Genomic DNA, 111,369 nt, shown 5'->3' with positions numbered 1-111,369 from the left:
TACAGAACTCAACAAACTAATTCATTAACAAGGAGTAAATACATTGAACTCTAACGATGAGACACAGGAAGAAAACTTCCAGGAGCACTACTGAGGAAGATTAAATCAGTCTTCCACTGTCAGGAATACAAATGGAGATTTTCCCTTCCAAGACACTTGGAAAATATCTCTCATTTTTTTCATCTTGTGGTTCACATAGATGTTGAAGTGAATGGATCCAAATTCAGAAATTTCATGAGAAAAAAAAGGAAGCACGAGATTCAGCTGCCTCACTGCATTGGTTCTCTTCTAAGTTATAGCAAGTTTTCCTTTCATTCAGTAAAAAAAGGATTTATTGAGCACTTACTATGTGTCAGACTCTGGGGTAGGCTCTGGGCGTGCAATGGTGAACGGGATGAAAGACCCGCTCTCATGAAGTTCACATTCTAAGGAGGAAAGCAGACCGTGAACAACTACATTTATAATGTCAGGTAGTGGTAAGTGCTGAAGAAAAATAAAGCAGGATGAGAAGAGAGAGAGCCGTGGGGGTCAGGTTGTGGGTAGATGATGCCAGTGCTTGTCCGCACACATACCCAGACGGGGTAGAGCTGCACCTCTCCATCCCCTCTGTCTGGCCGGTGACCAGCTCCTCAGGTGACCAGTCACTTGGACCAGGAAGACGCGCTGGGGTTAACAGCGTTGTCTCCTGCTATAGAGAGAATGAAGTTACCTCATCTACTCCAGGATGGAACCCTCTTCCTGGCTCTCCTTGGCACAGTGCTCCTCCCACCTGGGTTAATAAGCCACCAAACGCTAATCCGACAGACCTGAGAGGGCCGGGATTCCCTCTACTGGAAGAGTACACAGAACACTTGCTGTGAGTTCTAGAACAGCCAGAGGACTATGGTTTTTGTATTTCTAGTGACGAGGAAGGCGGAGAAAACATAAGGTTTTCTTGATCTTCATGCTCACTGGCCCTGGATCTTGTAGAGAACTTTCTGCCTTTAGATGAAACCAGACCATACGTTATACTTGCCGTTAGGTATCCAACAGTCATTAGCGAGTCTAGATTTGTGCTGGTCAGGAAAGAAGTCACCAGCTATAGATGGCTATTGGCCATTTGGGATGCGGCTAAAGAGACCTCTGTCGTACATGTAAACTGTATACCAGGGTTTGAAAACAATACAAGAAACGATGTGAAATACTTCCATTTTTTGTACAAAGTTTACATTATTTTAAGTTGATAATATTTTGGATCTATTCTATTAAATAAAATATGTCATAAAGATGGGTATTTGGGGGCCGCCTGGGTAGCTCAGTGGGTTAAGCCTCTGCCTTCGGCTCAGGTAGTGATCTCAGGGTCCTGGGATCGAGCCCTGCATCAGGCTCCTTGCTCAGTGGGGAGTCTGCTTCTCTCTCTCTCTGCCTGCCACTCCCCCTGCTTGTGCTCTCTCTCTCTGACAAATAAATCAATAAAATCTTTGTTAAAAAAACGAACTTCACAGTTTTTTACTTTTTTACGTTTTATTTTTTTAAAATTTCTAATTTTTTTTATTTCTTTATTTGAGAGAGAGAAAGAGAGTGAGAGTGCAGGGTGGTGAGGAGAAGCAGAGGGAGAGAGAGAGTTTCAAGAAGACCCTGAGCCGATCTTGGGCCACAAGCAGGTCTCAATCGCATGACCCTGAGATCACAACCTGATCCAAAGAGTCAGAAGTTCAACCAACTGAGCCACCCAGGCACCCCAACTTTTTACCTTTTTAATAGGACAACTAACAAGTTTAAAGTCATATACGGGCCTATTATATTTCTACTGGATGACACTGGTCTAAATAGATTCACAACTTGTTTCCTTGAACCTGATATAATCAATGTCAGCAGCTCTCGCCTATTTCAGGAAGTTCTTCTTTATATCTACTCTAAAGCCCTGTAGCTGTTATTCAGAAGCCCTGTCCAAGCCTCAGTGGAGATGGCCATGAACTGGTTCCCACCATTCCCACCATCCTTGCGATAAGCTTTCATGCCTCTAAATACACGTCTTCTTTTTAACCTTTTTTCTTCAGGGCTGAGTAATGCCGATTCTCATCTCTGACGGCAGGGATGGGGAGGAGAGCTCCTTTGGCACAGTGGAATCACCCAGACATTGCACTGCCACATAAGGAAATTCCCAGAATATTCTTCATAGAATGGGTTATTCAGAGCTAGACAAACAGCTCCCTTGAGCCCATGGAAGGTGAAGGGCAGCCAGTTCTATTTCGGGCCTTCTCCTCTGGCCCTGTCAGATCTGCTGAGCACAGGAATGAAGTTGTTTTCCAGAATTCTCCTGTCCGGCAAGGGTCCCAGGAAGTCTGTGCCAATTTTGAAATTTATCACCCTACCTCTACTCCAAAAATTACCAGACTATGGCAACGTTTTCTATTTGACACTTGGATGATCTTTTCCTGTTTTACGGATGGTAAGACCAAGGCACAGAAAATTCTGAAACAAGATGGAACACGGTGTTTTGAACTCAGACAAAGCTTGGTCAAGTATTCCAACTCGGTCATTAGCAGGTGACTCTGAGTGACGTGTTTTAAGTTTTGGAATCTACTGCCTCTCCTGGGAAAATGGGAAGACATGTAATTTGTAGAATTTCTGTGAAATTTAAATGAGAGGCAGAATAGCAAACTGGTTAAGAGCTCCCTGTGCCTCAGTTTACTCCTCTCTAAAGTGGAGATTCTGGTGGGATCTATCTCCTAGTGTTGTGAGATTTAAATGGGGTGATTCTTGGAATGTTCTCAAAACATTGCCTAGCACGTAATGAGAGCTGAGTAAATATTTGTTGTTATTTGGGAACTGTACGTGCAAATACACACAAGTGTGCTTGCACACACACATGCACACTCCTAGATGCCTCTCCCCTTTGCTCCCATGTTACAGCTGGACTGGTTATCTCTGATATTATTTCTCACACTATTTTTACTTACTTGTCCACCTTCCCACCAGCTCCTAGGCTTTCTGAAGGTGGGTCTTTTTTTTTTTTTCCCTGTCTTTTCTCTCTCTTCTTACCCAAAATTAGTTGAACGAATGGGTCAGCAGGACTCCCGTGGATGCAGGAGGAGGAGGAGACATGCCGATATTAACCCATCTACCTAGGTGATGAGACCCTAGAACAACCCATTGAGTTCCCCACCTGAACTTGACGGCAGACTCCGACCAACACCCTGAGCGCTCACTCCAGACCCCAGTCTACTCATTCCCCTTTTCCTACTTGCCAATTCCTCTCACCTGCTGGGCTCCGTGTCAAAATCTGGATACCACAAATGCCCTCAGAGGATCTGACAAGGCTGCCCTGTGCCTCCACCCATGCTCAATCTCGTTGCTTCAGAGAATCCTGCTTTGCCTTTCCTCTGGCTTCAGCACTTCTCCTCCTCCCTCCTGTGTTTACCTGCTTTCCTTCCTGCTTCCGTTTTCCATCATTTTCCTCTCTCTCCTCCCCGAGGCTTTGGGCCGGCTCTCAGCTCCCCTGGCCATGACCTCCAGAGAAGTCATGGACTATTCACCAGGAGCCATGTATGATAGCTTGGGTCCACATTCAGTGAACATCCAGGCAGAATGGTGGTGGACGAAGGGGAACCACCCGGCGAAACCTTGACCTTTGGCCTGGAACGAGGGCAAGATACAACAGCGTGGCGGCCTGTGTGAGGTTCTGTCCTGAGACCTTCAGAGACTGTCGCTTGAGATTACCATGAGAGGGGGGACTCTATGAATGGCCACCGAAACCACTAATTATCATAATAAATTGGAAGAAGCAACTGTTTGTGTTATAAATAAGTAAATGTGTGTGGTTCAGTGGACAGTATACGGAGGAGAGGGCTTGCAAAAGGAAGAGAAACAAAGATGAAGGGTTTGGAGCAAGTGAGTCAGCAACAGGTAAAAATGAAAAGGACAGAGGGTCCTAAGGAAGGTAGGAAATGAGCCTGGGGAAGAAGGGAAGTCTGATTTGTCACGTCAAGGAGCAGCAAGTTGTGGTGAGAGAGTAGATCTTTAAGGCAGGCCCAGGGGAGAGGAATCCTCCATTCCACCCCAACAAGGGCTTTCGAGAACTCCATACTCACTAGTGTATATGGGGGCTGGGTGGGGAAGGTGGTGTTCTTGGGTGCGAGCAGGCTGAGCTGGGGATCACCTTGGAAGAGTCCCCAAGCCCAGGAGGGGGTCTGGATACCATCGCTGTCCCTCAGGTCTGCACGCCCCAGTGCAGCTCAGGAATTTTGGGGGTCTTGCTTCTGCATCTCAGACGGGCCTGTGGACCAGAAGACCTCTGATGATGCTGTAGTCCGCAAGAAGGAGATTGCTCTCCAGAGAGCAGAGCAGAAAGGTGGTGGGCCGGGTGGAAATCCTTCCGATGGGAGGCTACCAGCTTCTGGAGGGGTCTGGATCTGCCAAGGCAGGAGTCTGTGTAAGTTCCCCTTATCTTCCTGCCTTCCAGTAGCTTCCAGGCCAGCAGGGGAGGAGACTTTCTCTGAACAATCCCAGTGGCCTCCTTTTTTCCATTTCCCAACTCTTCATATTAACCATCCAGCTTTCCCCCGGGCCTCTCACGGTGGAGGTGAGAAAACTCAGGCATCAGCAGGTCAGTTGTGGAGATAGAATAATGGAAGAGAAGCAGGACGGGAATACGAGCCCTTGAGCCCAAGCCCCGAGTCCAGTGCCACATATCTACTACCAGGAGGGCGGGGATGCCTGGCTGTGTAGCCCGGAGCGAGCCCCTTCTCCATGGGTCCTGGTTTGCCATCTAAACCCTGCAGCTCCCCCTGCTTGTGCTCTGACAAATAAATACAATTTTTGAAAAATAAATAAATAAACCCTGCCACAGTTCATCTTGTGTCCTCATGGCCCGCCCAGTTCTGACCTGTTAGGACCCTAGGTAAAGGGACCCCCTGATTTCCACCAGGGTTCTTAACCCCCAGTGGGAAGGATGGGCACATTCCCAGAGCTGTCACTCCCCGGGAGTACTTAAGTGAGTCTCCTTCCCCCTGGGCTCTGGTCCCCACCTAGTCCCTACTCATATCCTGGAGAGAAGTGTCAAGGAGAAGGACTACTGAAGAGTAGTCAGGACTCAGCTATTGAGCCCTTACTGGGTGACTGCCTTCGGCTCAGGTCATGATCCAGGATCCTGGGATTGAGACCCTTGTGGGGCTCCCTGCTCAGCAGGAAGCCTGTTCTCCCCCTCCCACTCCCCCTGCTTGTGTTCCCTCGCTCGCTCGCTCTCTGTCCAATAAATAAATAAAATCTCTTAAAAAAGAGAGAGAGAGAGAACCATAGATTTGGAACCAGAAGGAAATTTGAAAACTATCATACCTTATTTACTGTAATTATTATTTTTAACATATATTTATTTATTTAGCAGAGAGAGAGAGAAAACAAGCAGGCGAAGCAGCAGGCAGAGAGAGAGGGAGAATCAGGCTCCCATGGAGAACCCTGGGATCATCACCTGAGCCGAAGGCAGATACTTAACCGACTGAGCCACCCAGGTGCCCCTGTAATTGTTTTTGAGAATAAATAACAGCATAACAAATGAGCATAACAAAAGAATTGCCATTTTTAAAGCATACAGTTCAGTGGCATTTTGTTCATTCACGATGTCATGTAATCACTTCTGTCTAGTTTGAAAATATTTCCCCCACCCTAAAAGAAAACCCTGTACTCACTGAGCAGTCAGTCCCCGCTCGCCTCTCCCCCAGCACCCGGCAACCACCAATCCACCTACTGTCTCTATGGATTCGCCTTTTCTAGATGTTTCATAGAAATAAAATCAGCGTCATTTAAAGAAAAAAATATTTCATTTATTTGAGAGAGTGAGAGAGAGCAGGTGCGAGCAGGGTGGGGAGGGGTGGGGAGGGACACAGGCAGAGGGAGACACAAGCCCCCCGCTGAGCAAGGAGCCCAATGTGGGGCTTGATCCAAGGATCCTGGGATCATGACCTGAGCTGAAGGCAGATGCTTAGCCAACGGAGCCACCCAGGCACCCCTCAACGCTATATTTTCAAGGTTCATCCATATCGTAGCACGTGTCAGTCCTTCCTGCCTCTTTGTGACTGAATAATATCCCTCCCACCCCCCACCCCCACTGTCTGTAGTCTATGAATAACTACTGGCTGATGGCTTCATTTACGGAGCGCCTACGCTGAGCCAGACACTTCCCGGGTACTTCACTTACATTATTTTCTTTATTCCACCCATTTCTACCCTAGTGGCTCCTACCACGCCGATGAGGAAGCTGAAAGGCAGAGAGAGCCGATGCCCTTCCCAAAGGTCGTATAGCTGGTTAGCAGCCAAACCAGGGCTAGAACCCCTGGTGGGGTTTCAGCTCCCAGGTACCTAGGGGGCTGGAGAAAAGTGGGCAAGAGGGCAGTGGCCAGAAGCCCAGGAGAAGCCACAGTGAAGAAGATCACCAACTTGGGGTGATCTCGGGGTGATCACAATGAAGATCACCAACTCGGACAGCGGCACACGGAGGCCTGCATCCCACGCATTCTCCCCTCCAGCCACCTCCCTGCTGCCCCTTCTCCTGGGCCACCCACACCAAATCTTCACCCCAGCTTGGGGGGCAGCCCTTTTCTGACCAACAGGATTTGCCTTCCTGCACTTCAGGCTCCTTATCTCTGACCTCCCACCACCAAAGCTGGGCCAGCTGGGGTCACCTGCCACGCAGGCCCAAGGCTCTTACATCATGCTCTGAGGTGACCACCATTTTACCTTGAATCTCTACTTTGCCCTCCTCCTATCCCTCCGCAGAGCGCTGGCCAGCCGTCCTCAGCCCTGACTTTTCCACCCTCTAGCACCAGCCTTGGCCTGACCTCCGCTCCCAGACCCTGTGTGGGAACCACAATCCGGCAGAGTTGCTTCTGGTCTTTGTTCAGACATCCTATGGTCTAGGGAGGTGGGGAATCGAGGTTATTTTGCCTCAGAAGCTTCCTGTACCCCTGAACAATCCCAGTTGTGTTGCAAATGGGTTATGGGAGTCAAGGTAAGTTCTTAGCCACGTTGCTTACTATGCCTCGTTTCCCACCCCAACAAGTGCACACGCATGCGCGCGTGCACACACACACACACACACACACACACACATTCTTCCTCCCCACTCCTCATTCTGTCCCTAAAAACTTGATCTCCCTCTGCTGTCCCTGCTCTACCTGACTCAATCCTCCCTTTTGCCATGAGAGAGTCCTCCAAGGAAGACAGAGATTAATTTAGGGTTTCAGTAGAGTTTCCACGAGCCTGGGGGACAGAGGTGGCTTGCAGTTGGAGGGATGGTGGTGAGGCTCTGAACCAGTCCTCCAGCCACCCCAAAGGCTTCTTGCTGAAGGTACGCTGGTAGAGGACACTGTTGCCCCACATGGTCCTCGCCCAGCTGGAGGCTCTTTAGATCTGTCCGGGTTTTCTCTTCGTCTTCCTTGCTTCTTTCCTGGTTTTATCAGGTGGTGCCTTGGAGAGATGACAGAGGGGCAAGGCAATCCGGTTCTCTATCAGCGTTTGATACCTCCTCACAAGGTCCTGGCTCAGGGGCGCACTGGGCAGCAAGGCCAGTTTTAGCGCTTTTTCCTGGTAATGAGGCAGAGGGTTTGGGCAGGGCCAGCCCCTGGCAAGATCACTGGGAAGTGGGTTGGGCAGGAGCTGGAGGCGTCGGGGTTCAAACCTTCCACCAGCTGAGATGTGCTGGTACCTGTCGGGGGAAAGGGGTGTGCAGAGGACAGAGAGGTCAAAGAAGAGGGGCAGGCATTGGTGGGAGGAGTAAGAAGGGAAACACGATGCTCTTCTCATAGCTTAATAAACGTTTATGTTCACAATGCTACAAAGGTAAGCCCTCCCGATTTATAATTCTTCGTGATCCTCTCAAAAGAAAAATTTTTGAAAAGCCATCGTATTAAACACCAAACAGTGCTTAAAAGTTCTATAGACTTGGGGCACCTGGCTGGCTGTCAGTAGAGCATCCCACTCTTGATCTCAGGGTGGCGAATTCAAGCCTCATGTTGGGTGTAGAGATGACTTTAAAAAAATTCCATAGGGGACGCCTGGGTGGCTCAGTTGGTTGAGCAGCTGCCTTCGGCTCAGGTCATGATCCCAGCGTCCTGGGATCCTTGCTCAGCAGGGAGCCTGCTTCTTCTTCTGCCTTTGCCTGCCATTCTGTCTGCCTGTGCTCGCTCTCTCCCTCTCTCTCTCTGATAAATAAATAAAATCTTTAAAAAAAAATTCCGTAGGCTTTTTTAAAAAATCAGAATTATTTCAAATTACGATAATGATGAAATGCCAACCAAGCAAGGTCCCAAACTAATATTGTTCAAAATAAGAAAGGATCATCACTGGGATCCTGCTGTTTTATTTTATTGTTTTTTTTAGAGAGAGAGTGAGAATGAGTGCAAGCGAGGGGAGGGTCACAGGGAGAGGGAGAGGATCCCAAGCAGACTCCGCGCTCGGTGTGAAGCCCAGTGTGGGGCCGGATCTCACAAGCCCGAGATCATGACCTGAATGAAAACCAAGAGCCAGACATTAACTGACTGAACCACCCAGGTGTCCCAAGTAGGGGGAACCTGTATATTCTGATAGTGGTAAAGGCTGACCAACTGTTGTCATTCACGTCAGTGCGGTAAGAAAATAATGCGTTCATGCCCTGCAAGTGTATTTGTCATGCACATCTTGAGACTGAGGTATAAAGCCATGTTTAGCTAACATTTTTCTATTACTCTAACATAAGCTAGGGAGTGAGCTGGTGGGAGGGAATCCCCTCTGTCTCTCTCTCTCTCTCTCTTTTTTTAAAGATTTTATTTATTTATTTGACAGGCAGAGATCACAAGTAGGCAAAGAGGCAGGCAGAGAGAGAGGAGGAAGCAGGCTCCCTGCTGAGCAGAGAGCCCGATGTGGGGCTCGATCCCAGAACCCTGGGATCATGACCTGAGCCGAAGGCAGAGGCTTTAACCCACTGAGCCACCCAGGCGCCCCTGTCTCTCTTTCTTATTGGATATTGGTCTATGCCAGAGAGCATGCACACCGTATGAGTGTTTGGCGTCAGGATGGTGAAATTATGTTGCTTAGATGGTCAATCTCCTATTCCTCTTCTTTTAAATTTATTTTTCAGAGAGGGAGAGAGGGTGAGCATAAAGCAGAGAGAGCGGCAGGCAGAGACGGAGAAGCAGACTCCCCACTGAGTCTAAGGGTCTGCCTTAGGCTCAGGTCATGATCTCAGGGTCCTAGAATCGAGTCCCGCACCAGGCTCCCTGCTCAGCGGGGAGTCTGCTTCTCTTCTCACCCTGCTCCCGCTAGGGCTCTCTCTGTCTCTCTTCCTCAAATAAATAAAATCTTTAAAAAGTAAAATAAAATAGGGGCGCCTGGGTGGCTCAGTGGGTTAAGCCGCTGCCTTCGGCTCAGGTCATGATCTCAGGGTCCTGGGATCGAGTCCCGCATCGAGCTCTCTGCTCAGTAGGGAGCCTGCTTCCCTATCTCTCTCTCTGCCTGCCTCTCCAACCACTTGTGATTTCTCTCTGTCAAATTAATAAATAAAACCTTTAAAAAATAATAAAATAAAATAAAATAAACAACAGCGGTTGAATGGTGGCAAATTCCTTGTGCTTCAACATACTTTGCAGCTCATCCAGCAGATGCTTGCTGTCTTTGGTTTACAGCAGACATACTCAGGCCTGGCTGCACATTAGACTTACTCCCAGGGAGCTTTTTAAAATCCCTGTGCTCAGGCTGCCCCTCCACCCAGGCCAAGTAAGTTAGGATCTCATGGGTGGGGTTCCAACCGCAACATTTTCTTTAAGAGGCCCAGGTGATTGTAATGTGCTATCAGAATTGAGAACGACTGGGTTTATGTATCAGTGTTCTATTTCTCAGCAATGTTGTGGGCGTCTTAAAGCTTAGACCTGTCTGAAGTCTTTTCTGGGTCTCTCACGCTCAAAATGTGCCCTCTTGCTGATCTAGAGACTTTTTTTTTTTTTTAAGATTTATTTGAGAGAGAGTAAGAGAGAGCAAGCATGAACAGGGAGAGGGGCAGAGAGAGAGGAAGAGAGAATCTACAACCAGATGTCATGCTGAGCACAGAGCCTGACATGCGGCTGGACATGGGGCTTGGCCCAGGACCCTGAGATCGCAACAGAGCTGAACCCCAGAATTGGCCATTTAACTGACCCAGCCAGCCAGGCACATCTAGTGACATTTTATTTTATTTTTTTAAAAGATTTTATTTATTTGTCAGAGAGAGAGAGCATAAGCAGGCAAAATGGCAGGCAGAAGCAGAAAGAGAAGTAAGCTCCCCCCTGAGCAAGGAGCCCGATGTGGGACTCGATTCCAGGACCCTGGGATCATGACCTGGGATCATGACCTGAACTGAACGCAGCAGCTTAACCAACTGAGCCACCCAGGCGTCCCTCCAGTGACATTTTAAAATGTATTTTAACCCCTTACAGAACCGCTCAAAAGGAACAACAGGACGGGATGGGCCCTTGCTCTCACCATTCTGTCTTGTTTCCACCTGGTGAACTTGTACACATTCTTCAAGTTTCAGCTCAAGGACCATGTCCTCCGTGAACAGCAAAACCTTGTCTGGGTCTCCTTCCTTCCTGGCTCCAGGGACTGGGCCTCCAGCAGCAAACAGAGGGAAACAAGGATCCTCCTCTCACGGGGATGATGGACTAATGACACGACTTACTGAGCCCCCTCTCTATGCCAGACACCATGCCTTTGCATCTTCCAACAACCCTGCAAGGTACCAGGTACATCTCTAGTACATACTGGGGAAAGTGAGGCACAGAGAAAGTCAAGGTGGTGTGGCAAGTTTGGGATTGAGCTGAGTAGATTGCTACCTAGATCTGGGTGGCTTCTAAGTTCTCACACACACTCACTGAATGCCCGGCATTGCACTCAGCTCTCTTTGTGGATAACTGTGTTTCACTTACGCTGTCTTTATGAAATGTTATATCACATCAGAAGTAGCAGTGAACATGTCCCATTCCCCAGTCGGGCCAGAGTGCAAGTGGTTGGGAATGCAGATCTGGCTCTGAGCTGTCTAGGATTGAATCCCAGCTCCCCCACTTTACTAGCTGTATGAATTTGGGTGAGATAAGTGACTTCTGCTTCAGATGCCCAATCTGTAAAATGGGGTTGTTAGTAATAGCTTCGATTCAGGGTCGTGGGAGGTTATAAATAGTATAGCTCAACTTATTACAACACCTGGCACTGTCATTTCACTGAAATTTATTTTTATTGTTAGTTTTGCGGGGAGTGATCTAAGTCTCAGCACCTTTGTATGTCCTAGTGTTAGTTAGCACATACTAGCAATCAACAGTCCGTCCCGCACGGGCTGCGGACAGAAGCCAAAATGGTTGACATTTTTTGAAAGGATTAAAAATCTCCACAGCCTCCCCTCCAACCCCTCACTGCTTCTGTTAATGCCCTTGGCATTGGAATTTGAGATACTCTATCCTTATTCCCCGCCCCCTTTCCTGCCTTATCCCCTTGGGGACTCTGTACAGGAGATAATGGTGCTGAGTTCCCAGTTCCCACGGTGGGCAGCGGGGGGGGGGGGGGGGGGTGCTGCCGGGCACTCCATTAACCCCTTCCACACTCCTGTCTCCACTCGGACCAGTCAACCCTCCATGCCCTTCTTTGTACCTTTCTGAGGGCTTCCTGCCCGTCCAGCCTTCTCCTGGTACCTGCACAAAGCCTTCCTGCCGGGACGCTCCAGCCCACAGCAACCCCTCCCTCCTCTGCATTTCTGTAATAACATCTTGTTTTTTGTGTAGTGCTTTCATAGCTCCGTTAACCCATTTTATCTTCTCCCATCGAGGCAGATGTGGTGTTTACGGCCCCCATTTTATCAGTGATGGAATTGGGTCTGGAAAAACTAAACACGTTGCCAAGTCTGGACTTTAGTCCAAGACTCTGACGCCAGCTCTCAGCTCTTTCCACTAGTAACTGATATTCTTACAAGGCTCACTGTTTCTATCACACTTTGGACACGTGGCATGCATGGGCTTGCGTGGTCATCTGCCTTTCCAAGCCTGTGGGTAGGTATCTGCCTTTCCTAAGCTCCCTGGATGATATTTGTCTATACCCCCAGGGCCTCACAGGGGTTAAGCACCTAGGTGTACTCGGTGCATTCTAGTGAAATGGCTAAGCAACCTCCCCTAGCTGTCCTTCCCTTGCCTCCACACCTTCCAGCTACATTCAGAATGGATGACCAAAGGCGGGAGGGCTAGAGTACTGAGGTAGACATCAGAGACAGGGACCAGAGAGAGAGAGGGTCACCTGAACACGAGTAGTTTGGGTGAGGCCACTCTCACCGCCGCCCACCCTCCCCACCCGGCCCAGGAAGGGGCTCCTCTTACTTCTTGAACTTCTTTGGGGGCAGGATGTTGCCCTTGGTGTCCAGTGGGGGTGCCCTGACTTCACTCCTCAGCTTGAGTCTCTCCAGCTCTCTCAATTCCTGTACCGTCCTGACAATCACCTGGTTCTTCCTGTTCTCATCCACGAAGATAGGAGTACAGTGGATGAAGGTCAGGAAGCTGTTCTGGCCCATCCAAGTGGGTGGGGGGATGGGGGGTTCTGCTGGGGGGCAGCTGTGGGCCATGGAGTCCGTCAGCCAGCGCCACACGTTGCTATCATAGGGCCTGTCGGGCCTGGTGGGAAAGGTGGCAGGCAAACGGCCCACATCGAGCCACGTGTGAAAGCCCCACGTGTGCTGTGGGGCGTCCTTCCAGGGGTAGATGAGTCGGCGACGCACCTCAGACTTGATTTCCGTGCAGGGCGGCGGCCTCAGCGCCAGCCGGTGTTGGGCCTGCTGAGTGAAGCCGGGACACTCCCAGGACTTGTTGGGGATGAGGAACTCACGTTGAGCCCACGTTTGGGGGGGCAGGAGTGGCTCGCTGGCATGGGCCATCTAGGGAGAGACAAAAGGGAGTCTGGGGGACTACTCTGCTTCTCTCTCCCAGGAGCGGCCGCAGAGACAAGAGGCTGGATTCTCATCAGGAGCCTGGTGGTCTGGCCAAAAACTGTCTCCATTCCTGCCCTGCCTCAAAAGTTCTGTCTGCTCTGTAGGAGTCCCCTGGGTTTCTTACCTTCTGCTCTCCCTCCCACCCTCTCTCCTCAGCTTCTGTCTTCCTGCCCTTCACTCTTTACCTTACCCGTCCTCTCCACTCTGCCTGCCCGCCCCCACCCCCCCAGCCCCTGCCCGGGACTTGTGCTCCTAATAGGATACACCAGGCCTGAGGAAACTGTGAGGGGGAAATGCCCCTTACCAAGCAACACGGAGAAGGGAAATCCTTCTCCAGAGAATGCAGCCCAGAGGCTCTTCTCTCCCAGACTCGTCCTGTTACTTGTCTGTTGTGGGTGCATTTCCCTCACTTCTCATCCAGACACAGGCATGTATGGAAAACATCTAGAAGGCTGGTTCCTTCCCTTTCCTGTGTCCCACCTCCCGTGAAATGAACACAGTAGCAGGTGTGTCCTGACACTGTGCTAAACACACCCACAACTCAATTAACCCTCATGATCCTAGAGCAAGTGTCGTTAACTGTCCCATTTCAAGGAGGCAAAAAGCAAGACACAATGTGGGTAAGTAACTCACCCAAGGTTGCCAGGTTGGTGAGTGGCAGAGCTGGGACTTGAGCCATCGGCCTGCACTACTCAAAATGCCTCTCCCTCCTTACCACCCTAGGACTTGATTCCCAAAACTCACCTGTCTCTTGGGCCCACTCTGCTGTCATTTCTCCATGACCACCCCAGGAGGTGGGGCTGGGAGATGTGATAACCAGGCATCTCCTTTTCTCTGGGCTGAGCTCTGTGTTCACAATACCATATGGCTAAGAGAAGAAGATGGTAAGAGAGCTCTGGGCCAGATCAACTGACCAAAAGAAAGTATGGCCCACCCCAGGGGGACAGCCCTCAGCCAAGCAGGGTGTGGAGGCTGTGGAGATGGGGCCCCACCTCCTACCTGCAAGAAAGGTTTTTGGACATGGGGTGGATCTTTCTGCCCTCTGGGTTGTCTTTGTGAGCTACTGGCCATTCCTCTTGTGGGGCCGATTGCCAGGAGGAGCCGCTTTGTAAGGAAGACTTTTCCCGGCAGCATTGTTTGCTATTGGGGTTGCTATGGTGATGCTTCCTGGGTGATGACACAGGAGGACTTACCCCTCCACCCCCGTGAGAGAGACTCATCAGTCCCTTGGGCCCAGGCTGCTTTCAGGTGAGACAGGCAGGCGGATAGGACTCCTACATTTTTAGCAAAAGATGGTGACCAGAGGAGCTTCTGGGGAGGGACTTGTCTAGGAGGGCAGGAAGAAAAAAGCAGGGCAGACTGGCTCCCACGTCCTGGATTGGGGTAGAAGTGGTCCTAAGGCACCTATATCTCTGCCCATTCTTCCCTACTGCTCCGGGAGGGGAGGACCCTGCCCCTCTGTAGGCCTTTCCTTACAGGGAACACTAAAGGGCCAATTAACCATCAGGTTCAGAGATGCTGAAGACGCTGGACATGCAGGACCAGTCCGGGAAATCTGCCAGGTTCTGTGCTAGGAAGGATGTGTGCCTGGGCAGGCAGTGCTTTCCTCCTCACACTTCATGCTGGCTGTGGGCCTTACCTCTTCCCTGTCACCACCATCTCCATCGTCTCCCAGTCTCCTCCAACCCCTCCCTACGCTTCAGGGACCAGACACCGACACACCACAGAAACCACACTTCCACCCTGGATTTTATTGACAGTCATGGTAGTGTTCTTGAGCTGGCTCACATGCATGAGGTCAGCTGGGGCCTAGGGTGGCTCGTAGCAAAGCCGAGGTGTGAGCTAAGGAAGCTAGGCAGGGCAGGGCGCTTTCAGTCTTCTCAAGCCTTGGGCCAAGTTCTTGGCAATGGCTAGTCTCTCTGGCATGATTAGGGACATTATCAGAGAAACGTCTCATGGGAGCACATCTGGGCACCCATTCTTTGCTTCAGATGCATCCACTCCCCCACCCCCAATTCAACTCCTGACCCAACAAAAGACCTTTTTATCAGGATTTCTTCTTGCAGGAAAGCGGACTTGGAAACATGGGAAGGTGGGAGGGATGGGCAATAAGAGAGACCCTAGGAAGCAGATCTGCTTGTCTGGGTGTCTACAGTAAAGGGTCCTTGAGGCAGGTCTCCTGGGCCTGGAAGAAACCGTGCATGGCATGTCCTCCCTTCTCTAGGAATTAAAAGCAAGGAACAGAAGCAAACTGAAATCCCTTGTCATCCCACCCACTTTCTGGCAGTCTCTAGATAATGATCTAAGGAAATAAGCTTACATTTATAATTAGAGGATAATTTGGAGAATATATACTATTTACAAGGGCCACGCTGCAAGGAGCAGGGAAGGTGGGAGACTGCTGGGCTCAGGTGTAAACAGTCTGGGGGGTTTCCTAATCTTTTTTCACCCTTGTTTTTGCTCTTCCCACCTTTCAGTTCCTAGCAGGGAGTGAGGAACTGGATTCTCTGGGGGAGCATTGGTGGCACAGTGACCAGTCACCAGGGCCTCGCTGCCTCCAGAGGGCTCAGTAGTGGCCATGGTGTGACCAGGCAAAGTGGAATTAGAGGAGTGGATGGTCCCTGCCTGTTATTATCACTCCAGATGAGGCTTGGATGGCCCAGCCACATGAGCTCCTGGAAGTGTGGACAGCTTGGGCAGCAAGGGTAAGGCCAGACCTCTACCGCAGCTCAGGAATGAACTGAGCCCAGTTGACGCTGTCAGGGCCCAGAGGATCTTCCTCCAGGCCAGGAAAGCTGATGTCCAGCAGGATCTTGCTGAGGCTGTCATTCATTGTGTCCAGAACCAGGCCTTCTGTCAGAGAACGGTTGGCTACAAGGCTGGTCACCTCTGGCCCAGGGGAGTCAGGCTTGGGGACTTCCATATCTGAGGGAGAAGAGGTGCTGAAGGGGTCAGCAGTGAGGTCAAAAGGCTCCGAATTGAGGAGCTCTCGGGGTGAGTCAAAGAGGGGGATACTTTTCAGCGGGGTGGTGCTAAAATCCGTCAGCCCCAGGGAATCAGGCAGGGGGCAAAAGGCAGCCTGTGTGGCTTGTACTGGGCTGAAGTCTAGCCCCCCTACTTTGGCTGGGGGTGTGAGCCTCCAGGATTCAGGGGTCACGGGGAGGACAGATTTGCTTGGGGTGGAGGAGATGGGCAGCATCTCCTTAATGGGTGTCTTGAAAGGTCCTCCCTCCTCCTGGGAGTAGCCAAGCTGGGAGGCAGGCTCAGAGGACTCTGCGGGCAAAGGGAGCTCTGTGGCTCGCTGGGAAGCCCCAGGGCCCTCGAAGAGCAGCTCGGGCTCGTCCAGACAAGGAGGCAGAAGGTGCTGTTTCCTTCGAGACCGGCTCATCTCCCTCCCCTCCCTTCGTTTAATCACGAGCATTTCCGAGACACACCGGGCTGGGGACTTGAGCCCACCGTAGGACTTCTTGGACCTTGGAGTGGGAGAGTGGGACGAGCCCTCCCAGGAGTGAGACGATTCCTCTTTGACAGACGGGTATGGCGAGGGCCACTCCTCCAAGGGTGGGCTCTCTACTTTGATGGGTCTTCCCAAGGGCAGCATTTCTTCCCCAGGCTGGGGTTCTTCCTCCTTGATGGACTGAATTGGAAGCAGAGGAGACAGCCCTTCTCCAAGCAGGAGCTTGTCTTCTTGCACAGGCCCTGTGGTGGGCAGAGGGGCCACCCCTTCCTCGGCTAGCAGCACCTGAAAGGAAAGCAGGTGTGTGGTGAGAGGGAGCTCTCCAGGCTTTGACACTCACCCCAGTCACCAGGCGGGACACAAGATCATGACTAAAATAAGCCACATGCTGGTACTGGTCCTCTTTTTGGTCTTTTTAAAGTCTTACAAATTATGAAATATGAGAATATATGATGAAGGGCATAGTTCAATTCTGGGGGTCAAAGGTAGAATGTTGTTTAAATATGGCGTTGGTACAATTAGTATGCAGCTGAGAGACCATAAAATTGGATGCCTGTTCCATACCATATACAAAGACTTCAACAGAAAAATTAAAACCATACGAATCCTGAAAGAGAATCTAGGAGACTACATGTACAATCTGAGGGTGGGGGGCGAACTTCTTAAGCAAGACTGGAAACCCAGAAGCTGTAAAAGAGAAGAGAGACATAGTTGACTATATAAAAACTTAAAATCTTTTACTGTGGCAAGAGATTCCATAAACCAAGAGATAAACAACGAAAGTTAAAAAAAAAAAAACAAAAACCAACTTCAGCACCAAGGACAGAGGTTAATATTTTAATAACAAAGAACTTTCACACATTATTATCAAAATCCCCTAGAAAAATGGGCCATGCCTCAACATAACAACCTCGTGGTGAACCATTCTAAGTGACCCAACATAAGGAGAAGGTACTGGCACTTACTGATAAGCAAAGAGAGATAAAATGAAACAAGGAGATATCATTTACACATAGCAAATGGGCAAATATGTAAAAGACTATTAATATCAATTGCTGACAAAGATACAGATCTTGTCACATATTGCTGGTAGAAATGTAAATTGTCGTATTTTTTTTGGAAACCAGATCTATTAAGATTTAATAAAATGGAAAACACATTTCCCCTGGGCAATCTCTTGTCTGGTTTTCTAGCCCACAGAAATAAAAGCCCTTGTAAGAAAGGTACCTACAAAGACATTTATTGCTGTTGTTGTTCATAGGACAAAAAAGCCAGAAACAAAATGTACCCATAAAAGTGGAATGCTAGAAAATTTATGGCCTAGGCACACGGTGGATTATTATGTGACTATTAAGAATCAATGAATTAGAGCCAATGTCAAGTAACTTGGAAGACTCTCTGTGGCAGGAAAGTGTAGCGTGATCCCATTTTGAAGGTTCTGGGTGTCGTATGTACATATATAAAGTGATTATGGCTGTGTGTGTACCTATAGTACGCGAAGAGCGAGGACATATGACAAAAGCAAGCACACTATGCGGTCAGCAACGGGTATCACAGGCACCAGGGGGATATGAGTGAAGGTTGGGGAGGGGAGGCAGAAAGAAGAAAAGGGGAAAAAAAAGACTATAAATAAAACGAAAACAGTATATGGGCTATAGTCACATGGATACATTTAGGTAAAATTACATATGGTGGTATGTATATGTATAATTTTATGTATATTTAAAAAATATTTTTTCAATTAAAAAAAAAATAAAGCAAACCCAAGTCTCTCTAAACTCTAGAGCCCATGCTCTTTCCATCTCAGAGGAGGAGGCAAGGGGGCCCTTTTCTCTGCTTTGTTACCAGTCGGCTTTCGCTCACAAACCCTTCTCTACAGAGTCCAAACTTGGTAGCTCATCACGAGATGGTCTTCACTTAACTCTCCTCACTTTCTCCCCCAAATAGGTCACTGATGCTCAACCAAGGGGTGCTATCCCCACCCTCTCATCCTCTAGGGGACATGTGGCAATGTCTGGACATGTTTTAATTGTCACACCAGGGGAGGCTCCTGGCATGTAGTGGGGAGAGAGAAGGGATGCTGCTAAAAGATCCCTCAGTGGGTAGGACCTTACTTGTCCATCCCCAACAAAGAATTATCCAGTCCTGAATGTCAACAATATGGAGGCTGAGAACCTCCGGAGCTAGACTGACCCAATTGCTCTACCGTTACTAGGTATAAACTGGCATCTCCTGCCTCCACGGCACTGCCCATCAGAATGCTATTGCCACACATGTTTGCTTACCCAAAGGTAGTTCTAATAAACTCATCAGGTGTCTATGGGCTTCTGACATCACTTATACCATAATCCAAGTTCTTCTTTAGCTCTTACAATGCTCTTGAATTCTCCTTTGTCATACAAAGGGAAACGCCTTGTTCTACCCAACTAGATTTATAAGCTTCTCCCGGAACACTTAGCAGAGTGCTTGCAAACTATAGGTTCAACACTTTTAATGGACTGGAGTGTCTCCTCAGAGCAAAACGGAAGCCACTCACCTTGGGGGCGATACGGACTCGCTTGCTGTGGCGGGCAAGCTCTGAGCTCATGAGGGAAGCTGCTAGGGGCAGTGGCACCTTGACCGAGGGCTGCAGCACCAGTGACTGGTTCACTGGGAACTGGATGGGTACCAGGTACGAGCTGACCCGTGGGAGCAGCGGCTTCATCTTCCGCCCTAGGAGGACATGGGAGAGATCAGGAGCAGGGGTCCAGGAATACCGCCCTTCTCAATCCCAGGAGCTCTCTCTCATTCTCTGGACTCAGCGCCCTTTGAGCTTGGCCACAGACTCCCGTAGCCTGGTTGTCTTTAAAATATGCCCCCAGAGCAAGGACTAGCCTGATGCCCACTGTCCCATACTAACGTGCGCCCAGTGGGAGTTCAGTTTTGATGGTCACGTTCCGGCGGAGTTCAGGATTGGGTCGTTTCTGCTGCTGCTTGTGGCAGAGAGGGAGAGAAAGAAACCTGGGTTAATGAGGCAGGGGGAGAGGGCAGGAGAACCCGCCAGCTGCTCCGGTACTGTGCACTGAGCTAACCGACAGCCCAGAAAGAAAAGGCCGGTCTGGGGTGGATGCAAGTGAGCACTGTCTCCAGAGCCTGGTTAGTGGGAACAGGTGGATGGCACACAGACCTACCATGGCAGGACGATCCTACCAACTCATCCATGTGTCCTTGCCACCCCCAGGGGATGCTAAAGCATGGAGCTCTACTAGTGGCAGAGAAAAGCCAGGTAGGAAAGGAAGAGGGATAACTGCTGCCTGCCAGGCCTACACCATGCACTTGAGGTTGCCGTCTTGCACAAAGCCTGTGGCACGTCCTCTTGCCACACTGTGCTCTGCTCCATGACCTTCATTGTGCCCATTGCTGGGGGGAGGAGAAGTGGGCAGGAGCTGGGAGGAACGGGGGCATGAGGTGGCGGCCGTCAATTTCCTTACTCCCAGGAGCTCAGGGTGCTCTGTGCTTAGGGCTGGCAGTCACACAAGCCACATAGGCTCCCTTCCCCTGTCCACTAAAGCCATGCTGCGCGGTGAAAGGAAAACAAGGCCAAGCCCCGAGCCGGGAGGAGAAGAATCTTACTGATTCCAAGTGCTCAGGCGATTGTGGAGACCCTGGGTCCAGTGGCTGGTGGCGGTCAGGCATTGTGGGAGAGAAATGAGATGAAGTTACCACCAGCGTGGTCAGTCTGCCCAGGTTGGGAAAAACAGCTAGTCCTGTTGGATGCTGAGGGTCCCAGGGGACAATGTGCCAGCCCAGGGGAACAGGGATAGCTTGCAAGCTGCCTTGTGGGGACTCTGAAATCCCCAAACAATCACTTCTGAAAAGGTGTTCTGGTGGCTGGTTTCTGGTCTCCAGGCTGAAGAAGGGCTCTTTCAATGCAAGGTTTCTAGACTTTCTCTGTAGGAATCACCTGAAAGGCTTGATAAAAATGCATATACCTGGTCCCATCCCAGACCCACTGAGTCAGAAGCCCCACGATCAGGGCCTGGGACACTCTGTTTTAACAAGCAAGCCCGGGCAATTCTTATCCACAAAGCAGTTCGGGAAACACTGCCAGGGGAAGTCATCTATTTGGATCAGAGCAGCCCTCCCCAAGGCCTGGTATAGCCTAGAAGTGTGTCATTTGGTGTATGTCAACTGTATTTAATTCGGCTAGTTTTATGTAGTTTGTCTCTGGGCTGTCTGGCTTCTAAGTCTGCCCTGGCCAGGTAAGGGCATCACAAGGACAACTTGTTTCCTTTTGAGATGGATCCTAGGACGACCAATTCTGGCCTATTTAGAGGGAACCAGGATACTCACCTTAAACACCTGGTCCAACGTCAAGTAGCGATTGGCACTGGGGTGGATAGTCCAGAAGGAGACCTTGCCATTGGCAGACGTCTCCCGAACAAACATGTCATGGAGAGAAAGGTTGTGGCGGATGGAGTTCTGCAAGGACAGAAAGACAACTACTAGTTAGCTACTTTAGCTTCAGAGTCGTCCCCGAGGGGACATCAGCCTCAGGCCTCCCCCGTTGTAGCCAGCAGTGTCCTCCTCGTCCTCACGGTCTTGCCTAGTGGAGCTCTCTCCCTGCTGTTCCACACCGAGGAGCTGCCAAGCCGGGCCATCAAGCCATCAATCCAATGGCTAATAGTAAAAGAAAAGACCCGGATAGGTATCAGCGGCTAGGAAAGAGGACCGAGGCTGCGAAGCAATCAGTGGCACGTGAAGTGAAGAAACTAAGAAACCAGGAAATTTCATTGAGGTAAGAGTGTGAAGAGTTCTACCACGGAGGAAACAAAACAAAAGAAAACCCTTGCTTGGAGCTGGGTTTTCTGCCTGTCAGAAGCCCAATGCTGTGGCCCTGTCAGTTAGTATGAGTGACAGCAACTCCAAGGGACCTCAGTGTCCCCACAGGTACAATGAAGAGAGAATCTCTGCCTCCTGGAGAAGACATGTGACATTAGAGGAGGTGAATCTTGGGTCATGGACAGCATTTTTTTTTTTTCATTAAGGTCTTTTCGTAAAGCTACTTAGTCACTCCAGCTGCCGTTCAAGTCACATCTGAGAAACATACACTTGTTTACAGTTCCAGCTTTCTCGGCATTGAACTGTTCCTCAGAGCACTGGACACAAGGCCGCACACCTGTGTGGACAAACTGCTGGACAAACTGTCGCTACGGGTTATGTACCTTCCAGCCTGGCTTGGCGATGTGTTTGAAATAGGGGAAGTGGTCCTCGATCCAAGTATAGATGTCTTTCAAGGTCATGCGCTTCCTCTCGGTGCTATTGATGGCGAACTGTATCATGGCCATGTAAGAGTATGGTGGCCGCTCAGACACAGAGTCCTGCCAGGATGTGGATGCTCCCGGGGGCTCCTCGACCTGTGGGTTACGAGATGCCAAAGACAAGGAGAAAAAGAAATGACATGGAAGAGTTCATAAGACCTTCCTGGAGCCCCCTCAAATAACACCCCCTAGAGAAACCTTTTAACTGATGGAATTGTGCTAGAAACCTACTCATCTGAGACAACTATTCCATAGAATAAAATTTTAGGATCAGGAAGCTTAGCAATGATCTAGTCCAGTCCCTGGACAATGTGGAGCCACTTCTGTGTCATTGTTTATTTTGTTGAATATGTTGTCCCATAATAAGTGGAGGTCCAGTCTGCTAGTGGAAACCTCTCAAGAAAGTTTGGGTGTACATGAGGAATTTTTTTTTTTAAGATTTTATTCATTTATTTGACAGAGAGAGACAGTGAGAGAGGGAGCACAAGCAGGGGGAGCGGGAGAGAGAGAAGCAGGCTTCCCACCGGGCAGGGAGTTAGACGCAGGGCTCGATCCCAGGACCCCAGGATCATGACCGAACCAAAGGCAGATGCCTAACGACTGAGCCACCCAGGTGCCTGTACATCAGGATTCTTCGAGCATTGATCTTATCCTAAAATCATGCTCATTTTTCAGACTTGGGAGTCAAGAGACCAACATCTTCATCTGCTCTCTACTACCGATGGGATGTGAATAAACCCATGTCTTTTTGGGGTTTGTATGAGATATTTTTAGGAATATAGGATGGACAAATGTCTGCAAAGCATACATTTGGCTAAGTCTTAGGCAAAGAGCTGATCAGTCACAGTTGAAAAAACTGAGCTCTGGGCTGTCTGGGCGGCCCCGTCAGTTGAGCCTCTGACTCTTGGTTTCAGCTTAGGTCATGATCTCAGGGTCATGGGATCGAGTTCCGGGTTGGGCTTGGCACTAAGCTTGGAGATAGCTTGAGATTGTCTCTCTTCCTCTGCCCCCGCCTCGCCCCTCCGCTCGCCTAATCTCTCACTCTCTCTGGAATAAATAGATGAATAAATCTTTTTCAAAAAAATAGGGGTGCCTGGGTGGCTCAGTGGGTTAAGCCTCTGCCTTCGGCTCAGATCATGATCTCAGGGTCCTGGGATAGAGCCCTGCATCAGGCTCTCTGCTCAGCAGGTAGCCTGTTACCCACTCCCTCTCTCTGCCTGCCTCTATGCCTACTTGTGATTTCTCTCTCCATCAAATAAAAAAATAAGTAAATCTTAAAAAAAAATCTTTTTTCTTTTTTCTTTTTTTTAAAGATTTTATTTATTTATTTGACAGAGAGAGATCACAAGTAGGCAGAGAGGCAGGTAGAGAGAGAGAGAGGAGGAAGCAGGCTCCCTGCCAAGCAGAGAGCCCGATGCGGGACTCGATCCCAGGACCCTGAGATCATGACCTGAGCCGAAGGCAGCGGCTTAACCCACTGAGCCACCCAGGTGCCCCTTAAAAAAAAAAAATCTTAAAAAAAAATAATTTAAAACCTGAGCTCTAACTTTAGAAAGTGCACAAGTTTTAAGTTTTACTTATGCACACATTCATGTAAATTGTCACTTTTAAAGGCTGTGGAATGATAGATTTAAGGGCATATGCAGCAATACGGTAAAAAACACCACCAGGCCGCATAGTTGGGTCAAATTGAATCTGCTTGCCAGACTATTTAAAATGCACATCTATGGGCGCCTGGGTGGCTCAGTGGGTTAGGCCGCTGCCTTCGGCTCGGGTCGTGATCTCAGGGTCCTGGGATCGGGTCCTGCATCGGGCTCTCTGCTCGGCGGGGAGCCTGCTTCCCTTCCTCTCTCTCTGCCTGCCTCGGCCTGCTTGTGATCTCTGTCTGTCAAATAAATAAATAAAATCTTAAAATAAATAAATAAATAAATAAATGAATAAAATGCACATCTAACAACTTTATTTGCTATTAATGTATCTTCTAATAGAACTATCTTCTATTTTAAAAGATTTTTATTTTTTTGACATAGACACAGCGAGACAGGGAACACAAGCGGGGGAGTGGGAGAGGGAGAACAGGCTTCCCGTGGAGCAGCTAGCCCGATGTGGGGCTCGATCCCAGAACCCTGAGATCATGACCTGAGCCGAAGGCAACGCTTGACTTAGCCATCCAGGCATCCCTAATAGGACTGTCTTGTTAAAAATCCTCTATTCCTTCCATATTGTTGGGCTGCCTCTTTAAAGCTCAGTTTCTCCCAACTAAGGAAAGATTTCAACTTCATCATTTCCCGAATATCTACCCAGTACCTGCTAAGCGCAGAGACTAAACTTAGTGTTCATGGAATACACAGTGAGCCAGGAACAGCCGCCCTCAAGGAAATGTCACAGATGGGGCCAAAAAGATGACAGGCACAAAGGTAGCTCAAATGTTATGCAGAATAGCGCTAATCGAAGGGCTAATACCAGAGCTTGGAAATTCTGCTCTACAGGTCACTTGATCCATTTCCCTTCTTAGAAGTGCCCTGCCCTGTCCCCGACTTCCCTAGTGAGAAGTCACCTTTACCTGATTCTGTTCCAGGTGACGATTCTCCTTTTCCTCCATCTCTTGCTTGATGCTGCTGGAACCCAGCCCGTCAGAACTCATCTTTCCAAGCCACTGGATGTTGGTCAAGCTGTTGTCGAGAATGCAGCCTGCCGCCTCGCCACCAGCTAGAGAGTAAACAACCCAAGATGCCACTTAGCTGCCTGATCCCTGTGCCTGGCAGGCCCATAAAAATTGGTGGGTAGGGAGCATCTCTCCAAACCTCTACCCGTAGGGACAGGGAACACGTGCTGTATCTATTGTGGTCCTCAGGTACTCTGCCCCATTACAGATCTCAGGAGAAATTCAGGAGCCACACTGAGCCTGAGAGATCAGTCAAGGCAACTTTACCAAAGCGTTAGTATTTGTGCAAAGTCACTTTTCCTCCTCATGCTTCCATTTTCTCCTTTATTAAAATGGAGAAAGATTCCTATTTCCTTATATGGTCAACGGGGAAGAGAACAGCAAAAAAACCCCAAAAAACCAAAAAAACAAAAAACAAATCCTTTCCTAATATAAAGAAAAATAAGAGAAATGCTAAATTATAATTTGGGCAGTTTCGATGGTGCCCAAAGGATCTGGGTCAAGGATTTGGGATGAAGAAAGACAAGACTTTCCCCTGGTTCAGGCTAGGTGCCTATCTGTTAAGTACCAATGTGACGGACTGCAGTCCTTGCTACCAGAGAGGAAAGGCGGGGCTCCTCACCCCTTTGCCTTGCAGACCACATACCACAGCTCTCCCATCTCTGCCCGGGAAGGGCTCCAGGTGGTCTAGGAAGATTCACATCCCTAGCTGCAGGCTTTGGTCCCAGGGTCTCGGTGACCACTTCTGTCCTCTTGGGATCATTGCTGGTTTGGGCTTGAGGCTGGGGTCCTGGAGGGTGAGTGGGGGCTCCCCCACAGCTGATGAGGATGAACTTGTTGGGCCCACTGCTGCCACTCTCTTTTCCTTTGGCGGTCAATGCTGTGATGATGCTCTGGATATTGGCATTGTTAGGGACGGCCACCACTTGGGTGTTGGGCATGGTGGGGTGGTTAATGATCTTGATCCCAGCTGGAAACTTGCAGGAGTTGGACTCTGCCGCCTCCTTGGAGGCCTGTGCTTGACCAGGCTCTTGTTGGGCAGGGGGCCTCTTAGGTTCCTCTCCTGATGTTTCACCTTGGGCATTTTGAACAGGAACGGGCAGCCTCCGTCTTTTGAGAATCAGTGGCCGACGGGGGCTTGTTTTCATTATGAATCTGTGCTTTCACTCTCCATTGAGAATCACAAGCACGGGCCCTGGAAAGTGCAAGGAACAGCAGGATGTCAGAAATCTGTTAGGCTGAGAAGGAGGTACTGCTAGAGAGAGGCATTCCTCTTTCCATGACCAAAAGCATGAGCCCACAGGCCCAGGTTAATGATCCCTGGGCCTCTGTAAAGACCTCAAACAATAAGGAGATGAATTCTATGACAAAAGAAAGCTAAAACTGAAGCATTTCAAAAGGGGAAAGCAGGGTTGAACGGAGGTCAAAATGACCAAAGGTCTTCCCGAAGCTTAAGAATGTCTGGCTACAGGGGCGCCTGGGTGGCTTAGTTGGTTGGGCAGCTGCCTTCGGCTTGGGTCATCATCCTGGAGTCCTGGGATCGAGTCCCACATCGACTCCCAGTTCTACGGGGAGTCTGCTTCTCCCTCTGACCTTCTCCTTGCTCATGCTCTCTCTCTCTCAAATAAATAAATAAAAATATTAAAAAAAAAAAAAAGAATGTCTGGCTACAGAAATGAATGGGACAGTTACAAAAATGTGGAAATTTTTATGATTGTTTATTATAGTACAGATCACTTTCAGTGACTCTAGGGACAGGGATGCTGGAATAGGAGGACATTTGGCAATTTGAGGACCAAACTCTAATCCCATAATGTATTTTAGGATTGAAAAAGCCTGTATATTTTTATGTCATCTCAGTCTATAAATAAAAGGATGTGTCCATAGGATCAGAGGAGAAAGGCAGAGTGCACTACTGCTCCCTTGCCATTGCCTCCCACTTCACAAGACCTCAGAAGAAAACAGAAACTGCTCTATTCAATGAGGCCCATGGTGCTATTCATCTCACAGGCTATTATCCTTGCTGGTAAAAGCAAGAGTACACTTTTCTTTCACAATTTGCAAAATATTTCTATAGTGACATTTTAGTACTTGCATGTGCTTATTCATATTTTAACTTTCTAAGCATGTCACCCGATTGCTTGATTTCTCTTCCAGAACCAAGACTGCATTCCCTATCTCTCGGCCAACAGAATGTGCTGTCATCAATATGCTAAGTTGGCTTTGTCATGTTAAGGAAAATAGTTTTATCTTTTTTTTTTTTAAGATTTTATTTATTTATCAGAGAGAGAGAGAGGGGGAGAGAGCGAGCACAGGCAGACAGAATGGCAGGCAGAGGCAGAGGGAGAAGCAGGCTCCCCACCGAGCAAGGAGCCCGATGTGGGACTCGATTCCAGGACGCCGGGATCACGACCCTAGCCGAAGGCAGCCGCTCAACCAACTGAGCCACTCAGGCGTCCCAATAGTTTTATCTTTTTAAAAAAATGTGTTGGGGCGCCTGGGTGGCTCAGTGGGTTAAAGCCTCTGCCTTCGGCTCAGGTCATGATCCCAGGGTCCTGGGATCGAGCCCCGCATTGGGCTCTCTGCTTGGCAGGGAGCCTGCTTCCCCCTCTCTCTCTACCTCTCTGCCTACTTGTGATCTCTGTCTGTCAAATAAAATTTAAAAAATAATTAATTAAAAATAAAAAAATAAAAATGAAAAAATAAAAAAAATGTGTTTATTGGGCGCCTGGGTGGCTCAGTCACTTAAGCATCTGCCTTCAGCTCAGGTTATGATCCAGGGGTCCTGGGATCAAGCCCCACATTGGGTTCCCTGCTCAGCGGGGGAGTCTGCTTCTCCCTCTACTCCTCACCCTGCTCTCCTGCTCTCTCTCTCAAATAAATAAAATCTTAAAAAAATTTTTTTGTGTTTGTTGATTTTAATAGACACACAGAATACTCTGCCATCCTGTAAAATCATGTAATCCTCTTTAAAGGTACTTTGACAGAAAAATGGGCTGTGTTAGGAAATCCAGTATCTCCCTAAAAATGTCTGTCACAGCCCAATGACATTTGCCACCTGCTTTGAGTTCACAGGCTCTCTCCACTCGCCCCCTCCCTTTCCTTTATAACTAGGTTTCCTCTACTTTCAAATCTGTTTTATTTCTACCTCCGGTCTCTTTGGGCTTGCCTCCCTCCCTCCCTTCCTCCCTCGCCCACCAATGAGGAAATACTATTATTCCTTCCCCATCCCCAAAAGGTATCTTCCGGGTCTAAGGCTTAATTTTGTTTTCAACTCTCTGACCAGTCTCTTCCTATCATGTCCAACTCTTTAATCTAAGCTAGGGGACTTCAGAGTGACCCCTCTGACACCACTGCCCATCCTGACCAGGGAAACCTTGCAGGTTCTCAGGAACCGGGAGAAGGGCCCTGGAAAAGGATGGGTGGAGGCAGTGCTGCTCAGTGGTGAGAGCGCTTGGGAGGAGCGGAGGGTGTGGACAGTTTTGTCTTTGACTTAATGCAGAATAAGCTCAATCTTCACGCCAGCCACGGCCGGCCTAGAAAAGTAGGCCAGCAGCAACAGCAGCCCCGAGGTTATGGGCAGGACGCAGAGGTCAAACTTCCAGGGAAGGCCAAGAGGTGTTGTGAGGAAGAAGCAAGGACAAGGCCAGGAGGTTGGAGGCAGAAAAAGTTTGCACCCTCTCCCAGCCCTCCTTCCCGTGGGGCCCCAAACCTCCACTCCGGTCCCCCGCCCTGCCGCTAGACCCCCTGACCTCGACGCCCGAGCCCGGGCTCCCTTGCCTCTGCCCGGGCCCCGGCTCCGACTCCATTCCTCCGCGCCCCCCCAGCCCCCCCCGCCCCGCTCACCTCCCGTCTGCAGCCGCCGCCGCTGCTGCTGGGCTGTGGCTCTGAGGGCGGGCTCCGGGCTCCTCCAACCTGGGGGCCGAGCCAGGGGCCCGGACAGGGACTCGCGCCAGGCCGGCCGGGTCCCCGGCGGTGCGGGAGGGGTGGGGAATCCCGGGGGATCCCGGGAGGGGAGGGGTCCCGGGCCAGGAGGCCGGGGGTGGGGTCGGGCACCGGAGCTTTCAGTTTGTTCCGCTGTTTGAAATTGGCGCCGGCGGAGCGTTGCGGTCACGTGACGGAGCGTCGCCAATCGGCGGCCGTCCTTGTCTCAGCGTTCCGGGCTCGAAAGCCGCTGCGGCCCAGGGGAGCGGCGGCCGGGACGCCGCCGGGCGGGTAAGGCGGGCAGGCGGCCGGCTCGTGGGGAGGGGGGCGGCCGGGGGCGGCCTGGAGGGCGCAGGAGGGGCCCCCGCGGCGGGGGGCGGCCGGGCCGGCGGGGGCGGCGGGGAGACGGCGCTGCCCGGGCCGGGGCCCTCAGCCTGCGCTCCCTCGCGCGTTCCGGGTCGCTGTCCTGCGCCCGCCCCCCGGCGCCGCTCTTCCCGCCTCTCTCGTGGTCCTCCTCCGGCCCTTTCAAAGCCTCCCGGGTTTGACTTCCCTCCTGGGGGGAAACGACTCCTTGCCCTGCCGACGAACAATCGTCTGGCCGCCTCGACTAGTCAACCGGCGTGTCATCTTGTTTAAGCTTCCTCCATCTTAAAGAAAACTCCACTCCATGATAATACTTGATTAACTTGGTCGACACATTTTGTTGAGCACCTACTATGTGCCAGGCCCAGCTAGGATAACAGTGGTAGTAGGGGAGGTTCTTTCCTTACCCCGTATACAGTCTGACGGGAAGAGAGGAGACAACAGCCATTTTTGAAGAATCGAATTAAGCAAGAGGAGAATTATAGCTGTGAAGGGATAAATTAGAGAGGTCATTGATGACTGAGTATCTACGATAAGATTTTGCCTTCGGTAGGTCAGGAAAGGCTTTTCTGAGATGGTGTGCAAAGGCTGTGTGGCAGGAAGAAAATTGGGGGTGTACAAAGACTGAAGAATAGCGCAGGAGCCAGGGCTGAGAGACCTGAACAGAGTGTGGTGTGAGACGAAGCTGGAGCTAGAGGAAATAGAATCTTAGCCATAACTGAGGGAGTTTGGGCCTTATCCAGAAATCAGAAATTTTAAGCTGTGAGTCAAGATCAGATTTGCATTTTTAAAAGCTTCCCCTGCAGGGGGTGCTGGAGTGGATTAGGGTAGACCCGTTTAGGCTACTGCAGTACTCCAGATCAGGACTGTTGGAACTTCAAAGGTGGTGGGGAGAGAAAGAGCAATGAGTGAGAGGCGAAAGGGGCATTATTGAAGACATGCTTAAGAGGTAAGATTGTCAGGGCTTGATGATGTTGGATGGGGACAGAGGTGGGACAAGTCAAGGTTTCTGGCTGCGTAACTAGATGAATGATAATACCATACCCCGAGCAAGGGCCTTGGAAGATAATCACCTGTGGAGCGGGTGCAGGGGAGATGATAATTAATTCAGTTTTAAATATATTGAGTTATGGGGCACCTGGGTGGCTCAGTGGGTTAAGCCTCTGCCTTCTGCTCAGGTTGTGATCTCAGGGTCCAGGAATTGAGCCCGACATTGGGCCCTCTGCTCAGCAGGGAGCCTGTTCCCACCCCCTCTTATACCACCCCCCCCCCCGCCTGTCTCTCTGCCTACTTGTGATCTCCACTGTCAAATAAAGAAATAAAATCTATAAATTTGTTGAGTTTGAGGGCACCTGGGTGGCTTTGTTAAGTGTCTGCCTTTGGCTTGGGTCTTGATCCTGGGGTACAGGATCGATCCCTTCATCTGACTCCCTGCTCAGCAGGGAGTCTGCAACCTCTCCCGATGCTTGTGTGCTTTCTCTCTCTCTGTCAAATAAGTAAAAAAATAAAACCTTAAAAAGGAAAAAAAGATATTTAGAGTCAACTGGAAAATTTAAAATATATAAATAAGTTGAATTTCAGCTGTATTTGAGACAGCTAGTTGGTGTCAAGTAGGCAGTGGGTATGTGGGTACTGAGTGTAGAGAATTCTAAGCTGAGCGTATAAATACTTAAGTCATCCACTTGTAGTTGTGAGCCGATAATTGCCTATGAAAGGTGTGTAAAGTAAGAAGAGCTCCAAAACACAGCCAGACAGAAAGGTTTTAGAGAGCAAACAGGACTGACCTGCGACTGTGGCATGAAGAGAATGGATGCAGACATATATAGGTTTGTATGTTCGGTATCTGGAAAGTGAGAGTATTTTCTTTGGTGTCTCTTGCATTCTTTGTGGAGCAGGAAGTAAGGTCATTTGTTAAGAGGGATGGGGAGTTTTAAGGTTTTAAGAAAGTGGAAATATCTTTTTTTTTTTTTTTTTAAAGATTTTACTTATTTATTTGACAGACAGAGATCACAAGTAGGCAGAGAGGCAGGCAGAGAGAAGGGAGGAAGCAGGCTCCCCATGGAGCAGAGAGCCCGACGCGGGGCTCGATCCCAGGACCCTGGGATCATGACCTGAGCCGAAGGCAGAGGCTCTAACCCACTGAGCCACCCAGGCGCCCCAAAAGTGGAAATATCTTAAGATAATCTTCAGATAATGAGTTGATGAAGGAAACATAGTAAGATTACTGCCGAGCAATGTCAGGTCTATTGGAGGCTGGCTAATGTCAACACTTTGACTGGAGTCATTGCTATTGCTGTCCTCTCTCCACGGGACTCCTGCAGCAGCACTTTAACCGGGCACCCTGCTTCCTTTCTCCACGCCTGCTCTCCCAACCCACCTGTTCTTACAGACTGTCTGAAGCTATCATTGTAAAATATAAATGTCGCTTCCCTGTCCAGAGCCTTGCCGTGGCTTCCTGTCACACCAAGAATAATTAAGTCCAGAGTCCTTCACCTTGCCTGTGAAGCCCTGTGTCACTTGAACTGGTTCTCCTCTTCTCTCCTTTCTTCATTTCAGGTCTTTGCACAAATATCACTTTTTCAGTCGCCCTCCCTGACAACCCTGTCTAATAGAACACTGAGTTGGGTCAACCCCTTATCCTGTTTGGTTTTTCTCCATAGACACTTCCCAGCTAGGATGTAAGCACCATGAGGGCAGGGATTTCATTTTGTTCTCTGGTTTATATTTCCAGCCCCAGGAACAGGGCCTAGCACTGTCGGCACTCAGTAAGTGTTGGTTGAATGGCTGAATGAACAAACAGCTGGGTGTATTACCTGTGTTCTCCCTAAAAATGTTAGTTCCTGAGTTTTGTCCTTTCTTTTTCCTTTACCTGTATGTCCGCTGCCTAGTGACATAAGTAACATAAGACTATGTTACTTTTTATTGTTGACTGACTGAATGAGTCATGAATGTGTGGTGGGACCCATCTGCCCTGTTGGGGGACTTTGCTAGATGCTCAGCTGCACCTCCCATGCAACTCTCTGTTGCATGCAGACTTCTCTCCCACGCTTCCACTGATGAAGCTCTTACTAAAGTCGATCTGGTTACTAGATCTGGCCACTTTTTTCAGACTTTTTATTACTCCATAGGCCTGTTGATCCTGCTTCTGTGTCTAGTCCCCATTTCCACTGACATAGCCCAGATTCAGGCCTGATCATTTCTCACTTAAGTAACCTCCTAAAACCTGACCCCCTACTTCCACAGTACTCCCTCTCCTTCCACACTGTTGCCAGGATGACCTGTCTAAAAGACAAAAACAACTAATTATGACATTTATGAAACAATTGAAAATTTGAACAGGTCTAGGTATTTGATAATACATATTTTAATTTGTCAAAGAGAGCACAAGCAGGGGGAGTGGCAGGCAGAGGAAGAAGCAGGCTCCCTGCTGAGCATGGAGCCCTATGTGGGACTTGATCCCAGGACCCTGGGGTCATGACCTGAGCCAAAGGTAGAAGCTTAACCCACTGAGCTACCCAGACATCCCTGGATATTTGATAATATTAAGGAATAAATATATACACATACATATATATATAAAATTAATGGAGATGATATAATGGTTGGCAATATCATCTTCATAATACCGGAGTAGAGGAAGTGGATGAAGGGTGTGATGGATCCAGATGGCTATGGGTTGATGATCGTTGCAGCTGGGTGATGGGTACATGGGGGCTCATAGTATTCATCCTCCTTTTTTGTATGTTCAAAATTATCTGAAGAGAAAGTTAAAAAAAAACAAACCAAGTGTGATCACATCGTTCTGCTTGAAAATCCTCAGCGACTACTTAGGCTAGAGTCCAAACACGTATGGCACACCTGCTTTTTCTTTTTCTTTTCTTTTCTTTTTTTTTTTTTTTTTTTAAGATTTTATTTATTCAGTTGAGAGAGAGAGAGAGAGACAAAGAGAGCACACAAGCAGGGGGAGAGGCAGAGGCAGAAGGAGAAACAGGGTCCCCTCTGAGAGCCGGATGTGGGGTTCGATCCCAGGACCTGGAGATCATGACCTGAGCCGAAGGCAGCCACCTAACCATCTGAGCAACTCCCCGGCACCCCACACCTGCTTCTTCTGACTTGACCCTGACACGGGTCCAGCCTCTGAGGTTTTGCATCTGACTTTGCATATGCTGTGTCCTGCTTCATGGAGTCTATGATACCTTGAATTCACGGTCTTGTCTCCGGGCCTCTGTATGTGCTGTTCCTCAGCCTGGAGGCTTTCCCTAGCCCTTCTCTACTAGGTCACGTATTACCCTCTGTAGAAGGCCTCCCCCGCAGTACGTGGAAGCATTCTTTATCATAATCTTCTGTCTCTCTCTGCTAGCCTCTCAGTTCTTTGAAGACAGGCACAATCTTACCTTTGTGTCCCTACAAGCACTTGGCACTTGATAAATGATCGTAGAATCAATGGTTATGCATCTTTAAATTCCCAACACCCAGCATGGCATCCAACACATGCTGGATCAGTGTGCACTGAATGAACGTTGTTGAACGGGAACTCCTGTGTTTTTACTCTGGTGGTCGTAGGGATAGGAAGCTGTGCTCCCTGCAGTGTGGAGGTAGGGGTGGTAATTGATAGTAGAACTGGTTGACAGAGGATGAGCAAGAGCTGGGGACGTAATCCTCAGAATTGTCTCCCACCTTTTGTTTTTTCCCCCTCTGCAGGCATGGGTTGGAATCGGAGCCTGAACTCCGATCTGACTACAACCAGCATCATGCGGTTACTAACTGCTCTTCATTCACCTATTGATGCCTCCCAGAAAAAAACGCCGCCAGCGTTCCCAGAAAGGCCAGCTGCTATTCCAAGAACCACCACTGGAGGGCCCCAAACACCACTATGGCTCTCCCCAGCTTACCATCACGCACACGAGACAGGTGCCCAGCAAGCCCATTGACCATAACACCATCACTTCCTGGGTAGGCCATGGGATTCTTACTTTGACTTTTGCTTGGTTAGGCTTTTCAGAATGCTGCCACTTCTGCCCCTTAAGCCAGGGCCTCCAAAGGTTCCTGGGGGCTGGGATAAGGAGGCAATGTATTCTTTTTGTTATCAGCCATCTTTGTATATTTTCTTTTCCTTTTTCTTTTCTTTTTAAAGATTTTGTTTATTTATTTGACAGAGAGAGAGATCACAAGTAGGCAGAGAGGCAGGCAGAGAGAGGGAATAGGGGAAGCAGGGTCCCCACTAAGTAGAGAGCCTGACAAGGGGCTTAATCCCAGGACCCTACGACCATGACCTGAGCCAAAGGCAGAGGCTCAATCCACTGAGCCACCCTGGTGCCCTGTATATTTTCTAAGTTCACGCTGAGGCAAAAGCTGCTTGGAGTAGGAGTCTTTCCCTCCACATTCTTCTTAAAGAGTTCAGTATAAAAGTTTCATTACCCAGTAGGTCACTGAAGCAGCCAGATAAATGGCAGAATGATAAAAAAATGAGATTGTTCCTCAAGCTTCACTTGAGAGGTAAACTATTTAACTAGGTATGGTATTTACAGTTTAATAGAGTAAACCTGGGAAAAAACCCACAGAAATGACATGTCATATTTTGACATGACATATTTTGACATATTTCAAGGCTCTAGGAAGAGAATACAGCTACTGTCAGGGCAGTAGTATAGCCAGAGGGCCAGACAAAAGCATAAACTTCACTTAAGAGTGCTTAATAAATATAGCTTGTTCAGGATTGCTTGGAAGAAACAAATATTTGCTTCAGAATTGTAGAAGAAACTGAAATGTTAGAATCCCGTGGGTGAGGAGTGAACATTTAGAGAACTCTTCATGTGTTGGGTGTTTTTTTTTTGGTTGTTTTTTTTGTTTTGTTTTGTTTTAATTAATTAATTAATTAATTAGACAGAGAGAGATCACAAGTAGGTAGAGAGCCAGGCAGAGAGAGAGGAAGGGAAGCAGGCTCCCTGCTGAGCAGAGAGCCCGATGTGGGACTCGATCCCAGGACCCTGAGATCATGACCTGAGCCGAAGGCAGCGGCTTAACCCACTGAGCCACCCAGGCACCCTGTTGTTTTTTTTTAAAGAAGAGTTGTGTGGGTTTTGTTTTTTTTTTTTAAGTTTATTTTTTTTAAGTTTATGCAGAGAAGCAGGCTCTCCACTGAGAAGAGAGCCTGATGGGGGCTCAGTCCTAGGACACTGAGATCATGACCTGCGCCGAAGGCCGAGCCTTAACCCACTGAGCCACCGAGGCACCCCCATGTGTCAGGTCTTAATGCTAGCTGCTTCCCAAACATGATCTCATTCCCTATTCTTGAACTCAGCATTCACTCCACTGGGGGCCTTCTTCGTGCCAGGCACTCTGCCAGGTTCTGGGCATCAAAGGTGAGGAAGATTGCTGGTCTCTACCCTCAAAGTTTAAAGATTGTTAAACAAGTTGTGGTGCTATAAAGTAAAGGAGGCATTGTCCCTTTTCTTAAACACAAGGAAGCGGAAAGCCAGAGAGATCGAATTACTTGCCCAAAGCTCATATCCCTTTATTTTAGTATCCTTTTAGAGGGATATTTTGTTCTGTGGCCATTACTATAGTGGGCCCCCATTTAGAATTCTGGTCCTTTAGTATAGTTTCCACCCTCAGGTTCCTACTTGATAGCTGGCTTGCCTCACTTCTTTTTGGTTTTTGTTTTTGATCCTTAAGGTATCACCTCAGTTTGATACGACAGCAGAAGGCTGGTTCCCAGTGAACCAGAAGCGTCATCATCAAAACCAGGCAAGACATTCAAGTCGAAAATCCACCACCTCCAAGTTCCCACATCTAACATTTGAGAGTCCGCTGCCTTCCTCCGGTTCAGCCGCACTTGGGATGCCCTTGGCCAGGGAATGCCCTGGTCAGTCAGAAAAGCGCATTTCTGGAAGGTCCTTAGTTCCAATGCTCAGTCCTCAAAGCTGTGGGGAAGTGTCAGCACACGTGCTTCAAAACTTACCTTACGTATTCATTCCACCTGATATCCAGACCCCAGAGTCATCGTTTGTGAAGGAGGGGCCCGTTTCCCCCGATCAGAGGGAACGTAGCCTTCTGAGCGGCTCCTTCCACACTAGTACTCCCAAGAGCCCAGAGGCTGGGCCTGTTCTAGTTAAAGACACCCCTGAAGAGAAGTATGGGATCAAGGTCACATGGAGGAGACGACGCCACTTGTTTACTTACCTCAGGGAGAGAGGGAAGCTGAACAAAAACCAGTTCCTTGTGAAGAACTCACTGGATTCCTCAGACTCCAGCAGTCTTGAGAAATTTTCATGAAGTTGCTAAAGTACTTTTCTGGCTCGCAGGAGAGTACATTAGGAGAATAAAACGGAAATAAAACCAATAACCTCAATAGAAAAAAGATGTCTTAACCAGAATTTTGGAGTCATAAGGGAATTCAATTCCCAGATTTGCTTTTTAAAATATCTTTCCCTAGAAAGTTTTTAGTGTCAGAAACAGTTCATTTTTTTTTTACATTAACTGTTTAAAATTTTAAAGTATCTTGTAACTATTTAAAATGTATGTAAATAAATGGTTGCAGAAAGGTTTTAGAGACCCCTGCTTCTGATTACCAATCACTCAGCAATACTGCCTTCTCCACAAAAGGTCTGTCTTCATTGTTTTTTAAAAACCACTAATTAATCCTCTAATCACCTCATTCAAACTAATTCATTCCACATTTTTGAGTACAATCTCTGTGTCAGGCTCAGCAGCAGCTTCCTTTATGATATGATGGGTAGGGAAACATTAAAGCAAACTCTGCAACTTTGTAGCTGAGCTGTCCCCTCTGCAACCTTGCTCCTCTGCTCAAAGGCCAAGGTGAGGAAAGGCAGCAAGCCCTAACTGAATACAATGGGGTCAGGGGTCATAAAGGGGATGTAGATAAGTTGCTTAGGTTTGCCGTATTTTGGTTTTTTTATTTGCATCCAAACTAATCTGTAAATATCAAATAGGATGGGAAAATGATTTCTTGAAATGTATGTAATTAAATATGGAAACTTCTCAGAGAAGACTACTTACTGTGACAAGAGCACGTCCACCCAGTCCGTTGCCCTTTCACCAATACAGATAACATCTCTTTCAACTGCATCTGTTCAGTTTTAAGCACCTACTCTGTCTGGTTTAGCCGGAGCTAAACAAGCAGGGATTATTCTGTTTATTTCACAGATGGGACTCTGAAGCCCCCATAATCAACTGTGTTTAGGGTCCCCCAGAGAGCGGAGGCTGACACATCAAAGGGATGCTCTGCTCTCCCAGCTTGTGCCAACTTCTGTGCCTCTTAGAAAGGCAAACCAGTGTGGAAACAGCTGACCTCCGAATGCTATAAAGAAAGACAACATGCAGTAACTTGTGCCAGGGTGTTTTGTAGGGCTTACAATAATACGTACATTGGTGGTGAGAAAGGAAGTGGCGACAAGATTTATTGGAAATGAGAGTACATATTTGGATAGGGAATCTCGTGGGATATGGATGTTTGAAGATCATCCACAGAGAGGTAAACGGGAAAGGTTCTTAAAATCTGTAGAATTGATCCAGCAATGCTGTAAAGGCTTGGGCTGGAGTAGGGAAGGCGGAAGGAATTTTGTGCAGTTGGAATGCGATACCAGATAACTATGAAAGATGCATTCAACGGCAATGACTGCTGTAGAGGGTGCAAGTGTGCTTCCCGGAAGGCTCTGGTGTCGGGAGGGCCCGGACTGTGAGGGCGCCGGCAAAGGTCTATGAGTGAGTTCTAACATTACAGACTTCCAGAGAGCGCTGTGGGTGGTCTCTGGGTACAAACGGCGGCGACTCGGGGAGGCTGCTCAGTGGGTGGCGGTTAGGGGGATGGGCCGCTCCTCCGACAAACTGACTTCCACCCCGCTGGGAGCCACCGCGACTGACGCGGACACATCCCTCCGCCCTCCACCCCATCCGGGAGAAGCGCTCGGGGAACCCAGCTTTACCCAGCGCGTCACCAGAGTTCGAGCGCAGGCGCCTTTAACTCCCGGCGCCTCCGCCCCCTAGAAACCCTCCCGCATCGCCGGGCGGCAGCAATAGCCAATGAGATACGAGCGGTGCGCACGAGGACCAATAGGCAGAGGCAACAGTGCGGGGTGCGGTTGCCAGGGGGCGGTGCCCGGCTTCCTGCCAGGCTTGCCACCCTAGCAGGGGCGTCGGGGGTTCTGGACTTGGTTGCCACTTCCTGAGCCGCGGGGATGGAGGCGTCGCGCTGCCGGCTCGGACCCCGCGGGGACAGGTCCGAGAGGGGTGGTGGCTGGTCTCGTCTCGAGCGGGGCGGAAGGACTGAGTGAGACCATGACGGTCCTCTCTGGGAGCTCTGAAGAGAGGGTGGTGGTCTCGGGTCGGGGAGGGAGGGACGGATTTGGCGGCGGGAGGCGAGTTTTGGGCCCCCCGCTCCGCGGTGGAGGGATCCCTTTTTCCCGGTGAGCGGTAGGAAGCAGAGGCTCTGCAGCCCGCACCGAGAGCGGGGACTTTGTGTTCAGGTCCCTGCTTGGGAAACTCTTGGAGTTTTCGTTATGAGCTCGTTATGAGCTCGTCTTGCTCTCTGTGGGCCTCGCTTACTCAAAATGCGTTAGCCCTGCTCCTCACGCACTGCCCGGCAGGATCATAACTGAGGTGGATGAAGTCCTTCCCGGGGGTGTTGAGGCGGAAGGTTGTGGGTGGTATTTAATCATTTGCTCTAATGCCATTGCTTTTGGCAGGCGGTGCTGAATTCTGGAACGGAGTCCGAGGGCTGAAAGTGCGAAACTAATCTTTCGCTTCTATCTGCTTCATAGTGATTGTCTTTTATTTAGGATTGTTCGTCTTATTTGCAGTGTACCATACCCCTTGTTTGCGCCCCTCTTTCCTGCCTCCGCCAGAGGGAGAGTCTGGGAAATAAAACAATCCGAAATCTCAGTCTGTCAATTTCTTGTTAGCTAGGTTAATGGAAAGTTAAGGGGGAGCGGCATGAATTCATTGGTTTCAAACTTCGGCCTTGTCGGAGAATTGAACTCATACACGCCAACAGTATTCCCCGCTTTTTATGCCATTACCATGGCAAATAAAGATGTAGCATGTAAGGATTTAGTCTGATATTTAGATTAGTAGATATTTAGACGATTCTAAACAATTTAAAAACGTCACAAGGAGGTGTTGGGCATAGAGAACCCCTGTTTTCCCCTTTCATCATATTTTATTTATGTGATAGCTGCTATCTGAAAGATTTGTTCTCTGCACTTTCTTTTTCTCAAATTGAGAGAAAATAACCGACGTTTACCAGTATAACCATGGAAATGCTAGGAAGACGAAGATAAAATTCAGCGTCTTTGTTGAATTCAGATGGTGTATGTTCAGTGTGGTCATTCAGTAAATTAATTGAATGAATTTATGGCAATAAATTTCTTGGGTACCAGGTATTTGATATATGACTCGTGATTTTTGGGGGGGTGGGGTGAGGAATTGACTTTGAAACTGAGACCAGGAGGCAAAGTGGCTTTTAATCTATTGGATCTGAAGTTTAAAGGGATGATTTTAAAGTTTTCCCCTCTTTTTCTTTGCAAAGAAAACAGCTCTTTAGTTTAAAAATTAACATCAAAGGAGAGCGTGAGTCACTTAATGTTTCTATTGCCCTAGGTAATATTAAGTGCCGTTTCTATGACTGTTTAACTCAGTTGTTGCTGAGGAGTGGAAATGTCTCTTCTATTTTGGCTTCAGGTTGCATGTTTAATGTTTTTGGTGAAATACATTGATACAGTTTTTGGTATTAATACCTTTCGATGTGAAGTATAATATCTGACTTTTAAGTTTCCTGTGATTTTTTTCCTTTAAATTTTACCATGTTTCCTTTGATTGTTTACCATGAGGAAGATTTCAATGAAGTGGAAAAATTACTAACAAACTTCAATTATTTTTCCTATTTCTGAAATAGCGGGTGAAAATTGGGGATGGAATTTGAAACATCACTCTCAGGACCTTTGTTGAAGCGAGGCATTTTGTATTATAGATTCCCTGGAGATGACCATGCCTGGCTAGTGCTAGAACTTGAGCTTTCTCTGGCCTTTGTCCCTGATAGAGAATTGAAGGTACGGTGAGAGATTTCTCCATGTGATGTGACCTTGTGACCCAGTTGACTAAGAATGTTCTAGCCTGTGGTTTATCCATGCTTTCTCATTAGGAATAAAAACAGGCATAGTAGCTGGAGGTTATGTATTGTCCAGGCTTGTTATCCTCTCTCACGTTCTCTCTTTTTGAAGATTTATTTATTTTAGAGAGTGTATGTGCATGCGAGAGTGAGTGAGCACGGGGAGGGGCAGAGGGAGAGAATCCTGAAGTAGACTTCCCACTGAGTTGGATCCCTGGACTGAGACTACGTGACCTGAGCCAAAATCCAAGGGTCAGCCACTTTACCTTCTGCACCAGCCAGGTGTGCCCCTTTCTCTTTTTTGAATGGTTCATCAGGTCAACTAATTGTTGGCAAATAGACTTACCCAGTGCTTAAATATAATCAGAATAACTAATCCATGACTGCAATATGTTTGGCAGATATTAAAAGCTCCTAATAACATCAGACTTGCATGTATTTCTCCAAATGCAGACCTAGAAAGGAGAGACTAATCCTCTGCAGTAAATTTTATTTTTTCTGAGACCCTTCTGTTCCAAGCAGACAGACTCAGACATTTTTTGGAATAGTTTTCATTTCTGACTTCGCTTATTCTTTCCTATGGAAACTCTGCTGTTTTTCCTGCATCTGTGCCCATTGAAAGAAGATGCTAACATTTGTTCTTACTAAGGGGAAATATATGCTTGAATTACTCGGAGGCAGAGTTGAAGTTGCCTTGCTTCTCCGTATTTGAGGACTTTGGGACAAGAAGGGGCCTTGATCATTCCTTTCGTTCTCCTGTTTGAGAAGAGTGGAATTATTATGGCTTCTTTCAAACTAGAATTTCCTGTGCTCTGCTTTTGCTTTATCTCCTCCAAATCCATTCACTAGAAATAAGCTCTTTGTTCTGCTAAATTTATTCTGCCTCATCAGATGTCCTTACTGTCAGAAATAATGAAGGCTGCAAAATTTTCCTGGCCTGCTTGAGGAAGACGCCATGGCCACATGCTGATTGATGTGCTGTCTTTATTTACTCATTTTAATACCTGTCATGAGGGCTTGATAATGAGGATTGCCATCTCTGTCTCGCTGCCTTAGAACTTCTGCAAAAACATAAATGATGAGTACTGTGTCATGTGAGTCACAGAACCCCTGGAAGACCATGGTTCTGAAGAGGGTTATAGTAATACTTTTATTGTTTATAAGATGGCATTTGCTGTTTTACCACATGCCATTGTGGGAGACACTGGAAACTTCTACTGGGTTCCTGAGTTCTAGTCCCAGCTTTTTTACTCTCTGGCAGTGTGATTTGAGCAGCTCATATACTTTTTTTTTTTAAGATATTATTTATTATTTATTTGACAGACAGAGATCACAAGTAGGCAGAGGCAGGCAGAGAGAGAGAGAGAGAGAGAGAGAGAGAGAGAGAGAGGAGGAAGCAGGCTCCCTGCTGGGCAGAGAGCCCAATGCGGGGCTCGATCCCAGGACCCGGGGATCATGACCTGAGCCGAAGGCAGAGGCTTTAACCCACTGAGCCACCCAGGTGCCCCAGCTCCTCTACTTTTTTGGCTTTAGTTTTCTCCTCTGGAAAATGAGGGCTTCTTTGGATTCCCTCAGAGATTTATAACAAATTTATAAAATGACATATATATTTTAAAATAATGCATGGCTCAAATTTCAAAAGATACAAAATAATATTCAGTGAAAAATATGTCTTTCTGTCTCCATTCACCTTGTTCATTCATTGATGGACATCCTAGGGGACCTTCCAAAGATATTGTGTTAAATAATCTATAAATTTTCCTTTCCCCCTCCTAAAGTTGATGATTTTAAATTTTAGGGTAAAATAGAACACTTTTAACCCTACTGTCTACTTTCATCATTGACGAGGTGTTTTTAGAATACAAACTATAGTTCCTGGAAAATTTTTCCTGTGGTAATTAAAGTATAGAAAATAAGACCGTAAGGGACGCCTGGGTGGCTCAGTGGGTTAAGCCGCTGCCTTCGGCTTAGGTCATGATCTCAGGGTCCTGGGATCGAGTCCCACATTGGGCTCTCTGCTCAGCGGGGAGCCTGCTTCCCTTCCTCTCTCTCTGCCTGCCTCTCTGCCTACTTGTGATTTCTCTCTGTCAAATAAATAAATAAAATCTTTAAAAAAAGAAAAAAAGAAAAAAAAAAAGAAAATAAGACCGTAAGAAGAAAACAAGTATTATTTTTCAGACAGGCTCCTAGAAGAATAAATCTTGGTATTCAGTGTTTCAGGAAAAAACTTCAGTACATCTGTAGTTTGCCTTTGATTTTAGGTTTTAGAATGCAACCAATTTTTCTTTTAAGATTTTGTTTATCTATTTGACAGACAGATCACAAGTAGGCAGAGAGGCAGGCAGAGGGCAGGGGGTGGAAGCAGGCTCCTGCTGAGCAGGGAGCCCCTTGGAGGGCTCCATCTCAGGACCCTGAGATCATGACCAGAACCTTAACCCACTGAGCCACCCAGGTGCCTCTAGAATGCAACCAATTTGATAGATAATTGACTTGTTTCACTATTGAGACAGTGTAGGGGGCCTGGGTGACTCAGTCATTAGCGTCTGCCTTTGGCTCATGTCATGATCCCGCGGTCCTGGGATTGAGCTCCGCATCGGGCTTCCTACTCAGTGGGTGGAGGGGGCTGCTGGTTCTCCCTCTCCCACTCCCCCTGCTTGTGTTCCCTCTCTCGCTCTGTCTCTCTCTGTCAAATAAATAAATAAAAATCTTAAAAAAAACAAAAAAGGAACAGTATAATTTTGTTATGGCAATGCCATATGAACTATAGATAAGGTAGAGAGGAGTTTGTTTATTTATTTATTTTTGGCTGAGTAAAGGTCTTAAGCTGTGCTGTTTTAAAAGGGAAAATCTAAAAAAAAAAAAAAAAAGAAAGAAAGGCAAAATCTGAGGGGCGCCTGGGTGGGTCAGTGGGTTGGGCCTCTGCCTTTGGCTCAGGTCATGATCTCAGGGTCCTGGGATCGAGACCCATGTTGGGCTCTGCTCCGAGGGGAGCCTGTTTCCCCACCCCCCCCCACCCCGCCTGCCTCTCTGCCCACTTGTGATCTCTCTCTCTCTCTTTCTCTCTGTCAAATAAATACATACATACATCTTTAAAAAAAAGGAAAGGGAATATCTGTCAAGATAAAATGTTCAGTAATAAGGCTTACGTTTGAGTATCCTTTGCTGCCCTCATAGCATGTCACTAATTTGATCTCTCTTGAGCTTCATACATCCGAAGAAAGCAGGGCTGGTATTGTGATCTTCATGTTATAGATGGGGAAGTTAAGAATGAGAAAGGATATGATATACCTAAGGTCACATGACAAGTAAGTGATGCAGTCAAAAGTAAAATTCAGAAGTAAAATCCAGGCTTTTGATTTCTAGTCTCCACTTCCGCCCCCCACCCCCTGATCATGTATTATCAAAATATCTATTCCAAATATTCTGGATGCCATTTTTACAAATAAATGATGACAGTGGGTACTGATTACATTCTAATTGTTTTTAGCATGAGCAGTTGAAGAAATCAGACATTTTAGTGAAGTATTAATTTCATCCAATGGAAAGGGAGTGGAAATATTTCCTTGGTATTGTTAGGCAAACAAATGCACTTTCATCTTTATCCAAGAACTAGAAGGAGAGTAAGAAATATTCCTGAAGAGAGAAATGTAACCCTGAGGAAAGGAGAATCAGGCAAAAGGCAGAATGAACTTAGATTCTGAGTAACATTCATTTTACATCCAGAAGAAATGAATTCTTTGACTTCTGACTCAAATTATACATTTAAAATAACCTTTCTGTTTGGTTCATTCAAAAGAATGTTTTTGCTTTTACTCTGTGGAACATGCAAATGAAGAGGGTTTCACTCTAATTTTTCTTGCTGCATTATTTGGGGCCAAATGAATGATTCAATCAGTTACCAACTTTTCCTTCTCATTGCCTCTCTCCCCGCAAACAATTTCTCCTTCTTTCTGAAGAAAAGAAATAGACCCACTAAATGGACCTCTTGGGAAATGGATTTTCATTCCCTGGCTTCAATTAAGTTAGTTGCAGATTGTGGCAGTCATTCAAGTAGAAAAGGGCTGAGCCTAGAATACTAACATTTGTCCTCAGATGAAGAAGGATAGGTTTCAAAGGAGTCTTTTCTGGCAGTTCTAATTTGATCTTCCTATGCCTTTTCCCAGGAGCAGCGTTCTGAGCTAGCCAGAGGTGTTCTTGGCATCTCAGTGCATGTGAAAACATAGCCTTCTAGGACTGACATTTGGGACTGGGACAAAGTAACTCTGTTTGTCAGTTGACTTAGAGGAAATTACTTTAGTAATAGCTATTGCCCACTTATGACACCAGAATCAGTCCAGACGGTGAAACCTGATGACTCCTTTTCACTATATACAACTAACCAACTCCTCTCATGGGTTTCTTCAGAATCCACTCACTGGCTTAGAAATTCTGCTACCTAAAAATACCAAATGAATGGGCATCCTGACTGAAAAGATTCTTGGCAGACTTGTTGAAATACCATAGTAGTGCAGTTCCAGACTGCTGACTGCTGGAGTGTGTGTGGTCAGTGGTGCAGGTTAGCATGCTAAGTTGTTCCACTTTTTGGCTATTTTTAATAATGCTGCTGCGGACATTAGTATCCAGGTCTTTGTGTGCACATATATTTTCATTTCTTTTGCATATATACCTAAGTGGAGTTACTGGGCCATATGGTCACTCTTGTATCTTACAACTTGAGGAACAGCAGGCTTGTTTTCCAAAATGGCTGCAACATTTTACATTCCCTGCAGCCAGGTGCTGGGCTTCCTTTCTCTACCTCCTCGCCATTACTTGTTATTGTCTGCCTTTTTGATCATAGTCTCAATGTGAATGTGATGTGAAATAGCATCTCACTGTGCTTTTGATTTGCATTCCCTTAATGATGAATAATTGAGCTTTGTTATATGCTTATTGATTATTCCTATATTTTTAGAGAAATATCCATTCATTTACTTTGCATTGTAATTGTTTTGGGTTGCCATTTTATTACTTAGTTGTAAGAGTTCTTTATAAGTTCTTTATAAGTCTTCTGGTACAATTCCCTATCAGAGAAATGATTTATAGATACTGTCTCTGTCGGTAGGTTGCCTTTGCACTTTCTCAATGGTGCCTTTTGAAGTGCAGATGTATTTTATTTTGATATAGTCCAATTTATTAGTTTTTCTTTTTATCTCTTTTGTTTTTGGTGTTGCACCTACGCAATCATTGCCTAATCCAGGTTTATAAAATTTGGTCAGATGTGTTTTTCTAAGGTTTTTAAGCCTTATATTTAGGTCTTTGATTCATTTTGTGTATGCTGTGAGGTAGGGGTCCAAATTCATCCTTTTTGCATGTGGATATCCGGAACCATTTGTTGATAAAACTATTTTGAACCTATTTTTAAAACTGAAGTGTAATAGACTACTTTCCAACTTAGTACCTCTAGATCTACCTTATTCTTTTGAATAACCACAAAGTATTATTTTCATAAATGTATCTTATTAATTGCTCACCTGTTGACCAACATTAATATTATCTTAGGGGGGTTCTATTAAAAACAATGAAAAAATAGCATCCATGTTACATGATGTATTTGGCCTAGTCTTTTGTAAACTTTGTATGTTAGGGGATGCAGAGTTTAATTTTAGTAGAGGCTGCTAAATTTCCCTCCAAAAAGGTTATGAACTTTTTCTTCAACAAACTATGAATGCTTATTTTTTTTATTTTAAAAGATTTTATTTATTTATTTGACAGAGATGACAAGTAGGCAGAGAGGCAGGCAGAGAGAGAGAGAGAGAGAGAGGAGAGCAAGCAGGCTCCCCACTGAGCAGACAGTCTGATGCGGGGCTCGATCCCAGGACCCTGGAATCGTGACCTGAGCCAAAGGCAGAGGCTTAACCGACTAAACCACCCAGGCACCCCTGAATGCTCATTTTAAAGTGGAGCAGTTACTATTCTTTCTTGTTGCTTAGTCCCTTATGTGTACAGATTGATTACATAGTAGGCACTCAGTAAATATTTACAGGTGATAAAGATGAGGGTAAAATCGAGGAGCTGCCTGCAGTTTGGATCAGGGTCCCTTTAAGCTGGTCTTTGAGACAAAGAATATAAAGCCAACTAATGCAAAATTCAACAACTAAAAATCTACACATTAAAGTAGGAACAAAGGTAGCCAAGATTAAGGAGGTACTATTATGTTCTTTACAGATGAAACAAAGCATATTGTTTGTGGAGTCCAAAATGTTTACTGGCAGTTGCGATAGGGAATTGCCACAAAAACTGTTCCAGAAGTATATAATAAAAGAAATTTTGATTGACAGACATAAGAGTTGTAGTTAGCAAGGTATAACTGAATGTGTGATGGGAAGATGTGTCACCTTGGAGGTGCTAAGATTATTAATCATTGTTTGTCTCTCAAATGTGGTTTGGTAAGAGAATTATCAGTGTAAGTTCAAACTTAAGAATCTATTTAAAAATCACTGCTTCCAGCTTTTCCGATATGGAGTAATGATCTCAGATTGACTAATCTTGGCCAACAGAACTGAAGGTCGGTTATGTGATATAAATGATACTATGGTATAGTGTGAAATGCTGTCCCGTGTAAGCTCATAGCTGACACAGAAAATAATGGAGAAAACCAAAGAGCAGAGGAGAAGTCTCCATCATCTTTTGTAATGTGTATGCCAATAGGGTGGATACTATTTTATTAAATCCATGAAAGGTACATCCACAGTTTTAAACTAAAAATAAAGTTTTTTCTTTAAAAAATGATTTTAGGTTTATAGTAACTTCTGTTCAAATTATTTCTCATAGTTAGGCAGTGATGTTTTATCGGTGTCTTCATTATTTTCCATAGCCGTACAGCTATAAAATGGGGACAAGTACTATCTAATTTTTACCTACTTTGGAAAGTCCAAAAGTAAGGGATGATGAATTAAAATATTTCTTTAAGGCATAAGTCAAAGGACTTTTTTTTTTCACCCAACTTTAAAGTTCATTTGTTTTTCAGACATTTGTTTCACATCTTCCCTGTTCTAGGCATCACGTGCCAGGAGCAGTGGTGAGTAATGTTAGAAAGTACTGATGTTTGTTAAGCTTCTTTTGTAATTTGGCTTTTCTTTTGAGTGTTAGACGTTTGTCTCAAGAGTCATAAAAGAAATGACGATGCATGTCACTTGGCTTAGCAGAGGCACTGTTTTGGCAACTGCTCTGCTGTAGTGAAAGCAAGAGAAGCCCCAGAGAAGCCTAGAGTACATCTCCTGACACCACAGCTATGGCAGAAATGCCCTATAAAAGACACCGATGTGGATACATTTAGCTTCATTACCCACAGGCTTGCTCTTGAACCAGATGTATGCACATGGTCCCTTAATAGAAGTTGCTCCTGTGGGTATTCCCGGGGTTCATGTTACTAACCGGGATAATGGCGTCAGTTTTGATTTCTAGTTGAAAAACAATCATCAGACATTCTCAGGGTTGTGAATTCAAGACCTACATTAGGCATCCAGATTACTTTAAAAAAAAAAAAATTTAGGGCCACCTGGCTGGGTCAAGTTGGTAGAGCATGCGACTCTTGATCTTGGGGTTGTGAGTTAGAGCCCCACATTGGGTGTAGAGATTACTTAAAAATAAAAGGGATGCCTGGGTGGCTCAGTTGAGTGTCTGCCTTTGTCTCAGATCATGTTCTCAGGGTACTGGGATGGAGTCCTGCGTCCGGGCTCCCTGCTTGGTGAGGAATCTGCTTCTCCCTCTCCTTCTGCCTCTCCCCCTTGCTTGTGCTCATCCACTCTCTCTTCTTTCTCTCTCAAATAAGTAAAACCTTTTAAAAATTCTAAAAAATAAGAAAAATAAAATTGACAGTTTTCCCCCCTTATTTTATTTTTTTTAAAGATGTTATTTATTTATTTGACAGACAGACATCACAAGTAGTCAGAGAGGCAGGCAGAGACAGAGAGAGGGGGAAGCAGCCTCCCTGCTGAGCAGAGAGCCCAATGTGGGGCTTGATCCCAAGACCCTGAGATCATGACCTGAGCTGAAGGCAGAGGCTTTAACCCACTGAGCCACCCAGGCACCCCTCCCCTCATTTTAAAATGCAGCCATTTAAGAGCCTTCACATGCTTGCGTCGGCAGCACATATACTAAGCCTTCAAGCATATTTTGAGTGAGCACATGTAGCAGTTAGTGGAGATCAGATAAGTGTACTTATAACAGACATTGGGTTGATTAATACATGGCTCCTATATTGATTTCAACCATTTATAGTTTCAACTTGTTTTATTCTTAGTTACAGTTTTTAAATTTTTTAAAAAGATTTTATTTATTTATTTGACAGACAGAGATCACAAGTACGCAGAGAGGCAGACAGAGAGAGGGGGAAGCAGGCTCCCCGCTGAGCAGGGAGCCCAGTGTGGGGCTTGATCCCAGGACCCTGAGATCATGACCTGAGCCGAAGACCTGAGATCATGACCTGAGCAGAGACCTAACCCACTGAGCCACCCAGGCGCCCCCCATCTTTAGTTTTAATGGGCTAAGAAGTTGACTTTTAATATGTGTATTTTAGGTCTTTACATGGTACTGTTCTGAAAAAAACTCAGCTTTTCCTTTCTAAATAGGGGAAAACCCAGTCCTCTCCTACTGTGTTTCTTTCCTGCTGTGTGTTTCTTGTGTGTCTCCTTAACTTCTTGCACAGAACACTTCATTTCTGACATTTCCGGTCCCCAAATGTGTAGGGTTTTGTCCTCACAACAAGCAATTCTCTGTGACACCAGCTGGGTGTCCCACAATTCAACTCAATTCTGATACCACACTAGTATGGGATCCCACAGGTTAAGGGAGAGGTCCCACAAGACTGCCTCTCCCCTGCTACCCCCATTCTTCAGACATCATTTACAAGCCTGGTTATCACCTGTGCTTCTGACCAACTGGCTGTAGACAGTAGGTTCACAGATCCCCTTCTTGGGTTCAAGAGCAACTCACAGAACTCAAGGGAACACTTAGCGTTTACCAGCTTATTAAGGGATATGATAAAGGATGTGGGAGAACAGCCAGATAAAGAGATACATAGGGCAGGCCTGGGAGGGTCCCAAGCACAGGAACTTCTGTCCACATGGAGTTGGGGTGTGTCACCCTCCTAGTAGGGGTGTGTCCGTCAACCTGGAAGCTCTCTGAGCTCTATTTGTGGGATTTAATGGAGGCTTCATCAGATAGGCGTTATCAGTCATTTTCAGCCTCCCTTTTTTCTTTCTTTCTTTTTTTTTTTAAAGATTTATTTATTTGACAGAGAGAGAAACAGTGAGAGAGGGAACACAAGCAGGTCCTGGGAGTGGGAGAGGGAGAAGCAGGCTTCCCGCCGAGCAGGGAACCCCATGCAGGGCTCCATGCGGGGCTCGATCCCAGAATCCTGGGATCACGACCTGAACCGAAGGCAGATGCTTAATGACTCAGCCACCCAGGCACCCCATCAGCCTCCCTTTTCAAGAGAATGGGGCACAGGGCTGAAAATTCCAGGCATCTTATCATGGTTTGATCTTTCAGGTGACCAGCCCTTCACAGGTACAAAATTCAAAAGGATTGAAACAGTCCGTAATGAAAAATAATATTGCTTCTGGTTCCCCTACCTATTTAGTTTTTCTCCCTGAAGGCAACACTGATATCCTCCCAAAGATACTCTGCATTGTAGATGAAAGATACGTATATATTTTTTCCTTTCATAAATGGTAGTAAATACTTCCCAGTTCCTGCACCTTGCCTTTTTCAATTGGTAAAACATCTTGGAAATTATTCCAAATCAGTATCTCTATATTTCTATATTCATGTGTTAGTGATTTTTTTTTTAAACAGCTGCAGGGTATTCCAATGTGTGGATATGGTATCAGTCCCTCTTGATGAACATTAGAGTGTGCTATCTTGGTATTATAAACAGTGCTACAGAGTCATGTAAAGTTTATAATCATATGGGGCGCCTGGGTGGCTCAGTCAAGAGACGACTATTGATTTCAGGTCATGCTTTCAGGGTTATGAGATTGAACCCCGTCCTCTATGTCAGGCTCTATGGCAGCCTGAGTTGGGTTCCCCACTGACTGTGAAGCCTTCTTAAGATTCTCTCTCACCATGGGGCACCTGAGTGGCTCAGTGGGTTAAAGCCTCTTCCTTCGGCTAAGGTCATGGTCCCAGGGTCCTGGGATCGAGCCCCACATTGGGCTCTCTGCTTGGTGGGGAGCCTGCTTTCCCCTCACCCCTCTGTCTGCCTCTCTGCCGACTTGTGATCTCTGTCAAATAAATAAATAAAAATCTTAAAAAAAAAAAGATTCTCTCTCACCCTTTCTCAAAAAACAAAATAAGTTCATACTCATACTGGACAGTTGGCTAAAGTTGGGAAATCGTAAGTTTAAAAATTGCTTAAAGAGTTTCTCTAAGAATGTAAGTTGCTTTCATTAGTGGTCAGAAATTTTATATTTCATACCAGTGTATTTTTAACATTTCAAAAACTAATGTTAGAGCAAATATGTGATGATTATACACAACTGAACTTATTTGTTGAGAATAAAGATGTAATGAAACCGTGGGAGCTATTGGAAGGTTAGAGTGGAGAGAGTGGAACTTGTGTTTGTTACTTTTTTTTTCTTACTTCATCGATACTATTTCTGATAATTCCTTACAGAAGTTTCACTGTAGAAATCACTGCCTCGTCTTTGATGAATGATGCTATGAAAGGCCGCACATCTTATTTGTAGCTGCTTGAATATAGCGGGTGCCTATTATTATTTTATAAGTAGTAAACCATTTTATTTTGACACAGAGATTTAACATTTATTAATGTATCATTAATTAAATATAAGCTACTTGAGCAGTAACTGTATCTCTCTTACATAACACATAGAAAAGGTAGAGATTCAGAAAACAATACAGATTTGAATGCATGCTTACTATGTACCTGACGTTTTTCTAATCATCTTCTTAATTTGTTCAAATGTTATATAGTCATATGAAATTATTTATGCTGTGCGTGGTGGGCAGAGGTTAAATACCTTGTCTGAGAGAGAAAGTAAAGGATCCAGGTTATTAAAAAGCCAGGGAACCTGGATCCAGAGCCTGTCCTTGAAATTATTCCTCTGTAAGGTTGATTGACTTTACTTTCATTCTTAGATATTTTATGAGATCATTATTAGGATCCCTTTTGTTAGGGAAGGAAAATGTAGAAAAGTAGGATTGTTTGCCCAGGGTATGTTTGTGGAAGGCCTAAAGTTAGAGCTCTTGGTTTAAGGGTATTGATAGTCAAAAAGACGCTAGGGAGGAGAGGATAGATTTTATCTCCTGGACTTGGAATGGCATGGCTATTGATTAATCATTGGTTTTACCATAGTTAAGACGGCAATTTGTATGTTTTACAAGTAAACTGTTCTTATCCTTTCTATTTACTTTATCTGTCCACATAGTGGCTTTTTTAATCTTTACATAACTAAACAATTCACAAGGAAGGGTGTGTTGTTTAAAAAGAAAATAGAATTGAGGCAGCAGGAAACAGGAGTGATTATTCCCTCTGCTCTGTAGGGAGGGATTGTGTTATGTGTCCGTGTCAGTGCCTGAAGTCGCAGGAGTCATGAACCGTACAGTCTGCTTCACTTACTGCATTTCACTGGTTTTTGCTCAACTCTGCGTTGTGCAGGTTGGGGTTCTGCTGCGCCAGGCGCTTGCAGAACCACGACTTGCCCAGCATTTTGCTCAACTCTGCGATTCACTGGTTTTTAAATTCAATTTTAGGATTCTTGTAAATACATTGTGGTCTTGCAACGCCCTTTCTTTTTGATATTTTGTCATCTGACATCCATAGGAAGGGGTGAAATTCAGAATGATGTTCTTTGAAAGAACTGATCAGAAAAAAACAGAAGGAAGTCTCAAGAAACAAAGACCACACCCTGTATTTGCGGGGGGGGGGGGGGGGGGAAGGAATCTCTTCATTGAGGTTAGTAAAGTTCTGATATTTATTGTAGTAAATCTTTGCTGAACAACTCCAGGGATGTGAGTAAAGTGGGGACTTGGGGGTAGAAACATGTGGGGAGGGAATGCTTCCCTTTTCCCTTTTCATTGACTTTTCTGGTCTCTGATTCATCTGCATCTTTTCAGCATTATCAATTCACACCTATAATCACATTTATAAATATTTATCATGTGCATATAAAATAATGAAATAGCTTATATGTAGTTAAATGAAGTTATTCTGATTTCTTTATGACAGACGCTTTGTGACAAATCTCACACGTACACATGCCAAAATTTCTTGGCAGTGGGAAATGAGGAAGTGAAGAATTGCACAATATGACAAAATATTATGACTCAGTAATTGGGAGTAAATGTATTAAAATTTCAGGTGCATTCCCTTGAAAGGCATATCGGAAATTAAGGCTTTTCACAGGCATTCTAGAGGAAACATTTTTAAAGGCAGTTGTATTTTGAAAGGTCTTTAAAAATATGGAATACGAAACATTACTTGGCACTGGTTGGTGGTATAGTTGAAGGGTATGCTAAGAGGGTGAAAGTCAGTGTCTTTTTCTCCTACATAAAGTTACCTGTTTGTGGAGTGCTTATATGCATTCATATTTTTTTCTTAGATCCCAACTCTTTGTCCTTTCTAAAAGAAAGTTTGAATTAGAGTTGGCCATTGTAACTAACCTATCGATTTGTGTCAGTATCAGCTTTAGGTGTCTTAGTATTCTTGGTCCCAAGTAAAATATAAAGCACAATATCCTTCATATAGTGATTGAGAGTATAAACTTTGCAACTAGATTTCCTGGGTTTGGATCCTAGCTCTACCATTCACTGATTGTGTGACCATATAACTTAGCTGTGCCTCAGTTTCCCCAACTGTAAAAAAAAAAAGTTGAATTACTTTACTTCAACTTCCTGAACTCAGATTTCAGATCTCTCAGAGCCAATTAGAAATCCCAGGAGAGTTTGATTACTTCTTCTTATATCAGTGTCTACAGCAGTCGCTTAGTTTATGGCCATGGAAACAGGGCCATCCAAAATAAGTAAGATGTATAGATATGGTTCAGACTTTCCATCTTCTCAGAGATAGGGGATTATTTGGGGCAAGGCAAAAGCTTAAAAACACAGTATTGATACTGTGTTTTTTAAATAAATAGATTTTATTTTTTAGAGCAGTTTTAGGTTTATAGAAAAATAAATGTAAGTACAGAGAGTTCCCATATTGTCCCTCATCCACCCCTCCCCACCTTGTCCCCTATTACTAACATTTTGCATTAGTGTGGTACATTTGTTATAATTGTTGAGCCAGTATTTATATGTTATTATTAACTAAAGTCTGTACTTTACATTAGGATCACTCTTTGTACATATATTCTGTGGGTTTTGACAAATATATAGTGGCATGTATTTACCACTACAGTATTATGCACAACATGTGTCATTGCCATAAAAATCTCCTGTGCTCTACTTACTTGTTTCTCCATAGATTTTTTGTTGTTGTTTATTTTTTTTAATCCAAGTATAATTAACATACAGTGTTTTGTTAGTTTCGGGTATACGATATAATGCTTCAACAATTTCGTACATTTCTCTGTGCTCATCAAGATAAATATACTTAATCCCCTTTATCTATTTCACTCGACCCCCCCATCCACCTCCCAGATGGCAACCACCGGTTGGTTCACTGTATTTAAGAGTTTGCTTTTTCGTTTCCTTTTTTGTAGTTCATTTGTTTTGAGTCTTAATTTCCACATATGAATGAAATCATATGGTATTTGTTTTTCTTGAACTGACTTACTTAACTTAGCATCAGACCCTCTAGGTCTGTTTTTACTATCTCTATAGTGTTGCCTTTTCCAGAATGTCGTATGTCTGGAATCATACAGTATATACAGTATATACAGCTTTTCTTAGATTGGTTTCTTTCACTTCTCAGTATACCTTTAAGGTTCCTCCATGTCTTGTGTGTGTGTGTGTGTGTGTGTGTGTGTGTGTGTATAGCTCTTTTCCTTCATCACCGAATAATGTTTCATGGTATGGACGTACCACAGTTTATGTATCCATTCACCTATTGAAGGACATCTTGGTTGCTTCCGGCTTTTGGCAATTAAGAATAAAGCCGCTGTAACCACAATGAAAATATTCATGTGCAAGTTTCTGTGTGGACAAAAGTTTTCAGCTCTTTGGGTAAATACTGAGGAGCACAACTCCCGGGTCGTATGATGAGAGTAGGTTTACTTTTGTAAGAAACTGCCAAACTTTCTTCCATAGTTGATGTGCCATTTTTTGCATTTCCTCCAGCAATAAATGAGATTTCTTATTGCTCCACATCTTTGCCAGCATGTGGTGTTGTCAGTGTTTGGGATTTTAGCCATCTAATAGGTATGCAGTGGTAACTCATTTTTTTTCTTTTTTTAATTTGCCATTCTGTAATGGCATATGATGTAGATCATCTTTTCATGTGCTTATTTGCCATCTGTATATCTTCGTTGGTGAGGAGTTTGTTTAGATCATTTGCCCATTTTTTAATTGGCTTGTTTTATTATGGTTGAGTTTTAAGAGTTCTTTGTATATTTTTGATAGGATTCCTTTATCAGATTTATGTTTGGTAAATACTTTCTCTCAGTTGACATTGTTTTTCACCTTCCCTGGCCTCAGCTTTTCTTTTATTTTTAAAAGATTTTATTTATTTATTTATTTATTTGAGAGAGAGAGAGAGAACAAGCAGGGGGAGAGGGAGAGGGAGAAGCATGCTCCTGGCTTAGCAGGGAGGCCAATGTGGGGCTTCATCCCTGGCATTATGACCTGAGTTCAAGGCAGATAGATGCTTAGCTGACTGACCAGTTGCCCCTGGTCTCTGCTTTTCTACAGTAATTTCCTAGTTGGCAGAGCTGCACATGCTTTGTACTTTTTGGTCAGTGAGGTTGAATGTCACCAAGTGGTGACACTCACATAAGCTTCCCAGCAAGATTCTCACATATATATCATGGAATAGGAAATTTTTACCTTGCTTTTTCTAATATTCTCACCTCCCCTTATAAAGATGTCTTTATAAGGATACAAATAGTTCCCCAATTTATAGCTGTACTGATGTTCCAAATGTTGGTATGAATTGGTTGGTTGGCATTTAGGATGTTTTCCCAAAGAAAAATCTTGGTCTTGTTCCTGATTGTAGAGGAAATACTTTCAGTCTGTCACCATTGTGTATTATGTTTGCTGTAGGCTTTTCATATATGACTTTTATTATGTGGAGGTAGTTTCCTTCTATTTCTAGTCTGTTGAGGGCTTTTATCTTGAAAGGATCTTGAATTTTGTCCAGTGCTTTTTCTACATCAAATGTTTTTGTTTTTGTTTCTTTATTTTGTTGATGTGTGCCTGTTTTTGAGAAGCAGGGTGACAGAGGGAAAGAACAGGGACTTTGGTGTCTTACATATAAAAATGTGGCTTTGTTTTTTTAATTTATGTGAACTTAAGCTTGGTTTAGTAAATTACCTAAACTCCTGGAGCCACCCTTTTTCATCTATAAAATAACTAAAATAATAGCAACCTGGGGCACCTGTGTGGCTCAGTGGGTTAAGCCTCTGCCTTCAGCTCAGGTCATGATCTCAGGGTCCTGGGATTGAGCCCCACATCGGGCTCTCTGCTCAGCAGGGAGCCTGCTTCCCCCTCTCTCTCTGCCTGCCTCTCTGCCTACTTGTGATCTCTGTCTGTCAAATAAATAAATAAAATATTTTTAAAAATAGCAACCTTATATGGTTCAAAGGAACAGTAAGTAGATTTTTATGTATAAAGGCCTAAGCACTCTCCCTAGCAAATAGAACCTTTTTCTTTCCTTTTATCTCAATGACATGTGTTTATTATTATTGTATTTCTGTTGTTGTTAGGCTTTGCATTCATATTAATATTATTGGTTGGGTTCATATTAATATTACGGTTTTTGGTGTTTTTTTTTACTTTTAAGGAGACTTGTAAGGAAACTTGCAGTAGACTTAAAAAAGAACAAGATAAATAAATTTAAAGCTATTTTAAAAGACAAAGGTAAAATATCTGTGGTGTTAGAATACATATGATCAAGGGATAACTAAATTATGATAATTTATTCAGAATATGACTCCAGTATATCAAACAAGCAAAGGATTTAGATTATTGAGGAGAGACTTTGGACATTAAATTGTTTTTTATACCCTTGAGCAGGTTTATCTAAATGTTGACTACCAAGAGAGAGAATTTCCACTTTATGTATGATCAGCGCTGGTCATACTGCTGGTGGAAGTATGAGTTGATGTAGTTTGTTTGGGAAGTTAGTTTGGCAATAAAACTAGTCATACCTTTCGCCCAGTCTTCTTCCAAAAAGGATTTAGATCTACCCTTAGTAATCCTATTGCTGGGACTCTGTCTCAAGAAGAAGCCTTGAAATGCAGACACAAGCTTTATTTAAGTTTAATTATTATTGAGGTATTACCTCTGTACAGTAAATGTACAGTGTGATGACTATTTTATATATGTATATATCCCTATGACACAGCTATAGAACATTTCTATCACCCAGAAAGTTTCCTTGTGCCTCTTTCCAATTTTATCTTTCCTCTACCCTCCGCCCCACAATGGTAACCATTTTTTAAATTTCTATCATCAGAAATGCTTTTGGTGGTTCTTGAACTAATACAAGTGAAACCATACAGTATATACTGTTTCATGCAAGGCTGTTTTCTTTTCTTTTCTTTTTAAGATTTTATTTACTTGAGAGAGAGAGAGAGAGACAGAGAGAGACAGAGATAGCAAGAGCCAGTACAAGCAGGGAGGAAAGGGAGAGGCAGGCTCCCTGTTCAATCTCAGGACCCTGGGATCATGACCTGAGCCAAAGCCTGATGCTTAACCGACCAAGCCACCCAGAGGTGGCTTTTTTTTTTTTTTTTAAAGATTTTATTCATTTATTTGACAGAGAGAGATGACAAGCAGGCAGAGAGGCAGGCAGAGAGAGAGGAGGAAGCAGGCTTCCTGCTGAGCAGAGAGCCTGATGCGGGGCTCCATCCCAGGACTCTGAGATCATGACCGGAGCCGAAGGCAGTGGCTTAACCCACTGAGCCACCCAGGTGCCCCTGTAAGGCTGTTTTCAATCAGCATAATGTTTTTGAGATTTAACCATATCGTTGTGTTTGTTACCAGTTCTTTTTATTGCTGAATAATAATCCACTGAATGAATATACCACAGTTTGTTTTTTTGTTCTTCTGTTCGTAGACATGTGATTCGAGTTTTTAGCTTTAAGAACATTCTTGTACAACTTTTTGTAGGTATACGTGCTAATTTCTTCTGGATATAAATCTTATTGTTATTAAATTAGCAACAACTATGAGGGGTGCAGAGCGTGAGAGCTGTGGTGTACAGCCACGGTGCCCTGGTGCACCCTGCCGGCTCTGGCCTTGGAGGGCGGGGTGGACGGCAGGCCCGGTCTGACCATCGGCGAGCTGCCTATGCCCTCTCTGCTCCACGTGCATAAATTCATACACAGACATGAATGGATAACAAGAGAAAATGGTTTTGGAACTATGGACATCAGAAATTTTACACAGGAACCTTTGGGAGATGTTGTGATATAGTTTACTGTAGTCTGTCTAAAGTTGGGACAGAATTGAGCAAATAATGTGAGTTTGGTGCTTTGAAAAGTATGAAAGCTGCTAGTGAGCTCTGTTCTTTATCAGGAGAAATAACTGAAATTGATAAAGCCTTCCAGAAAATCCAGGACTTGCCAACAAATCATGTTATGAACATGGTTGGCTGATCAAGATAAACTTAGTAATCCTTCAGAACTGGATGAATTAATGAGTGAAGAAGCATCTGAAAAATTCATAAAATCTACTGAGGAGTGAAAATGGAACCCCTAAATAAAATACTATGAAATTAAAAAAAATGAATATGCAACAGCATAAATATCCAACAATAGGGGAATAAATTGGTATAGATAAAATATTATGCAGCCACTAAAAATTGTGCTTATAAAAACAAAGGAAGGGGCACCTGGGTGGCTCAGTGGGTTAAAGCCTCTGCCTTCGGCTCAGGTCATGATCTCAGGGTCCTGGGATCGAGCCCCACGTCGGGCTCTCTGCTCAGCGGGGAGCCTGCTTCCTCCTTTCTCTTTGCCTGCCTCTCTGCCTACTTGTGATCTCTTTCTGTCAAATAAATAAATAAAATCTTTAAAAAAAAAAAGAAAAAGTTGACGCTATATGACTTGGAAAAAATAATGCATTATTATTATGTAGTTTAATTTATTTTTTAATTATCCTATGCTGGGAGTAAGTTACTTTCCTAATAGAAAAAAATACACTTTAAAAATCTGAGTGAGGATCCTCATGCTTTAGATTCTGTGAACTTTGATTATGTAGACAGTAGAGGGTAGTCAATTGAACTTCTTTTGTATCTTTCTTGTACAACTTAGCTTGTATGACTTTTATTTGAATTACAGATGTTTCCCAGTTGTGGATCAATTATGTATATCAGATGGAATAGTCGTTCGTTATGTGGTAAAAGATTCATTTCCATTAGTAATTAAAAACATGCAAGTAAACAACTTTAAGTTACTTTTTAAAAAAAGATTTACTTATTTTATTTTGGAAAGAGAGAGAAAGGGAGTGAGCACAAGCAAGAGGGGCAGAGGGAGAAGGAGAGTGAATTCTAGCAGACTCCATACCCAGCGCGGAGTACAACCCGGGCTAGATCTCGCTTGAGATCGGGATGGTGAGATCAGAACCTGAGCGGAAGTGAAGAGTCGGCACTTAACCGACTGTGCCGCCCAGGCGCCCCTTAAATTACTTTAATATATCATTAACCTAACAGAGATAACATCCCAAATTGGCCAGAGCATAGAGAAATAGGTTTTTAACTTGCTGGTAACAATGTAAGTTTATAAAGTTCTATTTTGGGGAAAAACAATTTAGAAGAATTATAGGTAAGGACTCAAAATAGTATAGTTTATAACTTTTGACTTGAAAATTCCACTTTGAAGAATTCATTGCTGTTCTGTAGTGACACAAAGAAGTTCTGCATTCAGCAGAGGGAACAAATCCATCTTACCAGTGGGGTAGGACACTTTAACCATAAAGATATGATGTGTATATGAATTTTGTCAATAAAAGTGGACATATACATAGAAAAAATAATTGAAAAAAAACCCAAAATGAGTTTTCAGAGTGATCACTGGCAAATCTGTGCATGTGTTGAATTTATAATGCACTTAAAAAAGTCAATTTTACTGTATGATGATTTAAAAAATTAGTACAGACAAACTCAGTTTGAGGAAAAGAAAAAAGTAGATGAAGGTACTGATAAGAATTAGAAATTGATTGTGATGTGAGAGTTTATAGTACATTGGGACTTTTTCTGTAAAGTTTTCTTTTTAAGATTTTATTTATTTGACACAGAGAGAGAGATCACAAGTAGGCAGACAGGCAGGCAGAGAGAGAGGGGGAAGCAGGGTCCCCACTGAGCAGAGAGCCTGATGCGGGGCTTGATCCCAGCACCCGGAGATCATGACTTGAACCGAAGGCAGAGGCTTAACCCATTGAGCCACCCAGGCACCCACTATAAAGTTTTTTTTAAAATACTTTAAGAGATCACCTATAAATACATTTGTATTATGTATGTATTATGTGTGTTTGTATTATGTTTGTGTTTGTGTGCTAAATCACATTGAATCATTGAATCACAAGTTCTTACTCTTTGCCAGTTTTTGAATGACTGCTCTAATGGGGGATAGGAAACTGACATAAATATACTACCAGGATATTCAGGATAAGTATATTTAAAAATGTTCAGAGCACTGTTGAAGTAGAACAGAGGAAATTATTATGGAGAAATTGAGGACTTTTGCATAGAAAAGGTGTGTGGTTCTGTTTTAGGTTTTGTTTTTTAGATTTCAGGGGCTGTTCATTCAATGTTAGGTCATTTATTCCCATAGAGAGGATTCTTTTTACAGTGACATTTTATTTTATTTATTTATTTTTTTAAAGATTTTTTATTTATTTATTTGCCATAGAGAGAGATCACAAGTAGGCAGAGAGACAGGCAGAGAGAGAGGGAGAAGCAGGCTCCCCGCTGAGCAGAGAGCCCCATGTGGGGCTCGATCCCAGGACCCTGGGACCATGACCTGAGCTGAAGACAGAGGCTTAACCCACTGAGCCACCCAGGTGCCCCTACAGTGACATTTTAAAAGAGATGTTTCATTTATCACAAATTTACTGTGAACCTGTACCAAGATATTTATTTATTTAATCAATATATATGTTTTATTTAAAGAGCATTATTCTATAGCACTTTTATAGGCTGTGGAACACAGCCAAAGTGAGAGCTCAGTGTAATAAGTAATGCTCACCACAAGATTCCTAAGTCAAGAAGGGAAGCATGGACTAGACCATCTTACTAAGGCAGGGATATACTTAAAACTTTTTTTTATCCAGAAAATGGTTCCTCTCTCTTCATGTTTTAAAAAATAGTTTTCCTCCCTGTTCTTCAGTTTGGATAATTTTTACTGATATATGATGTTTTTCCTTTTTCTTTGGAAAAAACAAATTTCTTTAGAATCATTTTAAAAGTATATATATATATATATTTTTTTTTAAATTTATTTGTCAGAGTGAGAGAGAGCGTGAACACAGGCAGACAGAATGGCAGGCAGAGGCAGAGGGAGAAGCAGACTCCCTGCCGAGCAAGGAGCCCGATGTGGGACTCGATCCCAGGACGCTGGGATCATGACCTGAGCCGAAGGCAGCTGCTTAACCAACTGAGCCACCCAGGCGTCCCTAAAAGTATATTTTTAAAAGATTTTATTTGTGTATTTGACAGAGAGAGAGAGAGAGAGAGAACAAGCAGTGGGAGAGGGAGAAGCAGGCTTCCGACTGAGCAGGGAGCTTAATGTGGGGCTTGATCCCATGACCCCAGGATCATGATCTGAGCCAAAGGCAGGTGCCTAACCGACTGAGCCACCCAGGCACCCCAGAATAATTTTTTATTGTGTTCTGAACATTATGCACAGCACATTGTAAAGACTCTAGATTCTGTTATTTTTCCATGAAGACTGTTCATTTTTTTCAGTTGGTGTAGATTACTTATTTGAACTGCAGACTGGGCTGGAAGGCAGCCCTGAGATCTCAGTTTGGTTCTTAGTCTTACCAGGATCGGTTGGAGTTGGCCCCATGCATGCTTTGTTTGGGGTCAACTAGATATTAGGGCTAAATTTAGTGTGCCTGCCAAAGATAAAGATTTGGGGTTCTCAGTCATGGTGATAGATAGTTGACATAGGGTATGGCCTGTAGATCAGCATGTAATCCTAAATGGAATAATGGTCAACAGAAGAGGTCGGAAAGTAAAGGGGTATAAGTATCGTGATGGCTGGGGCTAATTCCTTGTTCATTCCTGTATCCTTAGTGCCTACCTCAGTGCCTGGTATGTAGGGCACGCTTAAGAGTTGCTGACTGAATTTAATGAAAGGAACAGTTAGGTAAGAGTAGAACAATGGGGATTTCAAGAAAACAAGAGAGGAGAAAATTTCAGTAAGGAACTGGTGGTTATTTTTGTTAAATACTTCAAGCAAGTCAAGCAGGAATGAAAGGTGAAAACAAGCTATTATTTTTGGCAATGGGAGGAAAAGTTTCAGGGGAATGAGGGAATAGAGCCAGACTGCAATGAGTTGAGAAGTGAATTATAGTTGGAATAGTGAGAGGAAGTGTTGGTTATCCTGAAGTTATTTGATGATGATGGAAGTAGAGATAGATAAGGTCTGGGAAGGCAGCTTTTTAAAGAGTAATTGTGAGCCGAGGAAAGAAGCTACTAGAGATGGAGAAGCTGGAGAGGGAGGAGCAGTATTCGTTGTAATTCTAGGGAAATGGGCCAGAATCAGTTCTCCAGTATCAGAGTTTACTTTATGGGGAGGAACGTCTTCTGTGATAGGAAGGGAGAGGAAGCACGTGTATTTTTATGAGTATGGTTGGAGAGGAGAATGAGAAAAGGCCTCTGTGTGGCCCTTGGGCCCTCTTGAGAGAGGAGTAACAGAGTAGCTAAAATCTAATTCATATGATATGTTTTATTCTCCAACTTACATGCTTTTTAAAAAAAATTTTAAAGTTTATTTATTTAAGTAATCTCTACAACCCAATATGGGGCTTGAACTCACGACCCAAAGATCAAGAGTCACACGCTCTTCCAACTGGGCCCGCAGGGGCCCGTCCAACTTGCATGCTTGTTTATTGTGCATATTTTTGAGGCAAGCCTGATCTTAGGTCTTTACTTCCAAATATTTATAAAAGGCCTGAAGAATGTGTGTGGGAACACATTGCAGTTAGATTTAACATTGAATATGTTGGAGACTTTTCATCATTATAGTTTGTAAAAGCTTAATATATATAGTTTGCGTTAGTGTAACATTATGTTGACACTCATGCTGTAGTCGGAACTGGACTGAATTATTGTTTAACTCCCTTTGTAGGTGGATTTAAAAAACACTTTTATTGAGGTGTAATTGACATACATCAAACCGCACATTTAAAGTGTACATGTATGGGGCGCCTGGGTCGCTCAGTGGGTTAAAGTCTCTGTCTTTGGCTCAGGTCATGATCCCAGGGTCCTGGGATCAAGCCCCACATCAGTTTCTCTGCTCGGCAGGGAGCCTGCTCCGCCCCCTACCCCCATCCCACCCCTGCCTGCCTCTCTGCCTACTTGTGATCTCTGTCTGTCAAATAAACAAATAAAATTTTAAATGGTACATGTTGATGAGTTTTGACATACGTATACCCCTGTGATACCATCATTACAGTCAAGATAATGATCCCCCAGATTTTCCTTTTGCCACTTTATAATCCGTCCTTCCTTCTCACTGTCAGATACCCCCTGCTTTTTGTCACTGTTGATCAGTTTGTGTCTTCTAGAATTTTACGTAAGTGTCATCCTACAGTGTGTTCTCTTTCTTGTCCTTAGCAGAATGGTGTTGGTATTCATCCATTTTTGTCATGTGTATCCGTTTTCTCCTGTTTAGGGCCAGATAGTATTTCTCATAAAATTTATCTGTTCATCCAATGATGGACATTTGGGTCACTTTCACATTTTGGCTAATAAAAATAAAACTGCTTAAAATATTTAAAAATAAAGCTGCTTTGAACATCCATAGATACATTTTTTCTTTTCTTTCCTTTTTTTTTTTTTTTGTGTGTGTGTGTACATATGCTTTCATGTCTCAGGTGAATTTTGGAGTGGAGTGCTTGGATCAAATAGTGGGTATATGTTTGACAGTTTTTCAAAAGTAGCTGAAAGAGGTTGCACATTTTGCACGCACCTGCTGGTTGATCAGCCACGTGAGTTCAAGTTGCTCTACATCCTCACCAACACTGCTGGTCAGTCTTTAATTTCTAGCCTTTCCGGTGGTTATGTATTGACATTTCATTGTGGTTTTAATATGAGCTGAAGGCAGACGCTTAACCAGCTGAGCCACCCAGACGCCCCTTTTGTCTTTTTGATACTAACTGTTCCGACAAGTGTGAGGCAGTATCTCACTGTGGTGGTGGATTGCATTTTTCTCATGATCAGTGATATTGAGCACTTTTTCATGTACCTGTTGGCCATCTGTCTGTCTTTGGAAAAATGTCTATTCAGATCTTCTGCCTGTTTTCAAATCAGATTCTTAGGGGGGTGGTTTGCATACAAGTTCTTTTTATATTTTGGATTTCAACCCCTTATCAGCTATATGATTGCAAATTTCTCCTCCCATTCAATAGGGAGGAATGTTCTATTTATTCTGTTTTATTCTGTTTATTTTTTCCTTTGCTGTGTGGAAACTTTTTACTTTGATGTAGTCTCACTAAAGCGTTTATTTTTATGAAGTCCAGTTTGTTGATTTTATTGATTTTTAGTATGTATATTTAAGTAAAAGACAAAACCAAACCTACAGTTTTTCTCGCAGAAGTGGGAGTGGGAAAAATAGAGCCTAGGTGGCTCAGTCATTAAGCGTCTGCCTTTGGCTCAGGTCATGATCCCAGGGTCCCTGGGATCGAGCCCCATGTCAGGCTTGCTGCTCAGAGGGGAGTCTGCTTTTCCCTCTCCCTCTACCCCTCCCCCAACTTATTCTCTCTTGCTCTCAAACAAATAAATAAAAATTAAAAAATTAAAATAGAGCTTCTATATGATCCAGTAATTCTATTCCTCGGTATTTATCAAATACTTAAGTCAAATCTTTGATTAAGTATGAATAATGACTAGATGTAAGAATTAAAAAATGACATTGCTTTATGTAATTACTTGTCTTCAGTTACTCAACCTTTTCCCCTCCATCTTTACTGTAATATCACCTTTTTAATAATTCATTATCACACATAATACATGTATTTCTGATTGAGTTGGACCAGAGTTTCATAAATTGTTTTTATTGTAACTTCATACAGGCAGCTAATGACTAAAGATTTACGGTTAGGAATTTCTCAAACTAAAATAAATGAATTGCCTTCCAAGTTGTCCCCTTTATCAATCCACATTGGCATTTATTGCATTTATTTAAATAAAATAGGAGAAGCCTTTCTTTCTCTCTTCTTAACTAATTCCTGAAACTAAAAAGTATCATTTTTGATGTTATGAAGCCATAATATAATCAGTAAAGGAAGTGCTCACTCAAGTTACTATGAGAAAAGCCATGAGCTGCTCACAGCCTTCAGTTATGCAAGTCTTAGCAGGCTGCATTCCTGGCAGGGATGGTGTTTACTCCCTCCACAGAAGGAGGCTGTTTCGCTTCCTGTATCACTGGCCAAATTGCAGCTAAGTGCTGATTACAGCATCCTTATTATCTGGCCCCATGTAGGAGGCAGCAAGAAGCCTCCCCTGACTGGATAGCAGCAATGGATTTTTGTGTTAGAAAAATTTATTCCTTTTTTTTTTTTTTTTTTTTTTTGGCATGCTGAGAGAAATTGACAAGAATGTTAAAAATGTAGAGTAATCATAGACTCTAGTAGGTCATCAATACGTTATTAAATGCTTCAAACTTGGGGCACCCTGCAGGGCTTAGTCGGTTAAGCATCTGCCTTCCACTCAGGTCATGATCCCAGAGTCCTGGGATGGAGCCCTGCATTGGGCTTCTTGCTCAGCAGGGAGCCTGCTTCTTCTCCCTCTGCCTGCTGTTCCCCCTGCCTGTGCGTGCTCTCTCTCTCTCTCTCTCTCTCTCTCTGTCAGATAAATAAATAAAATCTTCAAAACCAAATGCTTCAAACTATTTGGCAACATGGTTTGTTGTGTATAGCTCTAGACTAGCAATTCAGTGAATAATGTTTTAAAGTAAGCTCTAAGTGTCTTAGGCATTTGTCTTGGGCAAATTTCATTATTGTTCCATATCATCTCCTTAGAAATTCCACACATATTGTGTGTGCAAATTAGGCACTAGATTAAAGGGCATGTGGATTTTTAAGTGTGCTGTGAAATGCACATTACACAAAATGTCTGATTCCTTGTTTTTTTCCCTCTAATTTCTTATTTTGAAGAAAGTTTAATATGCTAAAATCTAGAAAGAAAAGTATATTGATAACCTATGCCCTTCACCTACAGTCACTGCTTACTAATGTTATTTTTTAGTATCTCACTTTAAACAATCTTTTAAATTAGATGTACAAAGAAGTTGTAAAAATGTAAGAGAATTCCTTGACCAAGTTTCCCCTGATGTTAATATCTTACATAATCATAGTAAGTTACCAAAACCAGGACATTAATACTGATTCAGTACCATTAACTAATCCACCGGTCTTTTTGGGGTTTTGCTAGTTTTCTCACTAATGTCTCTTTATAGTTTGGTATCCAAATCCAGAATCCTGTAGTCTACTTAATTGTCACATCTCTTTAGTATTCTCCAACCTTCTTCAACCTGCGTTGTGTCTCAGTCTTTCTTTCTCTTTCCTGAACCTGAGGCTTTTTTAAAAAATCAAAGTAGAGTTGACACATAGTCTTCCGTTAGTTTCAGGCGTACAATATAGTGATTCAACAACTCTGTGCTCTGCTCACCACCAGTGTAGCTCCCGTCTGTCGCCATACAAGGCTGTTTCAGTACCATTGACTCCATTCCCTATGCTGGACCTTTCATCACTTTGACTTACTCATCCCCTAACTGGAATCTGTAACTCCCACTCCCCTTCCTCCCTTTTGATCTTCACCCTTTTGAAGAGCACTGGCCATTTATTTTGTTGGCGGGTTTCTCAGATTGGCTTCCTCTGCTCTTTGCTCTTGATTAAATTGAGGTTGTATATTTTTGGCAAGAACTGCCAACATGATTCTGTGCCTTTCTTGCTACATCATATCAGGAGGAACATTGTGTTGTTCTGTCTTCTTACTGGTGATGTTAATCTTAATCCCTTAGGTAAGGTCTTGTCTTCCAGGTTTCTCCACTGTGAAGTTTCTAATGTTTCCCATTGGAATCAGTAATTATCTTATGGGCAGATACTTTGAGACTATGCAGATATCCTGTTTCTCATCGTATTTTCACCCACTAATTTTAGCAGCCATTGATGATTCTTGCCTGTAGTAATTATTACTGTGGTGTTTGACTTTGGTGACTTTCTATTTCCATCATTCCTTTTATCTTTTTTAATTGGATTTTTTTTTTTTTTTCTGTAAGGAAGAGCTGTACCTTCTTCTTGGTTCATTCATTCATTTTATTTATCTGTATCATTATAGACTCATGGATACTCAGAGACTTGTGGCTCCCCTATCCATACTACCCAGTTCCTGTTCCCTCATTATTTCTACCTTATTCGCTCTCCTACAAGACCACAATACTATTATCACATGTGGGACACTTCACGTGAATATACTGATAATCCTGGTCTGATGTGCCATTCATAGTCAGATATCCCCAGTGCACCCACAGTAGTCTTCACTGTATGTTTTGATCTGTAATTCAAAGATTCTGTATTATATTTTCTTGCCAGAAATCTCTTAAATCTCCTCCACTCTAACCTAGAGCTGTTTTTATTGTCTCTCTTAGTAAGGATGCTTTTGAAGAATCGTGAGAGTTGTCTTGCAGAATTTCCCTCCACTTAGTTTGTTTCCTCTTGAATAGATTTAGAACAAACATTGTTGGCAGGAATGTTGCATATATTATATTGTATGTATTCTTTTCAGTACATCACATCAGGTGCGTCAGTGTGTCAGTGTGTCCCCTCATAGTTGCTGTATCCCTTCATTTGGTTAAGGTGATACCTGCCAGATTTCCTCATTGTAATGTTACCTTTTCCTCTTTGTAATTAATATAATCTGTGGGGAAGATACTTGAGATTGTGTTGACTACCCTGCTTCACTCAGTGGTAATAGAATCCATCAATGTTTCTTGCAAGAGTCAATTATTAATATGGTAGTTATAAAGTCATGATAGTCTACTTCTATTATTCATTCTATATTTATTAGTTGGCATTATTCTGTAATGAAGATTTTTGTTATACCATTTATTTATTTAGAATTAGTTTAGACTCATGGACTTTTTTATATACAAAAAATTTTGTATATATAACTTTTATATATATAAAGCTGTATAATAACAGCTTTATTAAATGTAATTCATATAACATACGATACATCCCTTTAAAATAGACACACTTGGGCGCCTGGGTGGCTCAGTGGGTTAAAGCCTCTGCCTTTGACTCAGGTCATGATCTCAGAGTCCTGGATCGAGCCCCGCATCCGGCTCTCTCCTTGGCAGGGAGCCTGCTTCCTCCTTTTTCTCTCTGCCTGCCGCTCTGCCTACTTGTGATCTCTGTCAAATAAATAAAATCTTAAAAAAAAATAAAAGATACACCTCACTGGTTATTAATATATTCACTAAAGTGTGCAGCCATTACCACAGTTAACTTTAGACATTTTCATCACTTTAAAAAGACATTCCATGCCCTTTAGCTATAATCCCCCAACTTTCATCCCCCCAAGACTGTAAGCAATCACTAATCTACATTCTGCCTTTATAAATTTGCCTGTTCTGGACATTTCAAAAAACCAAATCATATAGGGGCACCTGGTAGGCTCAGCTGGCTAAGCGTCTGCCTTCAGCTCGGGTCATGACCCAGAACCCATTTCCCTCCCTCTGCCTGCCCCTCCCCTTGCTCATTCTCTCTCTCTCTCTCTCTCTCTCTCTGTCAAATAAATAAAATCTTGAAAAATAAATGGAATCATACAATATGTGTGGTCTTTTGTTGATTGGCTTCTGTCATGTAGCATAATGTTTTCCAGGTTCTCCCATGTTTCAGTAGCTACTCCTTTTTATGGCTGAATAATACCCCATTGTATAGATAAACCAGATTTTGTTTACCTGTTCATTAGTTGATGGACACTTGAGATGTTTCCACTTTTGGGCTCTTGTGAATATTGCTGCTATAAAAATTTGTATGCAAACAACAATGTAAATGTACTTAATACCACTGAACTTAAAAATGGTTAAAATGTAACATTTTATGGTACCTGTTTTTACCACAATAAAAAAATGAAGAAAAAAATTTATGAAATGTCCGTGTGATGGACTATTATATAGCAGCTTAATATTATATTTCAAAAACCTAAAACATAAAAGATGCTTATGATATAATCTTAAGTTAAAATGGTACAAAAAGATGTTTGTTTCCTTGTTAGCAGGGATTGTATCTCAAGATGGTAGGATTATGAAGAGACTTTCATTTTCTTTATAAATTTTTTCAAAATATACAAAATGAGTATGCATTGTTTTTATAATCAATGAAGAAAAACACTAGCAAGAGAAAAAAATCATACAAAAAGGGTTTGGCACCGTCTTCTTAACACATGTATTATCTCAAAAATCCTTTCAATTAAAGAAATAATAGGGTGAATAGGTGAAGAACATTCACAGATACAAAATCCTGTTATAAAATAAGGCATGATGATAAAAAGTATAGCAAAGGGAATATAGCCAGTAATATTGTAATAATGTTTTATGGTGACGGATATGGTGACTATCCTTACTGTGGTGAGCCTTGCATTATATATATGTTAAATATATATTATGCTACATGATATTATATATATGATGCTCCTAAACATAATGGAGACTAGTAGTTCAAGAGAATGATATTCTTTGGGCATAATTATGTGCCACACTTGAATGTTGGGTCTGTTTTTCTAGCATGTATGTTTAGGACGTTCCCTGTTTGTGTCAAGTAAGTGGGAAATTTTCCATGAGAAAAATGGGAGGAAACATAGTAATTCCATTTCTTTTACTCTGTAGGGATTCTTTCTGTTTTGTGTTGATTTACTAACCAGGCTTGCTTAGGCTGGCTATTCAACAACTTTGTTTGAAAGAAAGGAGAGAGTACTAAAGGAGGAAATGGAAATTTAGTAAGATCATTTTCCAGGTTAGACTAGAAATTCTAGTTTAGATTAATATAAATATATAAAATATATCATTTCTGCTAAATTATAATTGAAAGGAAGAGCTCAAAGAAAGTGTAGCTTTGATGTATAGTAGGTATCTACCTGTTACAATGATGTAGCATCTTTTTAGTGCCTCTCTTGTTCAGGTCAGAACAAAACCTGTTTATTTAAATTGTCTGTTCAGCTTGCCCAGGCTTGATGAAAGGAATTAAGTGGTGTCTAGATAGGCATTGAAGATACACCTGGTTTCCTCACTATTAGAGGCCTCAAGAGAAATGTTTGAGGACTTCAGTTGTGTGTCAGAATTTACCATAATTGAGGTTTTTAACATTGTGTGTGTGTGTGTGTGTATGGGCTAAGGTGGTGGGATAGGATGATTTCTTTTCCATGCCAGGGGATTTTGCAATTGTGATGTAGTATTGAGAGCAGAGTGAGGTAGAGGAAAAACAAAATTCATAGCAGTAACTGTTGAAAATACTAGTATATAAGTGCATTTTTATTCTACCTTACCCATTCCTGTATATTCATATTTTTTCCTATACATATGTATATTCATAATTTTTTGTCCTGGTCATTTTCTTTAAAAAGAAAAAGGTTATTTTATTTTATATTTATTTTAGGAAGAGAGTACAGGTGGGGGGCAAAGGGAGGGGTAAAGAGAATCTGCAGGAAGATTCCCCACTGAGTGCAGAGCCCTGATGCAGGCTACCAGGTTCTCATGACCCATGAGATCTTGACCTGAGCCCAAACCAAGAGTCAGACGTTCAAGCAACTGAGTCACCCAGGCTCCCCATCTTAGTTGTTTTATGTAGAATTTTTTCAAATTCTAATACTAATGAATGTCCACTGAATACTAATAATATTCTAGCACTATATTCATAAAGCTAGGATTTTAAAATATATGAATGAGGATTAAAAACACTAAGAAAAACAGGAACATATCTAGGAGAAAGGTTAGGAGCCCACAGAGTCAAGACATGGTTATATCATATCTGTCATTTTTATTTGTTTATTTTTCCCTTTTATTTTTTTTAAGTAGGTTACACACCCAGAGCAGAGCCCAATATAGGGCTCAAACTCATGACCCTGAGATCAAGACCTGAGCTGAGGGGTGCCTGGGTGGCTCAGATGGTTAAGTGTCTGCCTTTGGCTCAGGTCATCATCTTCAGGTCCTGGGATTGAGGCCCACATCGGGCTCCTGGCTCAGCGAGGAGTCTGCTTGTCCCTCTCCCTCCTCCCCCCATTCATGCTCTCTCTCAAATGAATAAATAAAATCTTAAAAAAAAAAAAGACGAAGCTGAGCTCAAGAGTCTAAACTGATTGAGCCACCCAGGCACCCCTGTTTGTCTGTCTTTTGAACTGGGAAAAGGAGATGATTTATTTTGAATACCCAGCTTTTTTTTTTTTTTAAGCATATAGTTTATAAGGAAATTAATAGAGGGGAACTGTCAGAGAACCAGAATGTCATCTATATTTTTGTCTAAGGGGTTATTAAATCTGTTTACAGGTTAGTAGGCAGGAGGAGCCTTGGAGATAGTATGTATCTAAGTTGCTACGCATTATGAAAATGCACCTTCTAAAAATATGTGAAGGGAGTGGTAAACCATTAAGCCACGGATAGATGCTTTGGTATTTTTTACCTCAAATGCAGAAAAAGCCATGCTTCCTTTTGTAGCCATGGAATCTGTCTTCTTAAAAAGGAGCTAGTGTTTATAGTTTTTCTGACAGGAAGCTCCCAGTAAAAATTTGTAATACAAATCATAGTTATTACAAATAATAATAATTGAGACACATTTCTGCCTTGTTTCATGCTTTACTCTTTCCAAAAATGCTGAGTCACAAAATAAAATCTTAAATTAGAAATTTTTCAAAAAATAGAACTAGCTTCTGAGAGAGTTTTTGAAAAGTTCAAAAGGATTTGGAGACAGTAATTTGATTCTATTTTTGTCGTCGTTGTTTTCTTCCATCAAACAAATCTGTCTCCTGGTGGTATTAAGTCTTGTCTGTTCATCCATACTTAGAGTGTCTTTGCGTGACTGGCATCATGTTTTATTAATGGCAAACTTGAAAAGTAAATTAAATGACTTTCCTAGATCTTAAGGGAATCAGTGAGCTGTAGTAAGATACTATACATAGTTGTTGGGGTAGGGGAGATTTTGACCCTGTCCATCTTGGTTCTGCTGGCTGATCTCATAATTAAATTGACATAATTTAACAGGATTAACAGGAGAAAAAAAATTTTATTTTGTAGGTATGGAGCTCTTGTAGATGGGCTTAAGAAATAACCAAAGCGGGTGGTTTATGTACCTTTTAGAAACAGAAACAATAAATTTGTGAAGAACTGACAAGACAAAGAAACTTAGTCTTGGGTACTAATGTGTCAGTGTACACTGACTTCTGGGCTTCGAATTCTCTCTCTCTGGTGATAAGGATGTTTCTTTACCTCCTGATGCAGGGAGGGCACCTGTCACATGGGAAATTTATTTCCTGCTTTCAAGGGGACAGAGAGGAGGGTCAGAATGTGCTTGGACTGGTTGTTTCTCAAGTAAACTTTCTTTCAGAATTATCAGTGTGCCACTTTGACATATCTGGGAGCAGCTCTGAGCCCCATTGTAGTTCTCATTCTCTCTTTCCTAGAACTAGCTGCAAAAAAGGAGACAAATGTATTTCAATTTTATGTGGACTTTAAACTCTGGAAAGAGACCTGGATTACGGTCTCTTTCTGCTGTTTAACCTTATGTATGACCCTCCAAGTCTGTTTCTCCAGCTTCAAAGTGTGAAAAATAGTAGTACCCAATTCAGAGGGTAGTTTTGAGGAATTAATAAAATAATGCATATAAGATACTTCACTGTGTCTGGCCTATAGTAAGTACTCAACATATCGTTTTAAAATAAATTCCTGCATGCATGGGGGTCTGTGTCCTACATCCTTTTATTTATTTATTTTTGGTTGTTTTTAAAGATTTATTTAATTATTTGGGAGGGGGATGGGGTTGGGAGAGGTGGGGAGAGAATCTTGAGTAGGCCTCATGGCCAGTGTGGAGCCCACGTGGGGCTTGATTTCACCAACCTGAGATCATGACTTAACGACTGAGCCACCCACGTGCCACACACATCTGTTTTGTTTTGTTTTGTTTTTTTAACTCTTTGGGTACTTCAGTCTCCTGAGGTCCTCTGTGGAGTAAGTGTGGCATTGAGGATGGCAAGTCCTCCTTCAGTCAGTGTGGGTAACATCTAGACACGATGCTGTCCCTAACATAGAATCAGTTGGTTCCAAACCGCCCAAAGGAGTAGATACTTGGAAAAGATGAAATTGACATAATCTTAACAGGGTTTTCTCTTTACATACTCCTTCTTCTTCTTCTTCTTCTTCTTTTTTTTTTTTTAAACAGTGCCTTTGAAGATGAGACCATGAAGCTTCGACAGCTGAAACTAGATAATCAGGTGAGTGAATCAGGAGTCTCCCTCCTGTTTTGAAACATGTGGCGGGTTGTACTGACTGTGATGCTAATAGTCTGGACTCTGAAGTCTTGGCAGGGTCCTGGAATGGGGGCAGGCAAGGAAAAGGCTTTGATGTTACTAAGCGGTGTCTGGAGGTTATATTTGCTAAACCAAGGCCCTGGGCTCTGGCAAGACCAAAGTGCTTCCAGGAGCACAGCCATAAAACTGGCCTTGGATTTCTAATCACTGAAAATTCCTTGGCACCTTTCCTAAGAATTAGAAGAATGTTAACATTGTGTTTTATGTAGTAATGGTCCTGCTGCCTTGCATACCTCTCTGCACTGTAATTTCGGTTAAGTATAAGATTTTTTTTTTTTTTCTAAAATACAGATCTGAACATGTTGCTGGGCTGCTTAGAGACCTCAAGTGTTTACAGCACAATTTTCTTCACAACACTGGTCCCAGTTTTCAGCTACACATTAATTCTGTTTTTCAGTGATTTGGTTTATGTTTGTTTCCTCCACTAGGCTAAGCTCCTTGAAAACAGAAGCCAAGTTTGTTTATGATGACCATTATATCAGAAGTTCCTAGCACAGGGCTGGGCACATACTAATCCTTCCCTAAGTATTTGAACGAAGGAAGAAATAAATGAACAGTCGTATGTTGTTATTTGCTGTGATCGTCATTGTTGGTCAGCTTAGAACCTCTACATCTCTTGCTTTCTTATTTGCAGTTTCATGTGCATGTTACCTAATTCAGGACATTCTACAGCTCAAGTCTGTCTACATAGGATCAAAGCGTCTAGGCCCTGTAGGTGCCTAAACATACCTCTAAAGTTTTGTCTTATTTATGCTAATGTTGGAATGACTAATGGGACTTGTAGTGTAATAAGTTGCTTTAAAGGTGGGAGAGAGGTCTGTGCCTGGCGGGCAGGGAGGTATAGGGACACCCCCTGTAGGGTGAGGCCATGGCAGGTTGGAATGCCATGCCCGCCCTGGGAAGGCTTTGGCGCTCGCGCTCATGTGTGGCCGCCCCCGCATGGCACCTTCGAAGTCTTCCATGATGATGGCACTAATGTGGGGACTGTCACTGCGTTCCACTGCCACTCGTCACCAGCTGGTGGGGTCCAGCCTCCTCACCTGCGCCTAGAAGGGGAGTGTTGAGTACAGGTCTCCCCGGTGTGCAAGTCTGTGCCACCAGAGGACACCTCTGGCTTCTAGGTGGCTGTGATGGCCTCCATCGTCCTGCTCAGGTCCCTGGCCCACCTCATGTGTTTGTGGAGAGGAGCAGCTGCTTAGGTGTGGCTCCAGCTGCCTAGCTTTGTTGACTGAAAGGTCTAAGTAACAGTACCAGTGGCCATGGCCAGTCTGGAGCCCTCTGGAGCCTCCCGGCTGGGCATATGACAATCACAGCTTTTCCCCCTCGCCCACCTCTCTGTGAGGGGCTCAGAGGAGTGACCAGTGTGGACAGGGACCTGTGGGCCCAGCCCTCTGGGCCCTAGCTGCCCCAGGCTCTGCCTGCATCCAGTGACACATACACGTAAGGCCTTGCCTGTCCATGAGCCCCTACAGAAATGCCTGCACAGTCCGGTGTGCAAAGCCCACTCTTCATGCCTGGAGGGCCAGGAGTCCCCACCAGCCTGGCGCCTGCATCTTGGTGTGTGATGAAATTCTCTTAGGGATCCCCAGGGTGCTTGGGCTCCAAAGGCTGGAGACCCTGGCATGGGTGATCTGTCCCGGGGAGCCTGGCCATAGTGCTTTTATAGATAGACTTCCTTGAAACCACTGCCGAGGGTAACATAGCAGCTGTAGCCTCCCTCCTCCTGGCTTCCTTTAAAGAGACTGAGGGAGGGGCACTTGGGTGGCTCAGTTGGTTGAGCATCCAACTCTTGATTTCAGTTCAGGTCATGATCTCAGGGTTGCGAGATCGAGCCCCGCGTCAGGCTCCATGCTCAGCGGGGAGTCTGCTTGAGATTCTCTCTCTGCCTCTTCCCCTACTGCACTCTCTCTCTAAAAATAAATAAAATCTTTAAAAAGAGACTGAGGGACATTTTAAGCCACTCTAGTTTTTCATAGCCTTGCAGGAAAATGGCAACAAACTTCTTAGCAATTATAGGTCTCACCGTTCTCCACAGGATGGGCTGCCTGTAAGCGGAGAACCATCTAGCATTCTGCACACATTCTCTGTAAAGTTGTCAGGTGGAAGGTGTGAAGTGAACAATCCTTTCTAACACTGGAAAAAAATAAAGGTGGCTCAGATATTTGGTAATTTTTATTCTTTTTAATGAGCGTGCTGTGTGATATGTTTACGGTATATGTATTGGGATTCTGTAGGCCTTTTTATGGCACAGATTTTTAAAAGTTATGTTTTTTTTATGGGCAATAAAAGCATATGGTAAGGATTCCAATAATACTCAAAAGATATTTTGTGAAAAGTCTCTCTTCCTCTCCTTGGCTTAGTTCTTTACTGGAGACTCACTAACTCCCCCACTCCCCCCACCAAGGTTTTATTTATTTATTTGTCAGAGAGAGAGAGAGAGAGAGCAAGTGAGCTAGAGAGAGAGAGAGAGCACAAGCAGGGGGAATGGCAGGCAGAGAGAGAAGCAGGCTTTCCACTGAGCACAGAACCCAGTGAGGGACTCTATCCCAGAACCCACCCACGTGCTGCAGACTTTTTTTTTTCTTTTTTTTGAGGGAAGGAGTTTAGGGCAGAGGAAGAGGGAGAGAGAGAATCTTAAGCAGGCTTCAGGCTCCATGCCCAGTGCAGAGCCCGATGTGGGGCTCGATCCCATGACCCTGAGATTATGACCTATGTGGAAATCAGGAGCCAGACGCTTAACTGACTGAGCCACCCAGGCACCCCCAGAGACTGTCATTAACGTCTAATGTACTCTTGCAGAGATAGTTAATGAATATACAGATATAAAATTTTATAGAAATTTTTTTTTAAATTAAAAAAAACTAGGGGGGCACCTGGGTGGCTCAGTGGGTTAAAGCTTCTGCCTTCGGCTCAGGTCATGATCCCGGGGTCCTGGGATCAAGCCCTGCATCGGGCTCTCAGCTCAGCAGGGAGCCTGCTTCCTCTTCTCTCTCTCTCTGCCTGCCTCTCTGCCTACTTGTGATCTCTGTCTGTCAAATAAATAAATAAAATAAAATCTTTAAAAAAAAAAAATCTGGGGACCTGCTGTGTAAATGCGGGTATTAAATAGCCTGTGAGAATACTGTGAGGGTCTGAAGCACTGTCTCTGCCTCGAGAAGGAGGTTGCTCAGCAGGGGGTAACGGAATTTCCACAAACACAAACTGAGCATTCAAATGGCCTGGAAAAAAAAGGCAGCACTACAGGATGAAGGAAGGTTGGGCTGGGAACCGGAAGACTCTGGTTCCCATTCTGACTCTGCCATTAATTAGCTGGGTGATTTTAGGTAAGATTCTTAAACTCTGTGGGTCCCACTATTTCATCTGTAAAGTGAGGTCAGATAATAGAAAGTGAGGATCTGAGAGTATGGACATTAGACCTGAGATGAGGTACACTGAGGAAGGCTAGGTTGCTGCTCAGTCTGGGCCTCAGAGGCCGGAAGGATCTTGGTGGAAGTCTGTCTCTCAGTCCAGGACATGCCACCCTACCCAAGACCATGCACTCCATATCCGTGACTGGCTTAATCTAGCAGTGATTGTCAGGCGAGGTGGGAGAGGCTAGGGAACGTTATTCTCCCCACCGCTGCCTGAAGTATACGGTAGATTAACCTCATAGGAATCCTGTTTTGGTAATGTCCCCAGGTTGAGAGTCATTGGTCACGAACTTTGTAGGCTGAGAAGTGGTTTGCTAAAAGCAGCCAAAGTTCATAAGTCTCACAAGGATTGGTTCATACTAACCAATATCATAAGTGATGAATCTAAACCTGGCGATTAATTTACTAATTTCTAATGAACCAGAATCAGCTGATCACCACAATCCTATCAGATAAGTGTGTGGGAAGTTTACAATTAGAAAAGAGGCGTGATGACTTTGAAATCCGAGTGAGTGCAGTTTGTAAAATGATATTTATGGTAAATATCATTGTGTGATCATATAATTAATTCATCGCTACTAAAGGGATACACCTGGCAACAAATGAGATAGGTGACTGTCTGGTTAGGCCACTTTCTGCCTTGGGTGGCCCTAGACACACAAGGTAACTCTTGCTCTAAGTTTTATCTTACCTTATTTCCACACAGACATTTCCCTTCTCATAACTCACTCATCGTCTAGGTTTCAGTAGTACTGAGTAGGTTAGTTTCTTTCTTATCTGTCTTTTTTCCCCTGAGACTATAATCTTAGGATTTAATATTTAAAAAATCCTAGATTTACAGATAATTTACATAAGACTACTTTTGTCCTGTGTTTCTGTTCTAGGTTTTGAACAGCTTTACTGAGATCTAATTCACTGACTATAAATATACACCCAGTTAAAGTGCACAAATGATTTTGAGACCTTGTATCAAATGAAACCATATGCCACGTGGTCGTTGGTGTCCAGTTTCTTGACTTAGGAAGAGGTTCGTCCATATTGTTGCCTCTGTCAGTACTTCTGGTCTTCTTATTGTTGAGTGATATTCCCCGTCGTGGCTACACCACATGTTGTTTATCCATTCATCAGTTGACGGACACTGGGGTTGTTTTCACCCTTTGGCTACTGCTGATAGTGCTGCTCTGAGCATTCGTGTACAAGCTTCTCTGCGGATGTGCTTTCATTTCTCTTGGCTGGTATATCTAAGTATAGGTACCCCAAAGCCTACCTAATATACCTCAGGTCATTGGAACAGAGTTCCTGGGTCATCTCGTAACATGTTAAGGAGCTGCCAGACTGTTTTCCAATGTCCCTGAACCATTGTACACATCCCACCAGCCATGTCCTTGGCCTTGTTTCTATACATCATTGTCAACACTTACTTTATTGTCTGTCTTTGACTGTCGCTATTTTAGTGGGTACAAAGTGGTATCTGACTGTGATCTTGATTTGCATTTCCCTGATGACTAATGATATGGAGTCTTAAAATGTGCTTAGTGGCTCTTTGTATGTTCTCTTTGGAGGCATGGAGAAATGGAGAAAACCCATTTTTAGATTGGGTTATTGTCTTTTTATTGTTAAACTGTAAGAGTTCTTTATATAGTCTAGACCCAGGCTCCTTATCAGAAATATTATTTGTAGGGGTGCTTGGGTGGCTCAGTCATTAAGTGTCTGCCTTCGGCTTGGGTCATGATCCCAGGGTCCTGGGATCGAGCCTGGCATCGGGTTCTTTGCTCTGCAGGAAGCCTGCTTCCTCCCTTCCCACTCCCCTGCTTGTGTTCCTTCTCTCGCTGTCTCTCTCTGTGTCAAATAAAAAATATATATATATTATTTGTAAATATTTTCTTCAATTCTGTGGGTTGTCTTTTTACTTTCTTGATGGTACCATTTTCAACATAGAGTTTTAATTTATTTTTTCTTTTTGTCTCTTGCACTTTCGGTATCATATCTAAGAAATCATTACTTCCCAAGGTTATAAAGACTTGCTTCTGTGTCATCTAAGAGTCTTCTGATTCTTCTAAGAGTCTTCCACTTCCTATGAGTTCTTTCGAGTTAACTTTTATATATAGTGTGAGGTTCCAACTTCAGTCTTCTGTGTGTGGATATCCAGTTGTCCCCGCACCATTTATTGAGAAGATTCTCTCACTGCATATATTTTGCTTTTGTTTTTACTAGCTTCGTTAGGGTACTCGTTTTTTCGGGGCACTTGGTCACCTTAGCTGGCTACAGGTCATGAAGATTTTTAGACTCCTCCAGTGATGGGCCTTAGACCCAAATGCCCATTAGGTGGAGAACCTTTGTGTCATCTGGTGGACAATGGATTAAAATACAACATACTCCTTTGGGGTCAGGTTGCCCATCTATTTGTACCTATCATTCTAAGAGAGGTGGTCATTGGTGTGTTGAATTGATATTTTAAAAAGCGTGATTTAAAAATTTTAGCCTCACCGCCTTATGATCTCACTTTGTGTGCCAGAAAGATTTGGTGTTTTTAGCCAAACTCTTAGATTGCTGGCAGCCACTCTGATCTTGCTGGTTCTACCTTGTGGTCAGCCAGGTCTAGCCCACGAGCGTCAGACTGTAACCTACCCATTAGCTCTAGGGAGTTTTTCTGGAAAATTGAGAAATCAGTGATGTCAGGCTCATGAATTTGAGGCTTGCCTGCGCTTTATTATTTTATAAAACGAAGCTCTTTGTGGGAATCCCTGCCCCACCCCCATCTAATCTCCTTTATTTCCTCACTTATTTTGGAATTAGCATTCAGTATTTTGCTCCCAGGGAATGATAATAGGATTTACCACCACATTCTGGAGAAGATGGATTCTTGGAGTTACTGTTCAGTTTCCGAGGGAATTGGGAAATTTACAGGCTTATGTGCCACTTAAAAACAGCCCCGAAAGCAACATATTTCGATTGCATTTAGGGCATCAAACAGTCACCTACGGCTCTCTTCCTGACAGCCCGTCCTTCCTTTAACGTTGTTTATGCAGCCTCACTGACAGCTTTTTAGGGAAGGTAAAATGCGTATGAAAGCAAATTGACATGGTTACATCTTAGCTCAATTAACACCTCCCTCCTCCCTCATTCAAACTATGTGAGAAAATGCTGAATCAGGGGACACGTTTCACCAAGATGGCAATTTGGTAGTTACTTTATTTTTTTTCATGTTTACAAACTTGGACAACAGCAGGATATATTTAGTGCTGTAATGCAGCCCTGTAGCCCTGGGCTTCACAACTCAGATCTATGGTTGGTTGGTGGTTGTTTTCCCTCAAGTTGTTGACCTAAATGAGTTTGATCAGTGTTGATGTTGATAGAGAAAGGCTTTGCCAGATGCGGTCACAGGATCACTGTGGCTGAGAGTCTGTCTAGTCTGCCCTTTGCCGGTCTAAAAACTTGGTTTTGTCAGTGAACCCAAGTGTAACCAACCAGGTCCTCACACAAACTCACGCTAGTCAAATTCACAATGATCAGTTATGAAACCAGCCACTAATTTATTAATTTACAATGAGAACTCCAGCTTTTCCAGAATACATCCATCTCTGCTGGTCATGGTTCCCTGTTCCCGGAAATAGGATACCTAAGAAGTTAATTGACAATTAGAAGGCTGATTAGTAAGCAGGGAACCTGAGGAAATGAAATTATCCTGAGGGATATTTCATCAAGGCCACAAAGAAGTCTTACATAGTTTCCTGTCCACAAAGAGAATAAGCTCTCCCAGTAAATAGAATTGTCTTCTAGATTCAGCATTTATGTTTTTGGACAGGTTGGATAAACTCTGCCAAATTCTTGTTCTTTGGCTTCCCTTTTCTGGACCAATACCCCTTCCCCTCCCTGCCCTCCCCTCCCCTCTCTTTTTTCTTTTCTTTCTTTTTTTCTTTCTTTCTTAGATGGAGGGAGGAGGGAGTATGAGTGGGGAGAGGGGCAGAAGGAGAGAGAATCTTAAGCAGACACCCGCCTCCCCAGATGAATGTGAAGCCTGACACTGGCCTCCATCTCATGACCCTGAGATCGTGGCCTGAGCTGAAATCAAGAGGTGGGCACTTAACTGTGGCACCCAGGTGACCCAGATGTCCCCTTGTTCACAGAACATTGTTCTTTATATACGTTAAAAAAATGGGTTAGCTGTGGCCTGTGTTTTTGCTTCTTCAGTTGTTGCCAGTTATGAGACTATCGGAGGCTAGGTAACTGGCCACATGAGCAGATGTGGTTCTCCTGTCTCCTTGTTTCGTATTTCCCATCTCTTCAGCATATCCCCTATGCAAAACTTCACAGTTGCTAGAAGAACCGTGTCAGCAAGCTCTTTGGGGAGAAGCTCATTGTAACCAAATATGTATTCTGTGTTCCATCTATATGTTAAGGTCCATCTATTCATATTAATTCACGAGTTTCAAAATAATCTCAGAAACTTCAATTACTGGGGCACCTGGGTGGCTGGCTTAGGCTCTGATCATGATCCAAGGGTCCTGGGATCAAGCCCCACATCAGGCTACCCACCCTGCGGAGAAGCCTCCTTCTCCCTCTCCCACTCCCCCCACTTGTGTTCCTTCTCTCGCTGTGTCTCTGTCAAATAAATAAAATCTTAAAAAAAAAAAAAAAAGAAAGAAAGAAACTTCAATTATTCCTTCCCAGATTGCTCTAACCTTTATTCTTTCTTTCCCTTCCTTCCTTCCTTTCTCCCTCCCTCCCTCTCTCCCTTTGTTTCGTTTTTAGATTTTATTTATTTATTTGACAGAGAGAGAGAGAGGAAAGAGAGAGAGGAAAGAGAGAGAGAGAGAGACAGCAAGACAGGGAACACCAGCAGGGGGAGTGGGAGAGGGAGAAGCAGGCTTCTCGTTGAGCAAGGAGCCTGATATGGGGCTGGATCCCAGACTCTGAGCAGAAGTCAGATGCCTAATGACCAAACCACCCAGGTGCCCCACCTTTATTCTTTCTTGACAGGATAGTCCATTTGGGCACATTATTAGCTCCCTAGTCTTTTTTCTTATTCACAAGGCTGGGCAAAGAATAGTTCTGTTTCTTCTATGTCCTTTGAATTTATCCACAAGCTTTCACCAGCCCCATTGTGGAAAAATGTATTTTCTTTCCTACTGATAGTCTTACCCCTTGTAGGGACTCTTCTTTCTAGTAGCACGTTTTAAAAGCTGTATCAATGAAAAGAAGTAAATAGTTTTTGCCTAAGGAACAATAAATAGGTTATAATGTTTTTGGTTTGGAATCATGGCTTAATTTTTTAGCTTGGGGCTTGGCATTTTCCTATTCTGAAATATCCCAGATCCATAATTAATTTCCAGGTATTATAAGCTCTTATTTGCCAAAGCATAAAAATAATATTTGTGCTAGTACCTTCCTTTTCATCTTGCTGGATTTTTTTTTCAGTCTCTCATGCTTTTTTTCCTGACTTTCTTTGATACCATATTCTTGATGTCACTTTAGCCACAGTGCTGATTACTTTCTATTTGGAATGTTCCAACTGTAATTTTTTTTCCCCTTTTTATGCTTGGCCCAGATTTGTTAGATTTCTAATTATGTAAAAATGAGCAAGAAAACAAAAGTTACTGCTCCCTAGCTGATTAAAATAGGAAAATAATTAGAGGTTTAGAGGATAATACGTTTTATTTTTTTCTTTCAATTATAAAAGTAAGAAAGTTTATGGGGCGCCTGGGTGGCTCAGTGGGTTAAAGCCTCTGCCTTCGGCTCAGGTCATGATCCCAGAGTCCTGGGATCGAGCCCCACTTGGGGCTCTCTGCTCAGCGGGGAGCCTGCTTCCTCCTCTCTCTGTCTCTGCCTGCCTCTCCGCCTACTTGTGATCTCTGTCTGTCAAGTAAATAAATAGATAAATCTTAAAAAAAAATAAAGTTTACAAAAAACATAGAGAACTAGAAAAAGGAGAAAAATCCATATTCTGCCACCCAAAGTAATCACCATTCATGTATTTCTTCATCTTTTCCCTTATGCATAACTGTTCATGTATTTTAAGCTTGTGACCATGCTTGGATAATTATATAATTACTGTAAATATTTTATTTTATTTTTAAGATTTTATTTATTTGAGAGAGAGAATGAGAAAGAGAGAGCATGAGGTGGGGAGAGTCAAAGAGAGCAGCAGACTCCCCACTGAGCAGGGAGCCCTATGTGGGACTCAGTCCTGGGTCTCCAGGATCATGACCTGAGCTGAAGGCAGTTGCTTAACCAGCTGAGCCACTCAGGCACCGTACTATAAATGTTTTAAGTAAACTTGGATCGTGGACTCAGCTTGGCTAGAAATGCATTTGTATCATTTTAAATAGACCTTTAAAGGTGTTTGGTAAATATTTATTAAATGAAATGAGTGAATCCTTGTCCCTCTCTGTGCCTCAATTTTCTCATGTCTCAAGTAGGATAAATTAGTTTACAAGAGGTTTGTGAGAATTAGTGAAAAACAATAAATATTCAAAGCAGCTAGGTCTTGTTGTAACTCTCCTAGCTATAGTATTACTTTTTTTTTTTTTTTTTCCCCCTTAGAGAGCACTGCTGGAGAAGAAGCAGAGAAAAAAGCGCCTTGAGCCACTCATGGTACAGCCAAATCCAGAAGCAAGGCTTCGTCGATCAAAGCCAAGAGGTAGCGAGGAGCAAACTCCTTTGGTGGAACCTCATACCCCACAGAACGATGTCATCTTACATGGTGTGTGTTAGGCAGCATCTCTTCCCACTAGGGCACAGTTTTCATAAAAATAGGAGAAGGCAGAAATATTCTCAGATGGACCAAAGGGACAATATTAGCATCATTACTAGGTACCTTCAAAAATTTTCATAATCACATTCTGGGTCTTAGAGTGAAAATAAAAGCAATGGTTTAATTAGTGGAAGATACCCTGATGTTTGTACTTATCCTAGAGCTATTGTTTTCATTGCCAAATGGTTTAGTCCAGAATGGTCTGTTTGAGGAACTTACGGTCTTGAATATCATGTCATGTCATGGCAGAGTTAGCCATGACACCAGGAGTAGTAGAGAACACCCAGTCTTCCAATAACTAGGACTCAACGGACCGCGTGCGGTGGTGAGCTGTTGACTTGGACAGGATCTGAACTTTGGCAGACCTACTTTGTTTTCACGGTCTTAGTCTTTAGTTTCTAAAGCATGACATCAGGTAAATTTTATTTAGTAACAGTCAGAACATGTTAATAAAATGAACACCAGTCTGAGTTGCTCTATTAACAAACATCCACATGGATGTTAAGGAAAGAGAAGTGAAACGCTTGGATGGTTCTTAATTCTGATCACATATACCAAAACAACCCACCAAATAACAGATAATACTTTCCTCTTTTCTCTTCTCTTTTGGACCCTAGGCATTGATGGTCCAGCTGCCTTCTTGAAGCCAGATGCTCAAGATTTGGAAACCAAACTTCACGTTCTCTCAGTAGGCTCCTCTGCTACAGAAGAAGATACTGAAGAAAGTGTTGATGGAGAAAGCACTTTGGAGACTGTGTCTAAGCCAGATCTCCAGGAGATTCTCCAAAAACATGGTAAGGATTGGTAACGAAGGTAAGGCAGTTAATCATCTTAGCCACGTGTAATCTCTTCCTTTCCTTGCTTTCATTGTCGGTTAACAATCTAGATGGTGATGGTTCAAAATTGCTTGGAATGTGGCTTATGGCTTTACAGAGATGACAATATTAGACATCTTTGACATCTGAGAATTGATTATTGTCAACCACAATAATATTTACCCTCTTGCCTGAGAAAAACAAGATAATTACATATAAATTATCAGCAGCATTAGCTACTACATGTGACTATTTCTTTTTTACATCTTATTTTTAGTTCCCACTCCCTTCTTTTGACAAAGTTGCCACTCAACACCCCTACTCGGCCTCCATGTCACAGATTTATTGATCTAGTGATGGCTGACGAGGAATACAAATGGGATCAAAATATACTTAAGTTAATACTTTCCTCACTAGCGCCTGCTTTCTGCCAGTTGGAGTTACCACTTCCACAAATATTCCTGTACACCCTAGAGAGCTCTTGTAGTTTTCTTTCCTTCTTAGCAAAATGATTTTCTATGGGAAGAAATTAAGTGTCCCCTTTTCAGGTGAGAAGACAGAAACCCGGTCATGAGTAAGTATTTATTGGGTGCCTCCTTAGTCATAGGTAGGCATTATAGGCCTGGGATCTGTGAATCAGGAGGTTCTATCACAGAATGGTAGACCAGATGTACATTCAAACACAGTCACATATTCATTCATTTAGAAAATAAGTGTTGAGTATATACTAAATACTGGACATTGTTATAGGCACATAGGCTACAACAGTACACAAGGGGTCCTGCCCTCCTGAAGTGTTTATTCTAATTGAGCCATCATGTACTTAAATAGCCAAGAGAGCATTGAGAGGGGTACCAACCCAGAGCTGAAGGTTTGGAAAGCTTTCCAGGGAGAGTGATGTCTAAGCTACAGCCTGATGCAGGAGATAGAGCTGGCCAGTCCAGAATGGCTGGCCAACACAGTATGAGCGGATAAGGTGGGAAGAGGGACTAGCGAGGTGAGCCTGGAGGGGTGAGTGGGCTCTGATTATATAGGCCAGTATAGGCCATATTAGGTACTTGGACTTTATTTGAAAAATAACTAAAACCTATGAGGGAATTTGATCTGAGGAATATTATCACCCAATTTGGGCTTAATGGGAAAACTAAGAAGAATTACGCTGCACCATAAGGAATTAATTGAAGGTGGGGGCGAGGCAAGTGTAGAAGCAGGAAGACTTATGGAGAGATGGTTTGGCTGATGGCCTGACCTGGAGTTATAATGTAGTATATGCAAGAGTAAAAACCAGGGAGAAATAGAATTACATTGCTGGGGCAATGAGAAGGGACAAGAAAGGCATCAAAAGAGAACAATTAAGCTGAGCCAGGAAGGATGTGTGGCCTCCTGTTTACTGGAACATCTGGAAGAGCGTTTGACTCTTGATCTTGGGATCATGAGTTCAAGCCCCACATTGGGTACAGAGACTAATAAAAAAATAAATAAACTTAGATATTTATAACAGTACTTTGCAGCATTTGTACATATTAGTCTCTCCATTTACATGGAAGAAAATTCTATATATTACATTTGTAATTATACATAGCCTCTCAGACAGGCTAGATAATTTGTCCATGGTCACATTGCTGGTAAGGTGACACACTTGGGTGGGAGAAAGAACATGTGCAAAGGTATTGGGTATAAAATCATGATATGTTATGAAAACCAGAACAGATGGCAGGAGCACAGGGTGTGGCAGCAGCCATGGTAAAGGGGGTCAGAACATAGCTCTGAAACCCGGGTTCTTGCCAGGTTCTAAATCTCAACTCTGCCACATCTGGCTGGGAAAGGGGGAGTACAGCTTTTCTTTCCTCTGCCTCTGTTTCCCTGTCTATAATAGGAATGTGATTGTGGCATTTCCCTATTATTTTACTACCACTATTGTTATGACAAAAGAAAGTGATTGATGTGGAGGAGTCAGAGCAAAGACAACCTTCATTTAATCAGAAGCTAAGTTATCCCAAGTCATCTAGCTATGTAGTGGCAAACCTAGATTTTCTGATTCTTAGTCTAGTTCTTTATCCCTTACTGTAGATACCGAGTTCTCCCCTTCTACACTGCCCTACGAAGTGATGGCTATGGTTGTTTTGTTTTGTTTTGTTTTTCCTGAGGACTGGCCTTTCTGAGAAACCAGGTGGTTTAATGCCTTTTTACATCCCAACAAGTTGCATCTTGACCATAAAACCCATTAAACACTTTTAAAAAAAAAAAGATTTTATTTTCTTGGAGAGAGACAGAGAGAAAGAGAGTACGTGAGTAAACATTAGCAGGGGGAAGTCTAGAGGGAGAGGCATACTCCCCACTGAGCAGGGAGCCTGATGCAGGACTCGATCCCAGGATCCTGGGATCATGACCTGAGCTGAAGGCAGGCACTTAACTGAGGCACCCCATTAAGCACTTTCTTGACTAAGATCTAGGATGTGTCAGTTTGGCAGATTATATCCCTTTAGTAGGTCCAGTTTATTTTTTCTACAAGTTTGGGAGAAATCTTTGAACTCCATTGTAAAACATATATTCATATAAGCTGAATTTTTGGCATAAAAGTGGCATTTGCAAACATACTACCAAGTGAAAATATCCATGATTGTGAGGTTTTATGCTTTTTTGCTACAAAAGAAAAAAAGGTTAACATTTTAGAAAACAAAGAAAGTACGTCCTTCACAAACCAAAGAATTTTTTTAATAGTAGCTTTATAGGCATATAATCAACATACCACACTATTCACCCATTTAAAGCGAACAGTGGGTGTAGGAGGGGAAGATGGCAACAGAGTAGGAAGACCTTGGGTTCACCTCACCCCACGAATACAACTAGATAACTATCAAATCATCCTCAATACCCCAGAAGTTGATCTGAGGACTGGCAGAACATATTCCACAACTAAAGGTAGAGAAAAGGCCACAACTGAAGAAGGTAGAAATGTGGAGACATGGTTTGGGGGAGAAATGGGTCATGGCTGCTGTGGTGAGGAGGGAGCTGCATTCATGGAGAAGGGCAAGAGACAGATTAACACACAGGGAAGTGCAGGGGTAAACAGATCCCCATAGCAGTTGGTTTGGAAAGCAAGAGGTGCTGAATTTCATGAGTTCCTGCAACCAGCAAGGCTTAAAGCCTGGAGTTCTAAAGGTCAGTGGGCTTGGTTCAGGGAGAGCCTGGAGGGCACTGTGCTGCTCTTGGAGGAAAGGAGGGCAAACAACCCATGGACATACAGAGTGGAAACAGCAATCTGAAGAGTGCCAGAGCACACAACGAGGAAGTTAGTTGTTCATCTTCGAGCATTTCCCAGAGAGACGGTGTTGGTGGAGACACCCCTTCAGGAGATACTGGCAGGCACCATTTCCCTCCTCTGCCCCTTAGTATAAGCACACACCCACCTGTGGGAACCAGTGCAGCACTGACACTTGCTACCTAACTTGCTTACACCAAGCCCTGCCTACCCTCACTGGGATGGGCCTACCCCTTCCCAGTCACGCATGCCTAGTCCCTCTGGAGGCTGCTGCCCTCCTCCAGATGACCAGGGCAATACTTATATCAGACAAAATAGACTTTAAAACATATATTGTTAACAAGAGACAAAGAAGGACACTATATAATCATAAAGGGGACAATCCAACAAGATGATATAACAATTCTAAATATTTATGCTCCCCACCTGGGAGCACCCAAATACATAAAAACATTAAAAGCAAACATAAAAGAACTAATTGAAAATAATACAATAATGGTAGGGAACTTTAACACCCTACTACATCAATGGACAGATCATCCAAACACAAAATCAAGAAGGAAACAGTGGCTTTGAATGAGACCGTGGACCAGATGAAATTCAGAATATTCTGTCCTAAAACAGCAGAATACACATTCTTTTCAAATGCACATGGAACCTTCTCCAGACTAGATCACATATGAGGCCACAAAACAAGCCTCAACAAATTCATAAAAATCAAAGTCATACTGTGCATCTTTTCTGACCACAACACTATGAAACTAGAAGTCAGCCACAAGAAAAAAATCTCTGGGTTTTTTTCCTCTGGAAAAGACCATGCATACATGGAAGTTAAATAACATGCTTCTAAATAATGAATGGATCAACCAGGAAATGTAAGAAGAGATTAAAAAGTGCATGGAAATAAAATGGAAATGAAAACACAGTGTTCAAAACCTTTGGGATACAGCCAAAGCTATTCTAAGTGGCAAGTTTATAGCAATAGCCTACTTCAAGAAGCAAGAAAAACCTCAAATATACAACCTGACCTTATACGTAAAGAAGCTAGAAAAAGAATAGCCATATAAAACCCCTAAAACTAGCAGAAGGAAGGAAATAATAAAGATGAGAGCAGAAGTAAATGATAAAGGAACTAGAAAAAACAATAGAAGAGCTCAATGAAACCAGGAGCTGGTTCTTTGAAAAAAAAAAAAAAAATCAATAAAATTGATGAACCTGTAGCCAGACTTGTCAAGAAAAAAAAGAAAAAGGGTTCAAATAAATAAAATCACAAATGAGAGGAGAAATAGCAACCAACACCACAGAAAAACAGTGAAAAGGGAATATTATGAAAAACTGCATACCAACAAATTGCAACCTGAAAGAAGTGGATAAATTCCTAGGAACATGTAACTTACCAAAACTGAAACAGGAAGAAATAGAACATGGAGCACACCAATTACCAGCAAATAAGTAACCAAAAAAATCAGTAATCAGAATCGATAGCCCAAGAACTCCCAACAAACAAAAATCCAGGACCAGATGGTTTCACAGTGTTCTACCAAACACTTGAAGAAGAGCTAATACCTATTCTTCTCAACTATTCCAAAAAATAGAAGAGGAAGGAAAACGTCTAAATTCATTCCTAAAGACCAGCATTACCCTGATATCAAAACCAGATAAAGATGCCACCAAAAAAACCCAAAAAACAAAAAACAAAAAACAAAAAAAACCCCTACAGGACAATTATCTCTGATGAACATAGATGCAAAGATCCTAAAAACAAACAAACAAACAAACAAACAAAAATAGCAAACTGAATTCAGCAATACATTTAAATAATTATTCACCATGCTCAAATGGGATTTATTCCTAGGTTGCAAGGGTGGTTCAGTATTTGCAAATCCACATAATATATCACATCAATAAAAGAAAGGCTAAAAAACCATATCACATCAATAAAAGAAATAGCATTTGATGAAGTTCAGCATCCATTCATGATAAAACAAAACAAAACCCTCAACAAAGTGGGTCCAGAGGGAACATACCTCAACATAATAAGGGCCATGTAGGAAAAACCCCTGTGGAGCTAATATCATCCTTAATGGGGAAAAACAAAGAGATTTTCCCTTAAGGGAAATCTTTTTTCCCTTAAGAAAAAAGAACAAGGATGTCCACTGTCACCCCTTTTATTCAACATAGTACTGGATGTCCTAGCCACAGCAATCAGATGACAGAAAAAAATAGAAGGCATCCAAATTGGTAAGGAAGAAGTAAAACTTCTCTGTTTGCAAATGATATGATACTATATATAGGAAATCTAGGGGCTTCTGGGTGGCTCAGTTGTTGAGCATCTGCCTTAACCTCAGGTCATGATCCCAGGGTCCCGGAATTGAGCCCCTCACTGGGCTCCCTACTCGGCGGGAAGCCTGCTTCTCCCTCTCCCATTCCCCCTGCTTGTGTTCCCTCTCTCGCTGTGTCTCCCTGTCATGTAAAAATATAAAATCTTTGGGGCGCCTGGGTGGCTCAGTGGTTTAAGCCTCTGCCTTCGGCTCGGGTCGTGATCTCAGGGTCCTGGGATCGAGCCCCACATAGGGCTCTCTGCTCAGCGGGGAGCCTGCTTCCCCCTCTCTCTCTGCCTGCCTTCTGCCTACTTGTGATCTCTATCAAATAAATAAATAAAAATCTTTAAAAAAAATATAAAATCTTTAAAAAAGAAAAAACCCAAGGACTCCACTAAAAATCTGCTAGAACAGATAAATGAATTCAGTAAAGTTGTAGGATACAAAATTAATGTACAGAAATCTATTGCATTTCTGTACACCAGCAATGAAGCAGCAGAAAGAGAAATTAAGAAAGCAATCCCATTTACAGTTGCACCAAAAATAATAAGATACCTCGGAACACACCTAACCAAAGGGGTTAAAGATCTGTACTCTGAAAACTGTAAAACACTGGTGACAGAAATTGAAGATGATACAAAGAAATGGAAAGACATTCCATACTCATGGATTGGAAGAACAAGTATTGTAAGAATGTCTATACTATCAAAGCAATCTACACATTTAATGCAATCCCTATCAAAATACCAACAGCATTTTTCATAGAGCTGGAACAAACAGCCCTAAACTTTGTATGGAACCACAGAAGGCCCTGAATAGCCATAGCAATCTTGAAAAAGAAAAGCAAAGCTGAAGGCATCACAATTCTGGACTTCAAGTTGTATTACAAAGCGGTAGTAATCAAAAGGGTATGTACTGGCAAAAAAAAAAAAAAAAAAGACACATGGATCAATGGAACCAAATAGAAAAATCCAGAAATGAACCCACAATTATATGGTCAATTAATCTTTGACAAAGCAGGAAAGAATATCCAGTGGGAAAGAGTGTCTCTTCAACAAATGGTGTTGGGAAAACTGGACAGCAACATGGAAAATAATGAAAATGGACCACTTTCTTACACCAATCACAAAAGTAAGTTCAAAGTGGATTAAGGACCTAAGTGTGACACCTGACACCATAAACATCCCAGAAAAGAACACAGACAGCAGTAAGTTCTCGGATACCAAATGTAGGAACATTTTTCTAGATAAGTGCCCTGAGGCAAGGGAAACAAAAGCAAAAATAAACTGTTGGGCCTACATCAAAATTAAAGGCTCTGTACAGCAAAGGAAATTATTATTTTTTTTAAAGATTTTATTTATTTACTTGACAGAGCACAGGTAGGCAGAGAGGCAGGGAGAGAGATGGGGGGGCGGGGAAGCAGGCCTCCCACTGAGCAGAGAGCCTGATGGGGGGCTCCATCCCAGGACCCTGAGATCATGACCCGAACCTAAGGCAGAGGTTTAACCTACTGAGCCACCCAGGTGCCCTAGTTCAGTGATTTAAAATCTATTCATTGACATCTGCAACCATCCTTACAATCAGTTTTAGAAAATTTTCATGACTCCCGAAAGAAATCTCATACCCATTAGCAGTCACTTCCGATTTCCTCCGACCCCTTCAGCCCAGGCAACTACCAGTTTACTTTCCGTCTCTGTGGATTTGCCTATTCTGAATATTTCATGTGGTCCTTTATGAGTGTCTCCTTTCACTTAGCATAATGTTTTCAAGGTTCATCCATATTGTAGCACTTCATTCCTTTCTATTGCCAAATTAACATTCTATTGATGGATATGCTGCTGCTGTGTTTCTGTCATCAGTTGATGGCCCTTTGGGTTGTTTCCCCTTCATGCTATTATGAATAATGTTGCTATGAACATTCCTGTGTAGCTTTTGTGTGGACATATATTTTCTTTTTTAAAAAATATTTAATTATTTGACAGAGATCACAAGTAGGCAGAGAGGCAGGCAGAGAGAGAGGAGGAAGCAGGCTCCCTGCTGAGCAGAGAGCCCAATGTGGGCTTCATCCCAGGACCCTGGGATCATGACCTGAGCTGAAGGCAGAGGCTTTAACCCACTGAGCCACCCAGGCTCCCCTGGTTGGGAGCCTTTCACTTGAGATTAATTTTTTAACTGGCCTTTGTCTTATCCGTGGGTGTCCCTGAGCAAAGCTAATATCAGTGTATTTCTGAACTGTGTAAAAATAGGTCATAGTTGTCCCTTCTCTGAGATGGCTGACTGTGGGAAGGAAATGGTTTGGAGGAAAAAAACCACACTGCTTGTTGCTAAGTCTATTTGTAAATTCATGATTTAGATATGGGGGACAACTTTATCCTATAAAGAGAAAAGGAATTTAGTTTTGCTGTTGGGCAAATGATTCTTCCTGAGCCTGATATTACCAAATGTAAATTTGAGTACCATACTTCTCTTACAACACACAACATACTTTATTTTATGTCTCTGTTCTAGCCCTAGATATATTTCATAAACAAGAAACAAAAGAAGAAAGACTAAAACAAACAAAAAAACAAGAAAGACTACCACAGACTCCTCCTCAAACTCACATAAATGTGAGGATAAAATGAGAAAATAGTTTTTAATCAGTTAGTTTTAAATATTTTTAAAAGGTGCTTCATAAATCCAAGGGAATAGCATTTTCAACATTCCCAACTCTAGTTAACTAGCCTAGAGATGAACAAAATGCTGGAAAACAAAAAAGTAACTGATATAGAGAACAATAGATTATTGAATTTTTTAAGTTGCAGTGAACTATACCGTTTTAGCCATTTTTAAATGTACAGTTTAAAAATATAAATTTTTAAATAAATATTTACCATTTTAGCCATTTTTAAATGTACAGTTCAGTGACATTAAGTACATTCATGTTGTTATGCAACTCTCACCACACAATACATCTCCAGAACTTTTTCATCTTCCCATAATAAATCTCTGTATCGCTAAATAATAACTCCCCATTCTTCTGTCCCCTGCTTCCCTGGTAACCACTATTCTACAAAATTTCTGTCTCTGTGAATTTGACTACTCTAGATTTCTCATATAAGTGGAATCATACAATATTTGTACTTTTTAAAAAAAATATTTGCTCTTTTGCAACTGGCTTATTTCACTTAGCATAAGGTCCTTCAGGGTTCATCCGTGTTGTAGCCTGTGTCAGAATCCCATTTCTTTTTAAAGCTGGTATGTATATACCACCATTTGCTTATCTGTTCATCAGTTGATGGCTATTTGGGTCATTTTCACCTTTTGGATATTGTGAATACTGCTGCTGTGAACATTGGTACATAGATATCTGTTTGAGTATGCTTTAAGTTCTCTTGGTATATACCCAGAAGTGGAATTGTGAGATCATGTGGTAATTCTATATTTAAATATTTTGGGAACCACCATACTGTGTTCCACAGTGCTTGCACCATTTTACTGTCGCTCTCGCTAGCAAGAACGACCCGCAAACGTGATGAGGAGCAAACTTTTTTATTAGCGTCTCTATTAGCGTCTGACGTCTCAAGCAAGTTTTGGCAATATATACATGTAGGCGGTCCAGCCCAGCTATCTAATTATTGCCCTGTGCATACAGTCTCCTCGTGAACCCTTATGTAACCATAGAGGGCTCTATTGTTTTCAAGCAGTAATCATGCATTTCTCTCTTGGCTCCTGGTGCTGTTCATGTGTTAGCCACGAGCGCACCCATACCCTACCTAGCCAATCATTCTCATTTCCTCAATCTTCAGGCATTTTCGTCTACATGACTCCTTGCATCTGCTGGATGGCTCTCCACAGCTCCCCCTTTTTTATTTGTTTATATGGCAGGGATCGTGCCTGTCTTAGGTTGCCAATCTTTAGCATACATGCTTACCCGTCATCGGGTACTCCCCCTGGTCGAGGAGCCCCTGTCTTAGGTTGCTATGGTGAGGGATTAGTTTTACCCGTCTCTGGCTACCGATCCAGCATACTAAGCCATATTTGGGGGGAGGTACCAGCCTCCAGAGCCATCATGGCTTAGACCAAAGCCCGTTGCTATAGCCGCTGTTGTCGCGCAATTTTACAGATGTATATTAGAAGGAGTACTTGAGCCAGAATCATTAACATGATCAGGGCTCTTATGCCTGCCCAGGTTTTGAGGAATGAGACTGATTGTTATGACATACTAACCCAATTGTTGACGGAGTCAAGAGATACTTGAGTGGCATTCAAGGTGGTACTTTGAGCCTATTGTGAGTGATTAACTGGTGGTTACATATGATAGCTTTTACCTTATAAACTTTTGTGAGTATAATTTTAAGTGCACAAGGCAGGAGGCATATGAAAAGAACAATTACCATTAGTACTCCTACAATTGTTACTACAACATACCATGCGTGCGTCAGGGAAGGGAAGTGAGAGAATAAAGAGCTTATAAAGCTTTAAGCGTCAGTAACAAACATGAGTTAGGGTGAGAAGATTGCACTCTATGTTGAGCCATTTGAAGAAGGGCTTGAAGCTGGGCAGTCTCTTGTCTTGACCACAGTTGAACTGATTCCGCCTTTATGGGAACAGGCTGCAGGACAATCATCGTCGCTATTATCACCATCATCAGCACCCTCCACAGGTTCCATTTCGGCACCCAGAGTGGAGCAGGCGCATCCTGTGGGAAAACATAAAGGGAACCTCGGTGCCATCTAAGCACCGGGTTGGGTTTGGATAATTGGCCTTGTAAGTCTCCTGCCCCTCTCAGAGTCTTCCAAGCCCTGAGGGTTGTCGTGGCTATCTGTTGATACACCGCAGGGGGGTATGTACTCTGCACTTGGGCCTCGAGGTATGGCCCCGTGCCCGTCAGCATTTCCAAATTCCATTGCGGGTTACCCGCGGCTGTATTTCTCCGTGCTGTGTCCAGACAATTGTCCTGATTTTGGATTTTCCATTTTAGATATTGTCCTCCATTTAATACCGCCCTGGTCAGGTTGGCCCAATCCTCGGGAGCGAGGTAGAGTGCTCCCAGCGACTCCACAAGGGAGACCGTAAAGGCTGCTTGGGGCCCATAGCTGTTAACTGCCTCCTTCAGTTGCTTCACCAACTTAAAATCTAGTGGCTGGTGGTACCTCTGATGATTCTGATCTTTTAACACTGGAAAAAAACCTTTCCCCGGGCCAAGGACCTCTCTCTAATTCTCCGCGGCGCAACCCGAACAATAGCACGTCTTGGTGCAGTTGGGCTTATAAGGTGGGGGCCACTCATGGGGTGGCGCTGTGGGGCTAGAATGCGGAAGCGGCGTAACTTTCGTTTTTAATTTCGATTGTGCCACAACTGCGGCTTCCGCCCCTGCTCTCAGCTGCGCCATTACTTCTCCCTGCACCCTTAACTCTCCTAATACCTTTTGCAATTCCGCCTCTTTATCCTCAAGTCGTTGCCTCATGGCTTCCAAATCTGTCTGGAGACCGGGAGATTCCTCCTTCTTGTTGTTTGCCTCTATCTTTCCTAGCTCCTGCAACTCGCTTTCTGACATCCCTTCTGAGCTTTCGCTTTCAAGGTCAGAGTCTCGGGAGGAGCCCGAGTCTCGGGAGGAGCCCTTACGGGATTCTTCTTTCACTTGCTCAAAAACTTTCCCTCCCTGTAGTACTGCTTGCTGCAGGGGCTCTCGGGGGGAATGCAAACATACTTTCACCAGGGACCACACGGCGAGAGTCCCCGGGGATGTAGAGGGACAGAGTTTTAAGTCCTCGCCCAGGTGTTCCCATTGTGGCACATTTAGGAGCCCTTCTTCTATAAACCAGGGGGCAATCTCTGCTACTTCTTTTAAAAAGGCCCTGGCTGTTTTTGCCTTTAAGGGGGTACCGTTCATCTTGAGAACGTCTTTTAGGGGATCTTCCATTCTACGTCTACTAAGATCGTTCCCCATCCCGAGGAAACTTTCACTTGTATTGTCCTAATCCTAGGAACTTTCCCTGTCACTCACTAGACAGAAATAGGTGCACTCCTTACCTTATCGTTGCTCTATCTCAATCTCCGTTTTGCGATGCGGACAGTTTCCCGGGTTTCGGCACCAGTTGTCGCTCTCGCTAGCAAGAACGACCCGCAAACGTGATGAGGAGCAAACTTCTTTATTAGCGTCTCTATTAGCGTCTGACGTCTCAAGCAAGTTCTGGCAATATATACATGTAGGCGGTCCAGCCCAGCTATCTAATTACTGCCCTGTGCACACAGTCTCCTCGTGAACCCTTATGTAACCACAGAGGGCTCTATTGTTTTCAAGCAGTAATCATGCATTTCTCTCTTGGCTCCTGGTGCTGTTCATGTGTTAGCCACGAGCGCACCCATACCCTACCTAGCCAATCATTCTCATTTCCTCAATCTTCAGGCATTTTCGTCTACATGACTCCTTGCATCTGCTGGATGGCTCTCCACATTTTACATTGTCACCAGCAATGCACAGGTTGCATTGAGGAAGGGTTCCAATTTCTCCACATCCCCGCCAATACTTATTTTCATTTTTTTGATAATAGACATCCCAGAGCTTAGGAAATGGTATCTCATTGTGATTTTGACTTGCATTTCCCTAAAGATGAGTGCTGTTGAGCAACTTTTCATGCGCTTATTGGCCATTTATATGTCTTCTTTGAAGAAATGTCTGTTTATGTCCTTTACCCATTTCTGGGTAAACGGTTATTTGTTTTGTTGCTTGTTTTGTTGTTGTTGAGTGTGTTTAAGGAGTGCTTTTCTATTCTGGATATTAAGCCTTTATGGAAAGGGAAAACAAGGGATAGATCTAAGTGAGAATATGAAGAAAGAATTGTCTTAAGTCAGAATAGCTGGACTGTTTTAAGCAAGAAAGTTGAAATTATATTTGGTTCAACAATTTATTTTTTTAAACCAGTGTTGGCAGTTTTTGAGAGTTCTTCCTTTCTGCCAGGTATCTCAGGTAGTTTGAACTTCGATGAAGAGGAGACCGATGGGGAGGAAGAAGGGAAAAAATTATGTCATTCACCATATTCAGAGGCAGAGAGACCCAATTCTGCATCCAGCCAGAAATCAACTACAGTACGTAGTTCAGAAATTTCTTCCTAGGCAACTAATTTAACTATTTCCCAAATGTATCTCTAGTATTTAAACACAATTACTGAATGAGGGTTCATTCAAAGATTGAAGCTCTAATTTAGACTTGAAGTTCATGACCTCCCTAATTTCTTGTGTGTCAAGCCAGCTCTTGTGAAGTCATATCCCATTTTTGTACTTAGCTCCTTCATTACTCCCAATAGTCACATACTTATTTAACTTCACAGAGTTTCCCCTTATTTCTTCAGAAAACTAGATATGCTGGGCTGTATCATGAAATAATTTTGCCCATTAATTGTTCCTGGAAGAGAATAAGTTGTTTTGTGATCCCACCTCCTCTTGCTCATGTGTATGGCTCTTCTTCTAGGATATAGGAGCTTCCGGAACTGCAGCCCAACAAATGGATAACCAGCTGGGGGAAGTGGAGAACTTAGAGGACTTTGCATATAGTCCTGCCCCTCGGGGTATTACAGTCAAGTGTCGGATAACCAGGGATAAAAAAGGAATGGATCGGGGTCTCTTCCCCACTTACTATATGCACTTGGAAAAGGACGAAAATCGAAAGGTATGAGAAATAACTCTTAAGACAGATGTTGAGAAAGAGAGGAAGAATGTTGTGGGAACGGATTGTTGAAGGGTCATAGGATAGGAGAATAGCACTGGTTTCAGATCAAGTCAGCAACTCCCAGTTGCTGTGTTCTGTCTTCAAAGACCTCAGAGTCTCAGAGGTAAAATCTGCCCCACCCCAAAGAAAAAGAGTTTTATCCAGAATATAAGAAAATGGAAGAGAATATCTGAATGTAATTATTTGCCTCTCTATCCTATTTTTTGGTGGGGGGAAGGTGTTACTGTGTGCTCTTTGGTTTTTATTTTAATTATGGTAGGAACATGACACTGTGTGAGTTTTAGGGAATAGGAGGAACTGGAAATAGAGAAGGACATGCAACCGGAATGCCTTATTTTTCACTCTAGAAATTCTAATTTACTTCATTTCAAACACAAATTTGAGGCAATTTAATACTTGCCAACGAACACTGTATTTTGTTTTGTTAATGGGTCTAAGTGGATGATTTAAGAACATGAAAATGAGATGATGATTGATACCATTGTTATTATAACTGCTAATTTATTAAGTGTTTATGATGTAGCAGGCATGTGCTAAATGCTTCGTGTATATATTATCTCCTATAATCCTTACTACAACCTTGTAAGATAGGCTTTCTTACCCCTGCTTTATAGATAAGTAAGTGGGACTTAGGGAATGTCCTGTTTCCCCTATAGTTGGAAAGACCCTTCCTCACCAAATTGGATGAAGTTTTTTTGAAAAAGCCACTGGAGGTTTTGGAGATAAAGCTGCACATAGTTGCAATAGTCCCCCACCCCCAATTTTTTGCTTTCTGTGCTTTTAGTCACCTGTAGTCACTGACATCTGGAAGCAGATTGGTCCTTCTTCTGACATCGGTTCAGCAGGTTGATAGTAGCCTAATGACCCCTCTCTTCAGTCTCATCACATAGGCATTTTATCATCTCACATTGGCACAAGAAGAAGGGGAGTACAGTACAGTGAGATATTTTGAGATGGAAAGACCACATTCATAGAACTTTTATTACAGTATATTGTTAGAATTATTCTGTTATTGTTGCTAATCTCTTGCTATACCTTATGCATAAATTAAACTTTGTCATAGGTACATACAGAAAAAAACTTTGTAGTGTTCAGTAGGCATCCACCGGGGGTTGGTGGATAAAGTGGTCTATTGTATGTGGAGAATCCAGCTAATTTTGGAAAGTTGTACAGTCGGGAAACCCTGATAGTGAATTCTGAGAGGCGTTATAAGGGTGAGAAAAGGAGATAAAGCCCCCAAGGTTGGTCTCCAAGAAAACACCAAATGGCAGATGACACTGTTGCCTCCAGAGGCACTGGGATGGGAGGCCACATGGCCTCCGCAGCCGTCAAGGCTAAGGAGCTCATGGCAGCAAGACCAAGGATGAAGAATGGATGCCTCTACCAGCCTAGATTGTCTGGTCAAGCACATGAAGTTCAGGTCCCTGGAGGAGACCTATCTCTTCCATCCGCCCATCAAGAAATCAGATCATTGAGGTTTTCGTGGGATCGTCCTTCAAGGATGTGGTTTTGAAGATCATGCCCATGCAAAAGCAGACCCATCCTGGCAGGCAGACCAGGTTCAAGGCATCTGTTACCATCAGGGATTACAGCAGACACATTGGTCGATGTTCAATATTCCAATGAGGTAGCCCCTGACATCTTTGGGACCATCATTCTGGCCAAGTTCTCTAGTCCCAGTGCAGCGAGGCCTCCGGGAGAACGAGATCAGCAAGCCCCACACTATTCCGTGTAAGGTGACTGGACGCAGCAGCTCTGTGCTGGTGTCCCACGCACGGCTCTGGGGCCCTGGCATCATGTGGGCTGCTCTACCTCCACGGAGGGCTGCCTAGCCACCCCGAGCAACTTTGCCAAGGCCACTTTGGATGCATCTGCAAGACCGAAAGCTGTCTGATCCTGAGCTCTGGAAAGAAACCATGTTCATGTTCACCAAGGCCCCCTCTCAGAAATTCACTGACCGTCTTGTAAAGACCCACACCAGAGGTTCTGTGCAGAAGACCCAGGCTCCAGCTGTGGCCACCATGTAGTTTGTACAGAAGAAAAATGAAGGCGAATTAAGCCTGTTAAAAACAAAAAAAACCCGAAAGAGTGACTGCTTGGTACCTGATAGGCACTTGCTAAACATTTGTTAAGCAAATAGAAGATGGTGGTGGTTCTCTCAGTATTCTTGAGTGACACTTTTTTCTTTTTCCAGATATTTCTTCTTGCAGGTAGAAAGCGGAAAAAGAGCAAAACATCCAACTACCTTATCTCCACTGATCCAACAGATTTATCTCGTGAAGGGGAAAGTTATATTGGCAAACTCAGGTGAGAGCAACATTGTATCACACCTGCTCTTTCTGATATTTTTATTCCTGTAATTTCAGAGGAATCTGTATCTCCTTTACAGTGAGCATGTACTGATTGTGTACTCTCAAGAAAAAAAAAAGAAGTTAATAGAAAATCTAAGTCCCTTCCTTATTTGAATGAGAAGTCTTTGAAACAGTGGTGAACATTTGGAGAACAGGCAAATGGGCCTCCATTCTGTTCCATACCTGTACTAGATTTGTATTTGTGTGGGGAACAAAAATATAGATCATTAATGGTAACTTCTTCCTCTTGATTCTAGATCCAACCTCATGGGGACCAAGTTTACAGTTTATGACCATGGCGTTAGCCCGACCAAGGCCCAAGGTCTGGTAGAAAAGACGTATATCCGGCAGGAGCTGGCAGCCATCTGTTACGTACGTGCCATCCTCATAATGCATCTTTTCTTGAGTCTTTTTCCTAATTTCCTGGGTGTCCTGCTGGCACTTTAAAAGTAACCAACACTAAAAAAAAAAAAAAAAATGTAACCAACACTAACACTAAACTCACACTCTTCCCTCCCAAGCTTGTTTCTATTTCTGTGACCCTCCTTTTCTGTTGCTGGTTGCATTTTTCTCTGTATATTCAAGTTTTAATTATTACAAATTGCCAAGTTTGGTTCTGGCCAGAGGTTACAACAAAGCAGACTGATCTCTCTTTTTTTTTTTTTTTTTTTTAAAGATTTTTAAAAATTTATTTGAGAGAGAGCATGAGCTTGGAGAAGGGTAGAGGGAGAGAGGAGAGAAGTGGGCTCACTGCTCACCATGTGGGGCTTGATCCCAGGACTCTGGGATCATGACCTGAGCTGAAGGCAGATGCTTAACTGACTGAGCTACCCAGGTGCCCCCCCTTTTTTAATTGAGGTGTAATTGGCATTTCAGTTTCAGATGTACAATGTAATGATTTTATTTTTTAATTAAAAAATATTTAATTTTTTTTAAAAAGATGTTATGTATTTATTTAGTTGACACAGAGAGAGAGAGCATGCACAAGCAGGCGGAGTGGCAGGCAGAGGGAGAGGGAGAAGCAGAGCCCAGTCCTAGGACCCCAGGATCATGACCTGAACCAAAGGCAGACGGTTAACTGACTGAGTCACCCAGACGCCCCCAGATTTACTTACATATTTGAGCAGGAGAGCACGCACATATGTGCATGTACACACGTGAGTGGGGCGAGGGGCAGAGGGAGAGAATCACCAAGGAGACCCTGTGCTTTGTTGGAGCCCGATGCTAGGCTCCATCTCAGGACCCGTGACATCATGACCTGAGCCAAAACCAAAAAAAAGTTAACCAAGCTTAACCAACTGAGCCACCTCAGTGCTCTAATGAAATGACTTTATATATGTATGTATTGCAAAATGATTATCCCGGTCAGTCTAGTTAACATCCATCAGCATACATGGTTACACTTTTTTTCTTGTGTTGAGAACTTTTAAGATCTCCTCTCTTAGCAACTCTCCTATATATAGTACTGTGTCATTATTATTTTTATTTGCATAGCTGACACACAATGTTACATTAGTTTCAGGTATATGGCTTAGGGATTTGACAGGTTTATCCATTATGCTGTGTTAATCGGGGTTATAGCTACTATGTGACTGTATTCCTTATGCTGACATGGGCATTTGAATTTCTTACCTCCTGGTATAGGCCCTATGTAATTTAATTTAATTTAAGCTAATGTAAATTAAGCTATAATTCTCACTGTATATCATATAATGCCATGCCCTCCCTGGGAAATACATATTTATTGATGATAACAAATTGGGCAGTTTGCTCATAATTGTCAGATTTCACTTTTAAGACTAAAGAATAGGGGCACCTGGGTGGCTCAGTGGGTTAAAGCCTCTGCCTTAGGCTCAGGTCATGGTCTTAGGGTCCTCGGATTGAGCCCCGCATCGGGCTCCCTGCTCAGCAGGGAACCTGCTTCCTCACCTCTCTCTGCCTGCCTCTCTGCCTACTTGTGATCTCTCTGTCAAATAAATAAATAAATAAAATCTTTTAAAAAATTAAAAAATAAAAAAGACTAAAGAATAAGAATAAAGTTTCAAGCCAGTAGTATCTCTTTTAAATTCAAGTGTTCACATTAGGTGTAAAAGGAGGTACCGTATTACTTTTCTTTTTTTGATTCCCTCTCTCTCTTCGTTTACCTAAAGAAATCAAATTGTTTTTGACGTCATTATTGGATATTTTACATGCCCAAGAAAATCTTGTGTTAAGCATGTGGTCTCTTCGTTAGAACAAGAGCTTGGTTTGGTGACTATTACATGCCTGCACTGATGCGTTTGTCATGTGTTTTACTCCATTTTGCATTAAATCTGTATAGTTTCCTGTACAGGAAAAGAAAAAAAAAAAGAATGTGGTCTCTTTTTCCTTTCTGTTCCTAAGTCCCTGCCTTATTCTCCTATCTTCCAGGAAACAAATGTACTTGGATTTAAAGGTCCTAGGAAAATGTCTGTGATTGTTCCAGGGATGAATATGAATCATGAACGGATCCCATTTCGGCCACGAAATGTAAGTAAGAACAGATTTAATCAGCAAGGGAGTCTGAAGGACAAAATTACAGTACGAACAAGATCAATACAAAAAAAGTATTGATTCTCGGAGAACCCCCAAGTTTGAGTAGGGCTTGTACCCTTCTTTAGGAGAGAGAGAGATCACACCGGAACGGCAGGGTAAGTACAATTGCAGAGTATTTGCTAAAGTGGTTGATCCGAAATTGCTTAGCCTGCAAAGAAAAATGCTAGATAATCCATCAGAATTTTAAAATCTGCTTAACTTTTGGCTTTCTTTTTTTCTGCTGTACCCTTTCTGAAACGGAGAAAATACTCCCCTTTTCCACCTTCTACCTCACAGAGTTGAGAGCGAATGATTTCCTATGGTTCTCAGGACAAAGCAGTGATTTTCTCTTCAAACAGGACCACGAGAGCTTGCTTTCCAAATGGCAAAACAAAACCATGGAGAACTTGATTGAACTGCACAACAAAGCCCCAGTCTGGAACGATGACACGCAGTCCTACGTCCTGAACTTCCATGGCCGTGTCACTCAGGCATCAGTGAAGAACTTTCAGATAGTCCACGAGAATGACCGTAAGCCTGCAGGAAGGGTTGGGCGGAGTAGGAGGAAAGATGTTCTCACACAGCAGGGAAATGAGCGCTTCCTGTCATTGACAGGACGTCCTATTCAGGGGAGAATTTTTTTTTTTTTTTTTTAAAGATTTTATTTATTTATTTGACAGAGAGAGATCACAAGTAGGCAGAGAGGCAGGCAGAGAGAGAGAGAGAAGGAAGCAGGCTCCCTGCTGAGCAGAGAGCCCGACGCGGGACTCGATCCCAGGACGCTGAGATCATGACCTGAGCCGAAGGCAGCGGCTTAACCCACTGAGCCACCCAGGCGCCCTAGGGGGAGAATTATTTTAAAAAGAAATGGTTTCTTTGGAAAGACTCAAGTGCAGTTTTATTTATTTACTTATATTTTTAGAAAACTTATTTATTTATTTGGGGGCAGAGGGAGAGAATCCCAAGTGGGATCATGACCTGAGCTGAAATCAAGAGTCAGATGCTCAACCTGCTGAGCCACCCAGGCGCCCCTAACGAGGCAGTTTTATTTTTGTATTTATTTTTTAACTTTTTAAAAAGGATTTTATTTATTTGACAGAGAGAGACACAGCGAGGGGGGAACACAAGCAGGGGGAGTGGGAGAGGAAGAAGCAGGCTTCCCACTGAGCAGGGAGCCCGATGTGGGCCTCAATCCCAGGATCCTGGGTCCATGACCTGAACCAAAGACAGACACTTAATGACTGAGCCATCCAGGTGATCCTAAAGTGGCAGTTTTAAAGTGAAACTTCTGAGCCCCTGTTTGGGAAGCAGAAGCAAGGGCTCTCAGTAAAGCTTCCTCGGCACCTCTAGCCCTTGGAGTTTGTGCTGTTCCCTCCTGGTCCTCTCATGCTAGTCCAGGAGTCATCTCCTGCTCCCTGAGAGGAATAGTAATGGAAACTTGGCTGCTGGTTAGCAGATGCTCACTCTTGTTCAGTGCCTCTTGCCATCCTCTTCAAGGTTTCCCATTGTAAAGGGACCCAGTGACCTATTTGCAGGACTTTTCTCTGTATCGTCAGTAGGCTTTCCCCCAGTATAGCCCCATTCTCTTCTAACATCCTAATTTCTTTCTGTTTTTTTTCTAGCTGACTACATAGTCATGCAGTTTGGACGCGTAGCAGATGATGTGTTCACCCTGGACTACAACTACCCGCTGTGTGCACTTCAAGCCTTTGCCATTGGGCTTTCTAGCTTTGACAGCAAGCTGGCCTGTGAATGAGGAAACAGCAGGCGCCTAGCTTTCTCACTCAGAGCTTTCAGGAGCCGATACTTGCCTCCTTTGCTTTTGCCCCAGGCCATGAAGAGCACCAGCCCGCCCCTTTGGGAGTAATCCCCGAATGTATGTATATGTGTCTATGTGCATGTGTACATGTGTATATGTGTATATGCACACACGCACATACATACACATTCAACTTCTCTGGGCTCCACAGACCAGGTCAGGGGTCACGGCTTCACCTGGGTGAGGGGTGGTTCAGAGCACAGAAGGTTCCTGTCCAGAGCACATTGGTAACTCCCGAGGGGACTGGCCAGCACATTCTGTGCCTCTGCGGTCAGATTTCCTGCGCTTGGGAACTTGCAGATAGAATCAGGTTCTAATGATTACTTCCCAGGATCTTTTTTTGGGGAAGACCTTTCCAGAGTAGGACAGTTGCCTAAATTGCCTTTAGTCTTCAGGTCTGCAGACTTTTTCTGTAAACGGCCAGAGAGTCCCTTACAGCTGCTCAGCCACAGCCAGTTCAGAAACCCGGGAGTGTGGCCGTGTTCCACTGAAACCTGGTTTACAAAAACAAGCAGCACACTAGATTTGGGATATTGCTGTACGTGATGGGCCTCGGCATCTTCCAGAATGAGCCCGTGGCTGTGACATCATATGAGTGGAACATATGAGTGGAACATGGGTATCTCTAGGGAGCAGTAGTCCCACAGACTGGGGGTCCAAAAGGTACTCTACTTCATCCGCGTAGCTTTTACATTGTTTTTTATTTTTTATTTTATTTTTAAATTTTTTTTAAGTAAGCTTAAACTCACGACCCTGAGATCAGAAGTTACACGCTCTACTGACGGATTCAGCCAGGTACCCCTCAAAATTTTTTTATTTTATTTTATTTTTTTCAAGTAAGCTTTATAGCCAACATGGGGCTTTTTAAAATTTTTACTTTTATTTCACTTTTTTTTTTTTAAGTAAGCTTTGCTTCTAGCTTGTTTTGGTGATGATGGCTTCTAGAGCTTCGTTTACCTTCAGAACTGGGAAAACCCCACATGAGTGGCCCATTTTGAGTGCACACAGGTAGCTTCATTCTGCCGTCCTACCCGAAGTACCCATGGGGGAGGACCACATCAGCCACTTTAGCACCCCACACGAAGACCTTCACACTCACTTGGAAACAAATCTAGTATTGTATCGTCGTTATCAGAGCAAGCGTGGTATTAGAGCGAGCTTGCTTTCCTCCTGGGGCTTGGACGGTACTGACGTCACAGTCCCCCGCTGTCCCCCTTCCCTCGGAGCAGGCTGGCTGGCAGCCATCTCAGTCAAAGCGGCTCTGGCCAAATTTTGTGATTAGTGATGTGAGAAATGTATTGTCTTCATTTCAGTTTAGGAGGACAGCATAAACTCTGGGGGTGACTTAGTCTCATTAAGACTGCGAGTAATTCGACAGTTGCCTTCATCTTCAATCCAGGAGTGCCTCCTACAGCCATAGGGCTGTGGAGCCATTAGTATAGAGGGACACACACACCTGTTCTTAACCATGTAAGAGGTAAGAACATTATGTATGGAAACTTACCACTGACCAGCTAGCTGAACAAGCTCCGCGGACCTTGTTAGGCAGAGCTCTGGGTCTTTCTTTTTAACACAAATATTATCAGCCCCCTAAAGCCTGGCTCATTGGTACAGATCACGCTCCTGTCACTTTTCCTCACAGATCATAAAGAGTTTTGCCAAGTCTTTCAGATTATTAGCACCTCCCAACAAATCCTAGGACTCTGTTTGCCACCGGCTCACTGGTCTCAGAATGCATCTGACTCTAGACAATCCAAGAGCTTTGTGAGTTCTACGTTCAGCATTGTTCTGCCCCCAAGCCTTTGTGCGCCTGAGCTTTTTGCCAGCATGGGGCAAGGAATCAGCCGCTGTTGTTCCATTATGTTTCCCTTCCGTGGACTTCCTTTGCGTCCCTGCTTCCTGTCGTTCCTTGCTCCACATCAAATAGCGACGAAGGAAAAGAGCTGGGAGATGAAAAGACTCTTCGCTCGTCCCCCACAGGCGAGGCCTATCTGTTGTTTTGACGTGATTGGTTTCCATCTCAGGCGTGCTTCCTATCAAGTGCCTCATTCATAGAAGTGCCCTAACGCGCCCGACAGACCTCTGGCACCACCGTCCTGACGTACTGTCTGATCCGCCCTTGTTGAAAACGGAAAGCTGTTCACTTCTCTCCAGTTGCAGTAGATGACCGCGTCTGGGGATACGGAGCCTGACAGGATGGCTGGATCTAATCCTGCTTCCTCCTGCTCTGTCTGGCTCTAAGACATCCATCCATACCCCAGCTTCAGGTACTCTCTGCTTGAGTGTGCAGGCGATTGGTTTTACAGAAATCATATTTATAACTTTTGTATGCTACAGAAATAAAAAATAATTTATATAAAAATGTGAATGTCACCAGTCTTCTGTACAAAGTCCCATCCCTTATGGAGTTCCCATTCTGGAATGTTCCGGAATAACCATTTTCATCCTGTGAATCAGGATGCTGTCATCCCAGGATAGAAGGAGTCTGCAGACTCAGAAATCTGTCTCATCATGTTCGTGACACCAGGGATTTTCTAGATAGATGATGGAGCCAAGAACTGAGCAAAGGGAGGGGGCCACAGAAAGGTGGGGTTTATACTGTTCTAGATACCTGCATCCGTCGGCCTCCTGGATCTTCTTTGTTGGCATCAGTTAATGATTCAATATCTAAAACTGAAGTAGACCCTGTCTCTTGCCTCTGAGCGTTCACATTTCAGAGCTACCTTACAGAGAGAGACAAGTAGAAAAAAAATTATGTGTTCACAAATCTTTACTAGGCCTTCCCGCTCTTATCAGTGTCACAGTGAAAATGAGTCACATGGAAGGAAGCAGGAAGAGCGTAAAAGTCAGGATGAGAGCTGGAGTCAGAGTTAAATTCTTATGGCTTGGTTTTTCTTTTTCACATGGTTCTTTTTGGCTACGGTGCACGACTGGCTAAACGGATAATTTATGACACAATTCTTTGTATACTTTTCAGTAACCAGGAGTAATATCAATGCTTCAGTGGTCATTGACGTGAAAGATATCAGCAAGTGGTTTTTAAAAATCTAAAACAGGCCTACAAAAGGTTCTTTTTGATCCAGAAGTTTAGCAGATCACACAGCTAGCATCAATCCAGTTCCTTTAAACAACATTATAGGCACAGGAATAAAGCAACAGTTTGAGCCAAAACCCAGGGTTTGACCCCTTTTATGCTGGTGATTTGCCATGTGCCTCTTTCTTCCTCTCTATATTGAGAGGTCTTGAACTATATGATCTTCAATTCTTGCACACAGTTCTCCCCACTCATGCTGACAACAATGTGGAATTCCTCTACTTGCATTTGGAACTGAACTCTCTGGTTATCTTCTGGACAGCATCATGCTGTCCATAGCTGAAGATATTGCTGGCAGGGGTGCCAGAGACCCTAAGAAAGGATCACGGGTGCTGACGCTAGGGAACTGGAGAGGGCAGATTCCGAGTATGTCTTTGGTGGGGGATTCTGGAATGCCAGGAGTGCACAGAGTGGAAGAGTACTCACACCACATGCTTAATGGCTGCTTCCTTCCAGTCTGTAGCCTGTTTTAATTTTCCCCATGCGAACCTCAGCTAGGGGCTTGCCAAGGACTGGCCAGGTCCTGTCCCACCCCTCAGACACATTTCTTGACCACTTGGTCGTTTTGCCTTCTCTCCCCACTTTGATTGCCTAGTTGTCATAGTCGATATATGTTCCTTAAAAGTCTCACAGACTCTTATCTGCAAAAAGCCAGGGATCCCCGCAGTAAATGAAGGATTTGCCATTGGTCCTCAGAATTTAGGGAAGCCTTTATTAAACCACACATGGATTCGTGGCGCCACCTACCAACCTAGGATGAGCATTACAAGTGCATTAAAATGAAAAGCGCAGGTTCTGTAAACCAGAGAAGTCACAAAGGGCTCAGGGACTTCAACAACTGGACCAGGTTATATTTACAAAGCACCCTTGTGCTTCGGTGTGACTCTCCTGAAGGTCCTAGAATAGTAATATTTCTGGAGTTTGGAAGCCAGTAGAGGTATTCCAGGTAAAATGCCGGCGTTTGGTATAGGATTATGGCAAATACCAATATCACTTTTATTAATATCCTTTTAAAATGGAGCAACCTGGGTGCCTGGGTGGCTCAGTCGTTAAGCATCTGCCTTTGGCTCAGGTCATGATCCAGGGTCCTGGGCTCGAGCCCCACGTGGGCTCCCCAATCAGCGGGAAGCCTGCTTCTCCCTCTCCACTCCCCATGCTTATGTTCCCTCTCTCGCTATGTCCCTCTGTGTCAAATAAATAAATAAGATCTTTTTTAAAAAATGGAGCAACACGTTTTGGGTGACATTTTTATCCCTTCAGTTATAGAAAATGGTTTATATGTACTCACTCATAAAGAAATTCTAGATGGTTTTCCAGGGGCTATGAGAGGAAAGAAAAACAGAATAGTTTAACTGGGAAACTAAACATTCAGGTTCTAGTCTCAGCCCTGACCCTACCTCACATTCCTTACTTTGTACCCATCTCTCTATTTCTACATGAAGGAGCAGCCTAGGTAAAAAAATGCCCCTGATGTTATGGAAACTTTGGAAATATTTCAAATGTGAAATGGGCCTCCATGATTTTTTCTGGCTCTGCTTAGTCTTTTGGTCCATCAGGCCCAAGCTCCTTTCATGAGGTTCTAGAGCTATGGCCCAAGAGTCTGGAGGGCAAGAAAAGAGAGAAGGCCCCAGGAAGGGCAAAGCTGGTGGGGGCCAAGGTGGGAGTGGGAGTTGGAGTTTTCCTGGTCTATTATCACCATTTATTACACATTTTAGTTTAATATGGTGGTTCTCAAGCCTCAGAGTTTTAACAACTAGTTAGGTACTATCTACCCAGATTTTGTCCCTTATTATGATTTCCAAAGATTCAAAAAGGCTCCAGTGGTTCTTTTTTGTAATCTCGGGGCAGGAAGGCTAAAGAGGAAGAACGACCTGACAGGAGAGGGCAGGCAGAGGAGGGCTAGGAATTAGATTGAAATTTTAAAAACGGGGCAAATATATAATTTCTAGGGTATAAATGCACATCAGGACACACTATATCCGTATAGAAATTTGACCTTAAAAAATATGTCCTTTCTTTGCCTTGAGTCAATTTTATGCTATTCTGTATCAGGTATACAGAGATACAAATTCTAAATATTAATAATTTCATATGGTCTAAAAGAAATTTTAGGGGGTGCCTGGGTGGCTCAGTTGGCTAAGTGTCTGCCTTCGGCTCAGGTAATGATCTTGGGATCCTGGGATCGAGCCCCACATCGGGCTCTCTGCTCAGTGCGGCATCCACTCTCCTTCCGGTTCTCCCTCTCTCTCAAATAAATAAATAAAACCTTAAAAAAAAAACTTTAAAAAACTACAATAAAAGCCTATTCCCATATCTGTCCCCTTCTTTTTCCCTTGCCCTCTTCTCCTCCTGTAGTTAACTCTTTTTAGTTTCTTTCTAGTGTTTCATTATGCAGAAATAAATGCATTTGTAATTCCCCAAACTTTGTGCACAAAATATATATAGCATACTATGTACTCAGTCCGGTAGCTTGTTTACTATACCCGGAGATAATCCCCTCTCAGTAAACGCAGGCTTTCCTCATCCTTGTTTAGGCGCCACAGTATTTCACTGTGGGACGTACCATAGTGTTTTTTAACTAATCTCCTCTGTATGGATAATTTGCGCATTAAGAAATTTTATCAGGGAAGAAGGGGGAAAAGAAGAAATTCTATCAGTGTCTTTTGAATATATGCAATGTTCCGGGGACCGTGTTACCTATTTTATTTATTTATTTAAAAGATTTTATTTATTTATTTGACAGAGAGAAATCACAAGTAGGCAGAGAGGCAGGCAGAGAGAGAGGAAGGGAAGCAGGCCCCCCCGCCGAGCAGGGAGCCCGATGCGGGACTCGATCCCCGGACCCTGAGATCATGACCTGAGCCGAAGGCAGACACTTAACCCACTGAGCCACCCAGGCGCCCGTGTTACCTATTTTAATCCTCTTCTTTTTCCTTCTTCATACTCAGTCACTGCCACAATGTGACACCTTTACGCTGGGCACTCCCATGGCCCTGAATCCTTCCCTTGGCTCTGCAAGTGTTTCCCCCCTCCCCACCCACCCTGGCTGCTGAGCGGCTCCCAGAGGATGGTCCTCCGCTGAGGCTGCAACGTCCAACACCGTAGCCACTAGTTGTGTGCAGTTGTTTACATTTTTTTTTTTAAAGATTTTTTTTTTTAAAGATTTTATTTATTCATTTGACACAGAGAGATCACAAGTAGGCAGAGAGGCAGGCAGAGAGAGAGAGAGGAGGAAGCAGGCTCCCCGCGGAGCAGAGAACCCGATGCGGGACTCGATCCCAGGACCCTGAGATCATGACCCGAGCCGAAGGCAGCGGCTTAACCCACTGAGCCACCCAGGCGCCCTACATTTAAATCAAAATAAAATTCCATTCTTCTGTCCGGCTAGCTGTGTTTCAAGTTCTCAGTAGCCACATGTGGCTAGTGTCTACCGCACTGGACGGCGCAGATAAAGAACGTTCCACGTGGAAGTTGTTCCTTGCCCAGCTCCCTCATTTGACTGTTAGTCTCTCCAGGGGCAGGGATGGGGATTTTTCTTTGTTTCTCCTTTGTGCCTCCCTAGCACAGTGCCAAGGACATCATCTGTGTTCAATGAATGCGGAGTGGGAAGATGAGTGACGAGGATGCTGGGCTCATGGTCTAAGTGTACCCAAGGTTACAATCGGCATGTGCCTGAGCTGTCATTTGAACCCAGACCGTCTACATTAATTTTCAAATGATTGCCTCAATACTACTGATAATAACACTTGTAACTGAATAAGAGTGGAGAAAGCTTTTCCTTCCTTTTGATTTTTTTTTTTTTCCTGGAAGTCTTAGATAGCTGATCCTAAAGATCCCCAGGGAACCTCAGAGAAACTCTCACGTGAGAACTGGGTGGGGAAGGCCCCAACCTCCGACCTCTGGAAAGCAATGGTTTGTTTTGTTTTGGGCTGTAAATACACTGCGTGAGTTTGCAAGGGCTGGGCTGGCATAGCAAACTACCACGGACTGGGTGGCTTAAACGGAAGTTGACTTCTCACAGTTTGCGGGGCTAGAAGACAGAGATCAAGGGGCTGGCATGTTTGGTCTCTCCTGAGGCCTCTGTGCTTGGCTTGCAGATGGCGGCCTTCTTCCTGTGTCTGCACATGGCCCCCCTCTGTGGTGGCCTGTGTCCTTCCTGACCTCTCTCCTTATAAGGGCATGGGTCAACTGAGATGTGAGCCCACCCTAAAGACCCCCTTTTAACTTAATTACCTCTGTAAAGACATTATCTCCAGATCCACTCCTACTCCAAAGTACTGAGGATGAGGACTTCAACGTGTGAATTTGGGGGAGACACAATTCAGTCCCTTGCCTCTCGGGTTCCCTAAATAGACCTCGAGTCCATCCTTCCACATTTTTCTTTGACAAAGAGATAACAGAACTTATATTCTGCTTATCAAATTACAGGCTACTTTCATTCAATAGAGAAAGAAAGATGGCAAACACCTTTGGTAAAGGTCTGCTTTGTTCTTCAGAACACAAGATGCACTTCAGTTGATATGGAGTGAGAAGTCTTAGGGGAAAGCAAACAGAAGTATGGAGAGGTTGAAAAAGGAGAAGGAGGGGCGCCTGG

At 43.7% G+C, this 111,369-nt stretch overlaps 4 protein-coding genes and 1 pseudogene across 16 annotated transcripts; 3 read left to right on the top strand and 2 right to left on the bottom strand.

Moving 5' to 3' along the window:
- Positions 1 to 6,316: 6,316 nt before the first annotated feature.
- On the bottom strand, positions 6,317 to 14,035 carry TEX52 (testis expressed 52). Of its 3 annotated transcripts, XM_032349136.1 has the most exons (4): positions 13,946 to 14,035; positions 13,691 to 13,814; positions 12,342 to 12,892; positions 6,317 to 7,681 (listed from the first exon to the last, which is right to left on the bottom strand). In XM_032349136.1, exons 3-4 carry the CDS (start codon positions 12,890 to 12,892, stop codon positions 7,381 to 7,383), a joined length of 852 nt encoding a protein of 283 aa, XP_032205027.1. In that variant the 5' UTR covers positions 13,691 to 13,814; positions 13,946 to 14,035; the 3' UTR covers positions 6,317 to 7,380. The 3 variants fall into 3 exon arrangements, with proteins under 3 accessions (XP_032205027.1, XP_032205025.1, XP_032205026.1); XM_032349134.1 differs by lacking the exon at positions 13,691 to 13,814 and having other exon boundaries at positions 13,946 to 14,033; XM_032349135.1 differs by having other exon boundaries at positions 13,691 to 14,012.
- Positions 14,036 to 14,677: 642 nt separating this feature from the next.
- Positions 14,678 to 28,489, bottom strand: FOXM1 (forkhead box M1). 6 transcript variants are annotated; one of them, XM_032349105.1, is made up of 9 exons: positions 28,215 to 28,489; positions 24,991 to 25,563; positions 24,267 to 24,412; positions 21,608 to 21,799; positions 20,736 to 20,864; positions 20,016 to 20,060; positions 19,303 to 19,375; positions 18,940 to 19,115; positions 14,678 to 16,688 (listed from the first exon to the last, which is right to left on the bottom strand). In XM_032349105.1, exons 2-9 carry the CDS (start codon positions 25,514 to 25,516, stop codon positions 15,666 to 15,668), a joined length of 2,310 nt encoding a protein of 769 aa, XP_032204996.1. In that variant the 5' UTR covers positions 25,517 to 25,563; positions 28,215 to 28,489; the 3' UTR covers positions 14,678 to 15,665. The 6 variants fall into 6 exon arrangements, with proteins under 6 accessions (XP_032204996.1, XP_032204997.1, XP_032204998.1 ...); XM_032349106.1 differs by having other exon boundaries at positions 19,303 to 19,372; XM_032349107.1 differs by having other exon boundaries at positions 25,015 to 25,563.
- RHNO1 (RAD9-HUS1-RAD1 interacting nuclear orphan 1) lies at positions 28,476 to 36,738 on the top strand. Of its 2 annotated transcripts, none has more exons than XM_032349122.1 (3): positions 28,476 to 28,583; positions 33,357 to 33,566; positions 35,331 to 36,738. In XM_032349122.1, the coding sequence occupies exons 2-3, from the start codon at positions 33,441 to 33,443 to the stop codon at positions 35,928 to 35,930; spliced, it is 726 nt and encodes a 241-aa protein (XP_032205013.1). In that variant the 5' UTR covers positions 28,476 to 28,583; positions 33,357 to 33,440; the 3' UTR covers positions 35,931 to 36,738. The 2 variants fall into 2 exon arrangements, with proteins under 2 accessions (XP_032205013.1, XP_032205012.1); XM_032349121.1 differs by having other exon boundaries at positions 33,357 to 33,608; positions 35,331 to 36,730.
- A 583-nt stretch (positions 36,739 to 37,321) lies between these two features.
- On the top strand, positions 37,322 to 106,048 carry TULP3 (TUB like protein 3). 5 transcript variants are annotated; one of them, XM_032349118.1, is made up of 13 exons: positions 37,795 to 37,893; positions 51,608 to 51,739; positions 72,538 to 72,589; positions 82,639 to 82,798; positions 83,467 to 83,643; positions 96,191 to 96,318; positions 96,701 to 96,898; positions 99,153 to 99,265; positions 99,567 to 99,681; positions 101,719 to 101,817; positions 102,222 to 102,393; positions 103,485 to 104,476; positions 105,324 to 106,048. In XM_032349118.1, exons 3-12 carry the CDS (start codon positions 72,557 to 72,559, stop codon positions 103,616 to 103,618), a joined length of 1,329 nt encoding a protein of 442 aa, XP_032205009.1. In that variant the 5' UTR covers positions 37,795 to 37,893; positions 51,608 to 51,739; positions 72,538 to 72,556; the 3' UTR covers positions 103,619 to 104,476; positions 105,324 to 106,048. The 5 variants fall into 5 exon arrangements, with proteins under 5 accessions (XP_032205011.1, XP_032205008.1, XP_032205007.1 ...); XM_032349119.1 differs by lacking the exon at positions 51,608 to 51,739 and adding an exon at positions 76,980 to 77,122 and having other exon boundaries at positions 37,830 to 37,893; XM_032349120.1 differs by lacking the exons at positions 37,795 to 37,893; positions 51,608 to 51,739 and adding an exon at positions 37,322 to 37,379.
- Positions 96,905 to 99,145, top strand: LOC116594143 (annotated as a pseudogene).
- Positions 106,049 to 111,369: the final 5,321 nt, after the last annotated feature.

Source organism: Mustela erminea, chromosome 6 (genome assembly GCF_009829155.1).
Source record: "Mustela erminea isolate mMusErm1 chromosome 6, mMusErm1.Pri, whole genome shotgun sequence".
NCBI classification, from domain to species: Eukaryota; Metazoa; Chordata; class Mammalia; order Carnivora; family Mustelidae; genus Mustela; species Mustela erminea.
This window is presented reverse-complemented; position numbering and strand designations above follow the sequence as displayed.

Coding starts and splice junctions, on each gene's coding strand:
- TEX52 (XM_032349134.1), bottom strand. CDS start 14,017: ATGGCCAGTAGCTCACAAAGACAACCCAGAGGGCAGAAAGATCCACCC. Junction 12,893..13,945: donor TCCAAAAACCTTTCTTGCAG/GTAGGAGGTGGG, acceptor GTCTCTCCCTAG/ATGGCCCATGCCAGCGAGCC. Junction 7,682..12,341: donor CCCCCAAAGAAGTTCAAGAA/GTAAGAGGAGCC, acceptor TTCCCCCGACAG/GTACCAGCACATCTCAGCTG.
- FOXM1 (XM_032349105.1), bottom strand. CDS start 25,516: ATGAAAACAAGCCCCCGTCGGCCACTGATTCTCAAAAGACGGAGGCTG. Junction 20,865..21,607: donor TCGCCAAGCCAGGCTGGAAG/GTACATAACCCG, acceptor CTGTCCTTGCAG/AACTCCATCCGCCACAACCT. Junction 20,061..20,735: donor CGTTGGACCAGGTGTTTAAG/GTGAGTATCCTG, acceptor GACCGCCACCAG/CCACTGGACCCAGGGTCTCC.
- RHNO1 (XM_032349121.1), top strand. CDS start 33,441: ATGCCTCCCAGAAAAAAACGCCGCCAGCGTTCCCAGAAAGGCCAGCTG. Junction 33,609..35,330: donor ATAACACCATCACTTCCTGG/GTAGGCCATGGG, acceptor TTGATCCTTAAG/GTATCACCTCAGTTTGATAC.
- TULP3 (XM_032349117.1), top strand. CDS start 37,853: ATGGAGGCGTCGCGCTGCCGGCTCGGACCCCGCGGGGACAG. Junction 96,899..99,152: donor AAAAGGACGAAAATCGAAAG/GTATGAGAAATA, acceptor TTCTTTTTCCAG/ATATTTCTTCTTGCAGGTAG. Junction 101,818..102,221: donor TCCCATTTCGGCCACGAAAT/GTAAGTAAGAAC, acceptor CTCTTCAAACAG/GACCACGAGAGCTTGCTTTC.